The sequence below is a fragment of the Lynx rufus genome, unplaced genomic scaffold, assembly GCF_022079265.1.
Source record: "Lynx rufus isolate CCGP_SWC_20201006 ecotype Redwood Valley unplaced genomic scaffold, mLynRuf1.p SCAF_7, whole genome shotgun sequence".
Lineage (NCBI taxonomy): Eukaryota > Metazoa > Chordata > Mammalia > Carnivora > Felidae > Lynx > Lynx rufus.
The window spans coordinates 67,183,702-67,297,683 of record NW_025814889.1 but is presented as its reverse complement, the minus strand read 5'-3'; the positions used below and the strand labels follow the sequence as shown (position 1 = coordinate 67,297,683).

General features: G+C 36.6%; 1 protein-coding gene across 2 annotated transcripts; it reads left to right on the top strand.

The window, feature by feature from the left end:
• Positions 1-42,866: 42,866 nt before the first annotated feature.
• ABCD2 (ATP binding cassette subfamily D member 2) lies at positions 42,867-108,466 on the top strand. 2 transcript variants are annotated; one of them, XM_047064832.1, is made up of 10 exons: positions 42,867-43,805; positions 45,375-45,555; positions 57,142-57,257; positions 60,541-60,709; positions 61,350-61,444; positions 65,508-65,653; positions 91,101-91,246; positions 98,333-98,417; positions 102,604-102,729; positions 108,247-108,466. In XM_047064832.1, the coding sequence occupies exons 1-10, from the start codon at positions 42,867-42,869 to the stop codon at positions 108,464-108,466; spliced, it is 2,223 nt and encodes a 740-aa protein (XP_046920788.1). The 2 variants fall into 2 exon arrangements, with proteins under 2 accessions (XP_046920788.1, XP_046920787.1); XM_047064831.1 differs by having other exon boundaries at positions 57,136-57,257.
• The last annotated feature ends 5,516 nt before the right edge of the window (positions 108,467-113,982 follow it).

Genomic DNA, 113,982 nt, shown 5'->3' with positions numbered 1-113,982 from the left:
CAGCACCATGGCCCAGCCAGATGAGTGCTATTTGGGCTGCAGCCTTGGCTGAGTGCGACCCCAGAAGCCATGCAGAGCTCTGTACCCAGCAGAATACACTTGGTAGATGGAGGAAGCAACTAATCTAATAAGGTCATGGCTATTACAGGGACTGTGTAAACTTGCTCTTTTGTTTTTTCTGTCAAGTATTGTATGTATGGTGGTTTATGTTTCATTGTATTGGAAACTTTCCATTTTACTCAAGAAATCTGTTCCATGTTACCTTGATAAAAGAGGAAGTTTTTATAATATAAAAAAATTAAAAAATAATAAAATAAAAGCAGTGAAAAACAACTGAAGCTTTTAAGCAGGAGGATGACAAATTCTGATTTGTGCTTTTAAAAGATGATACTAACTGCTACATGAAGAACAGACTACAAAGGAATGAAAGATAAAACAGAAAAAAATTGCTATTAATTCAATTACATTAGAATTAGGAACTTTCCTTCAAAGACAGCATTAAGAAAAGAAAAATAAAAGCTATAGAGTACACATATAACCAACAAAAAATTCTAAATATATAAAGACAATAAGCAAAAGACCAACACCACTAAAAAAAATGTAAAAAAAAATACTTGGAAAAGTACTTCACAAAAGAGGAAACACGGATGAAAAGATAACCTTATTAGTAGTCCAGAAAATACAAGTTAAATTTATAGTGAAACATCATCTAAGTTAATAACTATCCTGCTTTTATTATAATCACTCCCTTGCTTTTCAAATTTTATGAGCTTTGAACATATTTTTTTTTCTGTTTTGGAACTTTTGGCAAACAGAATGCTACTGCTTACATTCTGTGACTTGTGACATTTGTTCAAAATTATGTTTGGGGGAGTCATCTACATTAATTCTATGTAGTTGATACATTTTCACTACTGTACCATTACTTGGGTATCCCAAAATTCAACCATTCTACTGCTAATGGACATTTGGATGGTGTCCTTCTCTCCCCAGGTTCTCGCCCTTCTCTTTTGCCTACTCCTCTTTTTGCTACGTAACAAAGATCCAAACAAGCTTGTATATGTCTCAAAGTACACATGTGGAAGAGTTTCTCTTGAATATACACTACTCAGTTGTAAGATACATACATGCTCAACTTTATATAATAAAATCAATGTAAGAAAAAGAACTAATAAAAAAGTTAGGAGACAGGTTCTTTTTTTTTTTTTTTAATTTTTTTTTTAATGTTTTTTTATTTTTGAGAGGCAGAGACAGCATGAGTGGGGGAGGAGCAGAGAGAGACGGAGACACAGAATCCAAAGCAGGCTCCAGGCTCCGAGCCATCAGCCCAGAGCCTGACGCGGGGCTTGAACTCACGGACCGCGAGATCGTGACCTGGCTGAAGTCGGACGCTTAACCGACTGCGCCACCCAGGCGCCCCAGGAGACAGGTTCTAAGACCATCATAATACTCTAGGCAATAAACGATATGAATTGGGGTACTGATAGCACATGTAGTGAGAAGTGATCAGACGTGGGATATATGTTGGAGCTAGAATCAACAATGATCTTTAAGTCTCTACCTGAGCAAAATGGTTGGCTATACAAGCTATCTATAAACAGAGAAAACTGGATAGCCTTTTAGTTACTTAGGTGAATTTATTAACCTTCAAAAAATATTTCAGAAGATCACTGTTCTCATAATGCTGATATAAATAAAAATATATATATTTTTTACCTTTTGCTTTCTCCTTTCCTGCTTGATCAGAACCCTGGTACTGAAAAAAGAAGCAAAACAAAAAAATATAATGGTTAAAAAAAAAGTTTCTTAAATGATTGCTATTTTGGCTGAAGACTTGAAATTAACATCAAAAAGTATAGTAACAATTATATTATTTTTTGAAAAGAAAACTATGAAAATGTTATTTATAGCATATGCTACTTCAAAAAATTTTCTTAGAAAATTCAAGAAGTAATAAAGACTAACCTCTAATAAATAAAAAACATTAAAAAATCTGAATTATCAATATAAGCAAAGAGAAAGCAATGCATTGGAAAAGATGTATCCCTGAAACATTCTCATCTGATAGCAATATTCTTGGTCAAAACTGCTATTTTCTTGCCTTTCCTTGTATTTCAATATTCTACTAAAATCGAGAGGGATTAGAGAGAAGATCAAAATCTATAAAGGATCTAAGGAAATGTTAAGTTTATTATTAGAGCAACCTGAGTTATATTAATGTATCAGCTAAGTGTTTTTGAAATCATCTAACTTCTTTTTTTTTTTTTTCAACGTTTATTTATTTTTGGGACAGAGAGAGACAGAGCATGAACGGGGGAGGGGCAGAGAGCGAGGGAGACACATAATCGGAAACAGGCTCCAGGCTCTGAGCCATCAGCCCAGAGCCTGACGCGGGGCTCGAACTCATGGACCGCGAGATCGTGACCTGGCTGAAGTCAGACGCTTAACCGACTGCGCCACCCAGGCGCCCCTCATCTAACTTCTTTAAAAAAAAAAATAGCTAGTCATTATGGATGCACCTTATACTTATGATCTTTGTGCTAAACACTGCACTAAATCCCAGTGAAAGTACAGTATTTAACAGTTACTAAAATATTTGCTCTCTTAGTAATACTGGAATGCTATAAAACATTCATGATAATACAAGCAGATCTGCACAATATAGTTTTTTTCAATATATGAAATTTATTGTCAAATTGGTTTCCATACAACACCCAGTGCTCATCCCAAAAGGTGCCCTCCTCAATACCCATCACCCACCCTCCCCTCCCTCCCACCCTCCATCAACCCTCAGTTTGTTCTCAGTTTTTAACAGTCTCTTATGCTTTGGCTCTCTCCCACTCTAACCTCCTTTTTTTTTTTTTTTCCTTCCCATTTCCTTTCCCCCATGGGTTTCTGGTACGGTTTCTCAGGATCCACATAAGAGTGAAAACACATGGTATCTGTCTTTCTCTGTATGGCTTATTTCACTTAGCATCACACTCTCCAGTTCCATCCATGTTGCTACAAAGGGCCATATTTCGTTCTTTCTCATTGCCACGTAGTACTCCATTGTGTATATAAACCACAATTTCTTTATCCATTCATCAGTTGATGGACATTTAGGCTCTTTCCATAATTTGGCTATTGTTGAGAGTGCTGCTATAAACATTGGGGTACAAGTGCCCCTATGCATCAGTACTCCTGTATCCCTTGGGTAAATTCCTAGCAGTGCCATTGCTGGGTCATAGGGTAGGTCTATTTTTAGTTTTTTGAGGAAACTCCACACTGTTTTCCAGAGTGGCTGCACCAATTTGCATCCCCACCAACAGTGCAAAAGGGTTCCCGTTTCTCCACATCCTCTCCAGCATCTATAGTCTCCTGATTTGTTCATTTTGGCCACTCTGACTGGTGTGAGGTGATATCTGAGTGTGGTTTTGATTTGTATTTCCCTGATGGGGGCGACGTTGAGCATCTTTTCATGTGCCTGTTGGCCATCTGGATGTCTTCTTTAGAGAAGTGTCTATTCATGTTTTCTGCCCATTTCTTCACTGGGTTATTTGTTTTTCGGGTGTGGAGTTTGGTGAGCTCTTTATAGATTTTGGATAGTAGCCCTTTGTCTGATATGTTATTTGCAAGTATCTTTTCCCATTCTGTTGGTTGTCTTTTAATTTTTTTGGTTGTTTCCTTTGCTGTGCAGAAGCTTTTTATCTTCATAAGGCCCCAAGAAGGCTCATTTTTGCTTTTAATTCCCTTGCCTTTGGGGATGTGTCAAGTAAGAGATTGCTACGGCTGAGGTCAGAGAGGTCTTTTCCTGCTTTCTCCTCTAGGGTTTTGATGGTTTCCTGTCTCACATTCAGGTTCTTTATCCATTTTGAGTTTATTTTTGTGAATGGTGTGAGAAAGTGGTCTAGTTTCAATCTTCTGCATGTTGCTGTCCAGTTGTCCCAGCACCATTTGTTAAAGAGACTGTCTTTTTTCCATTGGATGTTCTTTCCTGCTTTGTCAAAGGTTAGTTGGCCATACGTTTGAGGGTCTAGTTCTAGGGTTTCTATTCTATTCCATTGGTCTATGTGTCTGTTTTTGTGCCATGCACAATATAGCTTTTAGATATACATGAAACTATGGTCTCAAATTCAAGATTTGTGCAAGAATTATAAGTAAAATAATCAAATGTATCTTAGCTATATGAAATAACATGAAAATAATACCTAATAACGAGTACCATATATCTTGTACCACTCTAAATACTTCAAATACTTTATATGTATAAACTCATTTAATCTTCACAGCAATTCCATAAAATTGTATCTATTTTTATCCTCATTTTACTGATGGAGAAACTAAGACACAAAAAGGTTAAGTAACTTACCCAAGGTCACACTGCTAGTAAGTGGTAGAACCAGGATTCAAATACAAGAATTCTGAGTGTGAAGCTTTTAACCAGTACACTACACTACTTTCCAAGTATGTCGACTGTGAATACATCACAAAGCCGTTCATTTTTCCAAATGAAAATTTTTCAAATTTTCATAAACTACATGAATGACAGTTACTGAATACCCTCATACTTTGCCATTTATTGGACTTGTTCTTTAGCATATTTCCCAATAGCTATGTGTTAATTGACCAGTTTAAGCTCATTGATCAAAGAATCCAATCTATTCTGTTCTATGCAGCAAAAGTGTACTGCTGGCATTCAAATTTTAGGGGAAAAAAGGAAAATAAATTACATTTCACTGGCATCTCAAATGCTAAGTTTGGATAAGACCAGAGAGATTAGTTTATTCTCCATCATTTTAAAATTTACAAAAACTTGCACAGAGTACAAAGAGACTTTTCAAAGTTCAGAAATATAAAAAGTATGACAGAGCCAGCAACATTAAGCGTTTCAGATTATAAACAGATAATAAAAAGAAATATCAATTCTATCAGTTCTCACATTATGAAAATCAGCAGAATTAGGGACAAGCCAAAATCTAAATACAGTCTTTATATATGCATAGATCAAGTGCTTTTATTCCAGGTTGATTTTCCACTATCCAGGACACTTCTTATGGCTCTCACCAAATTCTTTGTACTACACAATCCCCATCACTATGTGCCTAAGAAAAGTCCATTAGGAACTCAAGACTAGCTCCTAGATCAGCCTACTAATCATTAGACCATAATGAAAGTGAAAAAGGATCCTGATGTAGAAGTCAAAGGTAATTTCTTAAATAGGACATTTTAGATTGTTATAAAGGAAACCAATGCTACTCAACAGTGTCTAAATGTTTTACTGAATATAATCACTCTCAATGAGGTGCACTAAAGAAAAAAACATTGCATCAATTAGGATTCTTGGTTACAAGAAACTGAAAGCCCCTTTGGTTAAACAGAAAATAAATGTATTAGAAGGAAGCTGGGTAGCCAACAGACCTGGCAAGAAGGCTGAGAAAAGAAGTTTGGCAACCAGTAGGAAGAAGAAATTGAGGCTGTTGTGAGGTCATAGTAAAAAATCATGCCATAATTAGTTTCATAGGACACCACTGCTGACATGGTGAACCCTGGACACCACTGACTATACCACTGTCACCAAAAACCCAAGTTTGGTGCCTGTCACTTGAAAAGCCAATACTCAAGAGCTTTGATTGGAAAGGAATTTGAGCTTTGTTCAGGAGGCTGGCCACCTGGGAAGAAGGCAGACTCCTGTGCAAAAACCAACTCCAAGGTTTCTGCCTGACCCAAAGATTTTTAAAGTAACTTTAGGGCAGTTAATCAGTAAAAGAAAAAAACCTACCACTATCTGGTCAATTAATCTTTGACAAAGCAGGAAAGAATATGCAATGGAAAAAAGACAGTCTCTTCAAAAAATAGTGTTGGAAACTAGACAGCAATGTACAAAAGAACAAACTGGGGGTGCCTGGCTGGTTTGGTCAGTACATCATGTGACTCTTGATCTCAGGGTCAGGGGTTTAAGCCCCATTTAGGCATGGAGACTACCAAAAAAAAAAAAAAAAAGAGCTAAAAAAATACAAAATTGGACCACTTTCTTACACTGTACACAAAACAAATTCAAAATGGATTAAAGACCTAAATGTGAGACAGGAAAACATCAAAACCCTAGAGCAGAACAAAGGCAGCAACCTCTTTCACATCAGTCATAGCAACTTTTTACTAGATATGTCTCTTGAGGCAAGAGAAACAAAAGCAAAAATATATTGGGACTTCATTAAAATAAAAAGCTTCTGCACAGCAAAAGAAACAATCAGCAAAACTAAAAGGTAACCTATAGAATGGGAGAACATATTCACAAATGACATATCTGATAAAAGGTTAGTATCCAAACCTATAAAGAACCTATCAAATTCAACACCCAAAAAACAAATGATCTGGTTAAAATATTGGACAGAAGACATGAATAGACATTTTTCCAAGGAAGACATACAGATGGCCAACAGACACACGGAAAGATACTCAACATCACTCATCATCAGGGAAATTTAAATCAATATTACAATGAGATAACACCTCACACCTGTCAAAACGGCTAAAATAAAGGACATAAAAAACAACAGGTTTTGATGAGGATGTGGAGAAAGGAGAACCCTCCTGCACTGGTGGTGGAAATGCAAACTGGCCCAGTTACTGTGGAAAATGATATGGAGGTTCCTCAAAAAGTTAAAAATAGAACTACCCTATAACCCAGCATTTGCACTACTAGGTATTTACCCAAAGACTACAAAAATACTAATTTGAAGGGATACATGCACCCTGATGTTTATAGCAGCATTATCGACAGTAGGCAAATTATCTAACAGCCCAAATGTCCACTGATTGATGAATGGATAAAGAAGATGTGGTGTATGTATGTGTGTGTGGGTACACACACACACACACACACACACACACACACACACAAATGGAGTATTACCCAGCCATAAAAAAGAATGAAATTTTACTATTCACAATATGTGGATGGAGCTAGAGAGTATTACACTAAGCAACATAGAGACAGATGAACAGAAATATGATTTCACTCATACATGGAATTTAAGAAACAAATGATCATGGGGTGGGGGAGAGGAAGAAAGAGGAAAACTGAGAAACAGGCTCTTAACTACAGAAAACAAACTAATGTTTACCAGAGCAGAGGTGGGTGGGGGGATGGATTAAATAGGTAATGTGAATTCAGGAGAGCACTTGTGAGGAGTGCTAGGTGTTTTATGGAAGTGTGGAATGACTATATTGTACACCTGAAAATAATATTACACTTTATGTTAACCAACTGGACTTTAAATAAAAACTTTAAAAAATTAGGGGCACCTGGGTGGCTCAGTCGGTTGAGTGTCCAACTTTAGCTCAGGTCATGATCTCGTGACTTGTGAGTTCAAGCCCTGCATCAGGCTCTGTGCTGACAGCTCAGAGCCTTGGAGCCTGCTTCAGATTCTATGTCTCCCTCTTTCTCTACCCCTCCCCCACTCCTGGTCTGTCTCTCTCTGTCTCAAAAATAAATAAACATTAAAAAAAAAACTTTAAAAAATTAAATTTAAAAATTAAAAAAAAAATTTAAAAATTTTAAAAGGGGACACAGTGGTAACACTCCTTGAATGCTTACAGACTCAATGGTGCTAGCTACAAATGGTGGTGGTTGGAGGTTGTATAAGAGGGTTTGATTCTGAGTCTTTCTAGGAAACCATGCATGATCTATAGATAGACAAAGAAAGGTTTAGTTAATCATGAGGGCTGAAGGTGCTTGCTAAAAGTTAAAGACTCTAACAGGTTGGCCAGAGGCGCCAAGGTGGCTTCACCCTCTCCACTGCTGAACAGTAAATACCTCCTTCTGGCATCATTGACATTACTGCCTCTGAAAATTCAATCCTGCTGCAGCACCTACAAGTGCCTACAACTACAATAGATGCTCTGTATTCCTTAACTGCTATTCAATATACAGGACAAGTGCATCAAAGTCTGAGCTTAGATCATATGCCCATTCCCTAGCTGCAAAACAGACTGAAACAAGTATCTGGGTTTGTTTTGTTTTGTTTTGCCAGATTCTATAGAGGAATGTGGCCTATGCCTAGCACCAAAACTCATAAGGTGGGAAATATCCCACATGCCAACAAGGGGCTCAGATGCTGGACTGCCAAACAGTGTAAACAGCTACTTAAACAATGTTATAGGGGCGCCTGGGTGGCGCAGTCGGTTAGGCGTCCAACTTCAGCCAGGTTACGATCTCGCGGTCCGGGAGTTCGAGCCCCGCGTCAGGCTTTGGGCTGATGGCTCGGAGCCTGGAGCCTGTTTCCGATTCTGTGTCTCCCTCTCTCTCTGCCCCTCCCCCGTTCATGCTCTGTCTCTCTCTGTCCCAAAGATGAATAAACGTTGAAAAAAAAATTTAAAAAAAATGTTATACAATGAAATTAAGAAGTTAGTGACTCAAAAGTAATTTTTTATGTGGCTATGTCAGAAGTGTGTGTGTGTGTGTGTGTGTGTGTGTGTGTGTGTGTGTGTGTTCCTAACAGTTGGATCTAATGTTCTAATGGATTTGCTTAGGTGAAAAGGTGAATATCAAAATAACAATGTTATTCTTTTTTTTTTGCTCCCCAAGGGTTGAGCAAAATGGCAATATAGAAGGCTCCTGAGCTCCCCTCTTCCCAGACACACCAAACGTACCACATTCCCTCTGAAAGAGATCCAGAAACTAGCTGAGTGACTCCTACGTACTAGATAAACAAGAAAATACCCACACTGAAATGAGTAGGAAAGGCTCAGACACACTTACCATAAACACGCCCTCCCCCCAGCCATAGCACAGTGCCATATAGTGAGGAGGGAACCCCCAACTCCTAGTTTTGACCAGAGAAGCAAATGGTTTGTACTCCATACACAGCATTCCAACTCTCACCGGAGAGTCAGGTTCCTAAAAATGTAGTTCTGAAAGCCAACAGGGCCTATGTCCAGGAGACCCACAAGACATAGCAAACAAATAAGCAATTCATAATGGGCATGCAGCATTCATCACAGCTATCCCTGAGGGTTCAGCATGGAGTGAGCAGGTAAATCATCTATCTCCCAGCCTTTCCCTGAAAAAGGTTTATCTGCATACTTTAAAAGCTCCCACCTGAGAGTCAGGCTGATAATTCCATCAGAAATTAGAAAGCCAGAGGATTCCTCTCCTGCCTATTTCTAAACCACTCCAGTTTACCAGCATCTCCCTAGAAGAGGATGCTGTGCTCCAGCCAATATAGCTGTCACCCAAAGAACAAGTCACTGGATGTCCTGACACTGATAACCAAAGGGGCTTCCACTCAAGAAACCAATAGAACATTAGTAAACAAAGAAACAATTCTTAGCCTATCACCCCAGGGCTAAGCAAGAAGTAACCAGGCAAAATCTCTTAAATCCATTATTTCTCTGAAAAAGGTTTATCTGTTTACCTTAAAAAATGCTGCCCTGGGGCAAAGATCCTAATCTAGCAAGCATTAACAAGCTGCCTGTGATCTTCAGAGACCTTGGAAGACTGCAAACCTCTCTCATGCCTTCTCCCCACTCCAATGAAACCAAATCTCCAGTATCTACTAGGAAATAGCTTGTACAGCGTATTTAGCACCACAACTTTTGTGACAGCCACCTAAAGGACTGGTCTCCACATCACCTGATTCTAATAGTCAATGGGGCTTGCATTCATCATTCCCACAGAAATGTAGCAAACAATGAAATAGTTCTTTGGGCATAGAAAACAACCCAGAGGGGGCGCCTGGGTGGCGCAGTCGGTTAAGCATCCGACTTCAGCCAGGTCACGATCTCACAGTCCGGGAGTTCGAGCCCCGCGGCAGGCTCTGGGCTGATGGCTCAGAGCCTGGAGCCTGTTTCCAATTCTGTGTCTCCCTCTCTCTCTGCCCCTCCCCCGTTCATGCTCTGTCTCTCTCTGTCCCAAAAATAAATAAACGTTGAAAAAAAATTAAAAAAAAAAAAAAAAAAAAAAACAACCCAGAGGCTGTCCAAGGAGCCCAGCACAGCTAGAGCAAGCAAAAAAGCTCACCTCTCTGGTTTTTTTGTTTTTTTTTTCCTGGAAGGAGCTTATATACATGCATACCTCAAGGCAGTTAGCAACCAGGTGCTAACTGTATCTTACCCACTAGGACCCACCTACTACTAAGAAACAGAACAAAGGAGGCTTGGACAATAATAAAAGTTTGAGAGACAACTAGGAGGTAGAGCCTGGCTGATCAAGGAGATTCAATTCCTTCATAAGACCATTCTGTCAAAACTGGGAGAAAGAGGGAAATTTAGGGAGGATCAAGGAGTAGGAAGATCCTGAGCCTACCTCTTCACACAGGCATAGCAAGGCAACAATTGTATATATACAACTCACTCTACAAATGACTTGAAGACTGGCAGAACAGATCCTCCACAGCTAATGCCACACTGAGAAGGGTAGCAAGGGCAGAGTTACAGCCAGGAAAAAATCCTCTGGTGAGACAACCTACAAACAGGAAGGATATCATAGGGATGGAGGTCCTGGTGAGGAGTGAGAGAATCAAACCCCTTATCAGGCACACCCAGCCCTGCTGGGGGTCAGGATTTCAGAGTCAGGGGGGCTTTACTGCAAGAGAGCCAGAGGGATATAGGAAACTGATATTCCACTCTTAAAGAGCCAGCATACTAATCACTCAGTCCAAGACTCAGAATAAAAATAGCATATTGAAAAGCACCAGGGTTATAAATAAAAGATTTATTGACTAATTTTAGGGCATGTGCCAGAGGGGCAAGGATCTGTAGAAGCTTTCTCTGGGAATAGAAATGCTGGCACAACTTTTCTTGCCCTCCTTCAACCTAGCTGGTCAGATTCTTGCAAGAGCCAGTTCCAACACTCTCTGTGTGCTCTCTATGTGTTCTCCATGTACATTGCTAGTACCGCTGGTTCCACCCTGGCATTCCCTTGAAATTATGCACTACCTAACCCACCTGTCCCAATAGGCACCCCTCCACGCAGCAGCCCCAGCGGAGATCAGCACCACTCTAAACCAGTTCTTGCCCCAGCGAAGGGGAAGTCAGGCCAAGCCACCAGCATGCCCACTGCAGTTGCAGATGGGCCTCTCAGCCAGCCATTCCAGTGCCCAGTCCTGCCCAGCAGTGCACCCATAGCAGTCAGGGCCAATCATTGCAGACAGTTGGCTTGGGGGCCAGTCCAAACTACCAGGGAACCCACAGAAGTCACAATCACAACAGGAAGGCACATGCAGCCTATAAAGGGGATACCCCTAGAGTGCCTGGTTCTTGTAACAAGGGGTAATTGCACTACTGGGTGCCACAGGATGCCTTCTACAGAAAACCACTACTTTCAAAACCAGGAGCTGACCTCCCTAATACACAGAAACAAACATAGAATCAGAAAAAAATAAAGAGGCAAAGGAATATGTTCTAAACAAAAGACCAAAACCACAGAAAACTAAACAGAGATAAGTCATCTACCTGCTGAAGAGTTCAAACTAATGGTTATAAAGATGTTCACTGAAGTTGAGAGAAGAGTGGATGAACTCAGAACTTCAACAAAGAGATAGAAAATATAAAAAGGAACCATCAAAACTAAAAAAATTACTGAAAGGAAAAATATATCACAATGAATAACAACAGATTAAGAGAATGCAGAAGGGGCACCTGGGTGGCTCAGTCAGTTAAGCATCCGACTTCGGCTCAGGTCATCATCTCACGGCTCGTGAGTTCAAGCCCCGGATCAGGCTCTATGCTGACAGCTCAGAGCCTGGAGCCTGCTTCGGATTCTGTGTCTCTGTCTCTCTCTGCCCCTCCCCCACTTGTGCTCTGTCTCTCTCTCTCTCAAAAATAAATAAAATGTAAAAAAAAAAAAAAAAAAAAAGAGAGAGACTGCATAAAAATAGATAGCAATCTGGAAGACAGGGTAGTGTAAAGCACCCAAGAACAGTAACAAAAAAGAAACAAATAGAAAAAAAAGGAAAAAAAAAATGAGGATAGCTTAAGGAATCTCTGGAATAATATCAAGCATAATAGCATTAACATTATAAGGGTCCCAGAGAAAAAGAGAGAGACAGAATGGGGCAGAAAACTTATTTGAAGATATAATAGCTAAAAACCTCCCTAACTTGGAGAAAGAGATAGACATCCAGGTCCAGGAGGCACAGAAAGCCCCAACAAGATGAACCCAAGAAGGTCTACATAAATACAATAATTAAAATTTCAAAAGTTACAAATAAGAGAGAATCTTAAATGAAGCAAGAGCGAAGTAAATCGTTACATACAAGAGAAATCATATAAGACTATTGGCTGATTTTTCAGGAGAAACTTTGCAGACCAAAAGTAAGTACATGATATATTCAAAATAATAAAAGGAGAAAACTTACAAGAATCCTTTACCCTGTAAGGTTACCCTGTAATCTTTCAGAATTAAAAGAGAGAGAGTTTCCCAAAAAAGGAGTTCATCACCACAAAGCCAGGCTTACAAAAAATATTAAGGGGACTTCTTCAAGGGAAAAAGAAAGACAAACAAAGATAAAGAAAATAATGGAAGGAAAAAAATTTCACTGGCAAAAGCAAATATATAGAAAAGACACTAGATCAATCACTATAAAGCTAGTATGAAAATCAAAAGACAAAAGCAATAAAATCAATTATATCTACAAATTAGGAAATACACAAAATAAAACATCTAAAATATGAAAAATATATTTTAGAAATAAAATCTTAAAAACCTCTAAAATATATATATAATGTGGAAAGGGCAATAAATGTGGTTATAAATGTGTTCTAACTTAAGTCACATCCAAATTAATATAGACTGTATTATACAAAATATTATATATAAGCCACATGATAACCAGAAACTAAAAACCTATATGAAATACACAAAGAACAAAGAGAAATAAATACAAACACCACTAGGGAAAATCAGCAATTCACAAGGGAAGAGAGCAAGAATAGAGAAGAACTATAAAAACAACTAAGAAAACAATGAATAAAATGGCATAAGTACACAACCAATAATTTTTTTTAAAAAGTTTTTAATTTTTATTTTTGAGAGAGAAAGAATGTGAGCAGGGAGGAGCAGAGACAAAGGTAGACACAGAATACAAAGCAGGCTCCAGGCTCTGAGCTGTTAGCACAGAGCTCTAGATGGGGTCAAACTCAAGAACCATGACCTGATCATGACCTGAGCCAAAGTCGGATGCTTAACTGACTGAGCCACCCAAGCACTCCCCAATAATTACTTTAAATGTAAATGGAATAAACTCTCTAATCAAAAGACATAGGCTGACTGCATGGATTTAAAAAAAAAAATTATACACTACTTACAAAAACCTTCAGAACTAAAGACACATACAAACTGAAAGAGAAGAGAAAGAAAAAGATATTCCAAGCAAATGGAAGCAAACAAACAAAAATTTGGGGCCGTAATACCTAGACTTTAAAACAAAGACTGTAGGGGCGCCTGGGTGGCGCAGTCGGTTAAGCGTCCGACTTCAGCCAGGTCACGATCTCGCCGTCCGTGAGTTCGAGCCCCGCGTCAGGCTCTGGGCTGATGGCTCGGAGCCTGGAGCCTGTTTCCGATTCTGTGTCTCCCTCTCTCTCTGCCCCTCCCCCGTTCATGCTCTGTCTCTCTCTGTCCCAAAAATAAATAAACGTTGAAAAAAAACAAAACAAAACAAAACAAAAAAAAAAAAACAAAGACTGTAACAAGACACAAAGAAGAGCATTACGTAATGATATACAGATCAATCCAAAAACACTATAATAATTGTAAATATCTGTACACCCAATACAGGAACATCTGAATACATAAAGCAATACTAACAGACACAAAGGGAGAAATTACAGTAGTGGATTAATATAATAATAGTAGTGTATTTTAACACCTCACTTACATCAATAGAAAATCATCCAGACAGAAGATCAATAAGACAACAGCGAATTTGAACAACACATTAGACCACATGGACTTGACAGACATATATACAAATACAGATTATACATTCTTTTCATAAATTTTTTTAAGTTTATTTATTTATTTTGAGAGACAGAGACAGTGGGAATGGGGGAGGAGCAGAGAGAGAGGGAGACTGAGAATCCCAAGCAACTCCATACTATTAGCTCAGAACTTGACAAGGGACTTGAATCCATGAAATCATGATATCATGACCTGAGCCAAAACCAAGAGTCAGTTGCTTAACCAACTAAGCCACCCAGGTACCCTACATTCTTCTCAACATAGAACATAGGATGTTCCCCAGAACAGGGTGCATGTTGGGCCACAACACCAGTCTCAATAAATTTAAAAAGGCTGAAATCATATAAAGCATTTTTCTAATCACAGCAGTATGAAACTAGAAATGAATTACAAGAAAAAACCTGGAAAAAACACAAATATGTAGAGACTAAATATCATGCTACCAAACAACCAATGGATCAATGAAGAAATCAGAGAGGAAACCCAAAAATATCTGGAGACAAATGAGAATGCAAATTTTCAAATTGGGGACATAGGAACAGCAATTCTAAGAGGGAATTTTATACCAATATAGGTGTACCTCAAGAAACAAGACATGTCTCAAATAAGTAATATAACCTTTTACCTAAGGGAACAAAAAAAAAAAAAAAAAAAGCCCAAAGTTAGTAGAGAGGAATAATAAGGCTTAAAATGGAAATAAAGAAAATAGAGACTATAAAAAAAGGAAAAAAAAAATCAATGAACTAAGAGCTGGTTCTTTGAAAAGTTAAACAAAAATAAAAAAAACCCTTAAACTTAGATTCATTAAGAAGAGAAAGGGGCTCAAAAAAATTAAACCAGAAATGAGGAACAACTGATACCACAGAAATTCACAGGATTGTAAGAGACAACTACAAAAATTATATGGCAACAAATTAAAAATGAAGAAATTAATAAACTTCCAGAAACATACAATAGTCTTTCAAGATTGAACAGGAAGAAACAAATTCTGAACAAACCATTACTAGTAATGAAATCAAGTCAGTAATCAAAGAACTCAACAAAAGGCCAGGACAAGATGGCTTCCCAGGTGAATTCTACTAAATGAGAGTTAATACCTATCCTTCTCAAACTATTCCAAAAAACAGAAGAGGAAGAAATGCCTCCAAATTTATTCTATCAGGTAAGGGTTACCCTGACACCACAACACAACGAAAGTAAAATTTTAAAAATACATTAAAAGGATCATTCACCAAGATCGACTGCATTTTAACTAAGAGCTGCACAGATAGTTCAATATACACATATCAACATGCTACAGCACATTAACAAAATGAAATATAAAAATCACACATCATCTCAATAATGGCAAAAAAAACATTTGACAAAATTCAACCTCCTTTCATCACAAAAAGTCACAGCAAAGTGGGTTTATAGAGAACGTACCACAACATAATAAAGGCCATATATGACAAACCCACAGCTAACAACATAGTCAATGGTGAAAATCTGAAAGCTATTCTCTAAAATCAAGAGCAAGACAAGGATATCCATTCTCACCACTTTTGTTCGACAAAATATTGCAAATCCTGGCTGTGGTGTTCAGACAAAAAAAAAAAAAAAAGAAGAAGACATCCAAATTGGTAAGGAAGAAGTCAAACATCACTATTTGTAGATAACATTATACCTAACACAGAAAACTCTAAAAGCTCCACCAAAAAAACTATTATAATTAATAACTGAATTCAGTAAAGTTGCAGAATAAAAATTAATATGCAGAAACCTGTTGTGTTTCTATATACTAATAATGAAGTAGCAAAAAGAGATATTAAGAAAACTATTCCATTTACAATTGTATCAAAGAGAATAAAATACCTAGGAATAAATTTAACCAAAGAGGTGAAAGACCTATACTCTGAAAACTTTAAGACTTTGATGAAAGAAACTGAAGAAAACACAAATAAATGGAAAAATACTCTATGTTCATGTACTGGAAAAATTCTTATTGTAAAAAATGTCCTTACTACCCAAAGCAATCTACAGATTCAGTGCAAACTCAACAAAAATATCAATTATATTTTTCACAGAACTAAAACAAGTAATCCTAAAATTTGTATCAGGCTACAAAAGACACTGAACAGCCAAAGCAATGTTGAGAAAGGAGGACAAAGATGAAGGCTTCACAATCCCAGATTTTTAAGTATACTACAAAGCTATGGTAATCAAGACAATAAGATATTGATATAAAAACACAACACTAGAACCAAACAGAGTCCAGAAATAAACCCACATTTTTATGGTCAACTAATCTATGACAAGGGAGGCAAAAACGTACATTAGAAAAGACAGTCTTTTCAATAATTAGTACTGGGAATACTGGACAGCTACATGCATTAAAAAAAAAAAAAAGAAAGAAACTGGACCACTCTTTTATACCATAAGCAAAAATGAATTCAAAACGTATTAAAGATATAGATGTAAAACCTGAAACCACAAAAATCTCCTATAAGAAAACATAGGCAGTAAACTCATGGACACTGACCTTAGCAATATTTTTCTGGATCTGTCTTCTTAGAAAGGGAAACAAAAGCAAAAATGAACAACTGGGATATCAACAAACTAAGAAGCTTTTGCACAGTGATATATACCATCAACAAAACAAAACAGCAACCTTGTTAATGGGAGAAATATTTTCAAGTGATGTATCCAATAAGGGGTTAATATCCAAAATAGGCAGAAGACATGAAAAGACATTTTTCCAAAGAAGACATACAGATGGCCAACAGACCATGAAAAGATACTCAAAATCGTCAGGGAAATGCAAATCAAACCACAATAAGACATCACCTCACATCAGACAGAATAGCTAGTATCAAAAACACAAGAAATAACATGTTGGTGAGGATGTGGAGAAAAGGGAACCCTAATACAAAAACCAAACAAAAACACTACAAGGAAAGAAAATTAACAGGCCAATAAACCTGTTGACCATGAATGCAAAAATCTTCAACATAATATTAGCAAACCAAATTTAACATAATGACAAAAGATCCTTCACCATGATCAAGTTGATTTAATCCAGGGATGCAATGATGGCTCACCATATGCAAATCAATGTGATAAACCACATTAATAAGAATCATATGATCATGTCAATAGTTACAGAAAAAGCATTTGACAATATTCAACATCTTTTCATCATAAAAACTTCCAAAAAAGTGAACACCAGAGAGAATATGCCTAACCAAGGCCATAAATGACAGCCCACAGCTAATTTCATATGCAATAGTGAAACACTGAAACCTTTTCTTCTATGATCAGAAACAAGATGCCACTCCCAACACTTTCATTCAATATAGTAAGGAAGTCCTAGCCAGAGCAATCAGGAAAGAAAAAGAAATAAACAACACCCAAAACAGAAAAGAACAAGTAAAACTGAATTTATTTGCAGATAACATGATATATACAGAAAGCTCTAGAGACTCTACCAAAAGAACTGTTAGAATACACAAATTCAGTAAAGTTGCAGGATATAATATCAATGTACAAAATCAGCTCTATATTAAAAAGAGAAATGAAGAGAATAATCCCACTTACAATAGCAGAGAGAAAAAAAATACTTAGAATAAATTTAACCAAGGAGATGAAACATCTGTACACTGAAGACTATAAGACACTGATGAAAGAAATTAAAGAATACACAAATAATGGTGAGATATTTCATGCTCATGGATTGGAAAAAATCAACACTGTTAAAATGTCCATGTATTCAAAATAACCTACAGATTCAATGCAATCCGTGTCAAAATTCCAATGGAATTTTTCACAGAAATAAAACAAACAACCCTAAAATATGAATGGGATCACAAAAGACTCCAAATAGCCAAGGCAATTTTGAAAAAAAGAAAAAAACATAGCTGGAGACATCACACTTGATTTCAACTATACAGATCTTCCTTGACTTACAATGGGGCTAAATTCTGATAAATCCATTGTAACTTGAAAATATTGTAGTGATGGATATTGAGGAGGGCACCTTTTGGGATGAGCACTGGGTGTTGTATGGAAACCAATATGACAATAAACTTCATATATTGAAAAAAAAATTATAAAATATACCTAATAAAGATCATCTCTTTCTTTCTGTGGAAAAAAAAAAAGAAAATATTGTAGTTAAAAATGCATTTAACACACCTAACCTACCAAATTTCATAGCTTAGCCTAGCCTACCTGAAACATGCTCAGAACATTTTACATTGGCCTATAGCTGGGGAAAATAATCTATCACAAAGCCTGTTTTATAATAAAGTGTTGAATATCTCATGGAATTTATTACATGCCATACTGAACATAAACAACAGGATGGTTGTATGGGTACAGAATAATTGTTAAGTGTACCACTCTTAACCATCTGAGTGCATAGCTGACTGGGGGCTACAAAACACTGCCACTGCCTAGCATTTTGAAAGAGTAGCATACTGCAAATCACTAGCCCAGGAAAAGATTGAAAATCAAAATTCGAAGTATGGTTTCTACTAAATGCATACTGCTTTTGCATCACTGTGAAGTCAAAAAATCTTAAGGCAAATCATCATCAGTCAGGGACCATCTATGTTACAAACCCACAGTAATCAAATAGTATGGTCTTGGCATAAATGTAAATACATAGACTGAGACCCCAGGAAAAAATAGAGAGCCTAGCATGCACATATGGTCATTTATGACAAAACTGCCAAAAAACTATAATCATGAAAGGACAGTCTTTAATAAATTGTTGGGAAAACTGGATAGCCACATGCAAATGAATGAAAGTGGACCCCTATCTTATACCATATACAAAAATCCACTCAAAATTAAGTAAAGACTTGAACATCAGACCTGAAAACATAAAAGTGTTACAGGGAAACACAGGGGCATAAGTTCATTGACAATGGTCTTGGCCATAAATTTTTTTAGCTTAATCCAAAAACAAAGACAACAAAAGCAAAAATAAGTAAGTAGGCCTCCATCAAACTAAAAAACTTTTGCACAGGAAAAGAAATTATCAACAAAATGTAAAGGCAACCTAAGGAATGAGAGTAAATACTTACAAACATTCTACCTGATAAAGGTTAAGTATACACAATATATAAGGAACTCATACTACTAGAAAGCACACAAAACAAAAACAAAAACAAACAACCCAATTACAAATGAGGCAAAAAGGCAGCCCTTCCTGCCCAGTCCCCATGCTTTAATAAAAACTTTTGCATCATGGAAAACCCAAAAGATGCCATCAAAAACTGCTAAAACTGATTCATGAATTCAGCAAAGTTGCAGGATATAAAAAACAATGCACAGAAATCGGTTGCATTCCTATACACCAACAATGAAACAACAGAAAGAGAAATCAAGGAATCTATCCCATTTACAATTGCACCAAAAACCATAAAATACCTAGGAAAAAATCTAATAAAAAAGGTGAAAAATCTATACACTGAAAACTATAGACAGCTTATGAAAGAAATTGAAGACACAAAAAAAGAAAAAATATTCCATGCTCCTGGATAGGAAGAACAAATATTGTTAAAATGTCGATACTACCCAAAGCAATCTACGTATTCAATGCAATCCCTATCAAAATAACACCAGCATTCTTCACAGAGCTAGAACAAACAATCCTAAAATCTGTATGGAACCAGAAAAGACCCCAAAGAGCCAAAGCAATCTTGAAAAAGAAAACCAAAGCAGAAGGCATCACAATCCTGGACTTCAAACTATACTACAAAGCTGTAATCATCAAGACAGCATGGTACTGGCACAAAAACAGACACTCAGATCAATGGAACAGAATAGGGAACCCAGAAACGGACCCACAAAGGTATGGCCAACTAATCTTTGACAAAGCAGGAAAGAATATCCAATACAATAAAGACAGTCTCTTCAGCAAGTGGTGCTGGAAGAACTGGACAGCGACATGCAGAAGAATGAACCTGGACCACTTTCTTACACCATACACAAAAATAAACTCAAAATGGATGAAAGACCTCAATGTAAGAGAGGAAGCCATCGAAATCCTCAAGGAGAAAGCAGGCAAAAACCTCTTTGATCTTGGCTGCAGCAACTTCTTACTCAACACGTCTCCAGAGGCAAGGGAAACAAAAGCAAAAAATAACTATTGGGATCTCAAAATAAAAAACTTCTGCACAGTGAAGGAAACAATCAGCAAAACTAAAAGGCAACTGATGGAATGGGAGAAGACATTTGCAAATGACATATCAGATAAAGGGTTAGTATCCAAAATCTATAAAGAACTTATCCAACTCAACACCCCCAAAAATATATAATCCAGTGAAGAAAGGGGCAAAAGACATGAATAGACACTTCTCCAAAGAAGATATCCAGATGGCCAACCGACACATGAAAAAAATGCTCAATATCACTCATCAGGGAAATACAAATCAAAACCACAATGAGATACCACCTTAAACCTGTCAGAATGGCTAACATTAACAATGGAGGCAACAACAGATGTTGGTGAGGATGGGGAGAAAAATGATCTCTTTTGCATTCTTTTTGGCAATGCAAGCTGGTGCAGCCACTCTAGAAAACAGTATGGAGGCTCCTCAAAAAACTAAAAATAGAACTACCCTACAACCCAGCAATTGCACTACTAGACATTTATCCAAGGGATACAGGTGTGCTGTTTCGAAGGGACACACACACCCCAGTGTTTATAGCAGCACTATCAACAATAGCCAAAGTATGGAAAGAACCCAAATGTCCATAGATAGATGAATGGATACATACAATGGAGTATTACTCGGCAATCAAAAAGAATGAAATCTTGCCATTTGCAACTACACAGATGGAACTGGAGGGTATTATGTGAAGTGAAATCAGTCAGTCAGAGAAAGACAAATATCATATGACTTCACTCATATGAGGGCTTTAAGACACAGAACAGATGAACACAAGGGAAGGGAAGCAAAAATAATATAGAAACAGGGAGGGGGACAAAACCTAAGAGACTTAAATATAGAGAACAAACAGAGGGTTATTGGAGGGGTTGTGGGAGGGGGGATGAGCTAAATGGGTCAGGGGAATTAAGGAATCTACTCCTGAAATCATTGTTGCACTATATGCTAACTAACTTGGATGTAAATTTAAGACATAAAAAATATAATGATGAAAATAAATAAATAAATAAAAACTTTTGCACCAAACAGAGAGAGAAGAAAAGATGTTCTGGGGAAGATGGCAGGGTAGAAGGACTCTAAGCTCACTTCATCCCACAGATACAACTAGATAACACCCATATCAGTGTAAATAACCCAGAAAATAACCCACGACTGGCAGAACAGAGTCTCCATCTTCACAGCTAAATGTAGAAAAAAGGCAACATTGAAGAGGGTAGGAAGGGCAGAGATGCAGTCCACAGCTAAGAGGACGTGTGGGACTGTGTGTAGAAGGGAGGGATGGCAGCCCACAAGAAGAGGGGAGAGGAGAGGACTCTGAGCAGGGAGCCATTGCACCTCAGGCATGGGGGACCCATACAGGGAAGACAAATCTCCATAACATTTGGTGTTGAAAACTAGAGGGGCATAATTCTATGAGTTCTTACAATCAGAGGGGCTTAACACCTGGAAGAACAAAATGAGTTGGCTTGGCTCTGGGATAGCCAAGAGGACAAGGGGAAACTGAGTCCCTGCCCTTAGAGACACAGCACAAGAAACAGCCAGGTGATACAGACTAACAGTAGCAGTTTGAAAAAAAATGCCTGGGGAGATTTGTTTACTAATCTCAGAGTATGTGTTGGAGGGGTAGGGATCATTGGAAGATTTCTCTGGGAACAATATATCTGGCAGGTACCATTCCCCTCCCCCACCCTGCAGCCTAGACCCTAGGACAGCTGTAGGGACCAGCACAGTGCCACCACTAGCTACCTAACTTTCTAACAGCATACCTGCCTCTGAATTCTCCCATGGAACTGCCCCCTCCAATACACCTTTGGTCAGATCCATCAAAGTGGTACCACAGCCTGGCAGTGTGCAAACAGCCCTGGCAGGGTCCAAGACCACTCAAAAGTGACTCCTGTTCCAGGGAGGGGAAAGGTAACTACACACACCAGTCAGACTGTGGCTCCAGAAGTAGGCTGGGGGCAGGCATCTTGCCTGACAGCAAGCCCTGACCACCAACAAAAGCTTCTCAGGGAACAAGACAGGAAAAGCACCTGCAGTTCAGTCCTACTGCATCTCTGGCAAAAGCCTAGTCTGACACAACTCAAGTCCAAGGCAGCCCCAGACAGGCCCAATAACAACACAGGGATCTAAGTCTGTCCACAACAGGCAAACGGAGCCATTGCAAATGATTGGACTGAAGGAAACATTGGCTCAGTGACAATAGCAGAGTACGCATGCGCGCGCGCGCGCACACACAATACCCCTGAAGCACCGGATTCTGCTAAACAGGGGACACTGCACTTCAGGGCAGTATAGGACCTCTTCTTCATAAGGCTACTACTTTTAAGAGCAGAAGATGGAGCTTCCTAATACAGAGAAACAGACACAAGAAATCAGACAAAATGAGAAAACAGAGGAGTATGTCCCAAATGAAAGAACAGGACAAAATCACAAGAGAGCTAAGTGAAACAGATAATATACCTGAAAGAGAATTTAAAGTAATAGTTATAAAGATACTCACTGGGCTTCAAAAAAAGAGTGGAGGACCTCAGTGAGACCCTTAACAAAGAGATACAAAACATAAAAAAGAACCAATCAGAGATCAAGAGTCAGTAACTAAAACTTAAAAATACACAAAGGGAATAAATAGTAGATTAGAGAAAACAGAAGAACAGATCAGCAACCTGGAGGATAGAGTAATGGACAGCAATCAAGCTGAACAGAAGAGATCCAGATCCAGAAGGCACAGAGAGTCCACAACAAAGTCAACCCAAGCAGGTCCACACCAAGACACACAGTAATTAAAATGACAAAAAAAGTAGTGACATAGAATTTTTAAAGCAAGAGAAAATAAAACAGTTGCATACAAGTAAAATCCCATAATGTTATCAACTATTTTTAGCAGAAACTCCACAGGCTGAAGGAAGTAGCATGCATGACATATTCAAAGTGCCGAAGGGAAAAACCTTCAGTCAAGAATACTGTATCCAGCAAGGCTATCATCCAGAATAGAGGGAATGATAAAAAGAGTTTCCCAGAAAAACAAAAGTTAAAGGAATTCATGACCACTAAACCAGCCCTATGAGAAATGTTAAAGGAGATTCTTTCAGTGGGAAGATCGTGAGCAGAACTAAGAAAATTAGAAAACACAATAGTAAAATTAAGTGTATCTATAAAAACCAGTCAAGGGACTCACAAAAGGATGTAAAATAAGATACCATGTACCTAAAATGTGAGGGGGAAAGGAGTAAAGAATGGGTTCAAACTTAAGTGACCATCAACTTAATATAGACTGCTACATAAAGAATATGTTATATAGAAATCTAATAGTAACACAAATAGGAAACCAGAAGTAGATACTACTAAAGCAAAAACTAAAGCAAAAGGAACCCAAGGAGATCACTAAAAAAAAAGCCAGCAAACTCTGAGACAAGAGATCAAGAAAGGAACAGAAAAGAACTATAAAAACAACAATAAAACAAGTAACAAAATGGCAATAAGTACATACCTATCAATAATTACTTTGAATGTAATACATTAAACACTCCAATCAAAAGACATAGGATGACAAAATGATTTAAAAAGCAAGACCCATTTATATATTGCCTACAAGAGACTCATTTCAGACTAAAGACACACGTAGATTGAAAGTGAAGGGATAGAGAAGGATTTATCACCCAAATGGACGTGACGGGTTAGCAGTACTTACATCAGAAAAAAAAGATTTTAAAAAAAGATTGTAATAAGACCATACACAAAGAAGGACACTATATAATCAAAAAGAGAACAATTCATGAAGACAGTTTAACAACCGTAAATATTTACCACCCAATGTGGAAGCACCCAAATACATAAAGCAGTAACAAACATAAAGGAAATAACTGATCATAATACAATAACAGTAGGGGACTTTTAACACCACACTTACATCAATGGACAGATCATCCAAACATAAAATCAACAAGGAAACAGTGGCTTTGAATGACACACTGAACCAGATGGATCTAACAGATGTATTCAGAACATTCCCTCCCAAAACAGCAGAACGCAGATTCTTTCCAAGTGCACTTAGAATATTCTCCAGAAGAGATCACATATTAGGCCACAGAGAAGTCTCATCAAATTAAAAAAAAAAAAAAAAAAAAAAAAATGAAGTCATTCCATGCATCTTTTCTGACCACAACACTATGAAACCAGAATCAAACACAAGAAAAACACTGGAAGAATACAAATTCATGGAGGTTAAATAGCATACTACTAAACAATGAGTCAACCAGGAAATCAAAGAAGTAAAAAAATACATGGAGACAATTAAAATGAAAACACAACAGTCCAATATCTTTGAGATACAGCAAAAGCTGTTCTATGAGACAAGTCTATAATAATATAGGCCTACCTCAGAAAGCAAGAAAAATCTTAAACAAACAACAACCTAAAGGAGCTAAAAAAAAAAAAAACACAAAAAACAAATAAAACCCAAAGTCAGCAGAAGGAAGGAAATAAAAATTACAGCAGAAATAAAGGAAGTAGAAACTAAAACAAAAAACAGATCAATGAAACCAGGGGTTACTTTTCGAAAATATCAACAAAATTCACAAACCTTTAGCCAGACTCATCAAAAAATTTTTAAAAATTAAAAAAAAGAAGAGAAGACGCAAATAAAATCAGAAAGAAAAGAGAATTAAACACCAATACCACAGAAATATGAAGATTTAGGAACACCAGGGTGGCTCAGTCAGTTGAGCAACTGACACTTGGTTTTGGTTCAGGTCACAGTCTCATGGTTGCTGAGTTCGAGCCCCACATTGGGCTCCACACTATGATAGTGCGGAAACTGCTTGGGATTGCTCTCTCCCCCCCTCCCCCCCTCCCCCTCTCTCTCTCCTCCCCCATCCTCCCCCCCTCCCCCCGTCTTTCTCCGTCTCTCCCCCAGTCTTTCTCCGTCTCTCCCCCAGTCTTTCTCCGTCTCTCCCCCAGTCTTTCTCCGTCTCTCCCCCAGTCTTTCTCCATCTCTCCCCCAGTCTCTCTCCGTCTCTCCCCCAGTCTCTCTCCGTCTCTCCCCCAGTCTCTCTCCGTCTCTCTCCCCCCTCTCCCCCCCTCTCTCTTCCCCCCCTCCCCCCTCTCTCTCTCCCCATCTCTCCCCCCCATCTCTCCCACCCCTCTCTCTCCCACCCCTCTCTCCCACCCCTCTCCCCCCCCACCCCTCTCTCCCCCTCTCTCTCTCCCCCTCTCTCTCTCCCCCTCTCTCTCTCCCCCTCTCTCTCTCCCACCCCTCTCTCCCACCCCTCTCTCCCACCCCTCTCTCCCACCCCTCTCTCCCACCCCTCTCTCCCACCCCTCTCTCCCCCTCTCTCTCCCCCTCTCTCTCCCCCTCTCTCTCTCCCACCCCTCTCTCCCCCTCTCTCTCTCCCACCCCTCTCTCCCACCCCTCTCTCCCCCTCTCTCTCCCACCCCTCTCTCCCCCCATCTCCCCCTCTATCTCTCCCCCCATCTCCCCCTCTATCTCCCCCCCTCGCCCCCTCTATCTCTCCCCCTCTATCTCCCCCTCTATCTCCCCCCCTCGCCCCCTCTCTCTCCCCCTCTATCTCCCCCTCTATCTCCCCCTCTATCTCCCCCCCTCACCCCCTCTATCTCTCCCCCTCTATCTCTCCCTCTATCTCTCTCCCTCTATCTCTCTCCCTCTATCTCTCTCCCTCTATCTCTCTCCCTCTATCTCTCCCCCTCTATCTCTCCCCCTCTATCTCTCCCCCTCTATCTCTCCCCCTCTATCTCTCCCCCTCTATCTCTCCCCCTCTATCTCTCCCTCTATCTCTCCCCCTCTATCTCTCCCCCTCTATCTCTCCCTCTATCTCTCCCTCTATCTCTCCCTCTATCTCTCCCCCTCTATCTCTCCCCCTCTATCTCTCCCTCTATCTCTCCCTCTATCTCTCCCTCTATCTCTCCCCCTCTATCTCTCTCCCTCTATCTCTCCCCCTCTAGCTCTCCCCCTCTAGCTCTCCCCCTCTCTCCCTCTAGCTCTCCCCCTCTCTCCCTCTAGCTCTCCCCCTCTCTCCCTCTAGCTCTCCCCCTCCCCCTCTAGCTCTCCCTCTCTCCCCCTCTCTCCCCCTCTCTCCCCCTCTAGCTCTCCCTCTCTCCCCCTCTCTCCCTCTAGCTCTCCCTCTCTCCCCCTCTCTCCCTCTCCCCCTCTAGCTCTCCCCCTCTAGCTCTCCCCCTCTAGCTCTCCCCCTCTAGCTCTCCCCCTCTAGCTCTCCCCCTCTCCCCCTCTAGCTCTCCCCCTCTCCCCCTCTAGCTCTCCCCCTCTCCCCCTCTAGCTCTCCCCCTCTAGCTCTCTCCCTCTCCCCCTCTAGCTCTCCCCCTCTCCCCCTCTAGCTCTCCCCCTCTAGCTCTCTCCCTCTCCCCCTCTAGCTCTCCCCCTCTCCCCCTCTAGCTCTCCCCCTCTCCCCCTCTAGCTCTCCCCCTCTCCCCCTCTAGCTCTCCCCCTCTCCCCCTCTAGCTCTCCCCCTCTCCCCCTCTAGCTCTCCCCCTCTCCCCCTCTAGCTCTCCCCCTCTCCCCCTCTAGCTCTCCCCCTCTCCCCCTCTAGCTCTCCCCCTCTCTCCCTCTAGTTCTCCCCCTCTCTCTAGCTCTCCCCCTCTCCCCCTGTCCCCCTCTAGCTCTCCCCCTCTAGCTCTCCCCCTCTCCCCCTCTAGCTCTCCCCCTCTCCCCCTCTAGCTCTCCCCCTCTCCCCCTCTAGCTCTCCCCCTCTCCCCCTCTAGCTCTCCCCCTCTAGCTCTCTCCCTCTCCCCCTCTAGCTCTCTCCCTCTCCCCCTCTAGCTCTCTCCCTCTCCCCCTCTAGCTCTCTCCCTCTCCCCCTCTAGCTCTCCCCCTCTCCCCCTCTAGCTCTCCCCCTCTCCCCCTCTAGCTCTCCCCCTCTCCCCCTCTAGCTCTCCCCCTCTCCCCCTCTAGCTCTCCCCTTCTCCCTCCCCCTCTAGCTCTCCCCTTCTCCCTCCCCCTCTAGCTCTCCCCTTCTCCCTCCCACTCTAGCTCTCCCCTTCTCCCTCCCCCTCCAGCTCTCCCCCTCTCCCCCTCTCCCCCTCTAGCTCTCCCCCTCTCTCCCTCTAGTTCTCCCCCTCTCTCTAGCTCTCCCCCTCTCCCCCTGTCCCCCTCTCTATCTCTCCCCTTCTCTCTCCCCCTCTATCTCTCCCCCTCTTTCCCCCTCTATCTCTCCCCCTCTATCTCTCCCCCTCTATCTCTCCCCCTCTCCCCTGTCCCCCTCTCTATCTCTCCCCCCCCTCTGTCTCTGTGTCTCTGTGTCTCTCTGTCTCTCTCTCTCGGCTCCTCCTGTGTGCTATAAATAAATAAATAAATAAATAAATAATTAAATAAATAAAACTTAAATATATATATATTTATATATATATAATATATATATTATAATATATAATATATATAATATATATATAATATAATATTAGCCTTTATATATATATATATAAATATTTATATAAATATTTATATTTATATAAATTTATATTTATATTTATATTTATATTTATATTTATATTAAATTTATATTTATATTTATATATATATATATATATAAAGGCTAATATTTTGAAAAATTATATGCCAACAAATTAGACAACCTAGACAAAATGAATATATTCCTAGAAACGTATAACCTTCCAAAACTGAATCAGGAAGATTTGAGATTTCTTCTCAAATTATTCCAAGAAATAGAAGAGGAAGGAAAGCTTTCAAATCCATTCTATGACTCTAACATTACCCTATACCAAAACCAGATAAAGACACTGCCAAAAAAAGGGACCTAAAGGCCAATATCTCTGATGAACATAATTGCAAAAATCTTCAACAAAATATTAGGTAACTGAATCCAACACTGCACTAAAAAAAAAGAAAAAAAAATTCACCATAATCAAGTGAGATTTATTCCTGGGATGCAAGAGTGGTTCAATATTCACAAAATCAATATGATAAATCACATCAATAAGTGAAAAGATAAAAACAATATGATCATTTCAATAGATGCAGAAAAAGCACTGGACAAGGTATATCAATTCAGGATAAAAACCCTCAACAAAGTAGGTTTAAAGGGAACATACCTCAACATATAAAGGACACATACAAAAAACGCACAGCTAACATCATATTTCAGTGGAGAAAAGCAGCTTTTCCCTGAGGTCAGGAACAAGATAAGGATGTCCACTCTCACCACTTTCACTCAACCTAATACTGGAAGTCCTAGCCAGCAATAATTTATCAATTATATCTCAATAAAGCTAGAAAAAAAAATAACAGAGCAAAAGGAAAACACAGCCCCTAAATAAAGGGGGAAGTAGAATTTTATACCTGACAAAAATGTGGACATAATTAAAACAGCCAGATATAAACTATGCCAGATATAAACTATAAAACATGCCAGATATAAACTATGAATCCTAAGAAGTCATTTGCTACTTTGACAACTGCAATATTTTTTTAAATTTTTTTTTTTTCTTTTTCAACGTTTATTTTTTTATTTTTGGGACAGAGAGAGAGCATGAACGGGGGAGGGGCAGAGAGAGAGGGAGACACAGCATCGGAAACAGGCTCCAGGCTCTGAGCCATCAGCCCAGAGCCCGACGCGGGGCTCGAACTCACGGACTGCGAGATCGTGACCTGGCTGAAGTCGGACGCTTAACCGACTGCGCCACCCAGGCGCCCCTGACAACTGCAATATTATATAGCTAACTACTATAATGATATTTTAAAGAGTTTCCTGGATTTTATGCAAATGTTCTCCAATACATTTCACTACATTGGTAATCGCAATAAACCCATCTCCGATTATCATTTAGGAACATGGCTTCCATAGTCTGTTCCCAACTCAGATTTCAAACTTGTTTCTGTTCTTCTACTTCATGTATTCCAACACCCAACCAAATTAAAATATACAATTTTCTCCTCCATATATGGACACTTCTCCCATCACACTTATTTTTTTCCCCACCACACTTCTGTATTCAAAACTTTCAATACCTTCAAGGTCTTAATTATATGCAAGTTTCTTCATGAAATTTATATGTACTTTATAAAAAAATAACTTTAAGAGTTTCTCTAGTTTTTGCCTTAAAATTTAAATTACCAGTTATTAGAAGTGGGGCAGTGAAAATGAGGCTCATCTTTTTAATAGCAATCATTACTTTATTCAAGAAAGTAGACTTTTAAAGAAAGCTATTGTAACCATCTCTTTCAATAAAAGGATGAACAATATTAGTTGCCTTTATAGCTACATACTAAAAGAAAATCAGTAGGTCATAACCCTTCATAGAACACTCTACAGGTTATTAATTCTGGAGAGCAGAAATATGGATATTTGTTACATAATTCTTTGTAAGAAAGAATAAAGTAAAATAGGTGTAAAAAGATTAAGGGAGGGAAAGAAGAGATAGAAGGAGGGGAAGGTGGAAAAGGGGGACAGAGAGACACAGAAACACACTAAGAAATAAAAGCATGCTTTTATCATGAGTATTCTGCCCCTTGCTATTCTTTCTAGTAAGAACATATTTAAAGGAAAAGGCTAAAGAAATACTTCCTTAAAAAAAAAAAACCAAAACAACAATAAGGTTGACAAAGAAAGATAAAAAAACAACACTAACACATTTTACATGGGAGGATGTAGGAGATATTGAAACTACATTATGAATTAAATACTATGGGTGTCATATGTCTTGTCAGTATTGAATTGCTTCTGTTTCTTTTGTTTTGCTTTTTAGTTTGCCGCTTAGTTTATTTTTTAGTGGCATGGTGCCATGCAAAGGAAACTTTCCAGATTGTTAAGATCTTATAATATTATCTTAAGTGTGATTAAAAGTGTAAAATGTAAATAAAATAAACAGAGCAATAACTAACCAATGAAAAACAATAGTTTATGGCTTATGTTACATTGATACTAATTTAATCTAAAACATCATAATCCAACATTGTTAGCCAGCAAACTTATTAAGATTCAGGACAGTAACTAGCCTAGAAAAAGTACTTACATTGGCTTTCCACAAAACTAAAACAGGTCTACCTGATGTGTTAGGAATAGTAATGATATATGTTAGAACATTATGGCTTTTACATAGATTTTTCTCTTATAATACAAGAAAAAGGTTTTTAGAGATGTGTGAGTTATAAAAGGTAAGGTATTGAAAAAAAATTGTCAAATCAATTAAAGCAGAAATCTAATACTCAAAATACACAGCCTAATTTAAATAAGTTCTTGCAGACTGAATTTTTATAGTATTTTCACAAAGAAAACATTGTTTCACAGTCACAGGCTGTAATGATAAACATGAGCAGCCCTCTCCTGATCACATAGTGGAAGAGATTTTGGAAAGTGAATGATATCTCAACCTAAATGTATATTTCAGGCTATTCCCAATTAAATCTTAAAAATTTTATTTTCAATAATTCACTAAAGCTTCTAAAGTTGAAGTTTTTCCATTCTATTTATAGAATAAAGATTTATTTTGAATAAAGATGTTTTTGAACAAAATGTCTTCAAAATTTAGGATATTTGCTTACAAAAATGTTCAAAACAATGTAGGACACATTAATTTACAAAGTCATTCTTCAAAATCTCAAGCGATTATGAAATTCAATTAATGAAAAGCAGCAAAAAGAGAAAGCTTATAATGGCACACCAAAGCATTTTTTCAACATTAGTATTGTCTTAGAAACTGTAATTCAGTTATATTAATTGTGCATATATAAAATTGTTTGAAATTCTGAAAACTGCAGTTTCTGTTCGGTAAAATATCAAGCTTCTTGGGATATGTAAACCACAATCAATCCAAGTATATATTAGTCACACAGGTTATAATATTTAGTAAGAATACTGTTTTACACATGATGCTATAACCCATCAAATGTGTATTCATATTATCACTGGAGATATAATTTTGTCTTCAATGTTCTGCAGTTACACGTGTCAAATTATTTGCCGCTATGATATTCTTAAAATAACTACTAAATCTGAAAATAAATCTGGATGCTTTTTCAGTAGATTTTGTTTATTCGGTTTGTCATGTGCTCAATGATAAAACATAAGAGATGCTAAATGTTGGTAAAATTTTTGTGCGTAAGTCCATCATCAACTTAATTTGAAAACAAAGTATCAGTACATAATTTATTATTAAGCATTAATTTTCGTTTATGTGAGGTCCTTGCTACAAAAAGATTACAAAACCATTACCAAACAATATTAAAAAAAAAAAAGTTGACAGAAAGCATCACAGCAACAATATTCCTATTACTCTTAATATGCTCTCTGGCAGGACTGATTAGCCTTGTATTCCTTACAAGTATTTCACTTACACCTAACCTGAAATTTCCCAAGCTTCATATTGACCCCACCCCCAGGTATGGCAGCTATACAAATGTCTCAGACTTTAGCATGCAACAGCACAACTAGCTGGTACAAGTGGCCAGCACGGACAGCAGCATTTAATACTTTCACAACCCCAACCGGCAAATTAATTGTCCCTAGCTGCGCATGTCCCAGCACATTATCAGCTAGTGCCCTCCACACTATCTTTAAAAGGAGAGGTTAGTTATTTTTCGATCTGGGAAGTGTCTTTCCTGGGTTATCAGTGCAGGTCTTTGGATTTAACCACATGTTAAAGTGAGAAATCTCTTCATGGCATGAGTGGCTCATGTACTAATTCAGACCATGGCAGAGGTTAAAAAAATAGGCCATTCCTTGAATCTATGTGGGCTCATTTTAACAGAAATAGTAATGGTAGTTTCTTTAGTTAAAAAACAAAAACTCCATCAGGGCACCTGGGTGGCTCAATCAATTAAGTGTCTGACTTCTACTCAGGTCACGATCTCATGGTTCGTGGGTTTGAGCCCGTGTCAGCTCTGTGCTGACAGCTCAGAACCTGGAGCCTGCTTCGGATTCTATGTCTCGCTTTCTCTGCCCCTGCCCCACTGGTGCTCTGTCTCTCTCTCAAAAATAAACATTAAAAAGTTAAAAACAAAAACAAAAACAAAAACTCCAAGACAAATGCTAAACTGCACATGCCACGAGGACCATAATATAAATCATGACTGCACCAAATGGAAATGTTCACTGTGCATTTAAGTATTATCCCCCTCTAACAGATAAGGAAAAGGATGCTCAGAGACTAATTTACTATAAAAATAATTTATTGTAAAGTTAATTAAGGTTAAGCTTCAGGTGCCTTAACATAAAAATGTCCCTTCCAAGCCCTGTATCTAATTTTGCAGTCATGATTTTGCATTATTTTTCCATACAGAAGGTTCCTCACCACTTGGATCGGCCCTTGTATAGAGAGGTTTAGTAACGAACCCAAATTCACACAGCGCCCCCTCCTCCGAAACATACAAGTGAGTTAGGACTGCTGTTGATTTGGAGAATCACAGAATACGGAAAAATAGTATTAATTTTTCCCCCCATCAGATTCCCAACTGGTATCACGATCTTAGAGTTTTTCTCCCACTCCATTCCAAACTACAAAATACTAATACTACAGTCATAAAAATACCATTTTTATTGTATTACTTCCAAATTTGTATGACTCAGTAGCTAACAGATCAAATTTCAACTTCTCCGTCTGGCTTTCAACCTCACCATCAAGTAGACCCATACACATTTTTAAATATTTAAATATTATAATTTTATCTCCAACTACTTATGTAATGTTTATTTGCTTCTTTGTTTTCTCCATCTAAACTTGTTTCTGGCTGTCAAAGCTTCAGCTAAAACTATCCTATATTGTATCGTTCAGAGTATCTATTTTTTAAATCATATATTTTGGCCCCTTATCTTAAATGTTTTCAAACCTAATGGCATGTCATAACCCCACCCCCAATAAAATACGAATCTCTCAGAAAACAATTAAATTTTGTTACTTTGCACGCCCACCTGGCACAGTGCTTGGTCCACAGCACTTAACAAATATTCTGCACAAATGTTCCAGACCTACATTTATTAATGCAAACCTCTCCCTCACCTAAATTTAAACAGGCTTTTATCTATGTTCCTCTTATGACACTGGTTGCATTATTCAATCTAAGTTACAAAAATAAACTTCCCCTAGGGGCACCTGGGTGGCTCAGTTGGTTAAGCCTCTCATTCTTGATTTCGGCTCAGGTCCTGATCTCAGTTGGTGAGATCAAGCCCTGCATCAGGCTCTGTGCTGACAGTGCAGAGCTTGCTTGGGATTGTCTCTCTGCCCCCCTCTCTCTCTCTGCCCCTTCCCTGCTCACTCTCACTCCCTCTCAAAATAAACATTAAAAAAGTTTTATTTTAAAATAAGTAAGCTTCCCCTAATTAAAATTTTTTTCCCTTATACTTCATATATAGTGCTATATAGCCCATCTATAGTCAAGCTCATTCTAAAAGGCATGTTGTGGCCCAAAGACTGGCTACAGCTTTTTATTTTCCCCTCCTCTCCCATCTTCCTAACACCTTCATGTCTAAGGGGCTATGAATTTGGTGAAACAAGTCAGTGATGAATAAACAGGAAAATAGAATCGCTTCCAAACTTAAAAATATCAGTAGTTACACCTGTTCTGTCTCAAATTTACACCTCAACCTGACTACAAAAATACAGGCTCTTAGTGGTGACTTATAAATCATACAAAACAAGAATTAGAGTTGTAGGTCAATGATTTCCAGACAAGTAAAAAAAAAAAAAAAATTTTTTTTTAATTGGCAAGACTGACACTGATATTTTAACTCTGTCAAGAAAGGACGTGAGGTGGGGGGCGGGTAGGGAGGGGGTGGATTTTAAAATAAAAAAAAATAATATAATTTTGGGAAAAAAAGAAAGAACAGACCATTAAATTGAAAAACCTGACATCACTGATTAGCAAGTTTCAGACAGTTGATTGGGAATTGCAATCATAGAGGTGTAAATTACTTTCAGCTTAGACCAAATCTCTACCCAAAATGAGACTGTTTGAAATGAAATGTTATATCTTGCAAAAATGTCCACAATCCATAACATTAAAGCCAAATAAAACAATTTTAGTAATTGTAAACAATTTTTTTTTACATTTTATTTATTTATTTATTTTTTTTTTGAGAGAGAGAGACAGAGCACAAGTCGGGGAGAGGCAGAGGGAGTGGCAGACACAGAATCCAAAGCAGGCTCCAGGCTCTGAACCGTCAACACAGAGCCCGACATGGGGCTCGAACTCACAAACTGTGAGATCATGACCTGAGCTAAAGTTGGATGCGCAACTGACTGAGCCACCCAGGCACCCCTAATTTTAGTAATTTTAAAAAGGAAGATAAGAGGTACCTGGGTGGTTCAGTTGTGTCTGACTCCTGATCTCAGCTCAGCTCATGATCTCACAGGTTCATGAGATTGAATACCTCATCAGGCTCTGGGCTGACAGTGAAGGAGCCTGCTTGGGATTCTCTCTCTTTCCTTCCACTCTGCCCCTCACCCTGCTCACTCTCTGTCAAAAATAAATAAACATTCTTTTTAAAAAGGAAAATAAGGGAAGCTTACTTCTTCCATAGCCACCAACTCTTTACCTTTTTTTATTTCACATAAAAAAAATTTTACGTATGACCAATAGAGTCCCTAAACAGAAGAGTAGCAAAAAATCAAATGCCAAGTTTGTTTTAGGCCAAGAAAAATTGTAGACCTTTGCAATCCTAAGATTCTCCCATGAAATGATTCTGCAATTAAACTTAACAGATATCAGGTTCCTATCATATACAAGAATATTCTGCTTCTATTTTGTGTATGCAATCAGATTGCTACGAGCAAAACATAAACTTGCTATAGCCTGCTTCTTTAATTCCCTTAACATTGTAAAGCTTCTTCCTGTTTTCCTGTGTTAATGCAGACCCACCTGCTGTCTAACGAATAATCCTTTCAGTTTCTATAATACCTCTGCTCTCAACCCATCTCTTCTAAGCCTTGCTAAAAACTAGGTCTCTAATCTGATTAATTATTTATCGCGCCTACTTTTCAACTTTTAAGAACCTGTGCTTCATTGTTTCCCTGTGATGCTTGTTCTGTGCAATATTGCTATCTTTCAAGGCTTAAGGTAATTTTGTTTCTCAGTTCCCTAAGTATCCACAGCCCTTTATGTGTGCCACTTTTACAATACTCATGTTCCCACACAGCATAACAGAGTGGTTAAGCACTTTGTTTTCAAATCCTAAATCTACCACAGATTAGCTGGGTGACCTTAGGCAAGTCACTTAACATTTAACAGTGTGTAAGTTTCCCCATCAGTAAACTGGGGGTAGCATTTGTATACACCTCATTAGGATCTTGTTAAGAGTAAATGAGCTAGTTTTGAAAAAGCACTTAGAACAGTGCTTATTTTGGGGCAGCTGGGTGGCTCAGTCAGTTGGGCATCTGGCTCTTGGTTTCAGATAGGGTCATAATATCAAGTTCTTGGGATTGACCCCTGCATCTTCACACTGTAAACTCAGAGCCTGCTTGGGATTCTCTCACCCTCTATCTCTCTTCCCCTCCCTTGCTCACTCACTCTCTCAAAATAAATAAATAACCTTAAAAAAAAAAAGGCTCATTTTATTATTAAGTGCTATTTAACTATTCTTTTCAGTATAATACTCATTTACCAAATTCTATTCTCACCATTCTACCACTGATTATTTTTGTGGCTCAAAATTATATCTTTTTCTTTTCTGAACTCCCCTCCCCCACGTAGGGCTTAACCATGTCCTAAACAGGTAGGCATGTGAAAATCTATTTGTTTAATTAATGTTGAATGCTCTTTGGAAGCAGTTCTAATGGAGCTTTGTAAGTGTTCTCCAATTATTTATCTATAAGTTCTTAACAGTTCTCAAAATTTTCAACCAAAACCAATCCTAATAACAGAGGGTAATAAACAAGTACTTCAAGATGGACTGGGGTATGGATTAAAATGTCTATTCTCTAATAGCTCTAATTAAGCTAGTAGTGGTTACTGAGCACTGTCTTGGATTCTGAGATCCTTCAGGCCTCATGATCATAAACCATGATCAACTCATCTTGTCCACCCTTGTCTACTGTGATAGTAGAAAGTGGAGATACTCATTGTTTCATTACCAATATAGGGTTTGACCTAAGGAGCCCATTCACCCAAGAAAATTTATCTAAAATTGCATATGTTATTGTAATATTCCAAGAGTTTTGCACTTTACTCCATAATGTATCCATGTTTAAGTTTAAAAATATATTTTCAGAGCATCTGGGGAGCTCAGTCAGTTAAGCGTCTGACTTTTGATTTTGGCTCAGATCATGATCTCACAGTTCGTGAGTTCAAGCCCTAAGTGGGGCTCTTCGCTGACAGCATGGAGCCTGCTTGGGATTCTCCCTCCCTCCCTCCCTCTCTCTGCCCCTCTCCTTCTCATGCTCTCTCTCTCAAAATAAATAAAATAAAACTTTACTACACCCAGGCACAGCACTACCTCATTTTGAGAAACACAACTACTATTTTCCTGCAGTATTTTGCTTTTGTGTCTTAATAGCAACTAAAATATTACTCCTAGAATAGCCAGAAGTTTTAAATATAGGACAGAATGGCACCTACATTGTAACAGTACTTAAGCATTTGTAAAATGATTTAATCTCATTTATTATTCACATTCTGAAGAATTTCAAATTCAAAAACATCAAATTATAATCATCTATCAACCAAAATCCTGTGAAACCTGTAAGTGAATTTTCAGTTTTCTCCAAAGTGGAAGTATGATGCTAGAACACCAGCCAGAAATAATTCAGATAAATTTCTAACATACAATGCTAACACATTCTTCAACAGGATAAATGCTCCTGCTAAAATTACTGGGCATAATTACAATACTTGGTGAACACAAAAGCTGTCTTTCTCCTTACAAAATTCCTTAGAATGTAAATGTGTAACATTCTAACCACATCACCCGGGTCCACCTGTGACAAAGAAAAATTGTATTCAATGGTTTAGTGTTTCAATCGAAACAATTCTTTTCATCAAATGAAATTACAGGCCTACATTATTTCCATCCTAGTGGACTTTAGGCCAATAGGAATGAACATGTTATATAAAACTAAATTGCCAACCCATCACGCTTTAGATGATTAATGGTAAATACAAAACAAACCGCAAATTATCTCGTGAGATATTGCCATTAGAAACTGTTCACCTTACCTCCCTTTAAAAAACAAACTAAATATACGATTGATACTGCCGCCCCTCTCCCCACCGAGGAACTTAGGGGCAGCAGGAAATGGTCTTTTCCACAATACGGTCCAAGTTCATGAAAAAAATATATACAGTCCTAGAAAGAAAACCTTTTCCAAGTGAGAGGGGCAGGAGCGGGAAGAAGGTAGAAGAGGGCTCAGGCGGTGAGACGCATCGTTAGAGAAGGAAGATGTGAGACACCTGGGAGGGAGAGCCGAGCGCTTCACCCACGGTGGGCGGCTCCACACGCGAAGCCTTTGAAGAGCCAGCTGGGAGAAGCCCGCTTGCTTTTGGTTTAAGAACAGAGACGTGGTGGCTAGGGTCGCCCTTCCTGGCTCCCGATGAAAAGACCCACGCCTACAAGTTCTCCCCAGCTAAAGCTATCCCCGCCCCTCGACGGCCTAGGAAAGAGGCGCCATTACGGGAATGAACGTCCAGGGACTCAAGGTCTCCAGTCTCAAGCTCCAGCAACACAACTCACCGGGATCCCCCGACCCAGTTCATCTCCCCGAAACGTCTGAAGCCCCAGAGGCTGGAAGCTCAGATGCCTGGGTTGTGTACGGAGCCACAACTTCTTCAGCCTCAGCCAATTTATTAGGCCTCGGCCACCTACTTCCGCCCCGCCCCAGGGCCGACGGCCCAGCCTCCCGACAGCCTCTGCGCCCAGGCTGGCTGCTTGTTAGCCTCCCGAAAGCCTCTGCGGTTTCTGCGGAGACAGTGGCCTGATAGGGCGGCAAGGGACTCTGTGGGAAAGCAGCCAGTCCGCCTAAGGGAAGAGGAATCAGCAGTTTTAACCGCTCAGGCAAGGGAAGCCTAAGTAAATGAAGTTTCGGACTGTGGCCACAGGGTTAGAGTTTCAAGCCACCGCCACCATAATTTCATTTAGTTCTCTACTGGTCTCAGCCTTCTTTTTCAGATCAAAGATCAAACTTGGGGGAGAAAAAGAAGGCAAAGAGAAAGTTATAAGATTCCTAATCCTAAAGATAATGTTTGCATTCCCGCTTATCACTCTGTATCCAGTTCCTTTAAATATCTTTCACATACGGTTTTAATATTCCGTAAACAGTTGTTTATTAGAAACCTTGCACGTTGATTTACTCTTCAGTACATTTTTATAAGTTTCTGAGAGTGATCAAAATTTTATTTAAGCTGTAAAGGCCCAAAGACTCTCAACTTCTTAACGAAAAAAAAATCTCAAAACAAAAATTGGATTTTGCTATTCATTTCTGTGTTATGTTTGTATATCTTCATAAAACATTTATCCTACAACCTGCTCTATGACATTTTGGCTGAAAACTAGAAATCTCTTGTCCCCCCAAAAATGCACAAAGTAATTCCACCCATTCCCCAATTGTCAAGATCGTTTCCCAGAATTTAACCTAGGGAATATCTCATAATTTCAAATATAAAATATCTTCTATCAAGTCATTGGGGATAAATACTTAAATAGGATTACCTCCCAGGGTAGATATCTTGTTTAATGATACAAATACCAATTTTTATAATAAAAATTCATCAAAGTATATCTATTATTGGTTTGAATTAGACCAAGTGAATATGCCATTTCAGAACAAATCAATCTTCCACATTGTATAGCTGGTCATTCTCAGTAACTAAACCATACAGTTAAGTTAGAAGCAACGACCCAATGTTATTAGCTTTTCCTACTTTCAACATTTTTTGAACAGGAACAAATTGACTAAAAGGGTAAAATAACTTGCTAAAAGATTAACTGACTTTTGATATATTATTGTATGTGGAAAGGACATAAAGGAGTGGTTAACCAATTTACTAAAAAATCAAGAACTGGGAGCTGGATATAAACATCTCTTCTCCCTGACTAAAGTTACTGCTTTCCTTCCAGTCAGTCACAGGGAGGCAGTAGAAGTGGTGAATTGCGCTAAGGAAAAATTAATCTAGGAGACACATCTTCAGACAAGATATTTTCTGGGTTTTCCTTCACAGCAAAAGACATTTCCTCATGAACTAATTATTAGGTGGTTATTTATAACAGCTGAAATGTTGACCTAAGATCTCATCTTCAGTGTTGTTTTATACCTCACATGAATAAGACTAGCATGATCAATAATAATGAGTCAAACACAGTGCTATTTTAGGGCCAGTAGGGCAATTAGGTAATCTCTTGGGTCAGTAAACAGTTCAAGAAAGGAATACAGCACAGATGAAATACTACTTACCATTTGTTGAAAGGAAATCCATCTAAAATTCTTAAACCTTAATTTATCTTTGTTACTAAAAATTACTTACTTTCTGGTGATTTACTATATAAACATACAACATATATATTGTCTACAATATATATTGTTATTTATGTGTAGATGTCTTTATTATAAAAATCATTTCTCGGGGCGCCTGGGTGGCGCAGTCGGTTAAGCGTCCGACTTCAGCCAGGTCACGATCTCGCGGTCTGTGAGTTCGAGCCCCGCGTCAGGCTCTGGGCTGATGGCTCAGAGCCTGGAGCCTGTTTCCGATTCTGTGTCTCCCTCTCTCTCTGCCCCTCCCCCGTTCATGCTGTCTCTCTCTGTCCCAAAACTAAATAAACGTTGGAAAAAAAAATTTTTTTTTAAATAAAAAAAAAAATCATTTCTGATGTTTTACACTTTTAAAGCATATAATTTTATATGTTTTGTATATATCCTTGAATATATATAAACATGGGAGTAGAATTTAAATGGTTTTAATTAGATCTGTACTTAAGGGGCTCAACATCAAGTCATATCTCACATTGACCTTTTCCCCAGTTCTAGTAACTGGCTTTCAACCTTCCTTATACCACAATTCTAGCAACCAAATTTCTATCTTATTTTCCTTATACCTAGTCTTTCGCTCCAAGACATTAAAAACTTGTTCCTGCACCTCAGTGTCAGTATCAGTTGGTAAACTGACCTACCTACAATTAAGTGTGGGCCCATTTGGATCTCTAATGTTCTATGCTTCTAGATTCCCCCTGCACTGCTCCTTCTATACAATGGCTTGGCCTCCAGTGATGTAAGCCACTTGCCTCGATTGCCGGCTGCTTTCTGACCTACACATCCCTCTGTGTAGCATATTCTGCCTGGCTGAACATCCTCCTGTCACTTCCATTTAAGGTTACCCTGGCCCTGCACTTCTCCTGTCACAGTCAGGAGATGTGATATAAAGAATTAAAATTTATAAATGTAAGACAGCCTCATTTTGACACATGAAAAGCATGAGATTAGGAATAAAAGATGTTGAAAATAACCACCTTAACACTACAATCTCTACATACAGACTTTGTAAATTTTAATGAAATGATTGTGCTGCTAATATGGCCAGCTATCAAAGAGACTTGCATGACTTTGCCACTCACATGTTAGTAAATTTGCTGAATTGAATGCAAACAAATGAAAAGAGACCTGTGATGATTCTTGGAATTAATATACGTACATGGGGAAGTTAAGAATATTGTTACTTATAGGGGCGCCTGGGTGGCGCAGTCGGTTAAGCGTCCGACTTCAGCCAGGTCACGATCTCGCGGTCCGGGAGTTCGAGCCCCGAGTCGGGCTCTGGGCTGATGGCTCAGAGCCTGGAGCCTGTTTCCGATTCTGTGTCTCCCTCTCTCTCTGCCCCTCCCCCGTTCATGCTCTGTCTCTCTCTGTCCCAAAAATAAATAAACGTTAAAAAAAAAAAAAGAATATTGTTACTTATAAAAGTCAGAATAGTTCTTTACTCATAGTAAAATGAAAATGAAAATCATTCAACACTGAGACAGGTTATATATTCTATCACAGAGGTTGGGAAACTTCTTCCGAAGGGGGTCAGATAGTAAATATTTAGGCTCTGTTTTATCTACCCAATTCTGTCACTGTAGCTTGAAAGCCATAAACAAATAAATGGGTATGACTGTGTTCCAATAAAACTTTATTTCTGGATGCTGAAATAAAAACCTCATAAAAGTCTCACATCACAAAATATTATTCTTCTTTTGATGTATTTTTGACCACTTTAAAATGTAAAAACTGTTCTGGGCTCAAGGGCCAAATTTGGCTCACTGCTTGGGTTGTAATTTGCCAACCTCTGTTTTAGTTTAATGCATATTTTCCCAGGCTTCCAGATGACTAGAAATGTGTATGTATGTTGTGTATGGGGGTGGATGGGGAAGCAAAAATGTTTTTGCATATTCAAGAATATACTCATCCTTACCAAAAAAAAAAAAAAAAGGCCCTTTACATTTTTTTTTAAATATGCAAAATTTTGCTTGGCTATTTAGCAGTTTAAGTCCTCCATTCGTGATGTAGAGAATTTTTTTAATGCTCTTGGTTATTATCAAATAACAAAAATGGAAGTGGGAAGTAATCAAATTATCTCAAAGCCTTAACAAAAGCTAGAAAAAGACAAAACAAACAAACAAAATCTCTTAAAAATAAGGTTCTCGAGAAGCTATTTCTACCATCTAACTGGGGTTGGATTCCCAAATGGTTAACTTTTGATTATAGAGTCACATACCTCCAAGTAACAACTATCTAAAGGACACAAGGAAGGAGATAGAAGTGAAACCTTGCACTCGTTTATTTAATAGTTACATTGTAAATAAATATGCTCCATTGCTAAAAATAGCCGTTATGGAGTTGGAAGATTTTTACTATAAGGACAAGTAAACATACGGATGGGAGTATAGCAAATAATTATTTTTTATACTACAGAAGACTTCTATTTACCAAAAACAAACAAACACCCACCCCCCCCCAAACAAAACAAAACGAAACAAAAAACCCACAAAAAGGAATATCCTCAATTACAACTTGTCTGATAGGTTCTAGGACTTCATGTGGAATCACAGAAAAAAACAAAATGGGGGTTGGGGCAGCGGCACCAAAGATCATATCTAAGTATTTGATACTTTGTTTTTTCCAGTGGCCTCCACACTTGTCACTTTCTTTTCTCTCCATTTTAGATTCATTCAATACTCTTTTCAGACTCTTTATGTTGACACTCTTGTCCCTCCTCCCCCATTTCCCTCGTTCCTTCTCCCTCATCTCGTTTTACAGCTCTTGAAAATCTCCCTTCCTTTTTGCTCTTCCCCTTGTGGTATCCACTAAAACCTTAGAGAAGAGACGTATATCCTGAAACTTCTGTGGGTTTCTAAGTGACGCTGAGCATGCTCAGTAGCAAGGGCAGGTTTTGTCGCCAGCAGCTGCCCTGATTCGACCTCTCCAAAAATAGACATTTAACTCTTTGAACTCCCGGTTAAGGATGTAATTCGTTTTGCTCTCTCCTCATTTTCAAGGTTCAAAGGGAGGCAGCGAGGATTCCAAGGTCCCACCGCTCTGCCAGCCAATGAGAAGCCTGAGAGGGAGGAGCCTGGGGCGGCTTGGTGCAGCTTGAGCTTCTGAGAGATTCATCCCCGTAGATGCAGTGGAGTCTGAGGTCTGCTGCATCTGTCACAGCAGAACAAAATTAAAACAAAAACAAAAACAAAAACAAAAACAACAGAAGAGGAGAAATGCTGCAGACTATGGAACGCTGTAGGACTTTCTGAAACATTTGCTGGGGATTCCCGCGGAGCATGATCTTTTAAAACCAATTCTTTTTGAAGCCGGTTTGGGTAACTGGGAAAATGACAAATATGCTAAATGCAGCAGCTGATCGGGTGAAATGGACCAGATCGAGTGCTGCTAAAAGGGCTGCCTGCCTGGTGGCTGCGGCATATGCTCTGAAAACACTCTATCCCGTCATTGGCAAGCGTTTAAAGCAATCTGGCCACAGGAAGAAAAAAGAAGCAGTTTATCCGGCTGCAGAGAACAGAGAAATACTGCATTGCACCGAGAACACTTGTAAAAAACCTTGTCCTGGAGTGAATGCAGATTTTTTCAAACAGCTACTAGAACTTCGTAAAATTCTCTTTCCAAAACTTGTGACCACTGAAACAGGCTGGCTCTGCCTTCACTCAGTGGCTCTAATCTCAAGAACCTTTCTATCGATCTATGTGGCTGGTCTGGATGGAAAAATCGTGAAAAGCATTGTGGAAAAGAAGCCTCGAACTTTCATCATCAAATTAATCAAGTGGCTTATGATTGCCATCCCTGCCACCTTTGTTAACAGTGCAATAAGGTACCTGGAGTGCAAATTGGCTTTGGCCTTCAGAACTCGCCTGGTAGACCATGCCTATGAAACCTATTTTACAAATCAGACTTATTATAAGGTGATCAATATGGATGGGAGGCTGGCAAACCCTGACCAGTCTCTTACTGAGGATATTATGATGTTCTCCCAATCTGTGGCTCACTTGTACTCCAATCTGACCAAGCCTATTTTAGATGTAATCTTGACCTCCTATACGCTTATCCAGACTGCTACATCCAGAGGAGCGAGCCCAATTGGGCCCACCCTATTAGCGGGACTTGTGGTATATGCCACTGCTAAAGTTTTGAAAGCTTGCTCTCCCAAATTTGGCAAATTGGTGGCTGAAGAAGCTCACAGAAAAGGCTATTTGCGGTATGTGCACTCCAGAATTATAGCCAATGTTGAAGAAATTGCCTTTTACAGAGGACATAAGGTAAGATAGAAATTAAGGTGATGGGTGAAATGTGAGACTCTTCCAGCTGCCACTGCAGTGCTAGATACCATCTGTTGTACTGTCGATGGACCCACTTCTTTAGCGTTTTAGATTTCTATGACGTCTAAACCTGTATTGAAGTATATGCTTCCTTACCTTTCCAATTACAAGCTGTTAAAGAACTATGGAGTGCAAACTTTTCTAAAGTGTCATAAGAATAAGATATCCAACAATCTGAAAAACAGCCTGCTTAGCCTCAGGTACCCAAATATGCTCAGAATTTTCTCTAAAGCATTTTCTTAAAACTAAAAATTCTAACTAGTCCTAGAGCATTAGAAGAAAATGTTTGTTTGGAAACTAAGTAAACACACTTCCATTGGGATGGAAAATTTAGGATGGTATTCTTGTTGTTGTTGTTCTTTTGTTTTTCAAGAAGGGGGAAAAAAAACCAAACCCGATGCTTTTACATGAAAGACAAGTTTGACAATTTTGCCTGCCTGGTCAATGGACTGACTTCAGTCCTAAGAATTGCAGGAGAATGTGTCTCACAAATAGCATTTGCATTACTACTAGTTACTGTTCAGTACCATATTTTGACACAAATAAAAAGAGGCAGTGAAATGAAATTTTGTCTAGCTTTCAGGGAAAAACTAAGATTAGAGAAGAAATGAGGATGAGAAAAAGAGTTCCAGAATGTTATTTTTAAATATTAAAGATTTCAACATGAAGCAGATCCCTAAAATAGTTAGCCTAATTACATAAGCAGGCAGTGCATTAAAGTAACTTCAGAATATTAAGTATGATGGAAATTTTTAAGGTGATGAATCTGAAATCTTAACACAAATGACTTCACAAATGAAATATTAAGGAATTCTAAAATTGAAGATGGCATTTTAATTACCAAGCAGCACTATTTAATTTTTGAAGCATCATCAATTATCAAAATACTTTTAAAGTAACAGCAACCTGACGAAGAAAATTTAAAGCAAATTTAGGACTTTTACTGCCACTTGAAAATTGGTCTCATGCGTTATATTAATCATACTGATTGGTCATTCCTCTTGAATCATTGAACTCAGTGATGTCAATTATAGCATGTTGTAGGCTTCTTGCATTTAAGACAAAATCCAGTAAATTGAGTTAGTTCAAAAATGGAGTCTAATTACACGTATATGTGTCACATCTTTATTTTTAGGTATTTTTGGTGTGATCAAGAAAGATAAGATTCTAACATTGCTTATTCATGTCTTACAGGATATTATTTAATCTTAACATCTTATATACATAATTTTGAAATCATAATTGTAAATCAGTTATATGTATTTTATACTTAATATTCTATTGACTGAGTATCATGGTTTTTTAAAAATAATACAGGTGTGACCAAAATTAAAAAATAATGACTAATTCTGATAGTGATCTATATTTATTCATTGTTAGATCATAGATAATAATATCCTAAGTAAAACAAAATAATATGTACTTATCTTTTTAAAAAGTCCTCAAACATACAGTATTTAATTTTATAGCTCATGGTGAGTTAATTCTTATCTCTGTTTCCCTCCATAGGTAGAAATGAAGCAACTCCAGAAAAGTTACAAAGCTTTAGCAGATCAAATGAACCTCATCTTATCCAAACGTTTGTGGTATATCATGATAGAGCAATTCTTGATGAAGTATGTTTGGAGCAGCAGTGGACTAATTATGGTGGCTGTACCTATTATCACTGCAACTGGCTTTGCCGATGGTGGTAATGGCATTTATGCTCAATCTCAACTATATGTTTAAGATTATTTCTCTTGAAGGTGTCACTGCTGGTTTTGTGTGAGTGAAACTGTGTATGTAGTCATTATTCTATGGTCATTTATTGGTCAGAAACAATGGCAGACTTTGCAACATCCGATAATAAGACCAGCAATATGAAAAGAAGTGTCTCAAAACACCTTTCTAGTTCTGAGATATTTCAGAGATCTCTGATGCAGTGTTTCTGGAAGTTGACCTTGAGCAATCTTAATTATTCTGCCTAATACAAAATGATTCCCTAGTTTGCATTTAAATTCAAAGCAAATTAATACCTTCAAAAAGAGTATTATACAAGTTTTCCGCATGTGTTGTAAACTTCAGTTCTGAACATCCTATGCGTTTAGTCTATAGATATTCTATAACTGGATTAGTCCTGATTTGTGATTTGAAGAACTGGTTGACTACATGAAGGAACCAGGAATATTGTTTCAAGGAGTGTTTCATGCCACAGAGCAAGGTCTTCTCTACTTGTAGGTAATGTAGATAATTTCCTCGGTAGCATGATTTAGTGGCATTGTGGAAGTAGGGGTTGGCAAGTTGCAGGCATCTAATTGTATTCTATCACCATCTCAATGGTTTTTGCCAACATTTTCATCCTTTGGAATAAATGAAAAATATAAGGGCAAGAAGGACAACATTAAAATGTTGTGTAATACCTAAGATGGGAGTTTGGGTTGTAATTGGCAGGGACAGGAGGGAATTAATTAAAGAAGTATCATTCTCTGCTCTTCCACTGATATAAAATATTCCCCTTCCTCTTTAGAAACCACTCGACCAAAATGGGCCTTGGTGTTGAAGGCACTAGAGAAAAGCGTGGGCTTTTAGTAAAACAACTCTTGGCTTTCCCTCTTCTTGCCTGCATCCTCTTAGTCACGTTAATTAAACATTCTAAAACTCAATTTTCTCATCTATAAAATGAAAATCAGAAGCACTACTTCAGAGAATTGTGAGACTTTAGTAAAATAATGTTTTTACAGTACAGAGCATACTCTTGATGTTCTTGATACATGGTGATAATTATTACCTAGAAAACAAACGGCAACACTAAGAATAGTATAACAGAATATAGTGTTAAGAGAATAGTTACAGTTATTTTTGGTATGGAATTGAGAATCAATAGTTATTCGTTGGAAGTCGTCTAATAAAAACAAGTACAAAATTACCTTTTCTTTAATGTTTTGAAACAGTGCTTCAATGCTTTAACCAATTCTTACAAAAATATTTGTTAAATTTGGGTCATTCTTAACCTAAAATTGTTCACTTTAGTAAATTTAGATTCGTCAATTCCTTGTGATGAGTGCTATACATATACCAAATAAACTCTACAACTTAACTGTCTAATAGCCAGTGCATTTAGACTGCTAGGGAAAGTGACTTTTATCTGTTTTAAAATTTTATTAAAAAAATCATTTTAATAAGTTTATATTGAAAAAGGTATTGTTAGTAATAATATTTTTAGACTTAATCCTTCCGTAATGAAATAAAATAAATTACTTTTCAAAAGAGTATTAGAGAAAAAAAAGACACTTCAAAACCTATGGTCTTAAGATTAGTTTTACTAAGAAACTTGAAAAAATTATCAGATATTTGTAGTAAGTCTCTTTAAATGTAGGGGTATTTTTAAGGTTTCATATATGAGGGATATTAGAGACAACCCCAATGATGAGATAATGGTGTCGTTCTATTAGTCCTTAGAAGCATTGGTCTTATTAGAAAACCCTGGAGTATTCAACAAAGAACAGAGAAAATGCAGCTATTAGTGGGTGACAAATTAACCCTACAGAGACCAGTTGGAAGTAAACAATGTAGGCAAAGAATCTAACAATCTTACTTTCATAGGTGATGTAATAAGATATTTAAAAATAAACCCTATAAATTCTAAAAAAAATGCCTTATTAAACTAAAGAAACAACATTAAAATTTTAAATAGAAATTATAATGATTACATTTATGCAAATGAACAAAGTAATTCTCAAAGCTTCTTTTCAAATTTTTTTTAATGCTTATTTATTTTTGAGACAGGGAAAGACAGAGCATGAGCAGGGGAGGGGCAGAGAGAGAGAGGGAGACACAGAATCTGAAACAGACTCCAGGCTCCAAGTTGTCAGCCCAGAGCCCAATGCAGGGCTTGAACTCACAAACCATGAGATCAGGACCTGAGCCGAAGTCGGACGCTTAACCGACTGAGCCACCCAGGTGCCCCTTAAAGTTTCTTTTAAAAGAAAATTTTATGCAAAGAGAAGCAATATGACAATTAAATAGACAAAAAATGAATTCAGGTCAACATTATAAGAGTATGCTTCCACTGGGTGTTATATGGAAACCAATTTGACAATAAACTTCATATATTGAAAAAAAATGAAAAAAAAGTATGCTTCAATATTTTCTGTAACTTCTAAAGTTACTGTATAATGCTTATAATGTTTATATGTATATTTTTACTAAATGTACTTGACCTACAATGATTTAACACACAAAAATATTAGCTTACCATTTTACTCAGACAAAATTATTTATCTGTTTTTTTTTTTTTTTCAACATTTATTTATTTTTGGGACAGAGAGAGAGACAGAGCATGAACGGGGGAGGGGCAGAGAGAGGGAGACACAGAATCGGAAACAGGCTCCAGGCTCCGAGCCATCAGCCCAGAGCCTGACGCGGGGCTCGAACTCACGGACCGCGAGATCGTGACCTGGCTGAAGTCGGACGCTTAACCGACTGCGCCACCCAGGCGCCCCTATTTATCTGTTTTTTTGTTTACTTATTTTTGACAGAGACAGAGTGCGAGTGGGGCATGGGCAGAGAGAAGGGGAGACACAGAATCCAAAGCAGGCTCCAGGCTCTGAGCTGGTTAGCACAGAGCCCAACACGCGGCTCGAACTCATGAACCATGAGTCATGACCTGGGCCGAAGTCAGATGCTTAACTGACTTAGCCACCCAGGCGCCCCTATTTATTTATTTTTTTAGATAATGACATATCTTTGAGCCCTTAGGTCTTGGAATTACATACCATATATTCTACTCTTGTCTTTAATCTTAATTTACACTTATGCCCTGCATTGCCTTTTATGTTAGAGATGAATTAAGTACATGATACTGTATATTTCAAGACAAAAAGACATGAAAAGAAATGGGTGAATAAGAGAGGAATGGCAGGCATGCCTAATTGTCTGTCGGTTAAGCATCTGGCTCTTGATTTCAACTCACGTCATGATCTCAGAGTTCATGGGATCGAGCCCCAAGTTGGGCTCTGTGCTGACAGCACAGAGCCTGCTGGGGATTCTCTCTCTCCCTGTCTCTCTACCCTTCTCTCACTCACTTGTGCTCTCTCTCTCTCTCTCAAAATAAATAAACTTTTTATAAAAAGAGAGGAATGACAAAGAGAAAAGGAGAAAAAGTAGGATAGAGAGGGGCGCCTGGGTGGCGCAGTCGGTTAAGCGTCCGACTTCAGCCAGGTCACGATCTCGCGGTCCGTGAGTTCGAGCCCCGCGTCAGGCTCTGGGCTGATGGCTCAGAGCCTGGAGCCTGTTTCCCATTCTGTGTCTCCCTCTCTCTCTGCCCCTCCCCCGTTCATGCTCTGTCTCTCTCTGTCCCAAAAATAAATAAACATTGAAAAAAAAAACAATTAAAAAAAAAAAGGATAGAGAAAAGATAGAATGAAGAAAGAAGCAGGCCACTGCTCAAATTTTCACTCTGCTGTTTAATACTTAACCATCCTTGAGAAAGTTACATAAGCTTTCTATGTCCCAGTTTTCTCATCTTAACTATAGGGATAAGAATATATATCTTACAGAATTGTTATGAAATTATATGTAAAGTATTTAATGTGCTTTGAAACAGTCCTTGGCAACAAACAGGGTTACTGGAACGGTTGTGGGAGGGGGGATGGGCTAAATGGGTAAGGGGAATTAAGGAATCTACTCCTGAAATCATTGTTGCACTATAAGCTAACTAATTTGGATGTAAATTAAAAAAAGAAAATTAAAAGAAAAAAAAAAGAAACAGTTCTTGGCAAATAGTAAAAGCTTAGGTGGAAGCAATTGTTAATATTTATTATATTCTTAACATGTGGGCACTGGAGTCAGATTTTCTGGGTTCAAATGCTGGCCCTTTTGCTTACTAGGTAAAGCTGTGACTACAGGCAAATCATTTAACTTTTTTGTGCTTCAATTTTCTCATTTCCAAAATGGGGGAAATTATAGCAGGGTTGTTATGAGGATTAAAACTGACATACGTAAAACTTAGAATATTCCCTGCCTCATGAGAAATAGTCAATAGATGTTTGCTGGCATGGTTCTCATAGTTAAAGGAGCAAAGCATTTGGAAATGATTAGGAAATCAGAAGTATAGGAGCACAATTTTTCTTTCTTTCTTCCTTCCTTTCTTTCTTTTTTTTTGGAGAAGAAAAGGAAAATAGTTCTGTAGTAGTTTTGTTATACCATTTACTTACAGCTTTAAGTGAAATCTTCTGGTAAGGGCAGGATTATGTTTATGTTCAAGTTCCCATTACAAAATTGCATACAGAATCATGCTATTTTCACTTCGGAAGAGGAGCTTCCAAGTCATCTATTCTGGAGCCCCAGAATTGCCTACATTCACACAAATGGTTAGTGGAAGTACTAAGGATGGAAGGCACTCCATAATTCCTAGTGCGCTATATTTTCCCCCGTCACCATGTGGCCTCCATATTAGATACTGGAACTTGCTCTAGAAGGGATTTAACTTAGTTTGACACTAAGTAATCATGTGGCCATATGGTTGAAAAAGAAGCACTGATATAGTTAATTATGTATATTTTCTATTTTATTTTTTAGAGGATATTACTTTTATCTGGTGTCAAAAGAGAGATTGAAATGCTATGAAGAAAATCTCGAATTTTTTTTTATTTTAACTTCCAGTGTAGTTAACATACAGTGTTATATTAGTTTCATGTGTACAATATTGTGATTCAACAATTTCATACATCACCCAGGGCTCGTTATGACAAGTGTACTCCTTAATCCCCAGCACCTATTTCACCCATCCCCCCCAACCACCTCCCCTCTGGTAACCATCACTTTGTTCTCTATAGTTAAGAGTTTGTTTCATGGTTTGTGTCTCTCTCTCTCTCTCTTTTTTTTTTTTACCTTTACTCATTTATTTAATTTCTTAAATTCACATATGAGTGAAATCATACAGTACTTGTCTTTCTCTGACTTATTTCGCTTAGCATTTTACTCTCTAGCTCCATCCATATTGTTGCAAGTGGCAGGATTTCATTCTTCTCTTATGGCTGAATAATATTCCATTGTGTGTACATACCACATCCAGGCATTAATCAGTGGATACTTGGGCTGCTTCCATGATTTGGTTATTGTAAATAATGCTGCTATAAACATAGGAATGCATGTATCCCTTTAAATTAGTGTTTTTGTATTGTTTGGGTAAATACCCAGGAATACAATTACTGGATTATAGGGTAGTTCTATTTTCGGTTTTTTGAGGAACCTCCATACTGTTGTCCATTGTGACTGCGCCAGTTTGCATCCCCCCAATAGTATAAAAGGGTTCCTTTTTTCCACATCTTTGCCAACACTTGCTGTTTCTTGTGTTTGGATTTTAGCCATTCTGATGGGTATGATGTGATATCTCATTGTAGTTTGGACTTGCATTTCCTCCATGATGAGTGATTTTTGAGCATCTTTTCATATGTCTGTTGGCCACCTGGTATCATCTCAATTTTTTAATGTTATAGGCCCCTTTTCTTCTGTTCGTATCAAGAACAGTTCTGGGCAAGGCCAAAGAAAGCTACTTCAGTTCTCTCCTACCAGATCTTATCATAGGCATATAACAGGGAAGCAGGCTTCTAAGCCACTAGCACTACCGGTAGTATCTGCCTGTTGGTGGTCTGCTAGTGTAAGGCGGCAGAGCAGAAATAGCAACTGACAGATACTGTGCTTAAGAATTGATAGGGGCGCCTGGGTGGCGCAGTCGGTTAAGCGTCCGACTTCAGCCAGGTCACGATCTCGCGGTCCGTGAGTTCGAGCCCCGCGTCAGGCTCTGGGCTGATGGCTCAGAGCCTGGAGCCTGTTTCCGATTCTGTGTCTCCCTCTCTCTCTGCCCCTCCCCCGTTCATGTTCTGTCTCTCTCTGTCCCAAAAATAAATAAACGTTGAAAAAAAAATTAAAAAAAAAAAAAAGAATTGAACTAAACTCTATCATCGCCTAGTAACATGGGTGATGTTTTTTATTCCTAAAATGTACCTCCCACAAAATCATAGTTATAACTCCTGTTGTGTTAGTGTCTCATATTCTAATGTCAAATCATTGGAATATAATTTTATATTATGGGTCAATTTGGATGTAATTCCTCTCCTGTTGACCAATTTATTGTAACAATAATTACCAAAACATACGAAAGGCATACTTTTTTTTAGCTGTAATTAGCTATGCCTATTACATAGCTATAATTTTTAAAGTATAACATACATGAAGTAAAGGACCCGATCATTAGTGTACCACTCAACGAACTGTCACAAAGTTAACAAATATAAATAATTACCACTCCCAAGAAATAGAAACTTACCTACATCCCAGAATCCCCCATGCTCCTTGCTAGTTTTATTCCCATCTTCAGCCCCTTGTCCCCAGTCCCACTTACTCCTGTTCCCAGTATGCCCCAGTAAAGGCAATTATTCTACTGACCATTCATTAGTGTTTGCTGGGTTTGAAACTTGTATAAATAGTATCATACAGTACACATAGGAGTTCTAGTTGCTCCACATCTTTGTCGATGTTTGATGTCAGTCTTTTTCATTTTAGGCATAGTGGTAAATCACTGTGGCCTTAGTTTGCATTTCTCTGATGACTAATGAAATTAAGCACTTTTTTTTTTAAACATTTATCTATTATTGAGAGACAAAGAGACAGAGCATGAGCAGGGGAGAGGCAGAGAGAGGAGGAGACACAGAATCCGAAGCAGGCTCCAGGCTCCAGCTGTCAGCACAGAGCCGGAGGCAGGGCTTGAACTCACAAACCGCGAGATCATGACCTGAGCCTAAGTCAGATGCTCAACTGACTCAGCCACCCAGGCCCCAAGAGATTAAGCACTTTTTATTTGTTTATTGGCCATTTGGATAGCTTTTCTTTTTAAAAAAAAATTTTAGTGTTTATTTTTGAGAGAGAGAGAACGTGCGCGTGCGTGCGTGCGTGCATGAGTTGGGGGAGGGACAGGGAGAAAGGGAGACAGAATCTGAAACAGGTTCCAGGCTCTGAGCTGCCAACACAGAGCCTGACACTGGGCTCCCAACTCATGAATAAGTTACTTTGGTTTTTTTCATTTTAATTATTATTCTTTTCTTGTTTCTTTATGTTTAATGTTTATTTTTGAGAGAGAGACAGAGCACAAGTAGGGGAGAGGCAGAGAAAGAGAGGGAGACAGAATCCAAAGCAGGCTCCAGACTCTGAGCTGTCAGCACAGAGCCCAATGTGGGGCCCAGTGCAGGGCTCGAACTCACAAACCTCGAGATCATGACCTGAGCTGAAGTCGGACACCTAACCAACTGAGCCACCCAGGCACCCTAGATAGCTTTTCTTATGAAGCGCCAATAAGTTTTTTGCTCACTTTTAAATTGACTTTTCTGTTTTTTTCTTATTGATTTGTAAAAATTCTTATGTACTCTATAATGTGACTTTTGTCAGACATACACACACACAATCTTAAATATCTTTTCCCACTCTATTCTTACCTTTTCAGTCTCTTAATAGTGTGTAAGAGAAGTTCATTTTAACAGTTCAGTTTATCAATCATTTTTGTGTGTATGGTTAGTGGTTTTATGTCTTATTCAAGAAATATTTGCCTAATCCAAGGCCATGAAGATATTCTCCTACTTTATCTTCTAGAAAATTATTGGTTTTTCATTTCATATTGAGATCTTCAATCCAATTAGAATTGATATTTTATACAGTGTGAGGTAGGGAAAGACCATAAGGTTTTGCTGAGATTTGTCAATGTGATAAAGATAAAATTCAAGTGGAAAGAATTAAACTCAGATTATAAGTCCAAAGAAAAAAGCACGGAGGAATAACCTACTATTTTAGTTTTTAAAAAATTAATAGACTTAGGGTGCCTCGGTGGCTCAGAGTCACCTGCTGAGAGTCCGATTCTTGATCTCAGCTCAGGTCTGAATCTTAGGCTCGTGAGTTGAAACCCTGCTTTGAGGTTCTGTGCTGGGCATGAAGCCTACTTAAACAAAAAATTAATAGACTTGGGGCGCCTGGGTGGCTCAGTCGGTTAAGCGTCCGACTTCGGCTCAGGTCACGATCTCGCGGTCCGTGAGTTCGAGCCCCGTGTCGGGCTCTGTGCTGACAGCTCAGAGCCTGGAGCCTGTTTCAGATTCTGTGTCTCCCTCTCTCTCAGACCCTTCCCCGTTCATGCTCTGTCTCTCTCTGTCTCAAAAATAAATAAACGTTAAAAAAAAATTAAAAAAAAAAGTAATAGACTTAATTTTCTTAGAGCAGTTTTAGGTGTACAGAAAAATTGAGCAGGAAGTACAAAGAGTTCCAAATAAATATCCAGTTTCCCTCACAGCTTCCCCTATTATTTACATCTTGTATTAGTGTGGTACATTTGTTACAACTGATGAACCAATATGCACACATTATTAACTGAAGTGCATAGTTTACATTAGGATTTATTCTTAGCGTTGTACAGCTGTAGGGCTTTTGACAAGTGCATCATGACATAACCTTAGTTTTTAAATTTTTTCTCACCTTTGCAGTGAATAACAGATGTCACCATCTTTCAATATATACTTTTATTAGCAGAGCTGAAAGGTTGAAGTAAAATGAGCAAATAATGTTAAATATTACATCCTTAAATGAGAAACATTTGACAAAATATTTAAACTATTTGGTGAGGAAAATAAAATGTGTTGACCTATGATACAAAATACGTGAGTGCCCTAGGTCATGAATTTATATTCTGCCACTAAGGAATTTGGCTTTTTCATAGAAGTTATGCAGTTGGCTGTTGTATGCATGACAAAATACTACTGGCACTGTCCTCATAGTACCTGCCAAAAAACAACCAATAGAATAAAAGTCAAATGAAATCTGTCCACAGCTATTTGTAATTTTGTTGCTAAAAGCATGAAGAAAACCCAGTAAGCACTAATCTGCCAAAGCAACATGGAAAGTACCATGCCGTATGAAGCACAAATCCATCTGTGCTCGTGTTTTTCCTTGTTAACAGAGGCTGTTGATGAAAGCTGCTACTCAAACCCCTTTTAACCTAAATTCATAAAATTCCATAATTATTTTAGATCATCAGCCAGATTCTCTATGAGCCAAACCTATTCTTAGAACTTTAACTGATATAGCAATTCATTATTTTTGTAGCTTGCTGAGAACCCTTCTGTAATTTTTTTGTGGCTATCTAAATTTTATCACATTTAAATGTGTTAAGAATATCTACATTCTGTTCCCAGTCTATTTATCCAATCACATCCTTCACTCCTCACTTCTACCAGCACTCAAAGCCTTTCTTTTTTCATTCTTCAAGGAAACTAACTTCAAGGGACTAATGGTAGTTCTGTAAAGCAGTGATTAACAGTAGGGCCAGGAGGGACCATATTGGATTATCATAAAATGTCTCCATGGACACACGGTGATTCTGATATTCAAGTGAAATCTGTGCCTGACACCATCCATACTGTAACATGAGCAGGCTATTTATCATCCAATTGGCATTGCTTGAAATTTCCTTTCTCTGTGCCATTACTTACGCTGTACTTGTGATTTCTTAATTGTACATAGTCTTCAAGGCCTCTGTCACAGTCGGCCGCTCCGTGAAACATTTCCTGTGTCTTGCAGCAAGAATTGATTTTTGCCCTCTCCAAACACCTCACACTAACTCTTGTCATAGGCTACCCTGCATAGTTATTTAGCAACTTGTCTTCTGTCTCCTACCAGACTGTAAGTCCCCCAAGGAAAGAGTCTGAAAATCACATTTATCCTTGCATGTCATATAATACTGTGCCTAATTTCTTAACACATCTAGTTGTTGAGTAAATATCTGCTGAGTGAATTTTACCTTATATTATGCATGGAACCCTTTCAAACTCAGCTGAGCTGTCTATGAGCAAGTAAAGGTAAAAGTATTTGGTAGTCCTAGCAGGGCACAAGTTAAATATTTGCACTGTTGTAGAAAACAAAACACAAAAAACGAAACAAACAAACAAACAAAAAAACACTTTACACTGAGATAAAACAGAGAGAAATATATATCAAAATGGGCCTATGGCTATCTATAGCATTCTAATACTTTCATTAATTTATAGTATTTAATTTAGAACTTTGGAGATAATTTATAGGAGAACCATGTTGAAAATCCTATAGATGATGGGAAATATAAAGTAATGACTGGGGAGAATAATTGAGAAGAATAAGACTAAATTGAGTACATACGCAATAATAACCAGAGAAAGTAATCACTGCTAACACTTAGAGCACTTATTATCAGCCATGGATTAGACTAATACTTCATTTGTGTCTCACCTTTAAACCTCACAACAATCCTTTGAGATACAATTGTTTAAGATAGTAGTATGAATTCCCTCATTTACACAGGAGAAAATAGGCATGAAGAAGGTCATTGGCTTGTTTTATTTCTCTTACCATTTGTCATTAAGTAGTAGAGCCTGCATTCAAACCTAGTCTACCTCCTACTCTTGACCGTAATTCTGCTTTGACAGTAATTTAGGATGTTCATCCATGTATCCATTTGTTCATCCATGCATTCAATACACATTGAGGTGTACTCTGTGCTGGACACTCTGCTGAGTACTGGGAATAAAGAGTAAAAAACAGTCTTGACTCTTAAGGAGCCTATAGTTTATTAGAAAAGGCAGACGAGGGTTTCCAAGGAAATCTCTTCTAACGAGTTGACTTTCTTAAAGAAAGAGCTAGGCAAAAAAAGGAAGGGAAGTGCAGTAAGTATATATATTAATGGTATATATACCATTTCAAGGAAATGGTATATGCAAATACCAAAGGATAAACAGAATTTTGTATGCTTGAGGCGAATGGAATATCGTATGTTTGAAGTACTGTAGGTACAGTTTGGGTGAAACATATAAACTAAGTCTAGATTATGAAGATCAGCTAATTTACATTTCTATTGAAGGAATCACCCTAGAAATACTTGCTTATATTCCAGTTATTACTAGTTTATTGAACAAATCACTAGCATTTTATTGCATAACTGTAAGAAGGGCTGAATGTTGAATTTGGAAAGGTTTGAAAAAATGCTAAATGAAAATAGTCTTAATTGGTAATTTAATTGCTCTAACTCTCTCCTAAAAAAATAATGAAAGGAAGCTTTAAATAAAATCCAGTACAAATACTGTATTTTCAATAATTCATTAAATTTCTAGAAAATTGCTGATATTAATGAAAAATTTACACGTGGGTTTTTTAGTCACCATTTCATTTGTAAAAATGAAATAGTTACTTGAAAAAACTCAATAGTTTTGTAATTTGCTTTTAGATCTAGAAGATGGCCAAAAACAAGCTATGGTTAGTGAACGGACAGAAGCCTTTACTACTGCTCGAAATTTATTGGCCTCTGGAGCTGATGCTATCGAAAGGATTATGTCGTCATACAAAGAGGTACTTGCATATCTTGTTTTCAATTTGATTAAAATAAAATATTTGAAAATCAAGAAAGATGTAAATTATCAGATATACTTAGCATTTTGAAAGCATCTTTTCTCTACTAAAAATTCCTAAAACTGTAATCAAGATAAAGGGCAGCAACTCCTAAGTGTTTTGATGCTAATACTATTTGAGTTTTACACTCTCAATTGAAACTCCCCTTTTTCTTTCTTTTTTTTTTAATGTTTATTTGTTTATTTTGAGACAGAGTGAGTAAGTGCACAAGGAGGGGAGGGGCAGAGAGAGAGAGGGGGAGTGAGAATCCTAAGCAGCCCCAGCCCTATCAGCTAGAGCCTGACTTAAGGGCTTGATCTCAAGAACAGTGAGATCATGAACTGAGCCCAAATCAAGAGCAGGGCGCTCAACTGACTGAGCCGCAGAGGTGCCCCTAGTATGACATATCTGTTTAAAAAAAAAAAAAAAGTCTATTAGGTGTGGATTCTGGAACCAGAGAACCTACATTTAAAAGCTTACTCCAGTATTTACAAATTATGTGAACTTGATCAAGTTCCTTAACCTATCTGCCTTTGTTTCCTCATATGTGAAGTGGGGATAATGGCAGCATTGATTTTGTAGGGTTGTTGTGAGTCAATACATGTAGAATATTTAAGACAACAGGGGCATCTGGGTGGCTCAGTCGGTTAAGCATCCAAGCTTTGGCTTAGGTCATGATCTCATGGTTCGTGAGTTCAAACCCTGTGTGGGGCTCTTGCTGACAGCTCAGAGCCTGGAGCCTGCTTCGGATTCTGTGTCTCCCTCTCTCTCTCTGTCCCTCCCCTGCTCACTCTCTGTCTCTCTCTGTCTCTCTCAAAAATAAATAAACATTAAAAAAATAGTAATAATTATAAAAATAACACATATTAAGGAATTCAATCACCGCTAGCCAATAGTATCATTTATATACCTTGCAAACTTGTACTCATCGTTCATGACAAGTCAAGCCTCACCAACCACATATAAAATCCTCTTGTGATTCCACCTTCTTCCCCACCTTCCTTACAGAGTCTGGGTCTCCCTTCTCCGTGTCCCAGTAAATCTGATGCTTTGCCATACTACAATTGCCTATCTGCTCACCAGACCCTGAGTGGAAAGCATTAACTTACTCATCTTTGCAGTCCTAATCATTTTAATACTTGGAATATTGTATGTGGTCAAGAAATGTTTGCTGAAAGAATGGTATTAAGACCTGAAGATGTCACAGTGTTAAAATTAGAAATTATTTATTTCAGATATTATATAATATTCCCATGATTAATCATTTTCACCATTAATTTACTCTTTTGGCTTTTGTATCAATATGAATCACCAGACCATCGTTATAAATTTATCTGCCTATTAAATCAGCCTTGAATAGACCATATAAAAGAGTAAGAAAGCTTGTGATTTGCTGACAAAAGTTTTCAGTGTCATTCAACAACTGATTTATTGAAAGGATTTTTTTTTTTAAAAAAAGTAAAACCGATTGTTTAGGGTCATATACCAAAACAACTCAGCTTTAAATTTTTTTTCAAATAATAATTTTGATAATGTGTACATCGTTTTTAAGATAGGTTTTTGATGTAATAAATCATTTATTAAAATTAAATGACAAATCAAAGTTTTACGCATCTCATATTAAAATACTTTGCTACCTAAGTCACAGAAAGAAATTGAGTAGTTTTTTCTACATTGTATCCAATACAAGAAATAATTTCATTTTGCTTTATTTTCCCTGAATATACTTGGGATCATAGAATGTTCACATCTAAAGAATCTTACCATTGCTGTAACAGCACAAGCAAGAACCATGCGTTCTCTCTGCTGGTTCCAGAAGAAACAAGATTCCTCTCTAGAGTAAGAGTCCTAGGGCAAACTCCCTGCCTTGTATCCCAAAGTAATTTGTCAACAGTCATATGCTCACTCTGCCCACTCCACCTTGCATTCTAGCGTATTAACTCATTGCCTCTTGCCTTTCTTTAACTGACCCATACATTTCATTTTGGATTTTTTCCTCTATGCAAATACATTTACCTGAGTTTCTTTTGAATCTGTATGTTGTTAATTCTTGGCTCTGTTTTGCTCCACTTGGGGACTCAAAGGATTCTTCTAGATAACATTTTAGAAATTACCGATTAAATAGTTACAACATTAATATACAGAAATGAAATACTAAATACAGACGTCTCACATAGTAGAGACGTGTGCTAGAAGGCTATTGATAACTATCCATACTCATTTACGGCTTAGGTTTTGCACACACATAAATCTTACACAAATGTCAGCATTGTTGTATTATTCCACAATTTATTAGTGACATGCCTTGCTTATTGGTACCAATTTCCTAGTAAATATTCCCATAAGGGAATGGTTTTTGTGCTTTTCTTTGCACTGAGAAAGATGGTCTTGACAGGAGATGAGTCACCTTTCACATTACCCTGGTAACAACAAGGTGTTATTTTAATAGAAAAAAGCAAGGGATTCAACCTAAATTGGACAACTGGCAGAATAAGAGCCAGGCACCATTCTACTGAGCTTTAGGGACTAAAACAGAGATTTATCTCATTTTTAATCTCACCCAGAATAAAAGTCAGATTTAATGTTTTTCTTTGGGCATGTAAATCATGTTTGGCTGGAAAAGAAGCTGAACTATGGGATTTGGACTGAAAAGGATTTGAAGCTTTTCACTGAGCTCACTTCCAGTATTGATATCCTCTGACAGGAGTGTTTTCTTTGGCGAAGCTTAGGAATTTTGACAATCAATTTGACTTAAAAACATTCATTTCATAATAAGGAAAAAACCCCTATTTTTCTTATATTTCAAATCTTCCATTTTAAATTGAAAAAAGATATCAAAACAAAGGATTGTTATTTCATTGAATGACGTTAAGCTTTTCACAAAATTTCTAATTTTCTGGAAATAAAATTTGTCATGTAAACAGGAGCCAAATCAGAAATTTGATTGAAAGATTTTAAGCCTCACTAACATTCTGAAATCTTTACATTTTATTTTGAACACTCACTTGAATGAATAATTTTTTATGGGTTTTATAATTCCAATCAAATTTACATTGACACTGTGTTATTTTGCTCTCTTGGTAAGCCTTTTCTGTTATTTTTTATCACTAACAGATGTATTATTTTTTTCATGTATTATGAAATGAGATCTTTAATATTAAATCAAGAAGCTAATAGATTGCATATTTATTTAAAAGTCTATCTGGAGTATATTAACTCTATTTTATCTCTGTGCTGATTTTAGATCACAGAATTAGCAGGCTATACTGCTCGAGTGTACAATATGTTTTGGGTCTTTGATGAAGTAAAAAGAGGCATTTATAAGAGAGCTGCTGTCATGCAAGAGTCTGAAAACCATAGCAAGAATGGAGTTAACATAGAATTACCCCTCAGTGACACATTGGAAATCAAAGGTATTAAAGCAAATGTTTTATATTTTCCTCTTTTGAAATGCTTACTTTATCAACAGAACCAAAATTTTTTAGAAGATCACTGTTATTAGTTACCAAGAGCTAATATTTACTTATTTAAACAACTATTCCTAAAGTTAGTGTCACAATTTGAGGAGTGGTGACTAACATTACCAAGAAAAAATTTTGCTATTTTATTTAGAACAAATTTCTAGAATTATTTTTAGAAACTGAACATATGGCAGGATGAATTGTTTACTTTTAAAATTCAAATACAGAATTAGAGCTAACATTTTATTGTTCTTCATTATTCTATATTTTTTAACTTAACTTTAATTATCACATTTTAAAAAATTGTGTTATTCCACACCTTAATTCTCTTGTTGCAGCATTGTATTTTTTCTGTAGGGAAGGTTAATTTAGTGAAATAAACAATTATAAAGAATATAGCTAGGTTATATCAGATAGAGTTTATCTCATTATGCTCTCATTATGATGTTGACATTAGATTATTGTACAATGTTTCTGAGAAATATTTTCCAAATATATGTGTCAGAATGTCCAAATTTACATTAAACCTCTTTTGAGATGTAGATACAACATATACTAGCTTTTATAACTTAAACTATTCCTTAACTTTTAGGAAGAGTTATTGATGTGGATCATGGAATTATTTGTGAAAATGTTCCCATAATTACACCAACGGGAGAAGTGGTGGCTTCCAGGCTAAACTTCAAAGTAAGATGATATTCAAGAATCTTCTGATTGTTGCCATCACACTAATACAAAACAACTCAGAATTCATGTACCTTATGTTAAGTACTTGGAGGAGCATATGGAAAGGAGGGGAAATCAAGAAAGGTATGCATAGTGGCTCAATTACAGAAGCAGTTCCTCAGAAAGCAAAGAGAAAGAGAAATTTGATTTCTACTGCTTTTTTGCCGGGGAGAAAATCAAAATTTCTCAGTGCACTGAGGGCCCATACAAGGTAACTTTTGGGAACAATAGAGAAATTCCTCAGAAATTAATATCTGGAAAAAGATTTTAATTTTTTCCTTATAGGGATTACTCAAAATATACAAGCCTATGTTGTAATGTATTTACTAAAATATAAGGAAGAGGTCATTAGCAAGTTTACTTCTGCTATTATATATTCTCTAAATATAATTTGTATTTCCAATAATCACCTCTTCCATAGGAAGAAATAATCAGAAGATTCACGGATTGGAATTTAGTGTTTAATTTTGTTGAGATTAAGAGTTGTTATTTATTATTCTATGTCTTGGTAACAAAAACCAAGAAGTGAAAATTGCTTAGTAAACCAGAGGCCCTAATTTAAAGCATTGTAAAATTTGAACAAACATTTTTGGAATTCAAGCACACAATAATTCGCTGATAAGCATTAATGACTACAATGAAGGCATCTAAATTTACGAAGACATGATTGGACTTGGTAACAGAATTACAAACATGACAATACACATACTAATGATTTCAGCATGGACCTCAGTCTAAGTTTAATTATTACAGATGTGCTTGCAAATGAATAAGGGTTCTGGAAGATGATAAGTACTGAACATAGGAAAATTCTGTGTTAATAAATATAGGAGAAATTGTGTTTGTTTGTTTTGAGAGAGAGAATGAGTGGGGGGGGGCAGAGAGTGAGACTCTTAAACAGGCTCCTCAGCATAGAGGCTGATTTAGGGATTAATCCCATGACCCTGGGATCATGACCTGAGCTGAAATCAAGAGTCGGACGCTTAATCGACTAAGCCACCCAGATGTCTGAGAAATTGTATTTAAATTACAATTTGGTTAGGCTTTATTTTTCCATTTATAGACTTACAGAATGATTTAATTAGTTGGATATGATCATGAGTACCAATTAGGTGCTAATGATGCACCATAATCTTAAGTAGATTTGAAATAAAACATTTGAAGGGGCATATATGGAATGTTTCATTATTTATTAGTAGTTTAGCAATTTTTTATTTATGAATTGTTATACAGAATTTTTCAGGTTATGTTTTGTAGTATCAATTCTTGTTGTTCCATTTATTAAATAGTATTAAGAGTCTTGAATTATGCCACCTACTAACTACATTATTGTGGACACATCACACTCTTTCTGTGAAAAAATTCAGGGCTCAGTTTGTTTTTTATATAAAATGAATTTAAAAATACTTAATCTAATGAAATGTCATCAATTTTGAAGTTCTACAAAGATATATGTTAATATAGTATACTTTATGATAGTTGGCTTTGTTTCTGACTCGGGGAGTTTTATTTAAAAAGTGTCAGGTCCCTAAAATATAATGAAAATTCTGTTTCCTATATATACATTGACAAACAGGTTTCTAGAGGAAAAGGTTCTTATCCATTATGGGATTAAAAAACTATTTGATAAAGAAAATTCAATGATGTGGGAATTATTTTTGCTTCACACTCACTGTTAAACATAAGAAAACTTATGCTAATAAAATAATACGAATATAGAAAAGGCTTCTATTATGACTCAAATGTGTTAAATTTCTGAGAATTCCTAATAGAGAATGATGCTATTAAAATATTTTGTGAATATGCCTTTTGCCATGCCACATACCTTTAAAAAAATCATTTGGGAGGTATTTATGCTTCTACAAAATTAAACTTCCTTAACCCTCTCTTTAGTGACAGAGTGCAGCAAATCACAAAATTAATTCTTTCTGGGTTCTTCCCAGGATTTTCTTCAAACTTTATTCTATCAAAATAACTTTTCAGTTGGCTACAATTAGGGAGAAAAAATATCTATAGTAAAATGTTTAGACTCAAGCTCACTCCTGTCTTATGTCCTTGTGGTAGCTGCCTTCAGTGCTTGAAATGTTCTTTCTCCTGCTCTGACTGGCTGTTTCTTGTCACGCAGGCTCAGCCTAAACGTTACCTCCTCAAAGAGGATTTTCCTGTCCACCATTCAAAAGAAGCATCCCCCCTACCACCTCCAACCCCACAATGACACCATCTTTCCCAAATGAATCTTTCTTGTTTTGCCATTAAAGAAGTATTTATCAATGCTTAATTTTTGTTCACATGTTTCTTGCCGTCTTTCCCATTGGAATATAAGCTCTATGAGAACAGAGATGTGTCTTGGGTAGCACTGTAGCCCTTGTGCCTAGAGGAATGTCTGGCACATGGTAGATATCCAATCAGTGTTTACTAAGGAAATCTAATTATTTAGACAGAACATAAATCTGAACCATTTTGGCTTTACATATACTTATTGTATACATCCCTAGCTCCTTTATCTTAACCTCCTTCCCAATCCTTCCCTTTTTTCCTTCCCTTCCTTCCTCTTCCCACCACCTTCTTCCAACAAGAAGATTCCAGCTTATGTTATACACAATATGTAGACATGGAAGTGATCCCTTATACTGACATAATGCAAATAATATAGTGTTTTTTCACCTTTGAGTTTTCTTTTTTTTTTTAAGTTTGTTTATTTATTTATTTATTTATTTATTTATTTTTTGGGTGAGGGGGGTAGAGAGAATGGAAGAGAGAGCAAATCCCAAGCAAGCTCTGTGCAGGCTAACAGCACAGAACCTCGGTGCTCAATCTCAAAAACTGAGATCATGACCTGAGCCAAAATCAAGAGTCAAGCCCTTAACAGACTGAGCCACCCAGGCACTCCTTCATCATTGAGTTTTAAATATGACATATTCTATATCACTGATACTTAGATATTTGTGTTCTTATTACACAAAACTGTATCTACAAGCATACAGATTTCTGCCTTTCATACGTTGATGCTATATTCACTTTTTAGTACTGATTACAAAATATCATTTGTTCTTAGAAATGTTCTTATCAGTGTTCTTAAGGCAAATTTTTAAATGCTGTTCTTTTTCCTTGTTTTTTACAATGCCTTTTAAATACCACACTAAGACAGCTTCCTGATTCTATTGGGTGGAATGGGAATTCATGAAACTTAACTGTTTAAATTTAAATGATAAATAAGATGGAGAATTCTAAAGAGAAGCATCCAACTGATAATGGATAAATAACTTATTATATATATATGTTTTAATTCATTCCTAGAATTATATATTATACATATACAACATATGTAACATATATATAACACATATAACATATATATAACATATATATATATATATGTTTTAATCCATTCCTAGACATAAGACTAAATTATAGTCTTCTTGCTTGCCTCTCTCTTGGCTTGGTAAATGTATTTTCCCCATCTGTGAACAAAACAGAATTAGAATCATTTCATCTCTCTGATGAGCTTTTGTGATTGTGTAACATTTCAGACTGCTGAAATAGAAAATTAAACCAACCATCTGGATCTTAGAATAAACTTTGCTTTATAGCTAATAACTCCAACTGACAAATACAACCAAGTTGTATTTGAATTCAGTATAAATTTAGTCAAATATTAATATAAATAAAGTCAAATTTAATATATGTTAATTTAAAATTTTATACTTTCTTATTTCCCATGTGGTTTTGTTTCTACATATGTGTATAACATCTGATGACAGGACCTCAATTAAAATTTTAGAAATCCAGTGCTCATTCCAAGAAGGTCTATTTCCTTTGGAGTTGGATTATCTTATCATGCTATTAGCCTCAGAGCAAAGTCAAAGCCAAATTTGATGTTCTCAGTCCTGATATATATATTTTTTGAATCCTTGCTAATCCTAGGTTATCATGTGTTTCCAAATTTGCAAAGAATTGCTTTTAAATGCTGCCAAATGAAATCACTTTTAAATATTGCAGTTTATAATTCTATTTCTTACTCTAGGTACAAGAAGGAATGCACCTTTTGATAACTGGGCCCAATGGTTGTGGAAAAAGTTCTCTCTTCAGAATTTTAAGTGGGCTCTGGCCTGTGTATGAAGGAGTCCTCTATAAACCACCTCCCCAACATATGTTCTACATTCCACAAAGGTAGGTACATATTTTATATCACAAGAACATTTCATTTTTCTTTTGAATTATATTGATTTCCTTAGGCTCCTCAGTTTATCATCTTTATCATCTTTAAACAAGTTTTCACTCAGAGCAGCTATTAAGGAAATAAAAATTTAGTTATCCAAAAAGTTTTATTATTGCTTTGATTAGAAGTTTCCGGCACAATACCACTTCTTTTTATTTTCCCATCTATCTAGATATAATGAGCACTCAAAGACTACAGATGTTAATCTCAAGGAATAGCAAGCTAGTTGAAAGAATAATTTGATTGCTTTAGATGTCAACTTATCTCTTCTCACAGAAAAAATATTACCTGGATAGTATACTAATCTCTTCATCAAGCCGTATACATTCATGTGTTCTAAAATTGTTCACTTATATTTTAAGAGCCTTTATAAAATAGTCTCTATTACTATTATGCTATATTATTAATGATTTGAAACTACCTTAATTAAAATTTTAAAAAAATTTTTTTTTCAACGTTTATTTATTTTTGGGACAGAGAGAGACAGAGCATGAACGGGGGAGGGGCAGAGAGAGAGGGAGACACAGAATCGGAAACAGGTTCCAGGCTCCGAGCCATCAGCCCAGAGCCTGACGCGGGGCTCGAACTCACGGACCGCGAGATCGTGACCTGGCTGAAGTCGGACGCTTAACCGACTGCGCCACCCAGGCGCCCCAAAACTACCTTAATTAAAATTTTACTCTAAGAATGAGTGTAAAGTAAGCATAGAAATATTTAAAAGGAACATTGTTTCTTTTGAAGTCTTTAGCCATCTTTCCTCATAAGCATTTAGAAATATCTGAATACAAAGTCATACGTGAGAATTTGGAATATTTATTCCTGCTCATCTTTTCCATCTGTCATCACCCTGGGTTAGGTAGACATCACAGAGTACTTACTCCTATTGTGTTAGAACATTCTTCTGTGGAACCTAAAAGAGCACTTAGGCTGGAGGTATAGAACCAGAGCAAATGTGAAATTTATATCAGGTATGGTGCTATCACATGTCTGTCTTGCTCCTTTTCTTTTGTCATAAAGTGCTTGCACCTTCCTGCCCTCTGGTCTAATTTTTAGACCGCATGTTGTAGTTAGGCAGATGAAGTTATGTGGGGTTCTTTGCTTTAAAGTAAGACTTATGGAGCGCCTGGGTGGCTCAGTCGGTTAAGCGTCCGACTTCAGCTCAGGTCACGATCTCGGGTCCCTGAGTTCCAGCCCCGCCTCGGGCTCTGGGCTGATGGCTCAGAGCCTGGAGCCTGCTTCCGATTCTGTGTCTCCCTCTCTCTCTGCCCCTCCCCCGTTCATGCTCTGTCTCTCTCTCAAAAATAAATAAACATTAAAAAAAATTTTTTTTAAAGTAAGACTTATGTTAGCAGTGGAAAGCTACTTGAAGTATAAGAGAATTAAGAGATGCGTTAGCAATAAGAAAATATTGGATGTGAGCAGTGTCATGAATTCTTATGTTTACCACAAAATAGATAACATCTTGTGACACCAGAATCCTTCTCTTTCTCTATATGCTTTAAAGTTTCTTGGGAGATCTTCTGAATGTGACAACTAAATTATCCTGCCAAAGCTTAAGTTTCAGACACTAATGTGTTAAGTAAATGGATTTTTAATTTTTAATTTAGGTTATAAGGCATAGAATCATGAGGAAAATATTCTATCATAGAATTCTACTCTCAATTCAAATAAAATCATGTATATATAAATGTTATATTTTAAGCTATTTTAGATTTCCTAAATAATATAAAAGGTACAGTTCGGTTTTTTTTAATTTTTTTTTTTTTTTTTTTTTGAGACAGACAGAGACAGAGACAGAATGCAAGTGGGTTAGGGGCAGAGAGAGAGGGAGACACAGAATCCAAAGCAGGCTCCAGGCTGTGACCTGTCAGCACAGAGCCCTACGTGGGGCCCGAACTCATGTGCCATGAGATCATGACCTGAGCCAAAGTTGGAGGCTAAACCAACTGAGCCACCCAGGCACCCCAGAAAGGTACAGATCTTGAATATAGCTGTAACCTGAACAACACAAGACATTTCCAAGGCATACAAAAGTGCATAATCAAGCAAAATCATCCTTCAGAAATTAAGGAAAAATAAAGACTTTCCCAGACAAACAAAAGCTGAGGGAATCCATCACTACTAGACCTGCCTGAAATGCTGAAAGGAGTTCTTGAAACTGAAATGAAGCTAGCTAGTAACATGAAAACATATGAACATATACAACACTAGTTAAGGTAAATATATAGTCAAATTCAGAATATTCTAATACTGTAATAAGATGGTATGTTAACCACTTAAATATTAGTATGAAAGTTAGAGGACAGAGTGCTAAAAATCACTACAACTCGTGTAACTTTTTTTTTTTTTTTTTTAATTTTTTTTTCAACGTTTTTTATTTATTTTTGGGACAGAGAGAGACAGAGCATGAACGGGGGAGGGGTAGAGAGAGAGGGAGACACAGAATCGGAAACAGGCTCCAGGCTCCGAGCCATCAGCCCAGAGCCCGACGCGGGGCTCGAACTCCCGGACCGCGAGATCGTGACCTGGCTGAAGTCGGACGCTTAACCAACTGCGCCACCCAGGCGCCCCAACTCGTGTAACTTTTAAGTGATACACAATATAAAAAGAGATAAATTGTGATATTAAGAACATAAAAGAAAGGGTCGAGTTTTTTAAAAAAATTATAACGATCATTCATTTTTGAGAGACAGAGAGAGACGGAGAATGAGCAGGGGAGGGGGCAGAGAGAAAGGGTGGCACAGAATCCGAAGCAGTTTCCAGGCTCTGAGCTGTCAGCACAGAGCCTGACACAGGGCTTGAACCCATGAACTGTGAGATCATGACCTGAGCCTAAGTTGGATCCTCAACTGATTGAGTCACTTAGGCATCCCAGAGTAGAGCTTTTATATGCAATTGAAGTTAGGTTGTTACCACAAAGTGAAAACCTATAGTAGATTCATAGATAAAAACAAGGGAATCAGCATACTACTGCATAAAATCACCAATTCACACAAAGAAATAAAAGGCATCCAAATTGGCCAGGAGGAGGTCAAACTTTCATTCTTTGTAGATGACATGATACTATTTGGAAAACCCTAAAGATTCCACCAAAAAAATCTGCTAGAACTGATTCATGAATTCAGCAAAGTTGCAGGATATAAAACCAACACACAGAAATCAGTCGCATTCCTATACACCAACAATGAAACAACAGAAAGAGAAATCAAGGAATCTATCCCATTTACAATTGCACCAAAACCATAAAATACCTAGGAATAAATCTAACCAAAGAGGTGAAAAAATCTATACACTGAAAACTATAGACAGCCTATGAAAGAAATTGAAGAAGACACAAAAAAAATGGAAAAAGAGTCCATGCTCCTGGATAGGAAGAACAAATATTGTTAAAATGTTGATACTACCCAAAGCAATCTACATATTCAATGCAATCCCTATCAAAATAACACCACCATTCTTCACAGAGCTAGAACAAATAATCCTAAAATTGTATGGAACCAGAAAAGACCCCAAAGAGCCAGAGAAATCTTGAAAAAGAAAACCAAAGCAGAAGACATCACAATCCTGGACTTCAAACTATACTACAAAGCTGTAATCATCAAGACAGTATCGTACTGGCACAAGAACAGACACTCAGATCAATGGAACAGAATAGGGAACCCAGAAATGGACCCACAAATGTATGGCGAACTAAACTTTGACAAAGCAGGAAAGAATATCCAATGGAATAAAGACAGTCTCTTCAGCAAGTGGTGCTGAGAAAACCGGACAGCGACATGCAGAAGAATGAACCTGGACCACTTTCTTACACCATACACAAAAATAAACTCAAAATGGATGAAAGACCTCAATGTAAGACAGGAAGCCATCAAAATCCTTGAGGAGAAAACAGGCAAAGACCTCTTTGATCTTGGCCACAGCAACTTCTTACTCAATGCATCTCTGGAGGCAAGAGAAACAAAAGCAAAAATGAACTACTGGGATCTCATCAAAATAAAAAACTTCTGCACAGCGAAGGAAACAATCAGCAAAATTAAAAGGCAACTGATGGAATGGGAGAAGATATTTGCAAATGACATATCAGATACAGGGTTAGTATCCAAAATCTATAAAGAACTTATCCAACTCAACACCCCCAAAAATATATAATCCAGTGAAGAAAGGGGCAAAAGACATGAATAGACACTTCTCCAAAGAAGATATCCAGATGGCCAACCGACACATGAAAAAAATGCTCAACATCACTCATCATCAGGGAAATACAACTCAAAACTACAATGAGATACCACCTTAAACCTGTCAGAATGGCTAACATTAACAACTCAGGCAACAACAGAAGTTGGCGAGGATGAGGAGAAAGATGATCTCTTTTGTATTGTTGGTAGGAATGCAAGCCGGTGCAGTCACTCTGGAAAACAGTATGGAGGTTCCTCAAAAAACTAAAAATAGAACTACCCTACAACCCAGCAATTGCACTACTAGGCATTTATCCAAGGGATACAGGTGTGTTTCGAAGGGATACATGCACCCCAGTGTTTTTAGCAGCACTATCAACAATAGCCAAAGTATGGAAAGAGCCCAAATGTCCATCGATGGATTAATGGATAAAGAAGATGTGGTATATACAGAGTATTACTTGGCAATCAAAAAGAATGAAATCTTGCCATTTGCAACTATGTGAATGGAACTGGAGGGTATTATGCTAAGTGAAATCAGTCAGAGAAAGACAAATATCATATGACTTCACTCATATGCGGACTTTAAGAGACAAAACAGATGAACATAAGGGAAGGGAAACAAAACTAATATAAAAACAAGGAGGGGGACAAAACATAAGAGACTCATAAATATGGAGAACAAACAGAGGGTTACTGGAAGGGGTTTTGGGAGGGGAGATGGGCTAAATGGGTAAGGGGCACTAAGGAATCTACTCCCGAAATCATTGTTGCACTATATGCTAACTAATTTGGATGTAAATTTAAAAAATAAAATTAAGAAAATAAAAAAGAAAAAGAAAAAAGAAAAGAAAAGAAAAAAGAAAAAAGAAAATCAGCAATTCACAAAGGAGGGCTGTGAAGAGGAAGAAAGAAGTCAGAGAACTACAAAAAAAGCCAGAAAACAATAAGCCAGTATTAGTAAGTCCTTGCTTATTAACACTTACTCTAAATGTAAATGGATTGAATTCTCCAATCAAAAGGCATAGACAGGACGGATGGATAAAAACAAAAAACAAAAAACAAAAAAACAAACAAAAAAAAACAAAACAAGACCCAACTATATGCTGCCTACAAGAGACTCACTTCAGCTTTAAGGACACACATAGATTGCAAGTGAAGGGATGAAAAAAGATATTCCATGTAAATGGAAACCAAAAGACACCAGGAGTAGCCATGCTTATATCAGACAAAACACACTTCTGGTGAAAAATGGTAACAAGAGACAAAGAAGGTCATTATATAATGATAATGTGTCCAATGTGTCAAGAAGGTACAATAATTGTAATATATATGCACCCAACAGTGGAGTTGGGTGCATATATAAGCAAATACTAACAAATATTAAATATGGGTGCATATTAAGCAAATACTAACAAATCTGAAGGAAGTTACACAATACATGAATAGTTGGGGACTTCAGTATCCTACTTTCAACAACAGATAGATCATTCAGACAGAAAATTAACAAGAAACATTGGACTCAAACCATACTTTACACCAAATGGACCTAACAGACATAAACAGATATTCTATCCAAAAGCAGTAAACTACATATTCTTCTCAAGCACGCATGGAACATTGTCTGACATATAACACAGAACTAGTCTTAGCAAATTTTTTTTTTTTAAATTTTTTTTTTCAACGTTTATTTATTTTTGGGACAGAGAGAGACAGAGCATGAACGGGGGAGGGGCAGAGAGAGAGGGAGACACAGAATCGGAAACAGGCTCCAGGCTCCGAGCCATCAGCCCAGAGCCTGACGCGGGGCTCGAACTCACGGAGCGCGAGATCGTGACCTGGCTGAAGTCGGACGCTTAACCGACTGCGCCACCCAGGCGCCCCATAGTCTTAGCAAATTTAAGAAGATTGAAATCATACCAAGTATTTTTTTTTTCATTATAATAGTGTGAAACTAGTACCAATAATAGGAGGAAAGCTGGAAAATTTACAAATATGTGAAAATTAAATAACACGCTCCTGAGCAACCAATATGGGTCAAAGAAGAAATCAAAAGAGAAATAAAAAAATCTTGAAACAAATGAAAATGGAAACTAAACATATGGGATGCTACAATAGCAGTTCTAAGGCGATCATTTATATCAATAAATGCCTGTATTAAAAATGAAAAAAGATGTTTCTAATAAACTTAACTTCGTGCCTCAAAGAACTAGAAAAAGAAGAAAAAATAAAGCCCACAGTTAACAGAAGGAAGGACAACTAATATCAGAGCAGAAATAAATGAAATAGAGACCAAAAGAACAATAAAAAAGATCAACAAACCTAAGAGCTAATAATTTGAAAAGATAAACAATATTGATAAATCTTCAGCTAGACTAAAGGAAAAAGAAAGAAGACTCATGAATAAAATTAGAAATGAAAGGGGAGATATTACAACTGATACATCTAAAATATATACGTTCTTAAAAAACTATTGTGAACAATGTTATACTAACAAATTGGATAACCTAGAAGAAATGGACGACTGCCTAGAAATAACCAATTTACCAAGACTGAATTATGAAGAAAGAAAATATGAAAAGACCAATAACAAGAAAGGAGATTAAATTAGTAATGAAAAACCTTCCAGGAAAGAAAAGCCAAAACCAGTTGGTTTCACTGGTTAATTTCTAACAAACATTTAAAGAAGAATTAATGTCAGTCTTCTTAAATTCTTCCAAAAAATCAAAGAGGAGAGAGCACTCCCAAACTTATTTTATGAGGCCAGCACTACCCTGATAACAAAGCAAGATAAGGACTCTACAAAATAAGAAAACTATAGACAAATATCCGAGATAAATATAGATGTAAAAATTCTCAACAAAATTAACAAACCAAATTTAACAGCTCATTAAAAGAATCATGCTATGATTAAGGAAGATTTATTCCTGGGATGTGTTCAACATATGCAAATCAATAAATGTGATGCACCACATGAATAGAATAAAAATCGTATGATTATCTCAATAGATGAAGAAAAAGCATTTGAAAAAATACAACATGCTCTCATGACAAAATCTCCCAATAAGGTGGGTATGTAAGGAACATACCTCAACATTATAAAAGGCCATATATGATAAACGCACAGCTAACATAATACTCAACAGTGAAAAGTTGAAAGTGAAAGCTTTTTATCTAAGATCTCAAGAACAAGACAAGAGTGCCTAATCTGACCACTGTTATTCAACATAGTACTGGAATTTCTAGCCAGAGCAATTAGGCAATATAAAGAAATAAAAGACATCCAAATCAAAAGGGAAGAAGAAAATTGTCTTTGTTAGTAGATGGTATGATCTTACATACATATAGAAAAGCCTGAAGGCTCCACCAAAACATTCAGGACAAATCAATGAATTAAATGAAGTTGTAGGATACAAAACCAACATACAGAAATTAACTGCATTTCTATACACTAACAACAAAGTATCTGAAAAAGAAGTAAAATAATCTTATTTACAATACCATTGAAAACAATAAAGTACTTAGGTATAAATTTGACCAAGGAGGTGAGAGATCTGTATATTGAAACTATATGACTTTGATGAAAGAAACTAAAGAAGACACAAATGGAAAGACATCCCAAGTTCATGGATTGGAAGAATTAATATTACTAAAATGTCCAAACTACCCAAAGCTGTCTATAGATTCAATGCAATTCTGTTCAAAATCTCAATGGCATTTTTTATAGAAATAGAAAAAAAAAAAAACAATCCTAAAAATTGTGTGGAGCCACAAACTGACCTGAATAGAGAAAGCAATCCTGAGAAAGAAGAACAAAGCTGGAAGCATTGCACTTCTGATTTCAACTATACTGCAAACCTATAGTCACCAAAACAGTATGATGCTAGCATAAAAATAGACATAGACCAGTGGAATAGAATCAAAAGACCAGAAATAAACCCCTGCATATGATCAGAGGTTTATTGTTAAATTACTATTTAATTATTATTATTAAATAAACTCCTGCATATTTGACAAGGGAGCCATGACTACACAATGAGGAAAGGATAGTCTCTTTAATAAAGGTTTTTTAAAAAAAAAACTAGATGACCACATGTAGAAAAATGAAATTCGAACTGTATTTACACCACTCACAAAAATGAACTTGAGATGGATTGAAAACTTGAATGTGAGACCTGAAACCATAAAAGTCCTAGAAGAAAATAGGGGAAAAGCTCCTTGGCATTGGTCTTGGCAATGATTTTTTGGATATAACACCAAAAGCACAAACAGCAAAAGCAAAAATCAGTAAGTGGGACTACATCAACATATAGAAGGGAAGAAAATATTTGCAAATCTTATATCTAGTAAGGGTTTAATATCCAAAAAATATAAAGAACACATACAGCTCATTAGCAAAAACTCAAACAGTCTGATTTAAAAATGGGCAGAGAATTGAATAGACACTTTTTTTCAAAGACAAATGGCCAACGGGTACATGAAAAGATGGTAACATCACTAAATGCAAACCATATCGACAATGAGATATCACCTAACGCTTGTGAGAATGACTGGTATCAAAAAGACAAGAGATAACAAGTGTTGGCAAGGATGTAGAGAAAAGGGGATCCTTGTGCACTGTTAGTGGGAATGTAAATTGGTTTAGCCATTATGGAAAACAGTATGGAAGCTCCACAAAAAATTAAAAAGAACTATCATATGATCCAGCAACACCACTTCTGGGTATATATAACTAAAGGAAATGAAAACAGGATCTTGAAGAGATATCTGTATTCCCATGTTCATTGCAGCATTATTTGCAATAGCCAAAATATGAAAACAACCTCAGTGTCCATCAACAGTTGAATGGCAAGAAAAGATATAGTACACACACACACACACACACACACACACACACACACACACACAGGAAACTTCTTCAGACAAGAGAAAGAAGGAAATCCTGGTATCTATGACAACATGAATGGATCTTGAGGGCATTATGCTAAGTGAAATATCTGACAAAGAAAGATGAATACTATATGATAACACCTACATGTAGAATCTAAAAAAGCCAAACTTATAGAAACAGAGAATAGAATGGTGGTTACCAGGAGCCAGAGAGTAGAGGAAATGGGAAGATGTTGGTCAGGAGCACAAAATTCTAGTTAGAAGATGATTAAGTTCAGGGAATCTAATACACAGTGTCATGATGACCGTTAACAATAACATACACTTGGAAGTTGTTGAGAGAGTAAATCTAAAATGTTCTCACCATAATAAAGTAATGATAAATATGTGAAGTGATAAAGTCATCAGGTAACATTTCAGTGATCATTTTGCTATATATAAGTACATCAAATCAACATTTTTATATCTTAAACTTACACAATGTTGTATGTCAATTTTATCTCAGTAAAACTGAAAAAAAAACCCAAAATAATGCCACTGGACTGTGCACATAAAAATGGTTAAAATGGCAAATTTTATGCCACGTGTATTTTACCAAATCTTTAAAAAGTGGGAAAATAAAGGAAGTACATAAATCCCAGTGTTTGCCCTCAGAGAGACCTATGTTATTTTGCAATGAACCTAAGTCACTGAGAAACTTGTTCTTAGTTATGAAATTTACTGTTGGCTAAGCAAAAGGTCAACTGCAACTTAGTTAGGAAGACATGAGACTGAAACTCTGTTTTTTAAGGTTAAAGGTGTTTTAAAATAATTACTGTTAAAAGTCATTTTATCTTGATTATATAGCTTCTAGAAATATGAAAATTTGTATTTATATTTAACATTTTATAAGACAAATATCTCATATGCAAAATAATATGCAAAAAAGCATAAAATGTACATAAATGTATATGTAAACCGAGAGACTAAATGTAGTATTTATTTCTTATATCCTAAACACTGCTGATTTTTTTCAAGAACATTTGAAAATAATCTCATAAGTGTTTATGATTTCAAAGAAAGCTGTGACAACCTACTTCAAAATATTTGCCAATAGTTAAACATTTCTTCTTCAAATATTCGTATTAATGAGAATTATTATCTAATGGTTTATTGCATTAATTTAGGGAAGCAGAATATTGATTAAGTACTACTTTGGCAGAAAAAAAAACTAAAGTGAATACAGGATCGAGTTTTATGTACTTACAGAATAAATTTCATGAGTCACTAACAGACTTTATTAAAATCTCCCTGTTTTCACTTTTTATGACTGAAAGACTTCTTGATAGAGGGTGGATCTCATTGTTATTTTCATGGGGGAAAAGGAGTGGATTTTGTTAAGGTGCATATCTAATAATATCATTTGTATTCAAAAGAAAAAAGTGAACTGAGGAAAATAAATGTTCTAATTAAGCAAATTGGGACACTTACATTTTATTTTATTTTATTTTAATTATTTTTAACGTTTATTTATTTTTGAGACAGAGAGAGACAGAGCATGAACGGGGGAGGGTCAGAGAGAGAGGGAGACACAGAATCTGAAACAGGCTCCAGGCTCTCAGCACAGAGCCCGACGCGGGGCTCGAACTCACGGACCGCAAGATCATGACCTGAGCCAAAGTTGGACACTTAACTGACTGAGCCACCCCAGGCGCCCCGACACTTACATTTTAAATCACATCTTCAGAGAGTGTTGCTGTGGCTCACTTTGCAAGCTGGGAAACCTGAATTCCTAAGAAATTGTGAAATCTCCTCAATATCAGCCCAGATACTGTCTTCTAATACTTAAACAATGTTAATAATGAGAACCAGATAAAAGAAAATCTGGGCCTTAGTTCAATAGAAATAAATATTGTGCTAGATAAATTTGTTTCAAAACAGCTTCCTCTCATCCTATTTCATTAATGATTGGATACAATAACTACTAGAACATTTGATACGTTTTAGCAAAGAAAAATGTTATCTCTAATGTAGATTTAGTACTCTAAATCTATGGGATGATGTATGGTGAAATGTTTTGTTTTGCTCAGATGTAACTTTAAAAAATATTTTGGCAATTTTAGGCTATTGGAGACTGAAATTCCTGAATAATGTGACTGTATTGTAATCTTCAAACTGATGACTGAAACTCATTATTCCCTACTGTTAGCCATCTTGACCCTAGGAAAAGTTTTCCACTTGAATACAGATCCCGAATTTCTTTTGTCAATTCTTGGTGCAGTTTCTCTGTCTTCCCAACTACCCAAGGGTAGATTTGTGATCTGCTTTTGCATTCACTAATCCACTAATTTATGACCCATTAGTCATGTTGTAAGTTCTTCAGCCATTAAACCTCAAAAGTCCAATCTTTTACTTGTTTAGTTCACCTGCTAACAAAACATTATTATATGCTAACATTCACCTAAATGGGGAATTGAAACATTTTGGTGGGGTTTGGGGGCACAGAGAGTGAGGAGAGGGAAGGAGAGAGTGGGGAAGGAACAAAGAGGGAAGGAATGGAGAGAAGGGAGGGAAGGAAGAAAGACATAAGAAATAGGTGTTTGTTAACAAAAGGTAGCAAAATCTTGGGTCTTTCATATTACTTTTTCTTCTTTTTAATCATCCAGAAGACCATTTGTATACTTCACATATTTCTCCTCAGCAACAGTCTCCAGTTGGTCACCAACCCACTATGTAATTCTGTTCCCAGAGCTCTTGCTCTCACTACCCTTCCTTGGTAGAAATATGTTGGGACAGAAATTTTAACCATGATGTTGTTACTACTCAATCCTTATGCCTTAATACTTAACATTCAACAGATCTGAAATAGATTCAGACTTCCCATAATTGTGTATGAAAAGAAAACTTGTGCAAATTTTTGTCTATCTTTGACTTTGGGGGTTGAGAAGTAAAAGGTTAGGAAAGTGAGAGGACTGTATTGTAAGGGTTGAATTAAATTTGACTAAACATTTTTTTAAAAGAAACAGACAACAGAAAAAACAAAAGGAGGAAAAAGAGGCATAGAATGGCCAGGATATTATACTTCATATCTTGGGAACATTAATGTATATTATTTTTTGTCAATACTCTTTTTTTTTTTAATTTTAAGTGTTTATTAAAGCCCTGCTATAAGATACTATGTAGGATAGACAGTAAGACATAATCACTCTTGATGTAGAGCTTATGTTAAATTTGGTTATAAACAAAAACATGCAGTCAACTTCAATAAAAGTAGGAAAAAGTGCCTCAAGAAAAGCAAGAAATGCTGTAGATGTTCAAAAGGAGGAAAACCATGATATAACAGTGTGTCAGTTGACCCAGGTTTTGAAAGTTAATTAGGATTTTAACAGTTGTCATGAATTAGATGTTTCTCCCATGACTAAATAGATCAGAAATGTCTCAGATTCAAGTACACATACAATTATTGTTTTTCTTTTTGGACACTTCTAAGCAAGGTTGGCCTATCCACCTTTCCTCTAATATACCACTCTGAGAAAAGCAAGCATTTATTAGACTCACCTCCACGAATATTATGTCATTGATATATCCCGGAAATAACAGTACCCATCCCCTAGGTCCGTAAGCAGTGCTAAAGTGTTCTTCATGCTGAAGTTCTTTGAATTACTTTTGTTTTAAATAAAAGTTTAAACATTTGTTTGTTTATTTTTGAGAGAGAGAGTAAGCAGAGGAGGGGCAGAGGATCCAAAGCGGGCTCTGTGCTGACAGCAGTGAGCCTGATGCAGGGCTTGAACTTACAAACTGTGAGATCATGACCTGAGCTGAAGTCACATGCTCCACTGACTGAGCCACCCAGGCACCCCTCTTTGAGTTTTTAAAATTTTTTGGTACTTTGTGGGTCTGTCTGCCATTTGTCTAATTTCCACCTAAGGAACTTCTCTCCTCTTTTTAAGTAAATGGTACATTTTCCTTATATATGTAATATAACCTTACATGTTAAATTTTAGTCTGTTAATGCTCCTTGAGAAATATAAAAGATGACATAACTTCTATTATAGTCATTACTTCTCATTCTCTTTTGTCAGCAGATATTCTGAAATTATAAAAAAAAAACATTTTATTTATCAGTTCAGTAATTGTTTACTACTTCATTCCAGGAGAGTATATTCAAGTACCATGTAGCTTAATCTTCTAGACTAAATGTAAATACTGCTTAATAAAGTAGTTATGAACCACATTTTTAAGTTAAATGAAAGAGAAAAATCCTAAATTTGATTGTATGTAAGAATGATAGCATGATTAAAAAGATTGTAAAGAAAATTAAATATAGATAGTTACCTCTGACTATCTTTTAATGTATAAACAGCACTTACTGATTATGCTCTGCATAAGTCATGCTAAATAGAATATTTTGAATAATTAAATTGGAGTTCAAAGAGATTAGAGACTTTAATACTTTGAGTTACATAGCATTTCAGAGCCTGAAGTTAGAGTTCATCAAATCTCTGGATATAAATCCCTCTGCATTCACTGCCTCTTATTTTCAGATTAATGAAATAATCACATTAAAAACATCTACCTGTGATTGAAAAGAAAAAATAAACCACTGTTTGACCTTAAATGTTTTCTCAGACAATCATAGTAATTAAATCTTCTTGAGCGCTGTCCCAGATTTATGGGGAATAACAAACTATGATTCTTTTATAGTTTGCATTCACTTTCAAAAATTTCTGTCTTTTTCAATTGTTTTTCTTAGTTAGATGAGCTTATGACATGAAACCTCTTCTTTTAACAGTGCCAGCATTTAATCCATGCTTTCTGGGATGGCATTTCCACTCATGCCTTTAATGATTTAGCCTATGCATTTTTACTTTTTTTTTTTTTACTGAAGTATAGTTGACTAGCCTATGTTATTTTTACCATAAAGTGAATTAATATTGATTTTTAGTTGAGAATCTTATGACCTCTTGAAATAATTGATGGATCCTGGGGCATCTTTAGCAAGGGTTAAGTATCTCTGGACTTACTACTTTGTTTTTTGTTTTGTTTTGCTTTTTGTTAATTTAAAATACACTAATTATTATGCATTAGTCACTATTCTACACATATTATATGTTTCTAATTTTTCTGTATGAAAACACATAAAGTTGGCATTAGTATTCCTATTTTATAGGTGAGAAAACTTAGGTTGAAGTCAAGCAGCTGACTACAGCTAACATTTGAACTTACGTGTGTCTGACTCTAAAGTCATTTTCACTTGGGTATTGCTAGCAGCAGGGCATATTTCTCTAAAAAATTACTACTCTCTTGCCTGACCTTGCAAGTATCACCATCTAGGGTTGTTTGTTTGGTATGCTAAATCTATATTAATATTAAGCTATTGTTCAGAAGCAGAGGTCCATATAATGCTGGGGGAACATGGCAATCCCACGCAATTTTAGCATAGTACTGGCTGTCATTCATTTATGTTAATGTGAAGGAAACTATATTCTTGTGTAACATTGAAATTCCTTTAAACTATGGTCAGATCACTTTCAGATTAGAATATGTTCTCTATTCTTTCGTATTCTTCTAAAACCCACTTATCTATAAAGTTTTAAAAAAAAATCTCTAAAAATATTCCCTTAATTTAAAATCAGACTTCCTGGGGCGCCTGGGTGGCGCAGTCGGTTAAGCGTCCGACTTCAGCCAGATCACGATCTCGCGGTCCGGGAGTTCGAGCCCCGCGTCAGGCTCTGGGCTGATGGCTCAGAGCCTGGAGCCTGTTTCCGATTCTGTGTCTCCCTCTCTCTCTGCCCCTCCCCCGTTCATGCTCTGTCTCTCTCTGTCCCAAAAATAAATAAACGTTGAAAAAAAAAAGTTTAAAAAAAAAATAAAATCAGACTTCCTGAAGAGATATAAAACAAGCAAATCCTAATTTTAACAATGGATTATGGCGTTAAAAATCATTATTTAACCTTTATGTTGTCAAAAAAAGAGACTGTATTCTGCAATAGTGCAAGATTTTTGGTTTAAGTAGTTCAACAGAATGAACAAAACACTTAAATAACACCAATAGCACCCACATTGACAAACTGCATCGCAGGCCAAGATATGTATGTGTCAAATGAGTTTTGTAGATACTTAAAAATCTGAACATCCTAGGGCACCTGGGTGGTTCAGTTGGTTAAGCATCCAACTTCAGCTCAAGTCATGATCTCCTGGTTCATGGGTTGAAGCCCCACATTGGGCTCTGTGCTGACAGCTCAGAGCCTGGAGCCTGCTTCAGATTCTGTGTCTCCCTCTCTCTCTGCCTCTCCCCTGTTCAGTCTCTGTCTCTGTCTCTCAAAAATAAATAAACATTAAAAAATCATTTTTTAAAAAAAAATCTGCACATCCCTTTGAATTGTTTCTATATAAATACGTCCCAAATCCGGGATTTCCTATTTGGAGGGATAGAAGAACTATGTTATAGTAGACCATCATTTAAGCCACACATATAAAACCAGAGAATGACTATTAGAGAACCAGGAGCATGTGAGATCAGGAGGGAGGTTAGAAGACCTAGTTTGCCTCCTCTCTCCATGGCAGACAGAGTAACCTCATAGTCAATAAAGTATTTTCAGTGAGATCCTTGCTTTCCTTTGCTTTGCTTTTTTTTTCTTTTTCCTTTCTTTTGCCTCAGCTGTCAGATTTAAAAATGAGGATGTGGCCTGGAAAAGGATCTAAGTAAGAATATAGGGGAATGCAAGTTAAATATCTCAATTACCATTTTCCTCTGGGTTTCTAGTTTTCAGACTTTTTGATTCTTAATGAATCTCTAAGTGCAAAAAAAAAAAAAAATAGGGAGAGCCTTTGAAGGACAAAGAATGTGTTTATTTAAGTAAGATGCAGGCTACCCGGACCATTGCCTGAGTGGAATGTTGGTCTGAAAGGGTCGCTGGAATAAAGGAAGAATGTGATATGCTTAATTCAGGGCTACTCATGGAGCCCCATACCCAGTTGGTTACACATACACTGGTCTTGCTGCCCCCAAATTAGACAAATCTGGGCTTAGGGAGTGAGAGTTATTACTAGAACAGACTTTGCCCATGTTGAGTTACTATTGAACAAATCTTTATAGAATATAAGCTAGAAAGGGCATCTGCATATCTGTACGGCACTGGTGGTATCTACTGAATCTAAAGAATAGTATATTATAACAGTGCAATGAACACCTGATGAATGATTGAATAAATGAGTGGATGAACATCTCCATAGATTTGGTTTCTACTGACAAATCAGTCTGGCTCCATATACTATTTAGGAAGCAAACTATTTATTTTGCTGCATGCACTAGATATGTCACGTAATCCTCTTTATGATGGGGATAAATATTTGCCACTTCACATGTCCCTTATAAAAGAAATGATTTTTGCCATGAAGAAGGCTCAGTAATATGGCTGTAGCTAATTCACTTCTTTTCCTTTGCTTTATAACTATTAGACTAAAAGCAAGTAAACTTTGCATAAATATCTTTGGGCAATTGGCTGACAATTGAAAGTATACATTTTGGTACTTCCTGTGTAGTAGTTGGTACAGTTCAGTTTTTTAAAACTCTCTTAAAGAATCTATAAATGTAAACAATTTCCTATAGCTTTCTTTTGCTTGGGAAAGTATTTAGGATAATTTTTTTTCATATTTAACTCTTTTATGGGTTAATTTATGAAAATAATAATGGAAAAAATCTTCCTTTGCTTCTAAAACTTTTCCTCAATTTATGAGTCAATTATTAGGTTGCACCATATGGAATTAGAATTTTTGTAGGTCAAAAAGTCAAATAATAGGGATTTCAAATGGTAATCTAATATAATGATAAATATTCTTAAAGTTGACTTTTAAGAAGTTCGCATTCTCATCAGGTTAGCCATACTTTGATTATTCCACTACATTATTCTTATTACTTGGAAATAAATATAGTCCCTGCTCTTCAGGGGGCAGTGCACATCTCTCCTTTGGTGCCTAGGAATAACATCCTAAAAATATAATTTCAATAATAGTTAATATATCTTTAGTTGAGTATTTCTTCTTTTTGCTACATATTTATTTAAAGAATATTAGGAATGACTTATGCATTGAGGACTCAAATTTAATTCTTGCTTTCATGAGAAAAATCAGATGACATAATTGGTCCCAGTGTGTACATTTATATGAATTATTAATAGCTAGATCTTATGGCTTTCAGATTGTTAACTTCTTATCACTATGGTTACACAGCAGTACTTAGCAGTACCTTATTCTTAAATTTAACACATATCATGTTTAAATCTAGTTAATATTGCTGTGAAATTTTTATAACCATTGTTGAAAATTAAATTCCAGATGACTATGAAACATTTCACATTTTGGGCGATCATTCCAGACTCCAGGCACAAGAGACGGAGCCAACATTTCTCAACACTTTCTCCTTCTTTCTACTTTTGTCTCTATTAAAGAAAAAAATAGAGATACCATGAGTATAAACCCTAAGAAATGTTAATACATTTTACCAAAGCAATCATAAACTGTCAGATTTTTTTTTCTTTTTCTTTTTTTTTTTTCTTTTTAACGTTCATTCATTTTTGAGACAGAGAGAGACAGAGCATGAATGGGGGAGGGGCAGAGAGAGAGGGAGACACAGAACTGGAAGCAGGCTCCAGGCTCTGAGCCATCAGCCCAGAGCCCAACGTGGGGCTCAAACTCACAGACCGTGAGATCGTGACCCCAGCCGAAGTCGGACGCTTAACCCACTGAGCCACCCAGGGGCCCCTAAACTGTCAGATTTTTAAATGTTAACACAGAAAAGTGGGAGTAGAATACAAATTATAAATGTACCCTGAGACATTTGTTTTTATTTTTTAATTTTTTTTTCAACGTTTTTTATTTATTTTTGGGACAGAGAGAGACAGAGCATGAACGGGGGAGGGGCAGAGAGAGAGGGAGACACAGAATTGGAAACAGGCTCCAGGCTCTGAGCCATCAGCCCAGAGCCCGACGCGGGGCTCGAACTCACGGACCGCGAGATCGTGACCTGGCTGAAGTCGGACGCTTAACCGACTGCGCCACCCAGGCGCCCCAAGAGACATTTGTAATATAAATATAAAAAGCCATAATCACTGCGAATTGATTTGATCTGAAATAATTTTAATTTTACTATTATAACTAATAGTTTTAAATATAGATGCATTTGAAGTCATCCCAGATTACAAAGAAAAACAATTATGATAATTGTTTAAATAATAATTATTATTTAAATTATAATGTGATACCTATGAATTTATTCCGATATCTTTTCCACAGCAAATAGTGGTGATTCTAAATGTTACTTAGAGAAGAGTAAATTGAAACTAGTTAGTGCTTCTTCTTTGATATCTGCTAATTATAAGCAATCTATTTATTTTGTTGCTTGTAGTAGGTATGTTGCAGGATCCCCTCTCTGATGGGCCAGAGCAAGTAAACTAATAACATTCTGACATGGTAACTGGTCTACCTGAAATATTTAGAAGATGATCTGAATAGGTCTATATGTCTAGAAAGGAAAGTTCAGTAGAGGGTACTTTAAGTGCTTATCAATTCTGTAAAACTCTAGTAGGACCAGAGGAACTTGAGCTAGCTTAAAATGCTAAACTCCAGGCCTATGAGCTGGAAAGGATCACATGCAAATTAATCACATAAACATTGGGTATAAGGTCCTCATCTGTTATGTTTCCAAAGACACTCAGTATCATCCCAACTTCTCTGGATATAGCTTTTCCAGAGAGTTTGGTGGTGGCTTCATAATATTTTTAAATGCATATATTAATAAAACCTATCAAAGTATCCTTAGTTGCCATGTACCTCATTGGACACATATAGAATGTGTTGTTTTTACCATTTTACATGATTTTTAAACAATAATTGAGAGAAAATGGGACATTAATAACGCAATATTTGTTGAGTCCTTATAAATATATAATTTTATAAATTTTTTTTATAATTTCATCTGTATTCCCTTTACATAAATTTTCAAACTAGCAGTTTTCATATTCTATTACATCATTTGATTAACAAATGGCTCAAATAATAAGTTATGTGGACACATTTGCTGTTCCTCATTTTGCATCATAATATGTTTATGATTTGGCATTTTGCTTAAATCTCACATTGATTGAATTTTAAATACTTTGTGGCTAAACATCATGTTTGTTTTGTTTTGTTTTGTTTTGCCTTTTATTTCAAGAGTGCTTATTCAAAATGCTATTAGACTTATAAACTCAATAAAAACTTCAGCATTGCAAAAACATAATTAATTTACTTTGCCTTATAATGAAGAACCATTTTGAAATAAATTTCCCGATCTATTCATCAAAGAGAACTGACATATTTCAAAAACATAGCGAAATAATAAATAATGTAAATTAGCCTTTTAAAGAAGTTACAGTTTTTCTCCTCCAAGTTCTTCTTGCAAAGAAAGCACATGGAAGGAAGCCTTACATGCATTAATACCTTCGAGGCCCTTATAAGTTGCTCCAGTGAACTAAGTGGTGCTCCAGTTACTAAGAGAAGTACTTCTAGGTAAACCCAAGATGGTTTCTTGAGTGTTTAACAGAATACTATTTCTAAAATTTACATAGTTATGTACTTGTTATGTATTAATTTTGTGAAAATAATAAAAATTTGCCACGTGGTATAAAATCACAAGTATCTTAGCTGGTTAAATAGGAATTCTTTTGCATCTGTTTTTTTTTTTTTTTTTTAAGATGTTGCTTCTTCACATAGGTAGAGAACTTAAGCCTAAATAGAGGTGATTTTTTTGTGTATAACAGTTTATTGAGTGCCTACTATGTGCCTATACTGTACTAAGTGTTCTGACTACATTGCTTCATTTAAGATTTATATAAACCCACTGCTTCATTTAGTTTTCATAACAAATGCAACAAAGTAAGTTACTCTAAAAATGAGGTAGTTCTAGTTCAGAATTTGGGTCACATTGCTAGTACATAGTAAGACTGGAATTTCAGCCCAGAGCCTATTATCACAACTATGACTCTATACTGTCTTCCCTGAAATGTAGATATAAAATATGATTTCATCCAATATTACCAGTTAATCAAGTCTTATGGGAGAATCCTGTAGAAACACTTGTGAAATGAATGTTCAGTGTTTTTTATTCATTGTAGTCTCCCTTATATATTGTGTCATGGCTGTTCTATAGATTGAATTATATCTGAGGTTTATACTAAGGTATAGAATATATCTGTGCTTCTAATTTACTTTGGAAATTAGCAAAAGTACTACCTACTAAGGTTTCCTTGGATTTCTTCCTTAACTTGTCTGAGAACCAGCTGAAAAACTACTCATTGACTCTGATAGTCAGTTTCTATTTTATGCTACTAATATTATTACCAGATATTAACTTAAGATATTGTCACGTTAGATGAATGCTTAATATAATAATAATAAATAATAATAATAATAAATAATAAAACAAATAATTATGCATCCTAATTCTGATTTTTTTAAAAAAAATTACGGTTAGACTGGAGAAGGAAAGATAAAGAATAAGGCAGAAGATATAGAAGAGATATAGAAGAGAGGAAGATATAGGGACATGGTAGAAGAAATATGACCAGAAATGGTGTAGTCACTTCAGAAAACAGTTGGGTGGCTCCTCAAAGAGCAAACAAAGAATTATCATATGCCCCAGAAATTCCACTCTTAGGTGCGTGCCCACTGTTTCTAATAGTCAAATAGCAAAAACAACTGGAATATCCATCAACTTATGAATGAATTACCAAAATGTGGCATATTCATACAGTGGAATATTATTCAGCCATGAAAAAGAATGAAATACTATGACATGCTACAACATGAACAAACCTGAAAACATTATGCTAACAGAAGGGCCATCACAAAAGACCACATATTGTGTGATTTTGTGTATATGAAATGTCCAGAATAGGCAAATCCATGGACACAGAAAGTATATTAGTGATTGGCAGTGACAGGGAGGAGGAAAGAATGGGGAGTGTCTGCTATTGGGTATGAAGCTTCTTTTTGATGTGAAGAAAATGTTATGGAATTAGATAGTGGCAATGGTTATATGAGCTTGTGAATATAATAAAAAATCATTCAAAAGTTATTGTGTACTTTACTAGGGTGGATTTTATGATATGTGAATTATATATCAATTTTTTTTTTTTTTAATTTTTTTTTTCAACGTTTATTTATTTTTGGGACAGAGAGAGACAGAGCATGAACGGGGGAGGGGCAGAGAGAGAGGGAGACACAGAACCAGAAACAGGCTCCAGGCTCTGAGCCATCAGCCCAGAGCCTGACGCGGGGCTCGAACTCACGGACCGCGAGATCGTGACCTGGCTGAAGTCGGACGCTTAACCGACTGCGCCACCCAGGCGCCCCATATATCAATTTTTAAAATATGGCCAGGGATTCCCATATTTTTAAAGACCCCATTGAAAATCTTTACAGGAATGTATATATATCTCATTAAAATATAAATACTTTTATTTTCAAATATTAGTTAAACCTGTTGTAAAATAACCTTGTGTTATCTGTGCTCCAACTAAATCATTTGCACATTATGGGAAAATAGGCAGACAAGTGACCTACAAAAATATATTTATATTTAAAACCTTCAACTTTCTCTCTTTCTCTCACACCCTTCCCCTTTAAAAAGTAAGTTGCAGTAATCATAAATCTTCATCTGTAACTACTTTAGGGTGTGTTTCCAAAGAGCAAAGATATTCTCTAGCATAACCACAGTACAATGATCAAATTCATGAAAATTCACATTGGTATTATTATCTAAACACGCTTTTGGTTCCCAAACTGGCCCCTGTCCCTGGAGGCAAAAGTAGACAGAAGAGACCATTCCTAATTGGCAGGTGGCAGGTGGTAATAAGCAAGGGAACTTACCATATGAGGCTTGTCCTGGGCAGCTACAAGGTGAGTGGATCTCTGCACTCGCCCACCAGAATCTTAAGTTTGTATAGAGGCCTTAACTGGATTCAGTCACATATAGCATCCAGATGGTCCCAATAACACCATGCTCTCTCACGCTGCTTCCTTGGAAACGGTTCCAGCTGTGGGAATGGTAGGCAGAGCATACATTCCAAGCACGTGCGAGGGGGTGAGGAGCCTTCGATTGTCCCAGTCCAGCTCATGGTCAACTGGCAGTCGTGTCCTTCGAATGAGCCCCAACAACTTCCCATATTTAAATTTTCTATTTTTAAATTTCCAATTATCATAATGCTATCCTTTATAATAACTACTTTTTCTCAATTCATTTGCATCTAAGTTACCATGTTACTCTAGTTTCTTTTAATCTCACCTCCTCAGCTTCTCTTTGTTGTTGTTTTTTCTTTTTTATGACATTTATATGCATAGAGTGCAGAACTGTTGTTATTATTTTAAGAAAGTCCCTGGAATTAGTTTTGATTGGTAGTTTCCTGATGCTATGATTCAGGTTACCTTTTTTTTTTTTTTTTTTTTTTTTTTAGTGCAAGAATACTACCTATTTCCAAGATCTGCTGGGTAACCAAAAGCTTGGCAGTTTAAAATAACATAAATGTATTCTTTCATAGTTCTGGAGGTCAGGAATTCAAAATCAAGGTCTTGGTAGGTCTAAACCCCCTAAGCTCTAGGGTAGAACTTTTCTTGCTTCTTCCAGTTCCTGGCAGTTTCAGGCATTCCTCTGCCTGTGACAACATAACCCCAATCTCTGCCTGCGTCTTCACATGACTTTCTTCCCTGTGTTTCTCTTCTGCTTATAAGGGCAATTATTGGATTTAGGGCCCATCTGGTTAATCCAGGATAATCTCACCTGGAGATCCCTAGCGTAGTTACATCTGAGAAGACCCATTTTTTTTCCAAATAAGGTCACATTCACAGGTACCGGGGGTTTAGGACTTGGGCATATCTTCTTGGGTCTGCAGTTCAACCCACTACAGTATGTAAATGATGTTCTGTCCTTCTCAGAGGATAACATCAGGACATACCAAATATAGACAGAACAGAAAATAGATTTTTTTTAAAGCATGGATTTATATGGACACTCTAATTCAAATTAAATATTACAGTTCTTTCTTTCCTTCTCACCTTCTGCATTTATATCTTCTTTCTTCCGGAGTGAGAACCCTACCTCCTAATATTATTAAAATGTTTACTTCTTTGGTCAATCCTGCAACATGGGTAAAACAATTTCAGAATTGCTACACCTATATGATTACCAACAAGAAACTTGCCAAATAAGGTTCAAGATTTCTTTGTGGTTCTTTTGGTCTTCAACTGAAATAGTGTAGCCATGCACAAGTTTCATGGATCACTACCTCCTCCCCCTTCCGTTTGGTTGTTATTCATTTGATATACTATTTAGTTCATGTATTTGTGTTTGTACTTAATGTTAAGGTTTCTTCCTTCACCCTTATTGGTTTAATGCTATTTTTTTGAACAATGACATTTTAACATGATTCTAAAAGTAAAAATATATAGAAAGGATACTTAGGCCACTCCCTCCCCTATCCATTCTGCCTTGTTTCTCCAATCTCTAGTAGGTAACCAATTTTATTAGTTTCTGGTTTACTTTGTTTCCTTTTATGAATATAAGCAGATAAATGTATACTTTCTCATTTTGCTTTCATTTTGTATAAAGGTAGTATATTGTATATTAGTGGTTCTCAAATGGGGATGGTTCGGTGTAGGGGGTAATGTCTGGAGACTCTTTATTGGGGGAGGGACATCTAGTGGGTGGAGACCAGGTGGGCTGCTAAACATTTAGAATACATAAGATAGCCCTCAACAACAAAGAATTACTGGTTTCATTTATCCATAATGCTGCTGTTGAGAAACCCTGCTATACATCTACTTCTGCACTTTGATTTTCAACATAAAAATATTTTTTGGGGGCGCCTGGGTGGCTCAGTCGGTTAAGCGGCCGACTTCAGCTCAGGTCACGATCTCGCGGTCCTTGAGTTCGAGCCCCGCGTCGGGCTCTGGGCTGATGGCTCAGAGCCTGGAGCCTGCTTCCGATTCTGTGTCTCCCTCTCTCTCTGCCCCTCCCCCGTTCATGCTGTGTCTCTCTCTGTCTCAAAAATAAATAAACGTTAAAAAAAAAATTAAAAAAAAATATATTTTTTGGAAAATCACTCTGTAGAGATGGTCCACATCCTGTTTTACAGCTCCACAGTGTAGATGCTGTAGTTTATTCAGTCTCCTTTGTATGGGCATTTAGGTTGTTTTCAGTATTTTGCAATTATAGATAATGCTGTAATGGATAGCCTTACACACTTTTATCTTTGTAATTTTTGAAGTATATCTTTAGAATAAATTGCCAGAAGTGGTTCAAAGGCCAAAATATATGATGGTTTGCCAAATCCCCTCCAAAACGTTGTGCATTTTTTCACTGTCACCAGTGTTTGAGACGACCTGTTTCTCCATAGGTTGCTAGTTGAGTAAGTTGTCAAGTTTTTGAACTTTTACCATCTGAAAACTAAGAAGCCCAGTGTAGTTTTTTTTTTTTTTTTCAACGTTTATTTATTTTTGGGACAGAGAGAGACAGAGCATGAACGGGGGAGGGGCAGAGAGAGAGGGAGACACAGAATGGGAAACAGGCTCCAGGCTCTGAGCCATCAGCCCAGAGCCTGATGCGGGGCTCGAACTCCCGGACCGTGAGATTGTGACCTGGCTGAAGTCGGACGCTCAACCGACTGCGCCACCCAGGCGCCCCATGCCCAGTGTAGTTTTAATTTGCACTCATTTTATTATTAATGGCATTTCTCTGTCTCTGTCTCTCTCTTTTAGAGAGAGGGATAGAGGGTAAGCAGGGGAGGAACAAAGGGAGAGGGGAAGAGAGAATCTCAAGCTGGGCGTGGAGCCTAATGTGGGGCTTGATCTCACAGTCCTGAGATCACAACCTGAGCCGAAGTCAAGAGTTGGACACTTAACCAACTGAGCCACCCAGGTGCCCCTAATTAATGGTATTTTTTTTTAAGTTTTGCTTGGGCACGTCTCTGGGCCAAAACCTCAAATTTTATGATATTTAACTCAAATAATTTTAGATGGATTACAGAAGCAATGTTTATAAAACACAGTGAAACAAGATATGTGTTTCTGTGTGAAAGTATCCAACTATTCCTTGAGGAAACTTTTCTTTGTGGCTATGTCTCAGTAAATTTTTACATGAACATAACAGAGTATTATCCTGTCATGCCTGAGAGAGAAATACTCGTCACCAGGTAATAAATGTAATTCTAGAAATACAGTATTTAAAACGTGCTCTCGAGCTTTCAGACCACAAGAACGTCACACTGAGTAAACTAAAATGGCTTTGTACGAGGATTCTTATGTGGTTGGTGTTTTATAGGCCATACATGTCTCTTGGGAGTCTTCGCGATCAAGTCATCTACCCTGATTCGGTGGATGACATGCGTGACAAAGGCCACACAGACCATGACCTGGAATGTATTCTACACAATGTCCACCTCTATCACATAGTTCAAAGAGAAGGAGGTAAAGTCTACCATTTTCTAAATGCATTTAACTTTGTTTCAAAAACTAAACTTATGTAAATCATCCCTATTTTAATTTGAACGTATGCTATTATTGGAACATAAACACACACATGGACTTCATAGCATTTATTGATTTTCCATTCTTGACGTCCTGTCTTCTGCTTGGGTTGTATTTCCTACAGCACACCAGGATATTTTATTGTCTGCTGCTAGCATTTGAAAACAGTTTTTTGCGGGGGGCGCCTGGGTGACTCAGTCAGTTAAGTGCTGACTTTGGCTGAGGTCATGATCTCATGGTTGGTGAGTTTGAGCCCCGTGTTGGGCTCTGTGCTGACAGCTCAGAGCCTGGAGGCTGCTTCTGATTCTGGGTCTCCCTCTTTCTGCCCCTCCCCTGCTCTGTTCTGTCTCTGTCTCAAAAATAAACATTAAAAAAAACATTTTTTTAAATGAAAGGGTTTTTTTCTTCATATTTGAATATACAAGTGTCTCTGAGGTCATCATTAATCTAGATGCATGTAAAATCTGTGGCAGAAATATCCTCCTGTCAAGTTCTCAACTTACATTAAACTTAATAATTTGAAGAGTGGTATCGCAGAACCTCTTTTTGTTTTCAGACCCACAGTCTTACCAATACATTTTTCCCCTCTGTCAAGCAGCACATAGAGAATTAGATAAGATATAGAAACTTATTTTTTAAGTATTTTTTAATGTTTATTTATTTATTTTTTGAAAAGTGGTGGTGGGGAAAGAGGGAGACAGAATTCCAAGCAGGTTCCATGCTGTCAGTGCAGAGACTGATGTGGGGCTCGAACTCATGAACTGTGAGATCATGACCTGAGCTGAAATCAAGGGAGGGACATTTACCCGACTGTGCCACCCAGGTGCCCCAGGAACTTCTGTGCTGTGTGTTTTATGAACAAGGCATTTTTTTTTAATATATGAAATTGATTGTCAAATTGGTTTCCATACAACACCCAGTGCTCATCCCAAAAGATGCCCTCTTCAATGCCCATCATCTACCCTCCCCTCCCTCCCACCCCCCATCAACCCTCAGTTTGTTCTCAGTTTTTAACAGTCTCTTATGCTTTGGCTCTCTCCCACTCTAACCTCTTTTTTTTTTTTTCCTTCCACTCCACCATGGGTTTCTGTTAAGTTTCTCAGGATCCACATAAGAGTGAAAACATATGGTATCTGTCTTTCTCTGTTTGGCTTACTTCACTTAGCATCACACTCTCCAATTCCATCCACATTGCTACAAAGGGCCATATTTCATTCTTTCTCATTGCCACCTAGTACTCCATTGTATATATAAACCACAATTTCTTTATGAATAAGGCATTTTTGAAAGAGTAGAAATAACAGTTACACATATGAGCTTAAAAAAGAATTACTCTCTAATAGTCACACTTTCAAATAACTTGTAACACATAATTTGATAGCCTAGAAAAAGTATTGAAATAACAAGCTAGAATTCTAGGTTTAATTTTGCATAGATTTTGTCTTTTACTTCCTAGCCCATTTACCTATCAGAAATACAGTGATTAAGAATGTGAGCTTTGAAGTCAGAGTTCTGGACTCAAATCTAATTAGCACTGTTCTGTATCTTCAATTCTAAAATGGGGATAAATATCTACCTATAAGGATTCTGTGAATATTAAATAAGACTCTCTGCAGAGTCACACAACTATATGGTCAATTAATCTTCAACAAAGCAGGAAAGAATATCCAATAGAAAAAGGAATGTTTCTTCAACATATGGTGTTGGGAAAACTGGACAGCAACACGAAAAAGAATAAAACTGGACCACTTTCTTACACCATACATAAAAATAAATTGAAAATAGATTAAAGACCTAAATGTGAGACCTGAAACCATAAAAATCCTAGAAGAGAACACAGGCAGTAACCTCTTTGACATGAGCCATAGCAACTTTTACCTAGATATGTCACCTGAGGCAAGGGAAACAGAAGCAAAAATAAACTATTGGGACTTATCAAAATAAAAAGGTTCTGCACAATGAAGGAAACAATCAACAAAACTAAAAGACAACCTACCAAATGGGAGAAGATATTTGCAAATGACATATCTGAAGGAGGATTAGTATCCAAAATACAATGTTTTGGGGTACAAACAGATACCAAAAACCAAATAATCCAATTAAAAATAGGCAGAAGACATGAACAGCCATTTCTCCAAAGAAGACATCCAGACGGCCAACAGACATGAAAAGGTGCTCATCATCACTTACTATCAGGGAAATGCAAATCAAAACTACAATGAGATATCTCCTTACACCTGACAGAATGGCTAAAGTCAAAAACACAAAAAACAAGTGTTGGCAAGGATGTGGATAAAAAGCAACCAAACCTCTTGTACTGCTGTTGGGGATGAAAACTGATGCAGCCACTATGGAAACAGTATGGAGTTTCCTCAAAAAGTTAAAAATAGAACTACCCTGTGATCCAGCAATGGAACTACTGGATATTTACTCAAAGAATACAAAGACACTAATTCGAAAACATAGATGCATCCCTGTTTTTATTGCAGCATTATTTACAATAGCCAAGATATGGAAGCAGCCAGAAGTGTCCACTTATTGAGGAATGGATTAAGAAGAGGTGGTATGTATGTGTGTGTGTATCCATATATATATGGATATAACAGAGTATTACTCAGCTATAAAAAAGAATTAAGTCTTGCCATTTGCAAAGACATGGACGGAGCTAGAGAATACTATGCTGAGCTAAATAAGTCAGAGAAAGACAAATACCATGTGATTTCACTCATATGTGGAATTTAAGAAACAAAACAAATGAGCAAAGGGGAGAAAAAAAGACAGAGACAAGTCAAGAAACAGACTCAACTCTAGAGAACAAACTTATGGTTACCAGAGGGGAGTGGGTGAGGAGTTGGGTGAAAGAGGTGCTGGGGATTAAGGAGTGCACTTGTAATGAGCACTGGGTAATGTATGGAATTGTTGAATCTCTATATTGTACACCTGAAACTAATACAGCACTGTATATTAACTAACTGGAATTAAAATGAAAACTTAAAGAAATGCTCTCTGAAGAGCATTTATAACAGTGGCACATAGTGAATACACAATAATTAGTAGCTAATGGTAACATTACTACTTGTAATATTGATACTATGATATTTTGTCTTTGTGTGCCAGTACTTGGTATATTACATGGCAATTTCATATATGTTGTTTCATTTGATCCCTATAATAAGCAAATGAGGCAGACAGGAGAGGTATTATTACACTTATTTTTATGGTGTTTATAATCACAATTCATAAGTACTAAAAATATGGAAAGCAGATTATCTTTTTGTTTCATATGATCATCTCCTTCACTGTTTTAAAACACCGGGGAAGCAGAATGAATGCTACATGTTAATCTTGGGTAGGTTTGAAATCCAATAATCCAAATAGAAATTTAAAATAAACATGGGCTATTCTATTCTTTCAGAAGTCATTGAGAAGTTTAAGAACTGTTTTTAAGAATGTTCTTACCGGGGCGCCTGGGTGGTGCAGTCGGTTAAGCGTCCGACTTCAGCCAGGTCACGATCTCGCGGTCCGTGAGTTCGAGCCCCGCGTCGGGCTCTGGGCTGATGGCTCAGAGCCTGGAGCCTGTTTCCAATTCTGTGTCTCCCTCTCTCTCTGCCCCTCCCCCGTTCATGCTCTGTCTCTCTCTGTCCCAAAAATAAATAAACGTTGAAAAAAAAAAAAAAAGAATGTTCTTACCTTAATCATGTAACAGTAATTGTTATGGTTTATTGAGTGCCTACTGTGCAGAATATATTAAGCAATGTCATCTTATTTAATATTTAAAACTGTCTTATGATGGGGGTTTTACTAACCCCATTTTACAGGTGAAATTCAGAATTTTAGTAACTTCCTCAGGGGCCCACAGCAAGTGTTATGACAGGGATTCAAATAAAGATCTCACTTGAAAGTCAATGTTCTATAGTAGGCTATGCCACCGTGCTATGCAATCTACTAGCTTCTTAGACAGTAATAAGAATTGTTATATCCTTACGCATAAAACAATTCCAAGGAAACTACTCTACTTGCTTCATCCTTAAAACACAAAGCATGTTTTTAAGCCAAGCTGAAAAGCATCTAAATTTGCAAGGACGTCACTTACTTTGGAAGAAGTGTACTGAGGTTCTATTTAGACTAGCTAGTACTTTGCTTAGAGAAATGCTTTGCTCTAGTAAAAGATGGAATGAAAAATTATGTTTCATTCCATGAAAAGAGATTAGAAAATAGAAAAGAGTAAAAGTGTTACCAAATGTTACCAAAAGTGTTACCAAATGTTAACATGAACTAAATTAACAAGGAAGCAGGAAAACTGTCCTCAGCTGGCTTAGTCTCACTTACTCAGCATCAGAGATGATATTATAACTCAGAGGTTTGATTTATATGTTCTGTGATCAAGCAGTATTGCCTATTAAAACTTCTGGGTTTAGTGGAACAGAAGACATGATTTATTTAAATATGTAAAGCTAAAGTTTCCTTTGACCCAAATACTTTTCTCTTGCCCCTTCTCAGTTGGCAGGAGCAACAAATTTTTAAGCCCCAAATATTTCTCCACTATGAAGCAATCTGAGCTTATTTTTCAAATCCTTGCTTATGTTTCATAAATGCTATAAAATTCAGTTATCAAGAAAAATTATATTTCAGCAGTTTTCACTAGAAGCAAGAACTTGAAATCAGATGGCATTTAGAGATTTTTCTCTTAACATAAAATTTTAAGGCTATATTTAAAATTTTTTTTATGTTTATTCATTTTTGAAAGACAGAGAGAGACAGAGCACAAGCTGGGGTGGGGCGGACAGAGAGGGGGACACAGAATCTGAAGCAGGCGCCGGGCTCTGAGCCGTCAGCCCAGAGCCTGACGCAGGGCTCGAACTCACAAACTGCGAGATCATGACCTGAACTGAAGTCGGACGCTTAACCAACTGAGCCACCCAGGCACCCCAAGCTGTATTTTTAAATGAACAGAAAATTCCTGGAAGTTCATCCAAGAAAATGAACAGTGGTTCCCCACTGGGGAGTATCAATGGGAAATAGGGAAAATCTATTCAATCCACTGCACAGAAAACAACAACGACTCTACTTCCTATTTTCTTTCCCTTTGACCCAGTTTATTTAAAGTTTAATAAAGGTGAAAATTCAGCTGACAGAGAAAGAAGAGGCCAAAGAGCCCGAATTTTTTCCACATGGGAAAATTATGCCTTGAACACTTGGGATTTGGAACTGTTGTCCTAAGTGTATGTGGCAAGTTTTGGCAGTAATTTTGCTCTTTGAAAATCAGACTTTGCCTACTCTGCTCTATTATTTTCTGACATTTCCATGAATAAATATTTGATATGGCTCTCTCTCTCATAGGCCTCATGGTTTTGTTTTCTTTCTTTCTTTTTTTCCTTATAAATATTTATTTATTTATTTTGAGCAAGAAAGAGAGAGAGCATGCAAGTGAGGGAGGAACAGAGAGAGAGAGAGGGAGACACATCTGAAGAGGCTCCAGGCTCTGAGCTGTCAGCACAGAGCCTGATGTGGGGCTCACACCCATGAACCATGAGATCATGACTTGAGCTTAAGTTGGATGTTTAACCAACTGAGCTACCTAGGAGCCCCTAGTTTTATTTTGGAGTACACTTCTTTTGTTACAAAATAAAGATAAGCCATAAAAATAATAAAAATCATTATATTTCCCAATATTATAAAAATGTGTAAGTTAGAAAGTAAAAGTCTCATAATTCCATTCCTGTGGGGTGTGAGCTATGTGTGTGTTTATAGAAATGCAGTCATAGTTTATATAAATGTGTATGTGTGTGTCTATATCTATACATACACACAATTCTGCAACTTGATTTTTCATACAAAGATGTTCCAAGTACATTTCTACATCAGTATGTATAGATGTAACCAATATTTTAATATATAGAAGCATTGCTTTTTGTATAAATATCCAACAGAAAGTCAGTAGTGAAGATGTAAGAGAGCGGATCCTGGATGGCTCAGTAAAGCGTACAACTTTCAATTTCAGCTCAGGTCATGGTCTCATGGCTCATGGGATCCAGCCCTGTGTCAGCTCTGCGCTGACAGCACAGAGCCTGTTTGGAATTCTCTCTCTCCCTCCCTCTCTGCACCTCCCCTGCTCTCTCTCCCAAAATAAATAAATAAACTTAAAAAAAAAGAAACAACTTAAAACTAATTTTCAAATAAAACCCAGATGTTGTAAGAGATAGTGTGAATATAGACCTACATATGAATCCTAGCTCTGATCTCTAGCTGTGTAAACTTAGACATGTCAACTCCTCTATGGATTTCAGCTCACCCACTTATAAAATGCAACAATAAGATCTAACTCATAAGGTTATGGATATATAATGAGAATTGTATATGAATATATAATGAGAAAACTCAGATAAAGTACCAGGCACATGGAAGCCATTTAAGTTAGTTTCTGTTTTACTCTTTGTAGATTGGGCAATAGGCCTATGCAAATTGTTGGTCTTTTCTCCTACCACCGTCCCAAATAAGTATAAGTGTACCAACTTTTTGGAGATATTCAGAAGCAAACAAATTTTTTAAGTGCCAGTATTTAGAATCTTAGAAGATGTTTTGTCAGCATAAGGAATTATTACTATTAAAAAAAAAACATGAAATCTAAAACAAAATGTTTATACATGAGGCTCTCTAGTTTATCCAAGCATATGTTCTGTAAAATATCAGGTACTTTGGGATGCCAAGGTGGTTCAGTCAGTTAAGCATCCGACTTCAGCTCAGGTCACGATCTCATGGTTTGTGACTTCGAGCCCCGCATTGGTCTCTGTGATGACAGCTCAGAATCTGGAGCTGCTTCGGATTCTGTGTCTCCCTCTCTGCTCCTACCCTTGCTTGTGCTCTGTCTCTTTCTCTGTGTCTCAAAAATAAAAATTAAAAAAAAAATTTTTTTAAATACCAGGTACTTTGTGTTAATAACTTAAATTTGCCAGGAATCACTTGTCCGGGGTAAAATGGTAACAAACAAATGCCTTATAAAAATATATGTTTTTATATATTTTTAAGGATGGGATGCTGTTATGGACTGGAAAGATGTTCTGTCAGGAGGAGAAAAGCAAAGAATGGGCATGGCTCGCATGTTTTATCATAGGTAAGTAGGCTATACTCAGGAAACTAGTTCATTATTGTAACTAAAAAAAAAAAATCTTTGAACATGATTCGATGCCCTCATCTTTAAAAATATCTTACTCCTTGGAGCTCCTGGGTGGCTCATTCAGTTAAGTGTCTGACTCTTGATTTTGGCTCAGGTCATGATTTTGCAGTTTGTGGAATCAAGCCCAACAATGGGCTTGGTGCTGACAGTGCAGACCCTGCTTGGGATTCTGTCTTTCCCTCTCTCTCTGCCCCTCACCCACTCATGCTCACTCTCTCTCTCTCTCTTTCTCTCTCTCAAAATAAATAAATAAACATTTGAAACATGGAAATATCTTCCTGGGGAATAGAGGGATGGGCAAAATGGGTGAAGGAGATTGGGAGATACAAGCTTCTAGTTAGGGAATGAATAACTCATAGAAATAAAAAGGCACAGTATAAGGAATACAGTCAATGATATTGTAGTAGCACTGTATAGTGATAGATGTTAGCTACACTTGTGGTTAACATAGCATAATATGTAAACTTGTCTAATCACTATGTTGTACACCTGAAACTAGTGTCAACATGTGTGTCAACTAAAATAAAAAAGAAAGAAAAGAAAAAGAAAGAAAAGCTAATCCTTAGAATATATAGGTTTTACGCTTCTTAAGTAATTTTTTTCAGGTGTCAGAAGTCTGTCAGTACTTTTTTTGTATTTCTTATGTTGAGTAATGCTAGATGACAAAATTAAATTTTCATATATAGAGATAGACAGAATATGAGCAGGGGAGGGGCAGAAAGAGAGGGAGACACAGAATCTGAAGCAGGCTCCAGGCTCTGAGCTGTCAGCAAGAGCCCGATGTGGGGCTCCAACCCACAAACCGTGAGATCATGACCTGAGCCAAAGTCGGATGCTTAACCGACTGAGCCGCCCAGGTTCCCCAATAACATGGTATTGTAATAATGTACATGGTTAGTTCAAGAATATGACAAGCTAATTTGCAACAACATGGATGGAGCTAGAGAGGATTATGCTAAGCAAAATTAAGTCAGTCAGAGATAGACAAATACCATATGATTTCACTCATATGTGGAATTTAAGAAACAAAATAAATAAGCAAAGGGAAAAAAAAGAGAGAAAGAGAGAGAGGCAAACCAAGAAACAAACTCTTAACTATAGAGAACAAACTGATGGTTACCAGAAGGGAGGTGGGTTGGGGGTATGGGTTAAATAGGTGATGTATACAGATCAAGGACTGCACTTGTGATGAGCACCTGGTGATGTATAGAGGTGTTGAATCACTAATTGTACACCTGAAACAAATATTACACTGTGTGTTAACTAACAGGAATTTAAATAAAAACTTAAAAAAAAAAGAATATGGTGAACTAAAAAAAATACAAACCAAAATTTGCTAACTCAGAACTTTTAGTTCAGTGTATTTTAAAATGTCCCTTTCTCAGATGATGTGGTGAGATTCAAGGGTAAAGTTTTCTGTTTGACATTTATGACCAGCTGTTAGCCACTATCACCCTGAATCTGTTTGAGCCTTGTCCATAAATATTCAGTAACATGATCACCAGCATAGCTGGTGAAATATAATATGGTGTAATGTAAAATGTGACCATAAATTTCTCACTGTGTCAGTGTGTTAATAAAATAAACCCTGTAACAAAGAGCAAGAGGCATTAATCTCAACCCAAAGAGATATGTAAGCACTTGTAACTTGAAATCAATAGTTGATACTTGGTATCTAAAATATTTTGGATATAATGTGAGACTAAATAAGCTCAGGTTACAAACATCACTAGAAGGAAAATTTAGTGATCTGTATAGAAAGATCAGTGAAGATGAGCAAGTTGTTGGAAAGCAGAATCTGTTGAGAAAAAACAAAATTAAATAGAAATTTCAAATCCAGTGAAGGAAAAGAATAATTATGAGAAACTGCCTTCCCTTGTTCCCAAAGGATTAATATCAATATTTGAATGCAGTATGAAAGACCTGAACTAACTAAAATGGAGAACATTGGCAGGGAGTACTAAGTATCACAGTAGTATACTCTTTTGGAGAGGATTTTAATTTTAATGTTTAAAGAATGATCCGAAGAGTTCTGTCTTAAGGGGGATAGGGTAGATACTTCACAAAGCTGCCTCCTCTGATGATACATCAAAACAAAAAGAATGGAAAATCTGAGAAACAATATTACATAATGTTTCACTTGGTTATATCAGCCCAGATTCCAGCTATTGCTTAATTTATTTTTTTTTAATTTTTTTTCAACGTTTTTATTTATTTTTGGGACAGAGAGAGACAGAGCATGAACGGGGGAGGGGCAGAGAGAGAGGGAGACACAGAATCGGAAACAGGCTCCAGGCTCCGAGCCATCAGCCCAGAGCCTGACGCGGGGCTCGAACTCACGGACCGCGAGATCGTGACCTGGCTGAAGTCGGACGTTTAACCGACTGCGCCACCCAGGCGCCCCGCTATTGCTTAATTTAAATACACACACACATGCACACACATACACATACACACATACCCCAGTTCTGCCAAGAAAACAAAAGTACGCAGTCTATCTTACATCTGCTAGACTAAGGATTGCTATGACAACTGAATGTAAGACATATACTTTATTTCTAATTCTAAGATGGCATCTCTTCTCTGTTTAGCTCAAAAAGCAACACAATACAATAAGTAACTAAATTACTAGAAGGAGATTCACACAGAAAAAGAAAAGTTTGTCTCTCTTTTATACTTCCTTTTCTTCTTCCTCTTTTTTACTTAAAAAAAATTATCCACAAAACAGTAATCAACTCTGAGACAAAAACGTAATGCTTAATACTTAAACCGGAACAGTAACCAAAAACCACCCAGCACAACTATTTCTGTTAATGTCATGGGGAATCTCCAGTGATCCTTAAGTTCTTTGCATGGAAAGCAGTTGTTAAAGTCAAATGGGGTGTTAAAGTTAAGTTGACTCCTATATCTATTAGCCTTGTCTACCCATCCTGGAATAGATAAAGAGATCCTATTAATAAGATCATAGAAAAACAATTTAAAGTACTAAATAATTATGCTGAAGGAGAAATTACTACTGGTTTCAACGTTTATCTTTTCAGTGTCATTTATTTTTAAAGATCAGAATATCTTCATGGAGGACAGTCCTGGTAAAATACTTAATACTGGTTTTCAGCTCTAAAATAAATAATAAATGACAGTGCATGAGTTGACCTTTGGTCCCATTGACCAAGCTAAGTCATGTTGTTGAGTACCAAATATATACCCAAAGTCCAGATGACCCTGTCTTCTTCTTGAAAGAAGACAGGGAAGGGGAAAGAAAGAAAGATAAGAGCAGGGGGTGAGATGAAAGGAAAAGAATAAACAGAAGGAAATGGTATCCAATGATAGGTACCTCTGATAGTGGTAGACAGTCCTTTCCAAAGTAAAAATTGAGCTAGAAAAAGTAATTAACTGAGTGTAATAAGAAAATAGTTACTGATTTTTTTTCCCTTAAGAATTTGCAAAGCATGGTCTCAGTATTACCAGGTTAAATGCCAGTGTAAATTTGTCCGATTAGGCATACTACTTTTGCAGAATTTTGTAGCAATGAAATTCCATTAATAGTGTTTTGGTACTGACATTGTTGATAAAGTTATCTTCTCAATAAATCTTTGCTAACAGGGCCTTGGCCTTTTTGATAATTAGCTACTGTAATGTATTTTTCATGTAATTAGTCAGAACCTGTCACCAGGAATGAACTTGCCTTCTATGGGAAAATGCACTCAGTGACCTGCCTCATCTTTCCTATGTCTCATACCCATGATTCACCCATTTGCATAACAATAAAGCTTATTGTATAGTGAGTAGGCATCAGGAAATCTATTTAAAATTTAAGAACAATATAATGTCCTAATCCAAAGAGGGAGGGTGACCCCTCTTTTACTTTATCATTTGTCACCTTTACTAATTTCATATACTCTTTTGCTCCTTTAAAGTTAACATTGCAGGGCACCTGGCTGGCTCAGTTGGTAGATAGAGCATGCTACTCTTGATCTCAGGGTCATGAGTTCAAGCTCCACATTGGGCATAGAGCTTAAACAATTAAAAAATAAAGTTAACATTGCAACTCATATTGTCCATGTAAAGATATATAATTCAAATAGGAAAGCCATTAATTTATTTGTGTTAATTTTTTTTCAAGACCAAAATATGCATTACTGGATGAATGTACCAGTGCTGTCAGCATTGATGTTGAAGGAAAGATATTTCAGGCTGCAAAAGGGGCTGGAATTTCCTTACTATCTATAACACACAGGCCTTCTCTGTGGTAAGTGTTTCCAATGCTAATTTGCAATAGATGGTTTTTCTTTATATTTCTTTCTTTTTTTCTTTTGTTTAGGGAAAGAGAAAGAGAGAGATCATGCAAGCAGGGGAGAGGGGCAAAGGAAAAGAGAGAGAGAGAGAGAGAGAGAGAGAGAGAATCTCAAGCAGGCTCCATAATCAGCCTGGAGCATGACCTAAGGCTGGATCTCACAACCTAGGATCATGACCTGAGCCCAAATCAAGAGTTGGATGCTCAACCAACTAAGCCACTCAGGCAACCCTCTATATTTCTTAAATAGTAGCTTTGCCTAGGGGTACCTAGGTAGCTCAGTCGATTGGCAACCAACTCTTGATTTCGGCACAGGTCATGATTTCTCAGTTCATGATATCGAGCCCCACGTCAGGCTTGGCACTGACAGTGCTGACACTGCTTGAGATTCTTTTTCTCACTCTGTCTCTCTGCTCCTCCCCAGTTCATGTGCATAAACACGTGTGTATTCTCTCTCTCTCTCAAAATAAAAAATTAATTTTTTTTAAAAGAGCAACTTTGCCTAAACTGTCACTATAGAGCATCGGATACTTCACTTATTCTACCTATATTTCTGTTAAGTTGCACACTAGTAGTAGAGATATCCCAAACCTCACATCGTAACATATATGTGCTATTTAAAAACTATTATCACATTCCAATAATTCTGAAAAACAGTGGAAAAATCAAGTGTGTTTAACTGAAAATACTCATAATCCATAGCGTGTACTAGGAATGAATATATTTATGTAATTTTATATCATCTTTTTACCCCTTTTTTCAAAATCCAGGAAAAACCCTGCACAACATACTATTCCTACAGATGATTAATTTGGAGAAAACACAAGGGAAAAAAGCTTTTTTTTTTTTTTTTTGCTTTTGTTTTAAGGAAAATTGAAAATATTTTCTAAATATTATCCCATTAAACCTAATGGGATTTCCCATATTTAAAGAAATGGCAACACTATTTTTACCATTCCCCTACTTTTCCCATTGATTGATAACCATAATAATAGTTGATAGTGCAGATTCAGCACCTATTCTGGTCCAGGCTCATTTTATTCAAGTCTCATAATAACCCTATAGAGATTATAGATAGTCTAATTATTCCCATTTTATGATTAAGAAACTAAGAACTAGAAAAATGAGAAAAGTAACTTACCATGATCACTCTATACTATAGTATACTGCTCTAGTTAGTATAAGGAGCTCAAAATGCACCTTATATATAAGCCATAAAAACACTGTTCATTTATACTACACTCCACTACTTTGGTATTTGTTTCATCAATCAAAATCTTTTCTTTTGACATATTAGTTACTACAGTGGATTCTATATGCTTTAGCCTCATATTTCCCAAGGGACAGGCAGGACTTTTCCTCTCTCTCTAGCTGGAGTATTCTGTAGCAGGTGGCTAATCACATTCTGTGCCAAAGCCTCCATCACGTAGGTGACTTCAAACCTAGGCTAAGTAACCAGCTTTATTTGAGTTAATCCTAGAAGGCATTCTAGAACTTCCACTGTATAGAGAATACTTACCGTAAAATTGTGAGTAAACTGAGTATTCAGTTTAGATCAGGCTTTCATTGTTGAAAATTCTTTGATTCTGTACTTCTATTGAGAAGATAATAACCTGTTTTGTCTTCATTTAAACATTCAGATTCTTCATAATTTTTCCCTGCAGAGAGTTAACCTGAAAATAGAGCATTTCATGAAATGACCCTTTCTATAGAACTTTGTGGTTTGTCTCTCTGTCATTAAGAACTAATTAGCATCTGGAGTGATAAAATCTCTCCAGAAGCAGTCTGGATCTAGTCCAGGATGAGTACATGGCAATGAATGTGATTCCTCTGACTTTTCCCTGGAGAAAACCAACAGGAACTGGATCTCCACAACAATTACAACATTTGTCTATAAATCCCTGAATCAGCGATGGCATAGAACCATGCCAGAACTCTTGAACCCTTTCTGGTATACACTTGTCATTTCCAGACATGCTTCCTAATTGATCACATGTTAGGATAACATGGAGTTATGTCTTAGTTCTGGTAATTTTCTGACCTCTATCAATTAATTTATCATGTTATTACGTCACTCAGTTCCTTATTCAAGAAGCCTAAAAAGGCATTGGAAACATTCACTAATTTTTTTTTCTCAATTGAAGGAACAAATAGGTTTTGGTTGCTGTGATTTTAAATACTTTATTTAGAGTAATTTAGTATGTTACAATAAACTGACAGGAAGAGACAGAAATATCCCATATACTCTGCCCCTACATATGCATAGCTATCCACAATAGAATGAAACATTTGCTATGATTAATGAACCTACACTGACACATCATTATGACCCAAAGTCCATAATTTACATTAGGGTCACTCTTGGTGATGTACAGTCTGTGGGTTGGAACAAATTTTTAGTTGCATATATCCATCATTACAGTATTGTATAGAGGATTTTAACTGCTCTAAAAATTTTCTGTGCTCTGCCTATTCATCCCTCTCTTTCCTCAAGCTCTGGAAACCACTGATTTTTAATGCCTCCATAGTTTTGCTTTTTTCAGAATGTCATATGGCTGGAATCATACAGTATGTAGCCTTTTCAGTTTGGCTTTTTTCACTTAGTAATACTCATAGAAGTTTCCTCCATGTCTTTTTATCGCTTGAAACCTCATTTCTTTTTAGCACTGAATAATATTCCATTGTTTGGATGTAGACAGTTTATTTATCCATTCACCTACTAAAGGACATCTTGGTTGCTTCCAGTTTGGGAAATTATGAATAAACCTGCTTTAAACATTCATATGAGGGTTTTTAGGTGGACACAAGTTTTCTCAACTCCTTCGGGTAATATCAAGGAGTGCAATTGCTGGATCATATAATAAGAGTGTGTTTAGTTCGGTAGGAAACTGAAAAATTGTCTGCCAAAGTGGCTGTACCATTTTGCATTCCAACAAGCAATGGATGAGAGTTTCTGTTGCTCCACAGCCTTGTTGGCACTTGGTGTTATCAGGGTCCTGGATTTTGGCCATTCTAATAGGTGTATAGAGGACAGATATTTTTTTAAGCTAATAACAAAATCTGTAATTTTATGCCTTTTAATGAGAAAAACATGTTTTTAATTGTAGCTATTCATAGTACATTTCCCCATAAAACTAAAAATTATGTTACTTCTGCAGTATGAATTAATTTAGGCATTTTAGGTTGAAGAAATCTATCATTTCTGATTAACCTTTCTCCCTAGATGAAATTCTTATTTTCCCTGAAAAGATACCAGATGAGGGAAAACTGTATTACATTTTCCCCAAGACAGCAAAGTAGTAATTATTGATTGTAAAGATTAAAATCAATATCAGTATATAAAAAGGTCAAAAATTATAAGAGCTTATTAAATTATTTGATTCCTGGATAGAATTATAGCTTTATATCTACCACTTTCCTAAGCTTGACTCGATTTGTGCAGAAAGTCTGTAGATTATCTCTGAGTCTCAGTTAATATAGTAGTTTCCTGTAAAATCCTCTTAAGCAAACCCTGAAATACTATTTAGCCCATTATGTAGGACACACCTTTGAATCTCAGGTAATGAAACACCCATACATTTTCTTCCTCCCATGTAGAAATCAAATGATGTTGTGAGACGGGAGGGACGAGCCAAACCTTCATTATACCTTGAAGATAAAAGTTGCCCAAGATCAGAACTACTGCATTCTGAAATTGCTCCCAGCTGTACATCCAAAGTTAGGAAAAGCCCAGGAATATATATATATATATATATATATATATATATATATATATATATATATATAAAGATCATTAATCTCTGTCATATGTTATCAAGCATATGAACTTTCAACCTTCATCTTGAGAGTGATTTTATTCTTTTAGACACAGTTTAACCCAGGTTAATTTCCTCATCTTACAGCATGATAAAACCATCTAATCAAAATGAGATGAAACCACAGGTCCTACAATTGATGAATAGATCAACAAAATGTGCAAATCCATACAATGCAATATTATTCAGCCATAAAAAATGAAGGAAGTACTAATACATGCTTCAACTTAGATGAACTTTGAAATCATTTTGAGTGAAAGAAGTCAGTCACAAAAAGCCATGTATTATATAATTGTATGTATATGAAATGTCTAGAATAGACAAATCTAGAGACACAGAAAGAAAATTGATGGTTGGGAGGGGTTGAGCAGAGCAGGGAAAGGGGAAGGACTGCTAATAGGTATGGGGTTTCTTTGGGGGGTAAAGAAAATATTCTGGAATTGGATAGTAGTGATGGTCACATGAGCTTCTGAATAAACTAAAAATCACTGAATTTTACACTTAAAGGATGAGTTTGTGTTATGTGAATCATATCTCAAGTTTAAAAAAGGAAGTGAGTTTACTTGAAATAAGCCCACTGATTATAGTAAATAATGACAGATGAGTGCTTAAAAGGGATCAAGAAGCAACAAAAACTGGAAGGAAAAGACAGGAAAACTGAGGACACATAGGAGTATGCGCCACGTCAGGAAAGTGACAAAATGCAGGGACACAGCAATGCAAGGCCAACTCTACTAGCATTACTCTCTCCACACATCCCCCACAAATTCCAGAAACCAGTAATCTTAGCCTCTTTTTAGGACAACATGGATTATCTCCTGTGTCACCAATAAAATAATCTCTATACTTGTCTGAAGTTTCTAATTATGAACCAGAGCCATGAGAAAGGATATTAAATTGTATGAAGGCATGGAAGTATCTTTAAAAGATTTCTATCAAAGAGTTCATTTTTTTTAATGTTTTAAAACTGGGGCGCTTGGGGGGGGGCCCAGGAGGGTAAGTGTCTGACTCTTGATTTTGGCACAGGTCACGATCTCATGGTTGTGAGATGGCGTCCCGCATTGGGCTCCCGGCTAGATGTGCAACCTGCTTAAGATTCTCTCTCTCTCCCTCTCCCTCTGCCCCTCCCCAGCTTGCACACATGCACGCTCTCTCTCTTTCTCTTAAAAAAATGTTTTAAAACTTTATTAGTGAGGACTTTTTACTTATGTAGAATAATTCATTCCGAAAAGGTAGTATATTAATGAATTGATATTGTATTTCCTTTATTTTTCTTAGTTTTTTTCCCCTGTATAACTTTAAAAGTTTACTTTCTTCTCTCAGCTTGTTTTCCTTATTCCCATTCTAACTAAGCTTTGATATTTATTTAGGGGCCATACTGGGTTCTGAAGATAAATAGATACAAACAGCATATCTTCCTTTGAAGTTCGTATATATTCAGAATATAAAATAAATATAAGCAATGGAATTCCCAAGAGATTAATGACTTTTGAAATTAAAAAGATTATAATATTTAACCTCATGAGGGATTCTTGAAAATCAAATGTATAACAGTCACCTTACTTAAAATTTGCCTTTGGATACCAACTGGAATGATAAACCTAAAATGGCTTTTCACAATTATTGCTAATAATATTATTTCATTTTGATCATGCAGGAAATACCACACTCATTTATTACAGTTTGATGGTGAAGGAGGCTGGCGCTTTGAACAATTGGATACCGCTATCCGTTTAACACTCAGTGAAGAAAAACAAAAGCTAGAATCTCAGCTAGCTGGAATTCCCAAAATGCAGCAGAGACTCAATGAACTATGTAAAATTTTGGGAGAAGACTCAGTGCTGAAAACAATCAAAACCGAAGATGAGACATCCTAATTTGTTTTGACATGTTTTAAAAGTTAATTTTTAGGTAAAGGCTCAGAGACACTCTGTTATGTTGCATGCATTGTGTTTAAGCACAGAGAAAAAGGAAGGAATGTTTTATAAGACTTTAGCATCAAGGAAATATATGATCTGACTTTCCAGAGGAAAATAAACAAATGCATTATGTGAGATTAGTCATTCTCGCTTATACTAATTCCTAGTGACGGCCTAGTTCACCTGTAAAACAAGATTTTCTAGGTGAATTTATGATGAATACCAGATTTGCTATGTGTATGTGATGCATCTGAAGTTCTTAACAAACATTGGAGATATCTTGAGAATGGAACAACTTAACATTATTTGGTTTGAAAACAGGTGCATAAAATTAGAAGTTTGAGTAATGTCTCAGTCCATTTATGGTTATTAGGTTTAATAGCTAGAATTCATGTTCATCATTGCTAGTGGTCAACTAAACCTGCATACAAAATAGCTGACAGTTTGATAAATAATGTCAATATGAAAAAAAATTATTTTAATGGCAGTGGTTGAAAGAAAGAAGCATGGCTGTACTTGTGTAAAGTGCCATATCTTTAAATTTTAGATTTTTAGCATCTTAATGTGGACACATAACAAATTAGTCTTAATGAGAATCTTACATATTTGTTAATAAACCCTTTCGTTTTAAAAAGAGAATGGCCAATACAGAAAAGGAGTATCCAAACAACGTATGTCTCAGCCTGTTACTTTGCTTGGCAGCATTTTCTACTGCAACTTCTGTCTAGAAATACTCAGCTTGTTTTTGTGCTCAGAGGAGGAGTCCACCACATTTTTAAATAATAGCGCTATCATGGAATATAGGGGTTCTCAAAATCACAGTAGTAATAGCACACTTGAAATAGCACTTTAGAATTTACAATCCTCGTTTATATCATTTCATTTTAATTCTTATGGCAATCTATTGGGGCAAATATTCTTTGCCTACTTCGCGTTTGCGGAAATTGACACTCAGACTTGCCTTAATTATGCAATTTATTTAGGGACAGATCCAAGGATCAAATAAAGTTCTCCTGATTCCTTGATCATTGCTATTTCCACTTTCTACTATTATCCTTGAAATCTAACTGGACTGTAATATCAATAAAAGTTAGATGAGATGTTGAAAGGAAAATAAATTTGGTAATGATAGGGCTGTTACTATGTGGTTATTGTTTACAAGACATGGAAATTAAATACAAAGTGGAAATGTCATTGGTCTGTGGTTTAAAATGAACCAAGAAAGTTAGCAAATTTTTCAGCAACTATACACTCATACTCAATATTGATGTACCTCTATAGCCAGCAATCAGAAGGGAAATTAGTTGTGTTATAGATAAATTTTAATATTTATTGAATGTAATGAGAAAGAATCTGCATGGAATAGTCCATGTGAAATAAAGCTTATCTATTCATGTGCCCTGGAGTTGGAAATACAAAATCCAGAACTGGCATTTTAATCTCGTACTGCCTATGCCACCACATTGACAGGCCAGGAAAAATGAGAGTGATCAGTTGTTAGAGGTTTTGGATTTTATTTACATATTTAGACACAATCATAAGAGATGCTAAGTCAGTGATTCTCAGACTTTATCAGGCGGTAGAGTACCCAGAAGTCATTCATGATCACTGTAGTAGAACATCATGACGTGTTCACATTAGCAATTCTTCCATGCTAATCAAGACATTTTTAGTTATCAACAAATGTAACCATCTTGTATGAAGGAAGTCAGTAGAAAATCATAATCAGTACATCTGTCTAGGTTTTTCTGTTAGTATCTTCAGGTACTCAGTGAGTGAGGCAAGTGTCAAAGGTTCAAAAAAATGTATGGACCCAAAATTTAAACTTGATAAAAATCATCCATTAATCTTAACTTCTGTTTAGTGGTTATTCAGTTTATCCTGCTGTAGGAAACAGTCGGAGGCAAGTGTCTTGTTAACTCTTAAAGGTACAGGAAGAAAATGAAAAGTCCTCATTTGAAATATGTGAGTAATTTCCATGCCTTAATTTTCACAATTTGAAATATAAAGCATTTAGGACCTGATATATTGTTTTGAAACCTAGAAATGAATGCCAAAACAAATATTAGATTTGTAATTAGCCCTTATTTGATACATCCTATCAATGAGCTGAAGTAAGATTCATTATTTATAATGTACAGGATTCAAGGATGTTTAAAATTCTGTACTAACAACTGTACACACTGTAATTTAAATGTTAAAATTCTAAGAGAAACATGGTTTACATGAGCTTTCTGTGCCTATTTATTTTCTGAATTTTCATCAAGGACCAATATCCTCCAACTTGGAGGGGAAAAAAATCTGTGATTTCAATTTGTGTTGATGTACCATCTAACTGTTTCCAAAATGGTCCAATGGGTATACCATATTTTGCTATTCTTATAGTTACATTTTACAAAAAAACACGAACAAGATTAAGATATCAAATAGCCATCTTTGAATACAGCAAAGGGTAGATGAAAAGAAAAAGAAAGGATATTTCAATTTTCAAACTACTTTACTACTTTTACCAGGTTATCTATTTACCCAAACTTTTGACTTCTGGGTTTTTTGGGTTTTTTGTCAAAGAAAGCTGTAAGTTTATGGAGATTGATTTTTAAATGTGCAATTTTTGGCTAACTTCCAACTTGGAAAATAAGTTGCATTCTATAAAAATGTTGCATTTTATTTCTCCAGCATGTAGTGTTAGGCCAAGCATGAATCTAAAATTGTGTGCGTTCTTGTAAACAAGATAATGTTTAAAAATCCCTCTCCGGTAATCTCAAGGACGATGACATATCCCGATATTCAGCCCAAGTTTACATTTGTTTACAATGGGGAAGGTTTTCCTCGACAGTAATTTGGGTTTTGTTTCAAATTATGCTTTTCCAGTAAGTGTATAAATGAACATGTTAGTTTTTTATTTGAGACTTTGGTTTCAAGTATAATTTCATATTTGGCGATAGGCGTCGCCTATTAAAATCTTTTTGGAATAGTTTTTGATTCCATAAGCCTAGAAAAATTTGTGACACATTGGAACCCAAAATCCGGAGAATGTTACGCACTTCTGAGATGTGCAGAATATGGTAATGATGATCAAACCATTGATTAAAAGAGATACCTTTGAAAGAATTACGTTATGGGCAAATATGGGTCTCATTTAGAAATGTGAAGCACTTCCATAGATTTCTGCTGATATACCCTTAGGTATGTCGAATATGTTTTAGAGTTTTACTTGTCATGTTTGCCACATGAGAACTTTCAGATGGATGCAAAAAATATTTTTATTAAAAGCAAATTCCTTCTTCATTGTTGGTGCCTTTCTTGATTACCAAATACAAAACTGCTTTACAGTTTTTATTGTGAAATGTTCAAAACCAGTTGCCTATACTTATACACAGGGCTTGTGTTAATGAAAGCAAGTGAGAAAAATGTCCTTAATGGTAAAAATAACTATGTAGCTAGTCTAGAATGTGGCTATTTGTGAATGCTCTATGATATAGTCTCCAATGTGCAGTTGCTTGAGCTCAACATTTCTTGTGAATTCCTTAATAATCATTAAAAAACATTTGATTAATCAAAGGAATTACAAATTATTCCAGTGGTAGAAAACACCTTATTTCTATATTTTAAATGACTTTGCTGAGCGTGTCTATATACACCTCATTTACAAGTTGTGTGGTGTACAACTGTATGTAGTGCTATGAACAAAAGTCCCCAAATAGTTGCTTAAATATTTATTTTCGTTATTAATTCAACACATACTTACTTATTAAGTACCAGCCTATGCCAGGCACTGTGCTAGGTTCTAGGAATAAATAAAATATGGTCCCTGTACAAAGAAGCTTACCGTTCATTGAAAATTAGGAAAATGAGTACCCTGAGAGAAAAACTCAATAGCTACTATTTATTATTTATGAAGAAGGCACAAAGCATTGATACATATTGACTTATTACATCTTCACAAAACTAATTCAATAAAAGTGGAAAGTGAGGACAGTTTAAGTAATTCATCCAACCTCATACAGCTACAGCTATAGAGCTGAAATTGAAACCTAGCAATATTGGATTACAAAGCCATGTAACTCCCATCACTTCCTTTTTAATTAGTTTAGGTCAATTTGTCATTATCATTGTTTTAAACGCTAAACTTCTAAACTCTTAAGTTATAAGTATATTTTTAACTGGCTCAAGGTTTCTGGTTAACCAAACATGCATTTTTTTTTTCATCTAAAACAGAAATTTGTTACTTAAATTATATTTTCACTGTTTTTATTATAAATGTTGGATGCAGTCCTATGGGAGAAAGAGAACAAAAGGCAAATTTTCAAATGTTTTGAAGAAGAAATGTCCAAACCAGTTAACATTCATTCATTCATTCATTCAGTAAATATTTATTGACACATTCAAGGTACCATTTATTGTGCTAGGGATTTTAAGTGAACAACACAGACCTGGTCTCAGTCCTCATGAAACGTTTTAGTACATCAATAGTAAACAATTGTATGCCTGTTAGATGTTATGTTCCCATCTAAATGGCATATTTGTTTTGTAGTATCTTCTCAATTCTTGTATTTCCTGCCTAGGACAGCTCTGTTGCAACATTTAAGCAATAAGCATTTTCTGGCAGCAACATTCCCTTGATTACACATTTAAAGGCTTCATAATCCTCATGCCCTCTAACTTGGTCTAAATGACAAGGTCCAATAAAACCAGTCTGCAGGACTATATCATCCTTCACCAGTAGGTGCTCCCATGCATTTAGCACGTTTTCTTGAAACCTGAGAAACAGCTTCTCAAGTTCAGGTCATGTAAAGTGAACCAGTTGGGTACAATGAAAAGTACTGCTCTTGTGTTAACACAAAATACAGATAACTGTAGCAGGATAATTCTAAAAAGCAAAAATTAAATTTAAAATAAATAATAATTGTAAAAGTGAATACACAAGGCTTCTAAAATTAAGTACAATTAAAATTATATGTTCTATCTCAGTACTTGTTACCCAATGTAGAAGATAAAGTGATTAAATATTTACCTTACGTGTTCTTATGTGATTTAATACCTATAATATAGATAATGCAACTATGAAACAATGAAATATTAAACACTAAATATTCACTTGCCAAATCATCTAATTATAGTGAGTTAATCCATACAAAATAGGAGGCAACCTTATATATCAAATATATTATTCAACTTTTATCTATTGAATGTATTAAACTTAATTAAAATTTATTGGGCCTATAAATCCTTTACTAATTAAAAAATAGAAAAGTTTATTCTAATGAATATATATAAAATGAATGTAAGTATATATGTATATATGAAGTTGTACACACACAAAAATAGAATGCACATGTTTTAAAATCCCAAATGGAACATTTGCAAATTTGATCACATATCAGGCCACATACCAAGTCTCAATAAAGTTCAATCAATTTCTATATGAAAAAAAATGAATTGGGCCTAAAAATCATGTAAATGTATAAAACTAC

What these genes read in the sequence shown, in the direction of transcription:
- ABCD2 (XM_047064831.1), top strand. Translation starts at nt 42,867, where the DNA reads ATGACAAATATGCTAAATGCAGCAGCTGATCGGGTGAAATGGACCAGA. An exon ending in AACTGGCTTTGCCGATGGTG is followed by an intron (nt 45,556 to 57,135) that starts GTAATGGCATTT and finishes ATTTGCTTTTAG; the next exon opens with ATCTAGAAGATGGCCAAAAA. An exon ending in ATGTTCTACATTCCACAAAG is followed by an intron (nt 65,654 to 91,100) that starts GTAGGTACATAT and finishes GGTGTTTTATAG; the next exon opens with GCCATACATGTCTCTTGGGA.